Source organism: Tachypleus tridentatus, chromosome 12 (genome assembly GCF_004210375.1).
Source record: "Tachypleus tridentatus isolate NWPU-2018 chromosome 12, ASM421037v1, whole genome shotgun sequence".
NCBI classification, from domain to species: domain Eukaryota; kingdom Metazoa; phylum Arthropoda; class Merostomata; order Xiphosura; family Limulidae; genus Tachypleus; species Tachypleus tridentatus.
This window is the reverse complement of record NC_134836.1, coordinates 124933944-125051276: the sequence shown is the minus strand read 5'-3', so window position 1 is coordinate 125051276 and position 117333 is coordinate 124933944. Positions and strand designations below refer to the sequence as shown.

The 117333-nt window shown below is 34.6% G+C and overlaps 1 long non-coding RNA gene across 5 annotated transcripts; it reads right to left on the bottom strand.

The window, feature by feature from the left end:
- Nucleotides 1–17370: 17370 nt before the first annotated feature.
- LOC143233195 (uncharacterized) lies at nucleotides 17371–116492 on the bottom strand. 5 transcript variants are annotated; one of them, XR_013018021.1, is made up of 5 exons: nucleotides 116361–116464; nucleotides 77175–77542; nucleotides 31507–31745; nucleotides 29490–29592; nucleotides 17371–17643 (listed from the first exon to the last, which is right to left on the bottom strand). It is a non-coding gene; the product is annotated as an uncharacterized LOC143233195 (long non-coding RNA). The 5 variants fall into 5 exon arrangements; XR_013018019.1 differs by lacking the exon at nucleotides 31507–31745; XR_013018020.1 differs by lacking the exons at nucleotides 31507–31745; nucleotides 116361–116464 and adding an exon at nucleotides 98218–98383.
- Between the last annotated feature and the right edge of the window lie 841 nt (nucleotides 116493–117333).

The window sequence follows — 117333 nt, the reverse complement described above, 5'->3', positions numbered from 1 at the left end:
CCTTCATGTTTACCTGTTCTTGTTAGAACGTATTATTACATTCGATATTAACCTACACACTGCTTCCTTCATGTTTACCTGTTCTTGTTAGAACGTATTATTACATTCAATATTAACCTACACACTGCTTCCTTCATGTTTACCTGTTCTTGTTAGAACGTATTATTACATTCAATATTAACCTACACACTGCTTATTAACCTACACACTACCTTCATGTTTACCTGTTCTTGTTAGAACGTATTATTACATTCAATATTAACTCATATTATGTTTACCTACACACTTCTTCCTGTTCATATTATTACATTCGATATTAACCTACACACTCACTTCCTCTTCATGTTTACCTGTTCTTGTTAGAACGTATTATTACATTCAATATTAACCTACACACTACTTTCCTTCATGTTTACCTGTTCTTGTTAGAACGTATTATTACATTCAATATTAACCTACACACTGCTTCCTTCATGTTTACCTGTTCTTGTTAGAACGTATTATTACATTCCTTATTAACCTACACACTACTTCCTTCATGTTTACCTGTTCTTGTTAGAACGTATTATTACATTCGATATTAACCTACACACTGCTTCCTTCATGTTTACCTGTTCTTGTTAGAACGTATTATTACATTCGATATTAACCTACACACTGCTTCCTTCATGTTTACCTGTTCTTGTTAGAACGTATTATTACATTCAATATTAACCTACACACTACTTCCTTCATGTTTACCTGTTCTTGTTAGAACGTATTATTACATTCATTATTAACCTACACACTGCTTCCTTCATGTTTACCTGTTCTTGTTAGAACGTATTATTACATTCAATATTAACCTACACACTACTTCCTTCATGTTTACCTGTTCTTGTTAGAACGTATTATTACATTCGATATTAACCTACACACTACTTCCTTCATGTTTACCTGTTCTTGTTAGAACGTATTATTACATTCAATATTAACCTACACACTGCTTCCTTCATGTTTACCTGTTCTTGTTAGAACGTATTATTACATTCTGATATTAACCTACACACTGCTTCCTTCCTGTTCTTCGTATTATGTTTACCTGTTCTTGTTAGAACGTATTATTACATTCAATATTAACCTACACACTGCTTCCTTCATGTTTACCTGTTCTTGTTAGAACGTATTATTACATTCAATATTAACCTACACACTGCTTCCTTCATGTTTACCTGTTCTTGTTAGAACGTATTATTACATTCAATATTAACCTACATATTAACCTGTTCACACTTCAATATTAACTTCCTTCATGTTTACCTGTTCTTGTTAGAACGTATTATTACATTCGATAATAACCTACACACTACTTCCTTCATGTTTACCTGTTCTTGTTAGAACGTATTATTACATTCAATATTAACCTACACACTACTTCCTTCATGTTTACCTGTTCTTGTTAGAACGTATTATTACATTCAATATTAACCTACACACTACTTCCTTCATGTTTACCTGTTCTTGTTAGAACGTATTATTACATTCGATATTAACCTACACACTACTTCCTTCATGTTTACCTGTTCTTGTTAGAACGTATTATTACATTCAATATTAACCTACACACTGCTTCCTTCATGTTTACCTGTTCTTGTTAGAACGTATTATTACATTCGATATTAACCTACACACTGCTTCCTTCATGTTTACCTGTTCTTGTTAGAACGTATTATTACATTCAATATTAACCTACACACTGCTTCCTTCATGTTTACCTGTTCTTGTTAGAACGTATTATTACATTCGATATTAACCTACACACTACTTTCCTTCATGTTTACCTGTTCTTGTTAGAACGTATTATTACATTCAATATTAACCTACACACTACTTCCTTCATGTTTACCTGTTCTTGTTAGAACGTATTATTACATTCAATATTAACCTACACACTGCTTCCTTCATGTTTACCTGTTCTTGTTAGAACGTATTATTACATTCAATATTAACCTACACACTGCTTCCTTCATGTTTACCTGTTCTTGTTAGAACGTATTATTACATTCAATATTAACCTACACACTACTTCCTTCATGTTTACCTGTTCTTGTTAGAACGTATTATTACATTCAATATTAACCTACACACTGCTTCCTTCATGTTTACCTGTTCTTGTTAGAACGTATTATTACATTCAATATTAACCTACACACTGCTTCCTTCATGTTTACCTGTTCTTGTTAGAACGTATTATTACATTCCTACACATATTAACCTACACACTACTTCCTTCATGTTTACCTGTTCTTGTTAGAACGTATTATTACATTCGATATTAACCTACACACTACTTCCTTCATGTTTACCTGTTCTTGTTAGAACGTATTATTACATTCGATATTAACCTACACACTACTTCCTTCATGTTTACCTGTTCTTGTTAGAACGTATTATTACATTCAATATTAACCTACACACTACTTCCTTCATGTTTACCTGTTCTTGTTAGAACGTATTATTACATTCGATAATAACCTACACACTACTTCCTTCATGTTTACCTGTTCTTGTTAGAACGTATTATTACATTCAATATTAACCTACACACTACTTCCTTCATGTTTACCTGTTCTTGTTAGAACGTATTATTACATTCAATATTAACCTACACACTGCTTCCTTCATGTTTACCTGTTCTTGTTCCTTCATGAACGTATTATTACATTCAATATTAACCTACACACTGCTTCCTTCATGTTTACCTGTTCTTGTTAGAACGTATTATTACATTCAATATTAACCTACACACTGCTTCCTTCATGTTTACCTGTTCTTGTTAGAACGTATTATTACATTCAATATTAACCTGCACACTGCTTCCTTCATGTTTACCTGTTCTTGTTAGAACGTATATTAACCTACACACTACTTCCTTCATGTTTACCTGTTCTTGTTAGAACGTATTATTACATTCGATATTAACCTACACACTACTTCCTTCATGTTTACCTGTTCTTGTTAGAACGTATTATTACATTCAATATTAACCTACACACTACTTCCTTCATGTTTACCTGTTCTTGTTAGAACGTATTATTACATTCGATATTAACCTACACACTACTTCCTTCATGTTTACCTGTTCTTGTTAGAACGTATTATTACATTCGATATTAACCTACACACTGCTTCCTTCATGTTTACCTGTTCTTGTTAGAACGTATTATTACATTCGATATTAACCTACACACTGCTTCCTTCATGTTTACCTGTTCTTGTTAGAACGTATTATTACATTCAATATTAACCTACACACTGCTTCCTTCATGTTTACCTGTTCTTGTTAGAACGTATTATTACATTCGATATTAACCTACACACTACTTCCTTCATGTTTACCTGTTCTTGTTAGAACGTATTATTACATTCGATATTAACCTACACACTACTTCCTTCATGTTTACCTGTTCTTGTTAGAACGTATTATTACATTCAATATTAACCTACACACTGCTTCCTTCATGTTTACCTGTTCTTGTTAGAACGTATTATTACATTCAATATTAACCTACACACTGCTTCCTTCATGTTTACCTGTTCTTGTTAGAACGTATTATTACATTCAATATTAACCTACACACTGCTTCCTTCATGTTTACCTGTTCTTGTTAGAACGTATTATTACATTCAATATTAACCTACACACTACTTCCTTCATGTTTACCTGTTCTTGTTAGAACGTATTATTACATTCGATATTAACCTACACACTACTTCCTTCATGTTTACCTGTTCTTGTTAGAACGTATTATTACATTCGATATTAACCTACACACTACTTCCTTCATGTTTACCTGTTCTTGTTAGAACGTATTATTACATTCGATATTAACCTACACACTACTTCCTTCATGTTTACCTGTTCTTGTTAGAACGTATTATTACATTCGATATTAACCTACACACTACTTCCTTCATGTTTACCTGTTCTTGTTAGAACGTATTATTACATTCGATATTAACCTACACACTACTTCCTTCATGTTTACCTGTTCTTGTTAGAACGTATTATTACATTCGATATTAACCTACACACTACTTCCTTCATGTTTACCTGTTCTTGTTAGAACGTATTATTACATTCATATTAACCTACACACTACTTCCTTCATGTTTACCTGTTCTTGTTAGAACGTATTATTACATTCAATATTAACCTACACACTGCTTCCTTCATGTTTTACCTGTTCTTGTTAGAACGTATTATTACATTCAATATTAACCTACACACTGCTTCCTTCATGTTTACCTGTTCTTGTTAGAACGTATTATTACATTCGATATTAACCTATTCTTCCTTCATGTTTACCTGTTCTTGTTAGAACGTATTATTAACCTACACACTGCTTCCTTCATGTTTACCTGTTCTTGTTAGAACGTATTATTACATTCGATATTAACCTACACACTGCTTCCTTCATGTTTACCTGTTCTTGTTAGAACGTATTATTACATTCGATATTAACCTACACACTACTTCCTTCATGTTTACCTGTTCTTGTTAGAACGTATTATTACATTCGATATTAACCTACACACTGCTTCCTTCATGTTTACCTGTTCTTGTTAGAACGTATTATTACATTCAATATTAACCTACACACTACTTCCTTCATGTTTACCTGTTCTTGTTTATTACAACGTATTATTACATTTCAATATTAACCTACACACTACTTCCTTCATGTTTACCTGTTCTTGTTAGAACGTATTATTACATTCAATATTAACCTACACACTGCTTCCTTCATGTTTACCTGTTCTTGTTAGAACGTATTATTACATTCGATATTAACCTACACACTACTTCCTTCATGTTTACCTGTTCTTGTTAGAACGTATTATTACATTCAATATTAACCTACACACTGCTTCCTTCATGTTTACCTGTTCTTGTTAGAACGTATTATTACATTCAATATTAACCTACACACTACTTCCTTCATGTTTACCTGTTCTTGTTAGAACGTATTATTACATTCGTTATTAACCTACACACTGCTTCCTTCATGTTTACCTGTTCTTGTTAGAACGTATTATTACATTCGATATTAACCTACACACTACTTCCTTCATGTTTACCTGTTCTTGTTAGAACGTATTATTACATTCAATATTAACCTACACACTGCTTCCTTCATGTTTACCTGTTCTTGTTAGAACGTATTATTACATTCAATATTAACCTACACACTGCTTCCTTCATGTTTACCTGTTCTTGTTAGAACGTATTATTACATTCGATATTAACCTACACACTGCTTCCTTCATGTTTACCTGTTCTTGTTAGAACGTATTATTACATTCCTACATATTAACCTACTTGTTACACATTCTTCCTTCATGTTTACCTGTTCTTGTTAGAACGTATTATTACATTCAATATTAACCTACACACTGCTTCCTTCATGTTTACCTGTTCTTGTTAGAACGTATTATTACATTCAATATTAACCTACACACTACTGCTTCCTTCATGTTTACCTGTTCTTGTTAGAACGTATTATTACATTCATATTAACCTACACACTACTTCCTTCATGTTTACCTGTTCTTGTTAGAACGTATTATTACATTCAATATTAACCTACACACTACTTCCTTCATGTTTACCTGTTCTTGTTAGAACGTATTATTACATTCGATAATAACCTACACACTACTTCCTTCATGTTTACCTGTTCTTGTTAGAACGTATTATTACATTCCTTATTAACCTACACACTACTTCCTTCATGTTTACCTGTTCTTGTTAGATATTAACCACGTATTATTACATGTCTTGTTGATATTATTACATTCTATTAACCTACACACTGCTTCCTTCATGTTTACCTGTTCTTGTTAGAACGTATTATTACATTCGATATTAACCTACACACTACTTCCTTCATGTTTACCTGTTCTTGTTAGAACGTATTATTACATTCAATATTAACCTACACACTACTTCCTTCATGTTTACCTGTTCTTGTTAGAACGTATTATTACATTCAATATTAACCTACACACTGCTTCCTTCATGTTTACCTGTTCTTGTTAGAACGTATTATTACATTCGATATTAACCTACACACTGCTTCCTTCATGTTTACCTGTTCTTGTTAGAACGTATTATTACATTCGATATTAACCTACACACTGCTTCCTTCATGTTTACCTGTTCTTGTTAGAACGTATTATTACATTCAATATTAACCTACACACTGCTTCCTTCATGTTTACCTGTTCTTGTTAGAACGTATTATTACATTCAATATTAACCTACACACTGCTTCCTTCATGTTTACCTGTTCTTGTTAGAACGTATTATTACATTCATGTTTACCTGTTCTATTAACCTACACACTGCTTCCTTCATGTTTACCTGTTCTTGTTAGAACGTATTATTACATTCAATATTAACCTACACACTGCTTCCTTCATGTTTACCTGTTCTTGTTAGAACGTATTATTACATTCGATATTAACCTACACACTACTTCCTTCATGTTTACCTGTTCTTGTTAGAACGTATTATTACATTCAATATTAACCTACACACTACTTCCTTCATGTTTACCTGTTCTTGTTAGAACGTATTATTACATTCAATATTAACCTACACACTACTTCCTTCATGTTTACCTGTTCTTGTTAGAACGTATTATTACATTCATTATTAACCTACACACTACTTCCTTCATGTTTACCTGTTCTTGTTAGAACGTATTATTACATTCGATATTAACCTACACACTGCTTCCTTCATGTTTACCTGTTCTTGTTAGAACGTATTATTACATTCGATATTAACCTACACACTACTTCCTTCATGTTTACCTGTTCTTGTTAGAACGTATTATTACATTCGATATTAACCTACACACTGCTTCCTTCATGTTTACCTGTTCTTGTTAGAACGTATTATTACATTCAATATTAACCTACACACTGCTTCCTTCATGTTTACCTGTTCTTGTTAGAACGTATTATTACATTCAATATTAACCTACACACTGCTTCCTTCATGTTTACCTGTTCTTGTTAGAACGTATTATTACATTCAATATTAACCTACACACTGCTTCCTTCATGTTTACCTGTTCTTGTTAGAACGTATTATTACATTCAATATTAACCTACACACTGCTTCCTTCATGTTTACCTGTTCTTGTTAGAACGTATTATTACATTCAATATTAACCTACACACTACTTCCTTCATGTTTACCTGTTCTTGTTAGAACGTATTATTACATTCAATATTAACCTACACACTGCTTCCTTCATGTTTACCTGTTCTTGTTAGAACGTATTATTACATTCAATATTAACCTACACACTGCTTCCTTCATGTTTACCTGTTCTTGTTAGAACGTATTATTACATTCAATATTAACCTACACACTGCTTCCTTCATGTTTACCTGTTCTTGTTAGAACGTATTATTACATTCGATATTAACCTACACACTACTTCCTTCATGTTTACCTGTTCTTGTTAGAACGTATTATTACATTCGATATTAACCTACACACTGCTTCCTTCATGTTTACCTGTTCTTGTTAGAACGTATTATTACATTCAATATTAACCTACACACTACTTCCTTCATGTTTACCTGTTCTTGTTAGAACGTTCTTATTACATTCGATATTAACCTACACAACGTATTATTACACTTCCTTCATTCATGTTTACCTGTTCTTGTTAGAACGTATTATTACATTCGATATTAACCTACACACTACTTCCTTCATGTTTACCTGTTCTTGTTAGAACGTATTATTACATTCGATATTAACCTACACACTACTTCCTTCATGTTTACCTGTTCTTGTTAGAACGTATTATTACATTCAATATTAACCTACACACTGCTTCCTTCATGTTTACCTGTTCTTGTTAGAACGTATTATTACATTCAATATTAACCTACACACTGCTTCCTTCATGTTTACCTGTTCTTGTTAGAACGTATTATTACATTCAATATTAACCTACACACTGCTTCCTTCATGTTTACCTGTTCTTGTTAGAACGTATTATTACATTCAATATTAACCTACACACTGCTTCCTTCATGTTTACCTGTTCTTGTTAGAACGTATTATTACATTCAATATTAACCTACACACTGCTTCCTTCATGTTTACCTGTTCTTGTTAGAACGTATTATTACATTCAATATTAACCTACACACTGCTTCCTTCATGTTTACCTGTTCTTGTTACACGTATTATTACATTCTTCCTTCATGTTTACCTGTTCTTGTTAGAACGTATTATTACATTCGTTATTAACCTACACACTGCTTCCTTCATGTTTACCTGTTCTTGTTAGAACGTATTATTACATTCGATATTAACCTACACACTACTTCCTTCATGTTTACCTGTTCTTGTTAGAACGTATTATTACATTCAATATTAACCTACACACTGCTTCCTTCATGTTTACCTGTTCTTGTTAGAACGTATTATTACATTCTATATTAACCTACACACTACTTCCTTCATGTTTACCTGTTCTTGTTAGAACGTATTATTACATTCGATATTAACCTACACACTTTCCTTCATGTTTACCTGTTCTTGTTAGAACGTATTATTACATTCGATAATAACCTACACACTACTTCCTTCATGTTTACCTGTTCTTGTTAGAACGTATTATTACATTCAATATTAACCTACACACTACTTCCTTCATGTTTACCTGTTCTTGTTAGAACGTATTATTACATTCGATATTAACCTACACACTACTTCCTTCATGTTTACCTGTTCTTGTTAGAACGTATTATTACATTCGATATTAACCTACACACTGCTTCCTTCATGTTTACCTGTTCTTGTTAGAACGTATTATTACATTCAATATTAACCTACACACTGCTTCCTTCATGTTTACCTGTTCTTGTTAGAACGTATTATTACATTCGATATTAACCTACACACTGCTTCCTTCATGTTTACCTGTTCTTGTTAGAACGTATTATTACATTCGATATTAACCTACACACTGCTTCCTTCATGTTTACCTGTTCTTGTTAGAACGTATTATTACATTCAATATTAACCTACACACTACTTCATTCATGTTTACCTGTTCTTGTTAGAACGTATTATTACATTCAATATTAACCTACACACTGCTTCCTTCATGTTTACCTGTTCTTGTTAGAACGTATTATTACATTCAATATTAACCTACACACTGCTTCCTTCATGTTTACCTGTTCTTGTTAGAACGTATTATTACATTCAATATTAACCTACACACTGCTTCCTTCATGTTTACCTGTTCTTGTTAGAACGTATTATTACATTCAATATTAACCTACACACTGCTTCCTTCATGTTTACCTGTTCTTGTTAGAACGTATTATTACATTCAATATTAACCTACACACTGCTTCCTTCATGTTTACCTGTTCTTGTTAGAACGTATTATTACATTCGTTATTAACCTACACACTACTTCCTTCATGTTTACCTGTTCTTGTTAGAACGTATTATTACATTCAATATTAACCTACACACTGCTTCCTTCATGTTTACCTGTTCTTGTTAGAACGTATTATTACATTCGATATTAACCTACACACTACTTCCTTCATGTTTACCTGTTCTTGTTAGAACGTATTATTACATTCGATATTAACCTACACACTACTTCCTTCATGTTTACCTGTTCTTGTTAGAACGTATTATTACATTCGATATTAACCTACACACTGCTTCCTTCATGTTTACCTGTTCTTGTTAGAACGTATTATTACATTCGATAATAACCTACACACTACTTCCTTCATGTTTACCTGTTCTTGTTAGAACGTATTATTACATTCGATATTAACCTACACACTGCTTCCTTCATGTTTACCTGTTCTTGTTAGAACGTATTATTACATTCAATATTAACCTACACACTGCTTCCTTCATGTTTACCTGTTCTTGTTAGAACGTATTATTACATTCGATATTAACCTACACACTACTTCCTTCATGTTTACCTGTTCTTGTTAGAACGTATTATTCCATTTAATATTAACCTACACACTGCTTCCTTCATGTTTACCTGTTCTTGTTAGAACGTATTATTACATTCGATATTAACCTACACACTGCTTCCTTCATGTTTACCTGTTCTTGTTAGAACGTATTATTACATTCAATATTAACCTACACACTGCTTCCTTCATGTTTACCTGTTCTTGTTAGAACGTATTATTACATTCAATATTAACCTACACACTGCTTCCTTCATGTTTACCTGTTCTTGTTAGAACGTATTATTACATTCAATATTAACCTACACACTACTTCCTTCATGTTTACCTGTTCTTGTTAGAACGTATTATTACATTCGATATTAACCTACACACTACTTCCTTCATGTTTACCTGTTCTTGTTAGAACGTATTATTACATTCAATATTAACCTACACACTACTTCCTTCATGTTTACCTGTTCTTGTTAGAACGTATTATTACATTCAATATTAACCTACACACTACTTCCTTCATGTTTACCTGTTCTTGTTAGAACGTATTATTACATTCGATATTAACCTACACACTGCTTCCTTCATGTTTACCTGTTCTTGTTAGAACGTATTATTACATTCGATATTAACCTACACACTGCTTCCTTCATGTTTACCTGTTCTTGTTAGAACGTATTATTACATTCAATATTAACCTACACACTGCTTCCTTCATGTTTACCTGTTCTTGTTAGAACGTATTATTACATTCGATATTAACCTACACACTGCTTCCTTCATGTTTACCTGTTCTTGTTAGAACGTATTATTACATTCAATATTAACCTACACACTGCTTCCTTCATGTTTACCTGTTCTTGTTAGAACGTATTATTACATTCAATATTAACCTACACACTGCTTCCTTCATGTTTACCTGTTCTTGTTAGAACGTATTATTACATTCAATATTAACCTACACACTGCTTCCTTCATGTTTACCTGTTCTTGTTAGAACGTATTATTACATTAGTTATTAACCTACACACTACTTCCTTCATGTTTACCTGTTCTTGTTAGAACGTATTATTACATTAGTTATTAACCTACACACTACTTCCTTCATGTTTACCTGTTCTTGTTAGACCGTATTATTACATTCGATATTAACCTACACACTACTTCCTTCATGTTTACCTGTTCTTGTTAGAACGTATTATTACATTCGATAATAACCTACACACTACTTCCTTCATGTTTACCTGTTCTTGTTAGAACGTATTATTACATTCATTATTAACCTACACACTGCTTCCTTCATGTTTACCTGTTCTTGTTAGAACGTATTATTACATTCAATATTAACCTACACACTGCTTCCTTCATGTTTACCTGTTCTTGTTAGAACGTATTATTACATTCGATATTAACCTACACACTACTTCCTTCATGTTTACCTGTTCTTGTTAGAACGTATTATTACATTCAATATTAACCTACACACTGCTTCCTTCATGTTTACCTGTTCTTGTTAGAACGTATTATTACATTCAATATTAACCTACACACTGCTTCCTTCATGTTTACCTGTTCTTGTTAGAACGTATTATTACATTCGTTATTAACCTACACACTGCTTCCTTCATGTTTACCTGTTCTTGTTAGAACGTATTATTACATTAGTTATTAACCTACACACTACTTCCTTCATGTTTACCTGTTCTTGTTAGAACGTATTATTACATTCAATATTAACCTACACACTACTTCCTTCATGTTTACCTGTTCTTGTTAGAACGTATTATTACATTCAATATTAACCTACACACTGCTTCCTTCATGTTTACCTGTTCTTGTTAGAACGTATTATTACATTCGTTATTAACCTACACACTGCTTCCTTCATGTTTACCTGTTCTTGTTAGAACGTATTATTACATTCGATAATAACCTACACACTGCTTCCTTCATGTTTACCTGTTCTTGTTAGAACGTATTATTACATTCAATATTAACCTACACACTACTTCCTTCATGTTTATAGAACGTAACATTCTACACACTACTTCCTTCATGTTTACCTGTTCTTGTTAGAACGTATTATTACATTCAATATTAACCTACACACTGCTTCCTTCATGTTTACCTGTTCTTGTTAGAACGTATTATTACATTCAATATTAACCTACACACTGCTTCCTTCATGTTTACCTGTTCTTGTTAGAACGTATTATTACATTCAATATTAACCTACACACTGCTTCCTTCATGTTTACCTGTTCTTGTTAGAACGTATTATTACATTCGATATTAACCTACACACTTCTTCCTTCATGTTTACCTGTTCTTGTTAGAACGTATTATTACATTCAATATTAACCTACACACTGCTTCCTTCATGTTTACCTGTTCTTGTTAGAACGTATTATTACATTCGATATTAACCTACACACTGCTTCCTTCATGTTTACCTGTTCTTGTTAGAACGTATTATTACATTCGATATTAACCTACACACTGCTTCCTTCATGTTTACCTGTTCTTGTTAGAACGTATTATTACATTCAATATTAACCTACACACTGCTTCCTTCATGTTTACCTGTTCTTGTTAGAACGTATTATTACATTCGATAATAACCTACACACTGCTTCCTTCATGTTTACCTGTTCTTGTTAGAACGTATTATTACATTCAATATTAACCTACACACTACTTCCTTCATGTTTACCTGTTCTTGTTAGAACGTATTATTACATTCGATATTAACCTACACACTACTTCCTTCATGTTTACCTGTTCTTGTTAGAACGTATTATTACATTCAATATTAACCTACACACTGCTTCCTTCATGTTTACCTGTTCTTGTTAGAACGTATTATTACATTCAATATTAACCTACACACTGCTTCCTTCATGTTTACCTGTTCTTGTTAGAACGTATTATTACATTCAATATTAACCTACACACTGCTTCCTTCATGTTTACCTGTTCTTGTTAGAACGTATTATTACATTCGATATTAACCTACACACTGCTTCCTTCATGTTTACCTGTTCTTGTTAGAACGTATTATTACATTCAATATTAACCTACACACTACTTCCTTCATGTTTACCTGTTCTTGTTAGAACGTATTATTACATTCGATAATAACCTACACACTACTTCCTTCATGTTTACCTGTTCTTGTTAGAACGTATTATTACATTCAATATTAACCTACACACTACTTCCTTCATGTTTACCTGTTCTTGTTAGAACGTATTATTACATTCGTTATTAACCTACACACTGCTTCCTTCATGTTTACCTGTTCTTGTTAGAACGTATTATTACATTCGATATTAACCTACACACTGCTTCCTTCATGTTTACCTGTTCTTGTTAGAACGTATTATTACATTCAATATTAACCTACACACTACTTCCTTCATGTTTACCTGTTCTTGTTAGAACGTATTATTACATTCGATAATAACCTACACACTACTTCCTTCATGTTTACCTGTTCTTGTTAGAACGTATTATTACATTCAATATTAACCTACACACTGCTTCCTTCATGTTTACCTGTTCTTGTTGGAACGTATTATTACATTCAATATTAACCTACACACTGCTTCCTTCATGTTTACCTGTTCTTGTTAGAACGTATTATTACATTCGATATTAACCTACACACTACTTCCTTCATGTTTACCTGTTCTTGTTAGAACGTATTATTACATTCAATATTAACCTACACACTGCTTCCTTCATGTTTACCTGTTCTTGTTAGAACGTATTATTACATTCGTTATTAACCTACACACTGCTTCCTTCATGTTTACCTGTTCTTGTTAGAACGTATTATTACATTCGATAATAACCTACACACTGCTTCCTTCATGTTTACCTGTTCTTGTTAGAACGTATTATTACATTCAATATTAACCTACACACTGCTTCCTTCATGTTTACCTGTTCTTGTTAGAACGTATTATTACATTCGATATTAACCTACACACTACTTCCTTCATGTTTACCTGTTCTTGTTAGAACGTATTATTACATTCAATATTAACCTACACACTGCTTCCTTCATGTTTACCTGTTCTTGTTAGAACGTATTATTACATTCGTTATTAACCTACACACTGCTTCCTTCATGTTTACCTGTTCTTGTTAGAACGTATTATTACATTCGATATTAACCTACACACTGCTTCCCTCATGTTTACCTGTTCTTGTTAGAACGTATTATATTAACCTACACTACACACTGCTTCCTTCATGTTTACCTGTTCTTGTTAGAACGTATTATTACATTCGATAATAACCTACACACTACTTCCTTCATGTTTACCTGTTCTTGTTAGAACGTATTATTACATTCGTTATTAACCTACACACTGCTTCCTTCATGTTTACCTGTTCTTGTTAGAACGTATTATTACATTCGATAATAACCTACACACTGCTTCCTTCATGTTTACCTGTTCTTGTTAGAACGTATTATTACATTCAATATTAACCTACACACTGCTTCCTTCATGTTTACCTGTTCTTGTTAGAACGTATTATTACATTCGATAATAACCTACACACTACTTCCTTCATGTTTACCTGTTCTTGTTAGAACGTATTATTACATTCAATATTAACCTACACACTGCTTCCTTCATGTTTACCTGTTCTTGTTAGAACGTATTATTACATTCGTTATTAACCTACACACTGCTTCCTTCATGTTTACCTGTTCTTGTTAGAACGTATTATTACATTCGATAAAAACCTACACACTGCTTCCTTCATGTTTGCCTGTTCTTGTTAGAACGTATTATTACATTCAATATTAACCTACACACTACTTCCTTCATGTTTACCTGTTCTTGTTAGAACGTATTATTACATTCGATAATAACCTACACACTGCTTCCTTCATGTTTACCTGTTCTTGTTAGAACGTATTATTACATTCAATATTAACCTACACACTACTTCCTTCATGTTTACCTGTTCTTGTTAGAACGTATTATTACATTCGATAATAACCTACACACTACTTCCTTCATGTTTACCTGTTCTTGTTAGAACGTATTATTACATTCAATATTAACCTACACACTGCTTCCTTCATGTTTACCTGTTCTTCTTAGAACGTATTATTACATTTAATATTAACCTACACACTGCTTCCTTCATGTTTACCTGTTCTTGTTAGAACGTATTATTACATTCAATATTAACCTACACACTGCTTCCTTCATGTTTACCTGTTCTTGTTAGAACGTATTATTACATTCGATAATAACCTACACACTGCTTCCTTCATGTTTACCTGTTCTTGTTAGAACGTATTATTACATTCAATATTAACCTACACACTACTTTCTTCATGTTTACCTGTTCTTGTTAGAACGTATTATTACATTCGATAATAACCTACACACTACTTCCTTCATGTTTACCTGTTCTTGTTAGAACGTATTATTACATTCAATATTAACCTACACACTACTTCCTTCATGTTTACCTGTTCTTGTTATTAACGTATTATTACATTCGATAATAACCTACACACACTACTTCCTTCATGTTTACCTGTTCTTGTTAGAACGTATTATTACATTCAATATTAACCTACACACTGCTTCCTTCATGTTTACCTGTTCTTGTTGGAACGTATTATTACATTTAATATTAACCTACACACACTGCTTCCTTCATGTTTACCTGTTCTTGTTAGAACGTATTATTACATTCAATATTAACCTACACACTACTTCCTTCATGTTTACCTGTTCTTGTTGAACGTATTATTACATTCGATAATAACCTACACACTGCTTCCTTCATGTTTACCTGTTCTTGTTAGAACGTATTATTACATTCAATATTAACCTACACACTACTTTCTTCATGTTTACCTGTTCTTGTTAGAACGTATTATTACATTCGATAATAACCTACACACTACTTCCTTCATGTTTACCTGTTCTTGTTAGAACGTATTATTACATTCAATATTAACCTACACACTGCTTCCTTCATGTTTACCTGTTCTTGTTAGAACGTATTATTACATTCAATATTAACCTACACACTACTTCCTTCATGTTTACCTGTTCTTGTTAGAACGTATTATTACATTCAATATTAACCTACACACTGCTTCCTTCATGTTTACCTGTTCTTGTTAGAACGTATTATTACATTCGATATTAACCTACACACTACTTCCTTCATGTTTACCTGTTCTTGTTAGAACGTATTATTACATTCAATATTAACCTACACACTACTTCCTTCATGTTTACCTGTTCTTGTTAGAACGTATTATTACATTCGATATTAACCTACACACTACTTCTTATTCTCACATCTAATAAAATTTACACAAATGTTTAAGAACCAGGAAGTTGTTACTGTTTGTCGTATAATAATAATAATAGTAATATCAGATCTGATATCAAAATAATTAGCTCTTCCTTAACCAAGAGAAAAAACAATCAATATAAATATCTATACCATTCCTTCATCATTACAAACTTGTTATTGGTTTCTATGTTGGTTTTTAGATCTGGATAATGAACCACGAAAACAGTTTCATGTTTTTGTTACACACAACTCGGTCGATCATTACAATATTTCTTTCTGTGTTGTGCTTTAAACAGACAGACATGTGACAAATTAAATATCACGCAGTTTTATAATTTCTTCTCTAGTGAAAGCTGACTTGGTTAATTTGTCCAAAATGCTCTGTTAGCAGAACTGTGGGCATTCTTCGACTATGATGGCTAATCCTGGCCGGTTATTGTTTTCTATAGCTATCGTTTTGTTTGTCTGCCAGTTATATTGTTGACATTATATAATATCCTTGGTAACGTTGACTTTCTTTAGTAACCTAATGGGGAAAAGTGAACCTCTTGGTTACGTTAGCAACAAATCACATATACAGTCATGAAGCTTTATTTGAGTTAACACTAGTCTTTAAGCCACAATATACTTCAGTGTTCCACTACTATTCCAAGTATCACTGTTTAAGATCTCTATAGCAAACGTAATCCTCAATTAACCTGTGATACACTTTCAGTTACTAAGTTTAATTGATATAGCCATCTTGAAAAATTATTAAGAACTGGCTCCACCTGGTGGAACACAAGAATCTGTGCTGAAACTTTCGTTAAGCAGCTGACCGACCATAGCCAGAGAAACTTTATTTGTTTGTTCGAATTTCGCGTAAAGCTACACGAGGGCTATCTGCGCTAGCCGTCCCTAATTGAGCAGTGAAAGACTAGAGGATAAGGTGTGTTGGGAAATCTAACCCGCGACCCTCAGATTGCGAAGTCACATATATAGCAAAAATAAACATTGGTATGTAATTGAAATTTATTAAACTGCAACCAACAAGTAACTAGTTACAAAAACTAAGATACTGAAGTATTTTCTTTGTCTGGTATTGTTTAGCCTCGCATGGCCCGGTGGTTAAGGTATTTTACAAGCAACCTGCGGGTCATGGGTTCGATTCCCGTCGAGAAACGTGATGAGAGCGTTGTAGCCTGGTAGTCACTCCGTTGATGAAGAGATGTCCAAGCATTGGCGATGGTCGGTGTTGACTTATTTCCCTTCCTTCTATTCCATCACCTATGATTAGGAACGACTAACTTCAACAGTCAAACTGGTATTCGTACAAATGTTGATAAATATTAGTTCACGAAATATTAGAGATTTTCTTAACGCAAGATAAAATTGAACATTTTTCTTCTAATGTTTACCTTTATAGGTTTTATTAAAAATTCTAATGTATCTGCCTTTGAGGCCCTCTGCTGGAATACGGAAAGGAGTACTGAGTTTTGGTGTATTGTCTTGTTAAATTAGACCAGAACTTTAAAATGTTCGATTAATGATTTACACGATGACAGATTAGCCTTCTCTATGGTCAGTAGATAGATTAATAATTTATGGTCATTAGAGAAAGACACAAAATTTACTGGGCCTAGGTAACATTTAATAATAATAGTTCAATCTTGCCTCTATTCTGCTAGTTTTACGGCCTATATTTCTTTTACTTGGGTGGCCAGTAAGAGTCCCTGTATGACTAGGACAGCCTGGGTGTTAATTCGGTATTATTAATATGAACGGTGCGCGTTTCTAGTTTTCCTGGTTCATGATCTGCAAATATCGCAATTTTCAGATACAACTTTTCTTTTCGGTCTGTAGACAGAAACTGATAAAACGGTTTAACGAACCTGTAAACAGAAATATGATAGAATGGTCTATCTTTATCAGTCTGTAGATGACAATATGGTTTTCACCAAGCTCATCTGTCATTGTATTGCTTATACTCTATTAGTCTAAACTGTCAACAATTTTCATTAATTCTGTGATGTGTTAGGTTTTAAAAACTTCATGAGCAAACGTGAAAAAACAGATGTTAAACAAACAACCGTAATTAGCAACTTATCAGGTTCGTCCATCTGCTAGCATCGCAACTTGTAATCGAAACCTGCGATTATCAGGTTCGTCCATCTGCTGACATAGCAACTTGTAATCGAAACCTGCGATTATCAGGTTCGTCCATCTCCTAGCATCGCAACTTGTAATAGAAATCTGCGATTATCAGGTTCGTCCATCTGCTGGCATCACAACTTGTAATCGAAACCTGCGATTATCAGGTTCGTCCATCTGCTGACATCGCAACTTGTAATCGAAACCTGCGATTATCAGGTTCGTCCATCTGCTGACATCGCAACTTGTAATCGAAACCTGCGATTATCAGGTTCGTCCATCTGCTGACATCGCAACTTGTATTTGAAACCTGCAATTATCAGGTTCGTCCATCTGCTGACATAGCAACTTGTAATCGAAACCTGCGATAACCAGGTTCGTCCATCTGCTAGCATCGCAACTTGTAATCGAAACCTGCTATTATCAGGTTCGTCCATCTGCTAGCATCGCAACTTGTAATCGAAACCTGCGATTATCAGGTTCGTCCATCTGCTGACATCGCAACTTGTAATCGAAACCTGCGATTATCAGGTTCGTCCATCTGCTGACATCGCAACTTGTAATCGAAACCTGCGATTATCAGGTTCGTCCATCTGCTGACATCGCAACTTGTAATCGAAACCTGCGATTATCAGGTTCGTCCATCTGCTGACATCGCAACTTGTATTTGAAACCTGTGATTGTCAGGTTCGACCATCTGCTGACATCGCAACTTGTAATCGAAACCTGCAATTATCAGGTTCGTCCATCTGCTGACATAGCAACTTGTAATCGAAACCTGCGATTACCAGGTTCGTCCATCTGCTAGCATCGCAACTTGTAATCGAAAGGGGCGATTATCAGGTTCGTCCATCTGCTAGCATCACAACTTGTAATCGAAACTTGCGATTATCAGGTTCGTCCATCTGCTGACATCACAACTTGTAATCGAAACTTGCGATTATCAGGTTCGTCCATCTGCTGACATCGCAACTTGTATTTGAAACCTGCGATTATCAGGTTCATCCATCTGCTGACATCGCAACTTGTATTTGAAACCTGTGATTGTCAGGTTCGTCCATCTGCTGACATCGCAACTTGTATTTGAAACCTGTGATTGTCAGGTTCGACCATCTGCTGACATCACAACTTGTAATCGAAACCTGCGATTATCAGGTTCGTCAATCTGCTGACATCGCAACTTGTAATCCCCCATAAAATAAAGTTAAGTTAGATTCTGAAAGTTGCACGAAATGGCCCAGAATTCATCTAAAGTCATGTAAACCCCGGACTTTTTTGGAGGCTCCTAATCGTACCCCAAATTTTTACTTGCATCTGAGCATCACGTTAAGTCGTACAGTGTATGTGGATATTTTTACATTTGTAACTCCTACAAAAACAACATCTGATTATTACGTTCAGTCGTACAGTGTATGTGGATATTTTTACATTTGTAACTCCTAAAAAAACAACATCTGATCATTACGTTCAGTCGTACAGTGTATGTGGATATTTTTACATTTGTAACTCCTACAAAACAACATCTGATCATTACGTTCAGTCGTACAGTGTATGTGGATATTTTTACATTTGTAACTCCTACAAAAACAACATCTGATCATTACGTTCAGTCGTACAGTGTATGTGGATATTTTTACATTTGTAACTCCTACAAAAACAACATCTGATCATTACGTTCAGTCGTACAGTGTATGTGGATATTTTTGCAGTTGTAACTCCTAAAAAAACAACATCTGATCATTACGTTCAGTCGTACAGTGTATGTGGATATTTTTACATTTGTAACTCCTACAAAAACAACATCTGATCATTACGTTCAGTCGTACAGTGTATGTGGATATTTTTACATTTGTAACTCCTAAGAAAACAACATCTGAGCATCACGTTCAGTCGTACAGTATATGTGGATATTTTTACATTTGTAACTCCTACAAAAACAACATCTGATCATTACGTTCAGTCGTACAGTGTATGTGGATATTTTTACATTTGTAACTCCTACAAAAACAACATCTGATCATTACGTTCAGTCGTACAGTGTATGTGGATATTTTTGCAGTTGTAACTCCTAAAAAAACAACATCTGATCATTACGTTAAGTCGTACAGTGTATGTGGATATTTTTACATTTGTAACTCCTAAAAAAACAACATCTGATCATTACGTTCAGTCGTACAGTGTATGTGGATATTTTTACATTTGTAACTCCTACAAAAACAACATCTGATCATTACGTTCAGTCGTACAGTGTATGTGGATATTTTTACATTTGTAACTCCTAAGAAAAAAACATCTGAGCATCACGTTCAGTCGTACAGTGTATGTGGATATTTTTACATTTGTAACTCCTACAAAAACAACATCTGATCATTACGTTCAGTCGTACATTGTATGTGGATATTTTTACATTTGTAACTCCTACAAAAGAACATCTGATCATTACGTTCAGTCATTACAGTGTATGTGGATATTTTTTACATTTGTAACTCCTACAAAAACAACATCTGATCATTACGTTCAGTCGTACAGTGTATGTGGATATTTTTACATTTGTAACTCCTACAAAACAACATCTGATCATTACGTTCAGTCGTACAGTGTATGTGGATATTTTACATTTGTAACTCCTACAAAACAACATCTGATCATCACGTTCAGTCGTACAGTGTATGTGGATATTTTTACATTTGTAACTCCTACAAAACAACATCTGATCATTACGTTCAGTCGTACAGTGTATGTGGATATTTTTACATTTGTAACTCCTACAAAAACAACATCTGATCATCACGTTCAGTCGTACAGTGTATGTGGATATTTTACATTTCTAACTCCTACAAAAACAACATCTGATCATTACGTTCAGTCGTACAGTGTATGTGGATATTTTTACATTTGTAACTCCTACAAAAACAACATCTGATCATTACGTTCAGTCGTACAGTGTATGTGGATATTTTTACATTTGTAACTCCTAAAAAAACAACATCTGAGCCTTACGTTAAGTCGTACAGTGTATGTGGATATTTTTACATTTCTAACTCCTAAGAAAACAACATCTGATCATTACGTTAAGTCGTACAGTGTGTGTGGATAATTTTACATTTGCAACTCCTAAAAAAACAACATCTGATCATTACGTTCATTCGTACAGTGTCTGTGGATATTTTTACATTTGTAACTCCTAAAAAAACGACATCTGAGCATTACGTTCAGTCGTACAGTGTATGTGGATATTTTTACATTTGTAACTCCTACAAAAACAACATCTGATCATTACGTTCAGTCGTACAGTGTATGTGGATATTTTTACATTTGTAACTCCTAAGAAAAAAACATCTGAGCATCACGTTCAGTCGTACAGTGTATGTGGATATTTTTACATTTGTAACTCCTACAAAAACAACATCTGATCATTACGTTCAGTCGTACATTGTATGTGGATATTTTTACATTTGTAACTCCTACAAAAAGAACATCTGATCATTACGTTCAGTCGTACAGTGTATGTGGATATTTTTACATTTGTAACTCCTACAAAAACAACATCTGATCATTACGTTCAGTCGTACAGTGTATGTGGATATTTTACATTTGTAACTCCTACAAAACAACATCTGATCATTACGTTCAGTCGTACAGTGTATGTGGATATTTTTACATTTGTAACTCCTACAAAACAACATCTGATCATCACGTTCAGTCGTACAGTGTATGTGGATATTTTTACATTTGTAACTCCTACAAAAACAACATCTGATCATTACGTTCAGTCGTACAGTGTATGTGGATATTTTTACATTTGTAACTCCTACAAAAACAACATCTGATCATCACGTTCAGTCGTACAGTGTATGTGGATATTTTTACATTTGTAACTCCTACAAAAACAACATCTGATCATTACGTTCAGTCGTACAGTGTATGTGGATATTTTTACATTTGTAACTCCTACAAAAACAACATCTGATCATTACGTTCAGTCGTACAGTGTATGTGGATATTTTTACATTTGTAACTCCTACAAAAACAACATCTGATCATTACGTTCAGTCGTACATTGTATGTGGATATTTTTACATTTGTAACTCCTACAAAAACAACATCTGATCATTACGTTCAGTCGTACATTGTATGTGGATATTTTTACATTTGTAACTCCTACAAAAACAACATCTGATCATCACGTTCAGTCGTACAGTGTATGTGGATATTTTTACATTTGTAACTCCTACAAAAACAACATCTGATCATTACGTTCAGTCGTACAGTGTATGTGGATATTTTTACATTTGTAACTCCTACAAAAACAACATCTGATCATTACGTTCAGTCATACAGTGTATGTGGATATTTTTTTACATTTGTAACTCCTACAAAAACAACATCTGATCATTACGTTCAGTCGTACAGTGTATGTGGATATTTTTACATTTGTAACTCCTACAAAAACAACATCTGATCATTACGTTCAGTCGTACAGTGTATGTGGATATTTTTACATTTGTAACTCCTACAAAAACAACATCTAATCATTACGTTCACTCGTACAGTGTATGTGGATATTTTTACATTTGTAACTCCTACAAAAACAACATCTGATCATTACGTTAAGTCGTACAGTGTATGTGGATATTTTTACATTTGTAACTCCTACAAAAACAACATCTGATCATTACGTTAAGTCGTACAGTGTATGAGGATATTTTTACATTTGTAACTCCTACAAAAACAACATCTGATCATTACGTTAAGTCGTACAGTGTATGAGGATATTTTTACATTTGTAACTCCTACAAAAACAACATCTGATCATTACGTTAAGTCGTACAGTGTATGTGGATATTTTTACATTTGTAACTCCTACAAAAACAACATCTGAGCATTACGTTAAGTCGTACAGTGTATGTGGATATTTTTACATTTGTAACTCCTAAAAAAACAACATCTGAGCATTACGTTCAGTCGTACAGTGTATGTGGATATTTTTACATTTGTAACTCCTACAAAAACAACATCTGATCATTACGTTAAGTCGTACAGTGTGTGTGGATAATTTTACAATTGCAACTCCTAAAAAAACATCTGAGCATTACGTTAAGTCGTACAGTGTATGTGGATATTTTTACATTTGTAACTCCTAAAAAAACAACATCTGAGCATTACGTTAAGTCGTACAGTGTATGTGGATATTTTTCATTTGTAACTCCTACAAAAACAACATCTGATCATTACGTTAAGTCGTACAGTGTATGTGGATATTTTTACAGTTGTAACTCCTAAAAAAACAACATCTGAGCATTACGTTAAGTCGTACAGTGTATGTGGATATTTTTACATTTGTAACTCCTAAGAAAACAACATCTGATGATTACGTTAAGTCGTACAGTGTGTGTGGATAATTTTACATTTGCAACTCCTAAAAAAACAACATCTGATCATTACGTTCAGTCGTACAGTGTATGTGGATATTTTTACATTTGTAACTCCTAAACAAACAACATCTGATCATTACGTTCAGTCGTACAGTGTATGTGGATATTTTTACATTTGTAACTCCTAAACAAACAACATCTGATCATTACGTTCAGTCGTACAGTGTATGTGGATATTTTTACATTTGTAACTCCTAAGAAAACAACATCTGATCATTACGTTCATTCGAACAGTGTATGTGGATATTTTTACAGTTGTAACACCTAAAAAAAACAACATCTGAGCATTACGTTCAGTCGTACAGTGTATGTGGATATTTTTACAGTTGTAACTCCTAAAAAAAACAACATCTGAGCATTACGTTCAGTCGTGCAGTGTGTGTGGATATTTTTACATCTGTAACTCCTAACAAAACAACATCTGAGCATTACGTTAAGTCGTACAGTGTATGTGGATATTTTTACAGTTGTAACTCCTAAAAAAACGACATCTGAGCATTACGTTCAGTCGTACAGTGTATGTGGATATTTTTACATTTGTAACTCCTAAGAAAACAACATCTGATCATTACGTTAAGTCGTACAGTGTGTGTGGATAATTTTACATTTGTAACTCCTAAAAAAACAACATCTGATCATTACGTTCAGTCGTACAGTGTATGTGGATATTTTTACATTTGTAACTCCTACAAAAACAACATCTGATCATTACGTTAAATCGTACAGTGTATGTGGATATTTTTACATTTGTAACTCCTACAAAAACAACATCTGAGCATTACGTTAAGTCGTACAGTGTATGTGGATATTTTTACATTTGTAACTCCTAAACAAACAACATCTGATCATTACGTTCAGTCGTACAGTGTATGTGGATATTTTTACATTTGTAACTCCTAAACAAACAACATCTGATCATTACGTTCAGTCGTACAGTGTATGTGGATATTTTTACATTTGTAACTCCTAAGAAAACAACATCTGATCATTACGTTCATTCGTACAGAGTATGTGGATATTTTTACAGTTGTAACTCCTAAAAAAACAACATCTGAGCATTACGTTCAGTCGTGCAGTGTATGTGGATATTTTTACAGTTGTAACTCCTACGAAAAACAACATCTGATCATTACGTTCAGTCGTACAGTGTATGTGGATATTTTTACATTTGTAACTCCTACAAAAACAACATCTGATCATTACGTTAAGTCGTACAGTGTATGTGGATATTTTTACATTTGTAACTCCTACAAAAACAACATCTGAGCATTACGTTAAGTCGTACAGTGTATGTGGATATTTTTACATTTGTAACTCCTAAACAAACAACATCTGATCATTACGTTCACTCGTACAGTGTATGTGGATATTTTTACATTTGTAACTCCTAAACAAACAACATCTGATCATTACGTTCAGTCGTAGTGTATGTGGATATTTTTACATTTCTAACTCCTAAGAAAACAACATCTGATCATTACGTTCATTCGTACAGTGTATGTGGATATTTTTACAGTTGTAACTCCTAAAAAAAACAACATCTGAGCATTACGTTCAGTCGTGCAGTGTATGTGGATATTTTTACAGTTGTAACTCCTAAAAAAAACAACATCTGAGCATCACGTTCAGTCGTACAGTGTATGTGGATATTTTTACATTTGTAACTCCTAAAAAAACAACATCTGATCATTACGTTCAGTCGTACAGTGTATGTGGATATTTTTACATTTGTAACTCCTACAAAAACAAAATCTGATCATTACGTTCAGTCGTACAGTGTATGTGGATATTTTTACATTTGTAACTCCTACAAAAACAACATCTGATCATTACGTTCAGTCGTACAGTGTATGTGGATATTTTTACATTTGTAACTCCTACAAAAACAACATCTGATCATTACGTTCAGTCGTACAGTGTATGTGGATATTTTTACATTTGTAACTCCTACAAAAACAACATCTGATCATCACGTTCAGTCGTACAGTGTATGTGGATATTTTTACATTTGTAACTCCTACAAAAACAACATCTGATCATTACGTTCAGTCGAAAAGTGTATGTGGATATTTTTACATTTGTAACTCCTACAAAAACAACATCTGATCATTACGTTCAGTCGTACAGTGTATGTGGATATTTTTACATTTGTAACTCCTACAAAAACTACATCTGATCATTACGTTCAGTCGTACAGTGTATGTGGATATTTTTACATTTGTAACTCCTACAAAAACAACATCTGATCATTACGTTCAGTCGTACAGTGTATGTGGATATTTTTACATTTGTAACTCCTACAAAAACAACATCTGATCATCACGTTCAGTCGTACAGTGTATGTGGATATTTTTACATTTGTAACTCCTACAAAAACAACATCTGATCATTACGTTAAGTCGTACAGTGTATGTGGTTATTTTTACATTTGTAACTCCTACAAAAACAACATCTGATCATCACGTTCAGTCGTACAGTGTATGTGGATATTTTTACATTTGTAACTCCTACAAAAACAACATCTGATCATTACGTTCAGTCGTACAGTGTATGTGGATATTTTTACATTTGTAACTCCTACAAAAACAACATCTGATCATTACGTTCAGTCGTACAGTGTATGTGGATATTTTTACATTTGTAACTCCTACAAAAACAACATCTGATCATTACGTTCAGTCGTACAGTGTATGTGGATATTTTTACATTTGTAACTCCTACAAAAACAACATCTGATCATTACGTTCAGTCGTACAGTGTATGTGAATATTTTTACATTTGTAACTCCTACAAAAACAACATCTGATCATTACGTTCAGTCGTACAGTGTATGTGGATATTTTTACATTTGTAACTCCTAAAAAAACAACATCTGAGCCTTACGTTAAGTCGTACAGTGTATGTGGATATTTTTACATTTCTAACTCCTAAGAAAACAACATCTGATCATTACGTTAAGTCGTACAGTGTGTGTGGATAATTTTACATTTGCAACTCCTAAAAAAACAACATCTGATCATTACGTTCATTCGTACAGTGTATGTGGATATTTTTACATTTGTAACTCCTAAAAAAACGACATCTGAGCATTACGTTCAGTCGTACAGTGTATGTGGATATTTTTACATTTGTAACTCCTAAGAAAACAACATCTGATCATTACGTTAAGTCGTACAGTGTGTGTGGATAATTTTACATTTGTAACTCCTAAAAAAACAACATCTGATCATTACGTTCAGTCGTACAGTGTATGTGGATATTTTTACATTTGTAACTCCTAAACAAACAACATCTGATCATTACGTTCAGTCGTACAGTGTATGTGGATATTTTTACATTTGTAACTCCTAAGAAAACAACATCTGAGCATTACGTTAAGTCGTACAGTGTATGTGGATATTTTTACATTTGTAACTCCTAAAAAAACGACATCTGAGCATTACGTTCAGTCGTACAGTGTATGTGGATATTTTTACATTTGTAACTCCTAAGAAAACAACATCTGATCATTACGTTAAGTCGTACAATGTGTGTGGATAATTTTACATTTGTAACTCCTAAAAAAACAACATCTGATCATTACGTTCAGTCGTACAGTGTATGTGGATATTTTTACATTTGTAACTCCTACAAAAACAACATCTGATCATTACGTTAAGTCGTACAGTGTATGTGGATATTTTTACATTTGTAACTCCTACAAAAACAACATCTGAGCATTACGTTAAGTCGTACAGTGTATGTGGATATATTTACATTTGTAACTCCTACAAAAACAACATCTGATCATTACGTTAAGTCGTACAGTGTATGTGGATATTTTTACAGTTGTAACTGCTAAAAAAACAACATCTGAGCATTACGTTAAGTCGTACAGTGTATGTGGATATTTTTACATTTGTAACTCCTAAGAAAACAACATCTGATCATTACGTTAAGTCGTACAGTGTGTGTGGATAATTTTACATTTGCAACTCCTAAAAAAACAACATCTGATCATTACGTTCAGTCGTACAGTGTATGTGGATATTTTTACATTTGTAACTCCTAAACAAACAACATCTGATCATTACGTTCAGTCGTACAGTGTATGTGGATATTTTTACATTTGTAACTCCTAAACAAACAACATCTGATCATTACGTTCAGTCGTACAGTGTATGTGGATATTTTTACATTTGTAACTCCTAAGAAAACAACATCTGATCATTACGTTCATTCGTACAGTGTATGTGGATATTTTTACAGTTGTAACTCCTAAAAAAAACAACATCTGAGCATTACGTTCAGTCGTGCAGTGTATGTGGATATTTTTACAGTTGTAACTCCTAAAAAAAACAACATCTGAGCATTACGTTCAGTCGTGCAGTGTGTGTGGATATTTTTACATTTGTAACTCCTAAGAAAACAACATCTGATCATTACGTTCAGTCGTACAGTGTATGTGGATATTTTTACACTTGTAACTCCTAAGAAAACAACATCTGAGCATCACGTTAAGTCGTACAGTGTATGTGGATATTTTTACATTTGTAACTCCTAAAAAACAACATCTGAGCATCACGTTCAGTCGTACAGTGTATGTGGATATTTTTACATTTGTAACTCCTAAAAAAACAACATCTGAGCATTACGTTAAGTCGTACAGTGTATGTGGATATTTTTACATTTGTAACTCCTAAAAAAACATCTGAGCATTACGTTCAGTCGTACAGTGTATGTGGATATTTTTACATTTGTAACTCCTAAAAAAACAACATCTGAGCATTACGTTCAGTCGTACAGTGTATGTGGATATTTTTACATTTGTAACTCCTACAAAAACAACATCTGAGCATTACGTTAAGTCGTACAGTGTATGTGGATATTTTTACAGTTGTAACTCCTAAAAAAACAACATCTGAGCATTACGTTAAGTCGTACAGTATATGTGGATATTTTTACAGTTGTAACTCCTAAAAAAACAACATCTGAGCATTACGTTAAGTCGTACAGTGTATGTGGATATTTTTACATTTGTAACTCCTAAGAAAACAACATCTGATCATTACGTTAAGTCGTACAGTGTGTGTGGATAATTTTACATTTGTAACTCCTAAAAAAACAACATCTGACATTACGTTAAGTCGTACAGTGTATGTGGATATTTTTACATTTGTAACTCCTAAAAAAACATCTGAGCATTACGTTAAGTCATACAGTGTATGGGGATATTTTTACATTTGTAACTCCTAAAAAAACAACATCTGAGCATTACGTTCAGTCGTACAGTGTATGGGGATATTTTTACATTTGTAACTCCTAAAAAAACAACATCTGAGCATTACGTTAAGTTGTACAGTGTATGGGGATATTTTTACATTTGTAACTTTCACCGATAACTTCCACGTCTCAACGTAACAGCGTTGAGAGGAAACCCAAATCTCTTCGTTACGAATGTTTCTTATTAACAATGTATCTAAGTTACTCAAGACTTGGCCCTTAGCCAACAAGTCTAGTTGGTAAAGATGGATATTTTAATTAGATCGCACAAAGTGTTTTCCTTACCTTCGTCACGAGGAAAGTTGGTCATCATTTTTACCTCACACTGTAGCCTGTTTTCTTCTAGCTTCGCTTGTTGATCCATGTATTTCCGGGAGTGTTGCTCCACCTTCAATAAAAACAAAATCAAGCTATGATATAGCGTGAACTCGAGATACATAAGTATTTAATACCAATCCAGTTTATTTATATATTCCTTTCTCTCCAGATCCAGACTGTTTCTAGTCAAGTGATTCCATTCTAGGTTAGTTCACGTACGAAACAATGTCCACAGTGGTGTCTCCTTTATTTTATATCTTAGGAAAAGGGGTGGGGTGGTGGAAAATATAAAATAAGATCAAGGGAAGCATTAGTATGACGGGAAACGATATTTCAGGGGGCCTATCCCCCACACCGCTGGCACTGATCCCGCATCTGAGGTGTACATAGCCAGTTATTAAACTAAACGAGTGCTAAACTGCCAGAAGACGGATTCGCAGCAATACAATTTGCTACAATAGCTTTACGTCTCACGAACTAAACGGATAGGCTTAATTAGAAACTACCTACATTAGGAATCATTAAGGAACTTAACGACAAGCCACTTGTCACGTGTCACGTGTAAAACACGTAATTAAAAATCCTCAGTAATGTTATATGCTTAGAAGCCTTCCGTTGGCAGAATGCGTTCGGTTTAATTTGCATAATGCAGTCGCATAGCAAACTCTGGAAAGTGCGTTCACAAGTTCAACTGCTCATTTCGAAATGAAAACATAATTTGTTTAACGTCCTACCATTTGAATTTCAAAATCATTTTAAAGTAATTTGTACTTGAATTTGTGTTTATTTTCTGTAACTTTACTGCAGTAAAAAAAACAAACTTAAAATTACTGACGTAGCCCTTTATTTAAATTTTATTTGTGATACTTAAACTAATATATATAGATGGCAGTGTAGGCTATTTCGCTTAATTCGGTACAATAGTTTACGAGGCTTCATGTCCTCAGTTAATTGGACAGTAGCTTCGATCATTTCTAAGGTCACTTCTCACCAATCATTAACAATATATATATATATATATATATAACAATGATATTACAATGCGCCATTTCACTAGCAAATCAAAATCAAATATATATATAGTATGCACCAAATATAAAATGAATTTTCATATAGACATTTCAATATGGCACCATCTTCTTCCATATGAAGACGAGATACATCAGGGTGTTAAAAACATGAACGTACGCATATTTTCGTAAAGTTGGTGTACAACCACTACGTTTAGTGCTCTTATTGGGTAAACTCGCCAATTCATACATGTATAAATACACACAGGCATATTGTTTGTTTATTTTAGGGCAATGCCATATTTGACTATCTGCTGTGCCGAATGAGGGAAATCGAACCCCGGATTTTAGCGATGCAAGTCGGGAAACTTACGGCTGTCCCACAGCTGTAGTTTATTTACAAAAATCGGATATCTTGCTAAAGAGCCACATAAATTTAGAACACTTACTTAATCGATTTGCTAGGTAACAATAAACACTAAACCAACAATACTGTCTTTGTTGTTTTGTTTCTTGCTTCATTTTTAGTTAGGGATAAACGTTATCAAACCTAATTAACATTGTTGGTAAGTAAAGATATAATTTTATTCCAATATCTAACGTTAAACCTTTCTAAAAACTTTAATAAACTTTTAATTATAATGTTATTTGACATGATGTTTACCAACGTATGTTTACATCCACCTTTTGGCTACGTTTGTCGAAATTAAGCGCATGCGTATATGCATTTAAAGAATAAGGTGCGCGCGCATTTCCAGTACAGACAAAAATTGAGAATTATTATAATATGTAATAATAACTGGAAACACGAGCTAATTACTGTTAAATAGCTGGAGTTCCCATACGTAATTAACAAAAGGTTATCTTAGAATATGATACGATACTTTCCGTATATATAATTGTAAAAAAAAAAAAAACATGAAATACAAAACTGAAGATATGTATATATTTCACAATAGACCCAACAAACTTACATGTCAACTTTTGTGAAGTTCCATCCACAGAAGGTAAGGTAGTGGTAAAAAATGCAATAATTCTCGCAAAAACTGCACAACGCAGAACTGAAAGTTTGTTCATGGACCTAATAAACCTGTGTAACAATTATGGTGAAGATCCATTCCCAACACGTGCCCCCTCCCCAGCGGCACGTCTGCGGACTCACACCGCTAAAAACCGGATTTCGATAGCCCATTGTGTAGCTTTGTGCTTAATTCTAAACAAACAAACACAACATTTAAGGTAGTTACATGGACATACAATAGACAGTACTGTTATCTTTATATATATATATTATCACTACGTATTTACTTCAATAGGAATGGTACACAAAAGTATTCACATTGATTTCATTCAGAGTTAAATAAGGCTGCTAGAAAAATGTAAATATAGGCAAGAACGTACATATACACACGTATGTGCACTTGTATAAATTATATATCAATTTGTAAAAACAAGTAAGGAAAATAAATATAATCATTATAGGCACCACACCTTTTATAGTGCAACGGATTTAATATTATTTTGATATCTATGTGTGTTTTAGTTTAATATATATTTAGAAATGCGTGTAAGTTATATTGTTAAAAGTCTATTGCGCAAGTCCCGCCTGTTCTCTAAATTTGTAGAACATTCTGGAGTAATAATCAACAATGGTTATATGTACGTAAATGACAGTATTATTGCCAGCTAAAATATCGAGAATCTCTCCTAATGAGTATGAAAGTTAACCATTAGAACACGCAGGGAAACTGTTTAATATATCGTTGGTCTGCTATAGTCAATATACTCTAAACCTCGGAAGTTATAATTGTGATATACGCTTATTAATCACAAAAGTACAAATATTTAACCCGGAACGCTTTTAGATTTCAAACATTGCAAACTGTTTAACTTCAGAGAATTAACTTCGAATGTTAGTATTTCTACGAAGACTTCGCATAACTTCAGCGGATAACTCAAATGAGAAGAGAGAGAGACAGTTTACCTGTTAAGCGAACTGTACCAATATCAACATAAAATTATTTCATTCATCGTAAACTGTCGATAAAATATTCAGTTACAGACCAGAGAGAAGACTCAGTATTGTTTGTAAGTTTCTAAAACTTTGTACATAATCCATTATTTGCAATAACTGTTATTATAAATTGTACTGTTCTTTGTTTATTGAAATATATTTGTGTTAAGAAAGAAACTTAGTGCATCAATTGTGTCGTCAAATATCATAAATATTCACGTTTAATTAATTAAAATTTACTATTGAAATCGTAATACGTAACACAATAAATCGGAGACTCGTCTGAGATTAACTGTAATACTTAACAGGAGACAGTTGTTGTTGTTGTTTTGAATTAAGTACAGATCTACACAAAGGGCTATCTGTGCTCTGCCTACCACGGGTACCAAACCAAAATTCTAGCGTTGTAAGTCCGGAGACAAACTGCTGACCACTGGGAGCAACAGGACACAGACCTCTTTTTAACACTTGAAGGATCAAAGGATTTTATTTAATAAATTATTAGAATACAGGACTGGTTAATAAAACACTAGAATAGAGGACTAGTTAATAAAACACTAGAATAAAAGACTAGTTAATAAAACACTAGAATGCAGAACTAGTTAATAAAACACTAGAATACAGGACTAGTTAATAAAACACTAGAATACAGGACTAGTTAATAAAACACTAGAATGCAGAACTAGTTAATAAAACACTAGAATACAGGACTAGTTAATAAAACACTAGAATACAGTACGAGTTAATAAAACACTAGAATACAGAACTAGTTAATAAAACACTAGAATAAAGGACTAGTTAATAAAACACTAGAATGCAGAACTAGTTAATAAAACACTAGAATACAGGACTAGTTAATAAAACACTAGAATAGAGGACTAGTTAATAAAACACTAGAATAGAGGACTAGTTAATAAAACACTAGAATAGAGGACTAGTTAATAAAACACTAGAATAGAGGACTAGTTAATAAAACACAAAAATAAAAGACTAGTTAATAAAACACTAGAATAAAGGACTAGTTAATAAAACACTAGAATAAAGGACTAGTTAATAAAACATTAGAATACAGGACTAGTTAATAAAACATTAGAATACAGGACTAGTTAATAAAACACTAGAATAGAGGACTAGTTAATAAAACACAAGAATAAAAGACTAGTTAATAAAACACTAGAATAAAGGACTAGTTAATAAAACACTAGAATGCACAACTAGTTAATAAAACACTAGAATACAGGACTAGTTAATAAAACATTAGAATACAGGACTAGTTAATAAAACACTAGAATAGAGGACTAGTTAATAAAACACTAGAATAGAGGACTAGTTAATAAAACACTAGAATAGAGGACTAGTTAATAAAACACAAGAATAAAAGACTAGTTAATAAAACACTAGAATACAGAACTAGTTAATAAAACACTAGAATACGGAACTAGTTAATAAAACACAAGAATAAAAGACTAGTTAATAAAACACTAGAATACAGGACTAGTTCTTAATATATTAGAATACAGGACTAGTTAATAAAACACTAGAATACAGGACTAGTTCTTAATATATTAGAATACAGGACTAGTTAATAAAACACTAGAATACAGGACTAGTTAATAAAACACTAGAATGCAGAACTAGTTAATAAAACACTAGAATGCAGAACTAGTTAATAAAACACTAGAATGCAGAACTAGTTAATAAAACACTAGAATGCAGAACTAGTTAATAAAACACTAGAATACAGTACGAGTTAATAAAACATTAGAATACAGGACTAGTTAATAAAACACTAGAATAGAGGACTAGTTAATAAAACACTAGAATAGAGGACTAGTTAATAAAACACTAGAATAAAAGACTAGTTAATAAAACACTAGAATGCAGAACTAGTTAATAAAACACTAGAATACAGGACTAGTTAATAAAACATTAGAATACAGGACTAGTTAATAAAACACTAGAATGCAGAACTAGTTAATAAAACACTAGAATACAGGACTAGTTAATAAAACACTAGAATACAGTACGAGTTAATAAAACACTAGAATACAGAACTAGTTAATAAAACACTAGAATAAAGGACTAGTTAATAAAACACTAGAATGCAGAACTAGTTAATAAAACACTAGAATACAGGACTAGTTAATAAAACATTAGAATAGAGGACTAGTTAATAAAACACTAGAATAGAGGACTAGTTAATAAAACACTAGAATAGAGGACTAGTTAATAAAACACTAGAATAGAGGACTAGTTAATAAAACACAAAAATAAAAGACTAGTTAATAAAACACTAGAATAAAGGACTAGTTAATAAAACACTAGAATAAAGGACTAGTTAATAAAACATTAGAATACAGGACTAGTTAATAAAACATTAGAATACAGGACTAGTTAATAAAACACTAGAATGCAGAACTAGTTAATAAAACACTAGAATACAGGACTAGTTAATAAAACACTAGAATACAGTACGAGTTAATAAAACACTAGAATACAGAACTAGTTAATAAAACACTAGAATAAAGGACTAGTTAATAAAACACTAGAATGCAGAACTAGTTAATAAAACACTAGAATACAGGACTAGTTAATAAAACACTAGAATACAGGACTAGTTAATAAAACACTAGAATGCAGAACTAGTTAATAAAACACTAGAATACAGGACTAGTTAATAAAACACTAGAATACAGTACGAGTTAATAAAACACTAGAATACAGAACTAGTTAATAAAACACTAGAATAAAGGACTAGTTAATAAAACACTAGAATGCAGAACTAGTTAATAAAACACTAGAATACAGGACTAGTTAATAAAACACTAGAATAGAGGACTAGTTAATAAAACACTAGAATAGAGGACTAGTTAATAAAACACTAGAATAGAAAACTAGTTAATAAAACACTAGAATAGAGGACTAGTTAATAAAACACAAAAATAAAAGACTAGTTAATAAAACACTAGAATAAAGGACTAGTTAATAAAACACTAGAATAAAGGACTAGTTAATAAAACATTAGAATACAGAACTAGTTAATAAAACATTAGAATACAGGACTAGTTAATAAAACACTAGAATGCAGAACTAGTTAATAAAACACTAGAATACAGGACTAGTTAATAAAACACTAGAATACAGTACGAGTTAATAAAACACTAGAATACAGAACTAGTTAATAAAACACTAGAATAAAGGACTAGTTAATAAAACACTAGAATGCAGAACTAGTTAATAAAACACTAGAATACAGGACTAGTTAATAAAACACTAGAATAGAGGACTAGTTAATAAAACACTAGAATAGAGGACTAGTTAATAAAACACTAGAATAGAGGACTAGTTAATAAAACACTAGAATAGAGGACTAGTTAATAAAACACAAAAATAAAAGACTAGTTAATAAAACACTAGAATAAAAGACTAGTTAATAAAACACTAGAATAAAGGACTAGTTAATAAAACATTAGAATACAGGACTAGTTAATAAAACATTAGAATACAGGACTAGTTAATAAAACACTAGAATGCAGAACTAGTTAATAAAACACTAGAATACAGGACTAGTTAATAAAACACTAGAATACAGTACGAGTTAATAAAACACTAGAATACAGAACTAGTTAATAAAACACTAGAATAAAGGACTAGTTAATAAAACACTAGAATGCAGAACTAGTTAATAAAACACTAGAATGCAGAACTAGTTAATAAAACACTAGAATACAGGACTAGTTAATAAAACATTAGAATAGAGGACTAGTTAATAAAACACTAGAATAGAGGACTAGTTAATAAAACACTAGAATAGAGGACTAGTTAATAAAACACTAGAATAGAGGACTAGTTAATAAAACACAAAAATAAAAGACTAGTTAATAAAACACTAGAATAAAGGACTAGTTAATAAAACACTAGAATAAAGGACTAGTTAATAAAACATTAGAATACAGGACTAGTTAATAAAACATTAGAATACAGGACTAGTTAATAAAACACTAGAATAGAGGACTAGTTAATAAAACACAAGAATAAAAGACTAGTTAATAAAACACTAGAATAAAGGACTAGTTAATAAAACACTAGAATGCAGAACTAGTTAATAAAACACTAGAATACAGGACTAGTTAATAAAACATTAGAATACAGGACTAGTTAATAAAACACTAGAATAGAGGACTAGTTAATAAAACACTAGAATAGAGGACTAGTTAATAAAACACTAGAATAGAGGACTAGTTAATAAAACACAAGAATAAAAGACTAGTTAATAAAACACTAGAATACAGGACTAGTTAATAAAACACTAGAATACAGAACTAGTTAATAAAACACTAGAATACAGAACTAGTTAATAAAACACAAGAATAAAAGACTAGTTAATAAAACACTAGAATACAGGACTAGTTAATAAAACACTAGAATACAGGACTAGTTCTTAATATATTAGAATACAGGACTAGTTAATAAAACACTAGAATACAGGACTAGTTAATAAAACACTAGAATGCAGAACTAGTTAATAAAACACTAGAATGCAGAACTAGTTAATAAAACACTAGAATACAGTACGAGTTAATAAAACACTAGAATGCAGAACTAGTTAATAAAACACTAGAATACAGGACTAGTTAATAAAACATTAGAATACAGGACTAGTTAATAAAACAGAATACAGGACTAGTTAATAAAACACAAGAATAAAAGACTAGTTAATAAAACACTAGAATAAAGGACTAGCTAATAAAACACTAGAATAAAGGACTAGCTAATAAAACACTAGAATACAGGACTAGTTAATAAAACACTAGAATAAAGGACTAGTTAATAAAACACTAGAATAAAGGACTAGTTAATAAAACACTAGAATACAGGACTAGTTAATAAAACATTAGAATACAGGACTAGTTAATAAAACACTAGAATAGAGGACTAGTTAATAAAACACTAGAATTGAGGACTAGTTAATAAAACACTAGAATGCAGAACTAGTTAATAAAACACTAGAATGCAGAACTAGTTAATAAAACACTAGAATACAGGACTAGTTAATAAAACATTAGAATACAGGACTAGTTAATAAAACATTAGAATACAGGACTAGTTAATAAAACACTAGAATAGAGGACTAGTTAATAAAACACTAGAACAGAGGACTAGTTAATAAAACACTAGAACAGAGGACTAGTTAATAAAACACAAGAATAAAAGACTAGTTAATAAAACACTAGAATACAGGACTAGTTAATAAAACACTAGAATACAGAACTAGTTAATAAAACACTAGAATACAGAACTAGTTAATAAAACACTAGAATACAGAACTAGTTAATAAAACACAAGAATAAAAGACTAGTTAATAAAACACTAGAATACAGGACTAGTTAATAAAACACTAGAATACAGGACTAGTTCTTAATATATTAGAATACAGGACTAGTTAATAAAACACTAGAATACAGGACTAGTTAATAAAACACTAGAATACAGGACTAGTTAATAAAACACTAGAATACAGGACTAGTTCTTAATATATTAGAATACAGGACTAGTTAATAAAACACTAGAATGCAGAACTAGTTAATAAAACACTAGAATGCAGAACTAGTTAATAAAACACTAGAATACAGGACTAGTTAATAAAACATTAGAATACAGGACTAGTTAATAAAACAGAATACAGGACTAGTTAATAAAACACAAGAATAAAAGACTAGTTAATAAAACACTAGAATAAAGGACTAGCTAATAAAACACTAGAATACAGGACTAGTTAATAAAACACTAGAATAAAGGACTAGTTAATAAAACACTAGAATAAAGGACTAGTTAATAAAACACTAGAATACAGGACTAGTTAATAAAACATTAGAATACAGGACTAGTTAATAAAACACTAGAATAGAGGACTAGTTAATAAAACACTAGAATTGAGGACTAGTTAATAAAACACTAGAATGCAGAACTAGTTAATAAAACACTAGAATACAGGACTAGTTAATAAAACACCAGAATACAGGACTAGTTCTTAATATATTAGAATACAGGACTAGTTAATAAAACACAGAATGCAGAACTAGTTAATAAAACACTAGAATGCAGAACTAGTTAATAAAACACTAGAATACAGGACTAGTTAATAAAACATTAGAATACAGAACTAGTTAATAAAACACAAGAATAAAAGACTAGTTAATAAAACACTAGAATAAAGGACTAGCTAATAAAACACTAGAATACAGGACTAGTTAATAAAACACAAGAATAAAAGACTAGTTAATAAAACACTAGAATAAAGGACTAGTTAATAAAACACTAGAATAAAGGACTAGTTAATAAAACACTAGAATGCAGAACTAGTTAATAAAACACTAGAATACAGGACTAGTTAATAAAACATTAGAATACAGGACTAGTTAATAAAACACTAGAATAGAGGACTAGTTAATAAAACACTAGAATAGAGGACTAGTTAATAAAACACTAGAATAGAGGACTAGTTAATAAAACGCAAGAATAAAAGACTAGTTAATAAAACACTAGAAAAAGGGACTAGTTAATAAAACACTAGAATAAAGGACTAGTTAATAAAACATTAGAATACAGGACTAGTTAATAAAACATTAGAATACAGGACTAGTTAATAAAACATTAGAATACAGGACTAGTTAATAAAACATTAGAATACAGGACTAGTTAATAAAACACTGGAATAGAGGACTAGTTAATAAAACACAAGAATAAAAGACTAGTTAATAAAACACTAGAATACAGGACTAGTTAATAAAACACTAGAATACAGGACTAGTTAATAAAACACTAGAATACAGGACTAGTTAATAAAACACTAGAATACAGGACTAGTTCTTAATATATTAGAATACAGGACTAGTTAATAAAACACTAGAATGCAGAACTAGTTAATAAAACACTAGAATGCAGAACTATTTAATAAAACACTAGAATACAGTTCGAGTTAATAAAACACTAGAATGCAGAACTAGTTAATAAAACACTAGAATACAGGACTAGTTAATAAAACATTAGAATACAGGACTAGTTAATAAAACATTAGAATACAGGAGTAGTTAATAAAACATTAGAATACAGGACTAGTTAATAAAACACAAGAATAAAAGACTAGTTAATAAAACACTAGAATAAAGGACTAGCTAATAAAACACTAGAATACAGGACTAGTTAATAAAACACTAGAATACAGGACTAGTTAATAAAACACAAGAATAAAAGACTAGTTAATAAAACACTAGAATAAAGGACTAGTTAATAAAACACTAGAATAAAGGACTAGTTAATAAAACACTAGAATAAAGGACTAGTTAATAAAACATTAGAATACAGGACTAGTTAATAAAACATTAGAATACAGGACTAGTTAATAAAACATTAGAATACAGGACTAGTTAATAAAACATTAGAATAAAAGACTAGTTAATAAAACACTAGAATAAAGGACTAGTTAATAAAACACTAGAATACAGGACTAGTTAATAAAACACTAGAATACAGGACTAGTTAATAAAACACTAGAATAGAGGACTAGTTAATAAAACATTAGAATAGATGACTAGTTAATAAAACATTAGAATAGAGGACTAGTTAATAAAACACTAGAATAGAGGACTAGTTAATAAAACATTAGAATACAGGACTAGTTAATAAAACATTAGAATGCAGAACTAGTTAATAAAACACTAGAATACAGGACTAGTTAATAAAACATTAGAATACAGGACTAGTTAATAAAACATTAGAATACAGGACTAGTTAATAAAACACTAGAATAGAGGACTAGTTAATAAAACACAAGAATAAAAGACTAGTTAATAAAACACTAGAATAAAGGACTAGTTAATAAAACACTAGAATACAGGACTAGTTAATAAAACATTAGAATACAGGACTAGTTAATAAAACACAACTAGGTTTGACCATGGGTATAAGTCAACAGGTTTATATATTTGGACAAACATGTTTACAAACTTTTAGCTTCTTGAGGGACGAAAACTTATTTTAATGACTCTTCTCCCCCGTCCCAGTAGCGGCCCAGCACGGCCAGGTGGATTAAGGCGTTCGACTCGTAATCTGAGGATAGTGGGTTCGAATCTCCGTCACACCAAACATGCTCGCCCTCCCAGCCGTGGGGGCGTTATAATATAGCGGTCAACCCCACTATTCGTTGGTAAAAGAGTAGCCCAAGAGTTGGCGATGGGTGGTGATGATTATCTGCCTTCCCTCTAGTCTTACACTGCTAAAGTAGTGACGACTAGCGTAGATAGTCCTCGAGTAGCTTTGCGCAAAAGGTTAAAACAAACAAATCGTCTGTGAAAAAAAAATTACCTTACTCAATAATTTAGTCCTTACAAAAACAACAACAAAAGTTTACAAAACCGTCAGTGTTACCATGTTTATTACTTTGTGATTCAACTTGTTTTTCACATTAGATGATTCATTAGTATAGAAATCCACAAAAAGAAAGTCACCCGTACTGGATTATACATTCCCTGGGACTCAGGACACGAAGCAAAACAAAAACTCAACATATCAAGAAACCAAATAAACATAAAACTTTGTTCACCAGATAAAATTAATGAAACCAACAAAATAAAACAATAATTCATCAAGAGCAAGAAATTTCCTCAAAAAATGCGGAAAAAATTATACACACACACACACACACACCTAGACCAATAACAATAAATTACACACACACACACCTAGACCAACAACAATAAATTACACACACACACACCTAGACCAACAACAATAAATTACACACACACACACCTAGACCAACAACAATAAATTACACACACACACACTGGACCAACAAATAATGATAAATTACACACGCACACCTAGACCAACAACAATAAATTACACACACACACGCACACCTAGACCAACAACAATAAATTACACACACACACGCACACCTAGACCAACAACAATAAATTACACACACACACACACACACCTAGACCAACAACAATAAATTACACACACACACACACACCTGGACCAACAATAATAAATAAATTACACACGCACACACACCTAGACCAACAACAATAAATTACACACACACACACGCACCTGGACCAACAACAATAAATTACACACACACACACACACCTAGGACCAACAACAATAAATTACGCACGCACACACACACCTGGACCAACAACAATAAATTACACACACACACCCTGGACCAACAACAATAAATTACACACACACACCTGGACCAACAACAACAAATTATATTACACACACACCTGGACCAACAACAACCAAATTATACACACACACACCTGGACCAACAACAAATAAATTATACACACACACACCTGGACCAACAACAACAAATTATGCACACACACACCTGGACCAACAACAACAAATTATACACACACACACACCTAGACCAACAACAACAAATTATACACACACACACACTGGACCAACAACAACAAATTATACACACACACACACCTGGACCAACAACAAATAAATTATACACACACACACACCTGGACCAACAACAATAAATTATACACACACACACACACACCTGGACCAACAACAACAAATTATACACACACACACACCTGGACCAACAACAAGAAATTATACACACACACACACCTAGACCAACAACAACAAATTATACACACACACACACTGGACCAACAACAAGAAATTATACACACACACACCTGGACCAACAACAACAAATTATTCACACACACACCTGGACCAACAACAACAAATTATTCACACACACACCTGGACCAACAACAACAAATTAATTATACACACACACCTGGACCAACAACAACAAATTATACACACACACACCTGGACCAACAACAATAAATTACACACACACACACCTGGACCAACAACAATAAATTATACACACACACCTGGACCAACAACAATAAATTACACACACACACCTGGACCAACAACAACATGTTCAAGATACAACAAACTACAAAACCATATACTGTTGTATACCATATATTTCCGACATCAGCAAAACAATAACCAACATTTGGAAAAAACTCATAACAAAACACCAGTTAATACCAAATTTATTCAAAAACCAGGCACAAAACTGAGGTCTATACTATGTAAAAACTATACTGGCAAACACCACACCAACATTATTTACAAAATACAATGTGATAACTGCCACGACTTCTATATTGGAGAAACAAGTAGAAAATGGAAACCAGATTTAGAATATAAAAGTCACCTTCACACGTTTTCGAACACTGCAAATCAAATAAACACAACATAACCATAGAGAACACTCAAATAATAAATAAACAAACGTAAAATTAAAAAAGCCTTACTTATACAACAACTTAAGCCCAAAATAAACCAATATAAAGGAACCTAACATCCACCTGCAACGCCCCCTACAATCCGGTACCCGTTTATACGCTCGTTTCTAAGATATGTGTTCGTCACATTCAAACTCTCTTTTTCTTAACGGCGCAGATAGCTTAGTTGCTTTGCGCTATAAAACATGAAACCTCTTTGTTAACCTGAAGATAACCTAGGAAGGTCGAAACGTTGTTCTCTCCTTATCAATAAAAGTGTTATTACCCATACCAGCCGTTCTGAGATACAGTGATGTGACATATTTGAGTAATAGCAATGTTCCAGAGCTGTAAGGAACTGGCATGGCCAGGTGGTTAAGGCACTCCACTCGTAATCTGAGAGTCACGAATTCGAACTCCTATAACTCCAAACATTCTCGCCCTTTCAGCTGTGGGGGCGTTATAAAGTTACGGTCAATCCCACTATTCGTTTGTAAAAGAGTAGCCCATGAGTTCGCGGTGAGTGGTGATAACTAGCTGCCTTCCCTCTAGTCTTACACCGCCAAATTAAGGACGGTTGGCGCAAACAGCCTCAGTGTAGCTTTGTACGAAATTAAAAAAAACAAACAAATTTAAATGTGTCCTTCTTGGGGATCTACAATTCCCCTCTTTATTCCCAAAGACCACAATGTAATGATAAATCTCCTCTATTATCCCAACTTACTTCTAAAGTTACTCGAGGGGAGTTTATTATAAATCCACTCCCTCAGCCTATGGCACCTGGTCACGTGATACAGATTCGGTCTCGCTGGCTTCCGATTTTTCCCTCTATGTTTGTTATTAGGTCAAGAGGTTCACACTGGACCTATGCCTCCATCTCTCCAGGTTGACTGATAAAGCCTACACATTTCTCCACTGTATCAAGTAGCTAGGAAAAATATATTTTTGCAAGATGCAGCCACTGTATGCAATTGTTCGTAGATCGTTGCCATGCACGCGCTAGTTGTTCTTTCCTTGCCCTGGTCATGGGTGTAGAACAGATTTCGTTTATTTATTTCTTCACCAATAAATATTTCACTTCTTATCATTCGTTTTGGACATATCGTCTTGTTCTCACAAATAGTTTCACACTTGCCATAACACAGTGCTCACCGCTAGTACAGCGGTATGTCTCCGGATTTACATCGCTAAAATCAGGGGTTCGATTCCCCTCGGTGGGCTGAGCAGATAGCCCTTCGTGGCTTTGCTATGCGAAAAAAACACACATAACACAGCAGTAAGTTGATTAATTATTATTGTTTGTTTGTTTTGAGTTTCGCGCAAAACTACAGCAGGGCTATCTGCGTCGTCTCTAATTCAACGGTGTAAGACTAGAAAGAAAGCAGCTAGTCATCACCACCCACTGCCAACTCTTGGGCTACTCTTTTACCAACGAATAGTTGGATTGACCGTAACTTTATAACGCCCCCACAGCTGAACGGGCGAGCATGTTTGGAGTTATAGAATTCGAACCCGTGACCCTCAGATTACGAGTGGAGTGCCTTAACCATCTGGCCATGCCGGGTCCTTAATTGTTATTAATAAATATATCTTCAGAATGAAACTAATAACTCTTGTGAAAGCATGAACACGGTTACAGAGCCCCACGCCCCCTCACACACGATCCATATGGAGCAAAGGATAAATAATCCGATCCTGCAAAAAATTACACATATGTTCCCATTATGCGTGGGTAATATTCCAAGGGTGGTTAGCCCCTCCTGGTACGAGGTGCACGCCATATACATATATTAAGAATACCACCGTACTACCATGAGTTCGCCTGCCAAGTAAAGTGTGGGGAGTACGGGGGGAAGTTATAGGAGACTGCAAGTGGGTTCGAAATCCACTGTTCTTTTTAAATTTATTATAATTATTGTTTTGGTAATTCATCGTTCAAAATTGCGATCCCTCGTTCTATCCTTTCCCAGTCCTGATAACTTCCTCCAAACGTATTAAATGAGCCTTATCGAAGACCGTTAACTTAGTGAACTCTGGCTATGTGGTACATCAGCGAGGACCTAACTTTATTGGAATATTAATAAAAATGGAAAGAAGGTGTGAAAACTCTAATTAAACTGGTTGGGCTAGTGTTCAGCTCCAAGCTGTTGTGGTCTAATGTTTTGGTAATTAACCAACGTTTAACCGATGGCTGGATATGGTCTGAGGTTTTAAAGACGTAATTACGTTTATTAGGTGAAAGGAAAACGAATCGCACTTCGTGTTCTCGTATTTATACATACACACGTATATATGTATATATATTCTGACAACGATTTAGGCTTTTATTATCTGTGCCTTGTGCATTATGTACTATCATGATTTTACCACGTGGTTCTTTAGATAGTAAAATCATTAGACGGTTTCATTATATAACTAACAGTCTCGCGTCAAGTTCACAGAATTTCCTCACAAACACATGTTTATCACCAGACTTAACAACAAACTACTCCGAGTTCGGATGTTGCTGTTTAAACGAAATGCTTATCCTATTCGATTATCTGTTTAATGCAGTTTGTACGTCAGCAAAAGATATTTGTGTTGGTTTGAGACTGTACCACTAGGGGCGCGACCGAGACAGGAAGTAAAATTATCCTTGAGGTAAAAACACCAACAATGTCGGTAAAATTTGGGGTAAATATTAACACATGCATGTTCAGATTACCCCCAGGGACTCAATGAGTAAGGCAGTGGGTTTATAAGGCGAAAAAAACATCTTGGTGGGCAGAACACAGGCAGCCCATTGTGTAGCTCTGCGCTTAACTACGAACAAACAAAAACTGATGGACAAACCAAACTAGTACAACCAATATTATAATTTAGCCACTATTAACAAGACTCTATCTATACGAAATCTTGAAAACACACTGTGTGAACTTGTTTATTAATGGACAGCTCTTTGAATTGTTATCCCAAATTTTGTAAACTGGTTTAGTTGGTTGGTTGGCGTTTTAAGGACACAAAGCAACTAGGCTCTCTGCGCCTTTGTAAACTGAAACAAAGTATAACAATTCTTATTGTCTTTATGATGAAGCCCTGTGCCAATAAAACTTTCGAGTTTGAATTTCGTCACAAAACGTGCTCGTCCTTTCAACCGTGTGATGGTCAGTCTGCCTATAGCGGCACTGAATTGTCCAACGGTCAGGAAATCACGTGGATCAATACTTAAAAGTTTGAAGAATATACCACGGCTGCCATCTGCAGTGACAGTTCACTGCATGAACAAACATTGCTTGTTTTGGTTTTCGCGCAAGGCTACACGAGAAATATCTGCGATAGACGTCCCTGATTTTGAAGATGGAAGACAACCTGGTCAACAGAAACTAATCACAACCAAGTCTTTGGCTACTCTTATGTAGCCAACTAGTAGGACGTGTTTGTTTTGATTTTCGTGCAAAGCTACACGAGGTTTGTTTATACTAGCCATCCTTAATTTAGCATTGTAAGACTAGTCATCACAAGACACCGCCATCTCTTGGGCTACTCTTTTACCAGCAAATAGTGAAATTGTCGGCTACATTATAATGCCTCCGCGGCTGAAAGGGCGAGCTTGTTAGGTGGTACGGGAACTCGAACCTGCGATCGTCAGAGTGCAAGTGAAACGCCCTAACCATCTGGACATGCTAAGGCAAGATGTGACTGCACTTTTCTAACGCATCCCATGACTCCGAAGATTGAAGCGAATATTTGAGGCAACGAGTCGCGAACCGCGAGTACTTAGGTTCAAGAAACTACTGATAACAACTATACAGTCTGCCTTAACAATGTAGCAAGTGTAACAACATTGATGCATAGTATTTAATTTTTTAAGAATAATTATCCTGTAGAACACGGGTGATGGTGAACATTTAGACTTACATTTAGTATTCTTTAGATGAGAAACAACAACCCAGGATTTATGTTATGAACGGACTTCCTACTATGATTTAACGAACACAAACACTCAGTCTGTTATAACGTGTGTTCTTGTGATAACGTTTTTTATTAAGCGCTGTAATTAGATATTATATGTACGATGTTTGTAGTTATTTATTTCTATAAAATTCTGGAATGTTGTAGAACGTTACAATTTCAAATCACTTGGAAACAAAATTAGACGTATTATAGAACGTAAAGTAATTCCGTTATATTTATGGCTTCTCACAAAATTAAACATTTCTTTCTTTTACGTAATTACTGGTAGGACAGAGGTAAGTCTATGGTCGTAAAATTCTAAATTCCAAGGTTCGAATCCCCGAGATGGACATAGCAGACAGCCCAATCAGGTCTTGCTCTAAAACAAACAAGCGTTTACGCCACCTAACGTAAAAAAATAGCCACAGCAAAAAAATTATGACAGTTTCACTTTCTAGCATAAAAGTTTCGTAGAATAATTTTAAACACTTAAAAATTAATTATGCTATATAGGAATTAAAGTAGTTCTGACTTCTATAGAAGAGTTGCAGTTTTTCTTGAAATTTTCGCTATGGTACAGATACATAATATAATTCCATATGTACTGAACCGTGATTATATCATAACTTTGTCCCATGAACATAATATTACAGCTACATCCTTATGAACAATATTCAAACACATAGTATTACATTAAAATATAATAATTGTATCCAGTGTGTGGAAGGTGTTTCACAGAATAGCACACTCCACGCTATCCTTATGAAACTTTCAATATTTTATTTTCGTAATTCAACACTTCCGGTATAATAGATAAATGTGGGTTACAGTTTATCCAAGAGTTTCTAGCGTAAAGAAGTTCAGGACTTTAAAACTCATGTCCATGTCTCTGTTGTTCCTTTATCAACAGCTGGGAAATACTCAGTTTTCAACTCACATTAGATACTGTTTCTAACGGCTGAAACAGGGACGTTATTCTTTAGATACTGTTTCTAACGGCTGAAACAGGGACGTTATTCTTAGGCACCATTTCACTAAATGAAACTAGAGAGGATCTTCAGTAGCCGCAGCTGTAATTAGCTCTCAAATCTGTCAAAAGATGGAACTATGAGATAAAGGTTTGAACTTGAATACAAAAAACGAAAACACTCACAGCCATACTACGAGCCATTATGCCGTGGCTGAAAACATAATCGGATGTAAAAACATCACTGTCCAAAAAACGACGAATGTTACTGTAACAAGACAGAAGGAAATCACGTCAGTTTCATCATTCATTGTTATTTTACTGTAACTGTTGTTGCCAACTTTGTAGTCATGGAAAAACATAAATATTTTTATGTCTTCTTTTTTTTGAGTTGTAGCTGTGGTACTTTTTATGTTTTTAACGATACTACAAACTGTAATACTCAACTACAGATATGTTATAAATACAGTTATTTGTGACTAAATATATCTAGTGTGGTCTCTCACGAAACATGTTAATTTGTAAATATGCTTAGCATGGTGCATGATAAGTTGTAGATAGGTTTAACATGATATATGTTGAGTTGTTGATATGTTTCACACGAGACATGTTGAGTTGTTGATATTTGTATTATGGTGTAAATTCAGTTGTTGATATGTTTAACATCGAACATGTTGAGTTGTAGATATATTTATCATGGTGTATGTTGAGTTGTTGATATGTTTAACATGGAACATCTTGATTTGTAGATATATTTATCATGGTGTATGTTGAGTTATTGATATGTTTAACATGGAACATGTTGATTTGTAGATATATTTATCATGGTGTATGTTGAGTTATTGATATGTTTAACATGGAACATGTTGATTTGTAGATATATTTATCATGGTGTATGTTGAGTTATTGATATGTTTAACATGGAACATGTTGATTTGTAGATATATTTATCATGGTGTATGTTGAGTTGTTGATATGTTTAACATGGAACATGTTGATTTGTAGATATATTTATTATGGTATATGTTGAGTTATTGATATGTTTAACATGGAACATGTTGATTTGTAGATATATTTATCATGGTGTATGTTGAGTTATTGATATGTTTAACATGGAACATGTTGATTTGTAGATATATTTATCATGGTGTATGCTGAGTTATTGATATGTTTAACATGGAACATGTTGATTTGTAGATATATTTATCATGGTGTATGCTGAGTTATTGATATGTTTAACATGGAACATGTTGATTTGTAGATATATTTATCATGGTGTATGTTGAGTTATTGATATGTTTAACATGGAACATGTTGATTTGTAGATATATTTATTATGGTGTATGTTGAGTTGTTGATATGTTTAACATGGAGCATGTTGATTTGTAGATATATTTATTATGGTGTATGTTGAGTTGTTGATATGTTTAACATGGAACATGTTGAGTTGTAGATATATTTATTATGGTGTATGTTGAGTTGTTGATATGTTTAACATGGAACATGTTGAGTTGTAGATATATTTATCATGGTGTATGTTCAGTTGTTGATATGTTTAACATGGAACATCTTGATTTGTAGATATATTTATTATGGTGTATGTTGAGTTGTTGATATGTTTAACATGGAACATGTTGAGTTGTAGATATATTTATCATGGTGTATGTTCAGTTGTTGATATGTTTAACATCGAACATGTTGATTTGTAGATATATTTATCACGGTGTATGTTGAGTTATTGATATGTTTAACATGGAACATGTTGAGTTGTAGATATATTTATCATGGTGTATGTTGAGTTGTTGATATGTTTAACATGGAACATCTTGATTTGTAGATATATTTATTATGGTGTATGTTGAGTTGTTGATATGTTTAACATGGAACATGTTGAGTTGTAGATATATTTATCATGGTGTATGTTCAGTTATTGATATGTTTAACATGGAACATCTTGATTTGTAGATATATTTATTATGGTGTATGTTGAGTTGTTGATATGTTTAACATGGAACATGTTGAGTTGTAGATATATTTATCATGGTGTATGTTCAGTTATTGATAGGTTTAACATGGAACATGTTGAGTTGTTGATATGTTTATCATGGTGTATGTTCAGTTGTTGATAGGTTTAACATGGAGCATGTTGAGTTGTTGATATGTTTATCATGGTGTATGTTCAGTTGTTGATAGGTTTAACATGGAGCATGTTGAGTTGTTGATATGTTTATCATGGTGTATGTTCAGTTGTTGATAGGTTTAACATGGAGCATGTTGAGTTATTGATATGTTTAACATGGAACATCTTGATTTGTAGATATATTTATCATGGTGTATGTTGAGTTGTTGATATGTTTAACATGGAACATCTTGATTTGTAGATATATTTATCATGGTGTATGTTGAGTTGTTGATATGTTTAACATGGAACATGTTGAGTTGTAGATATATTTATCACGGTGTATGTTGAGTTGTTGATATGTTTAACATGGAACATCTTGATTTGTAGATATATTTATCATGGTGTATGTTCAGTTGTTGACATGTTTAACATGGAACATGTTGAGTTGTAGATATATTTATCACGGTGTATGTTGAGTTGTTGATATGTTTAACATGGAACATGTTGAGTTGTAGATATATTTATCATGGTGTATGTTCAGTTGTTGATATATTTAACATGGAACATGTTGAGTTGTAGATATATTTATCATGGTGTATGTTCAGTTGTTGATATATTTAACATGGAACATCTTGATTTGTAGATATATTTATCATGGTGTATGTTGAGTTGTTGATATGTTTAACATGGAACATCTTGATTTGTAGATATATTTATCCTGGTGTATGTTCAGTTGTTGACATGTTTAACATGGAACATGTTGAGTTGTAGATATATTTATCACGGTGTATGTTGAGTTATTGATATGTTTAACATGGAACATGTTGAGCTGTAGATATATTTATCATGGTGTATGTTAAGTTATTGATATGTTTAACATGGAACATGTTGAGCTGTAGATATATTTATCATGGTGTATGTTAAGTTATTGATATGTTTAACATCGAACATGTTGATTTGTAGATATATTTATCACGGTGTATGTTGAGTTATTGATATGTTTAACATGGAACATGTTGATTTGTAGATATATTTAACATGGAACATCTTGATTTGTAGATATATTTATCATGGTGTATGTTCAGTTGTTGACATGTTTAACATGGAACATGTTGAGTTGTAGATATATTTATCACGGTGTATGTTGAGTTATTGATATGTTTAACATGGAACATGTTGAGTTGTAGATATATTTATCATGGTGTATGTTCAGTTGTTGATATGTTTAACATGGAACATCTTGATTTGTAGATATATTTATCATGGTGTATGTTGAGTTGTTGATATGTTTAACATGGAACATCTTGATTTGTAGATATATTTATCCTGGTGTATGTTCAGTTGTTGACATGTTTAACATGGAACATGTTGAGTTGTAGATATATTTATCACGGTGTATGTTGAGTTATTGATATGTTTAACATGGAACATGTTGAGCTGTAGATATATTTATCATGGTGTATGTTAAGTTATTGATATGTTTAACATGGAACATGTTGAGCTGTAGATATATTTATCATGGTGTATGTTAAGTTATTGATATGTTTAACATCGAACATGTTGATTTGTAGATATATTTATCACGGTGTATGTTGAGTTATTGATATGTTTAACATGGAACATGTTGATTTGTAGATATATTTATCATGGTGTATGTTCAGTTATTGATATGTTTAACATGGAGCATGTTGAGCTGTAGATATATTTTCAACACATGTAGCATGTGTGTGTGTTTTCTCATCGCAAAGCCACATCGGGCTATCTGCTTTGTCCATCGAAGGGAATCGAACCCCTAATTTCAGCGTTGTAAATCCGTAGACTTACCGCTGTACTAGCGCGGGAACACATTTGGCTTCCACCCATCAGAAGAATTTTTGATACACCCATGAATGTACCATGAATTTATAAAGACTTAAAAAAGGTGACATAATTGTCCCCGGGGCCTCTCGACGCCCCTGTTTGTTCTCACTTTCTTACTTTCTATCTACTTGTTTCATTTTTTTTACGTGTCCTTCTCAAAAGGCTCAGCAGTAACTACATGTACACAAGACGAAAGAAAAACAAACTATTTGGTTTGGTTTGTTTTGAATTTCACGCAAAGCTACACGAGGGCTATCTGCGTTAGCCGTCCATAATTTTGCAGTGTAAGATTAGAGGGAAGGCAGCTAGACATCACCACCCACCGCCTACTCTTGGGCTACTCTTTTACCAAAGAATAGTGTGGTTGACCGTCATATTATAACGCCCCCACGTCTGGGAGGGCGAGCATGTTTGGCGCGACCGTTAAAGCAACAATGAGAGAGTCTGAGTTAACTTCACATGTGAACAGGAAGAAAGCAATCAAATATCATTTCTTAACCTCAAAATTACAAGAACTGACACACAATTCAAAACAGTAATCCACCGAAAAATCACCCATACTGGACTATACATTCCTTGGGACTCAGCACATGAAACAAAACAAAAACTCAACATACTAAGAAACCAAATAAACACAGCCATAAAACTATGCTCACCAGATAAAATTAACGATGAATTAGACAAAATAAAACAATACTTCATCAACATCAATAAGTTTCCTCCACAAACCGTAGAAAACATTATACGCACACACCTAGACAGAAAGCAAAATCAACCAACTAAAGTAAATATATCTCACGAATCAAAAAACCACGAAACCATATACTGCTGCATACCATATATTCCCGACATCAACAGAAAAATAACCAACATTTGGCAAAAATTAGTAACAAAATATGACATTCCAGTTAATACCAAATTTATTCAAAAACCAGGCACAAAACTGAGGTCTATTCTATGTAAAAACTACACTGACAAACACCACACCAACATTATTTATAAAATACAATGTGATAACTTCCACGACTTCTATATTGGAGAAACAAGTAGAAAATTGGAAACCAGATTCAAAGAACATAAAATGTCACCTTCACACGTTTTCGAACACTGCAAGTCAAATAAACACAACATAACCATAGAAAACACTCAAATACTAAATAAAGAAACAAACATAAACAAACGCAAAATTAAAGAAGCCTTACTTATACAACAACTTAAACCCAAAATAAACCAATATAAAGGAACGCCTTTATACCTTTATTAATATAATAAAATAAATAAAATTATATATTCAAACATCTAATACCGCCCTCTACATTCCGACATTCAGTTACACAACCCCTTTCAAACATGTGGTCAGTTTCCGATCAGTTACCTCTTTCTTTGTGAACCTGACCGAGGAAGGTCGAAACGTTGTTCGCTCTTCTATGTAAAATATTTTCTCAACCCAAACGAACCGTTTTTGCATATAAATGAGACAGTTTATTTATTCATTTTAAAATATCGCTTCCATGAATATCTGTCTGCTCATGAACTATTACAACTAAACGTTTTGGATCTGTTGTTTACTGACATCGTCACCTGGCCTAGCTGAGGAATGTTGTTACTCTACGAAAGGTCTCTTGGGAAATGTTTAGTGACAGACTATAAACCGAAAATGCAATCACTACACATTTACGCTTCGAAATTTATAAAAGATTCATTTATTTAGAAATAAGTAAGAAGACATTAACGTGAAGCATAATTTTATGAGACAAGTGTAAGCATATTATTTGTTGAAGTTAGACATAAAGTTACACAAGGGGCTGTCTGTGCTCTGCCCACCATATTTTAGAGATGTAACTCCGCAGACTTATCGCTATGTTACTTATTTAACTTTGTTTTACATATCTTATATTTCCTGTTCATAGAGTCTTTAGTCCAGCTTTATATTTGTAACTAGAAATGTTTAAATAAAGAATATCCAATCAAGGACTGGTTAATAATTGATTGATTATCTCAACCAGTGGCACAGTGGAATTTCTACAAACTCTCACCGCTAGAAACTCGGTTTCGATACCCGTGACACGCAGAGCACAGACGGCCCGTTATGTATCTTTGTTTTTAATTACCAATATGCATCTCAAACAGAAATAGTTATTAATTTATTTAATAACCCAACAAAGACTGATACTTACTTTATATAGTATCTCAACAAGGACTAGTTCGTGCTTTATATAGTACCTCAACAAGGACTAGTTCGTACTTTATATAGTACCTCAACAAGGACTGGTTCGTACTTTATATAGTATCTCAACAAGGACTGGTTCGAACTTTATATAGTATCTCAACAAGGACTGGTTCGAACTTTATATAGTATCTCAACAATGACTGGTTCGAACTTTATATAGTATCTCAACAAGGACTGGTTCGAACTTTATATAGTATCTCAACAAGGACTGGTTCGAACTTCATATATTATCTCAACAAGGACTGGTTCGAACTTCATATATTATCTCAAGAAGGACTGGTTCGAACTTCATATATTATCTCAACTAGGACTGGTTCGTACTTTATATAACATCTCAACTAGGACTGGTTCGTACTTTATATAACATCTCAAGAAGGACTGGTTCGTACTTTATATAGTATCTCAAGAAGGACTGGTTCGTACTTTATATAGTATCTCAAGAAGGACTGGTTCGTACTTTATATAGTATCTCAAGAAGGACTGGTTCGTACTTTATATAGAGTCTCAAGAAGGACTGGTTTCTACTTTATATAGAGTCTCAAGAAGGACTGGTTTCTACTTTATATAGTATCTCAACAAAAACTGGTTCGGACTTTATATAGTATCTCAACAAGGACTGGTTCGTACTTTATATAGTATCTCAACAAGAACTGGTTCTAAATTTATATAGTATCTCAACAAAAACTAGTTAGTAACACATTTAATATCCCAACAATACAATACAACTTCAGTATAACATTAGTGCACCTCTGTCTACTGTACTGTATAATATAAATATACAACCTCAGTATAACATTAGTGCACCTCTGTCTACTGTACTCTATAATATAAACATACAACCTCAGTATAACATTAGTGCACCTCTCTCTGCTGTACTCTATAATATAAATATACAACCTCAGTATAACATTAGTGCACCTCTGTCTACTGTACTCTATAATATAAATATACAACTTCAGTATAACATTAGTGCACCTCTGTCTACTCTACTCTATAATATAAAAATACAACTTCAGTATAACATTAGTGCACCTCTGTCTACTCTACTCTATAATATAAATATAGAACTTCAGTATAACATTAGTGCACCTCTGTCTACTGTACTCTATAATATAAATATACAACTTCAGTATAACATTAGTGCACCTCTGTCTACTCTACTCTATAATATAAATATACAAATTCAGTATAACATTAGTGCACCTCTGTCTATTGTACTCTGTATTATAAATATACATCCTCAGTATGACTTTAGTGCACCTCTGTCTACTGTACTCTATAATATAAATATACAACCTCAGTATAACATTAGTGCACCTCTGTCTACTGTACTATATAATATAAATATACAACTTCAGTATAACATTAGTGCACCTCTGTCTACTCTACTCTATAATATAAACATACAACTTCAGTATAACATTAGTGCACCTCTGTCTACTCTACTCTATAATATAAATATACAAATTCAGTATAACATTGGTGCACCTCTGTCTACTCTACTCTATAATATAAATATACAAATTCAGTATAACATTAGTGCACCTCTGTCTATTGTACTCTATAATATAAATATACAACCTCAGTGCACCTCTGTCTACTGTACTCTATAATATAAACATACAACCTCAGTATAACATTAGTGCACCTCTGTCTAGTGTACTCTATAATATAAATATACAACTTCAGTATAACATCAGTGCACCTCTGTCTACTGTACTCTAAAATATAAATATACAACTTCAGTATAACATTAGTGCACCTCTGTCTACTCTACTCTATAATATAAACATACAATTTCAGTATAACATTAGTGCACCTCTGTCTACTCTACTCTATTATATAAATATACAAATTCAGTATAACATTAGTGCACCTCTGTCTATTGTACTCTGTATTATAAATATACATCCTCAGTATGACTTTAGTGCACCTCTGTCTGCTGTACTCTATAATATAAATATACAACCTCAGTATAACATTAGTGCACCTCTGTCTACTGTACTCTATAATATAAATATACAACTTCAGTATAACATTAGTGCACCTCTGTCTACTCTACTCTATAATATAAACATACAATTTCAGTATAACATTAGTGCACCTCTGTCTACTCTACTCTATTATATAAATATACAAATTCAGTATAACATTAGTGCACCTCTGTCTATTGTACTCTGTATTATAAATATACATCCTCAGTATGACTTTAGTGCACCTCTGTCTGCTGTACTCTATAATATAAATATACAACCTCAGTATAACATTAGTGCACCTCTGTCTACTGTACTCTATAATATAAATATACAACTTCAGTATAACATTAGTGCACCTCTGTCTACTCTACTCTATAATATAAAGATACAACTTCAGTATAACATTAGTGCACCTCTGTCTACTCTACTCTATAATATAAATATAGAACTTCAGTATAACATTAGTGCACCTCTGTCTACTGTACTCTATAATATAAATATACAACTTCAGTATAACATTAGTGCACCTCTGTCTACTCTACTCTAATATAAATATACAAATTCAGTATAACATTAGTGCACCTCTGTCTATTGTACTCTGTATTATAAATATACATCCTCAGTATGACTTTAGTGCACCTCTGTCTGCTGTACTCCATAATATAAATATACAACCTCAGTATAACATTAGTGCACCTCTGTCTACTGTACTCTATAATATAAAGATACAACTTCAGTATAACATTAGTGCACCTCTGTCTACTGTACTCTATAATATAAATATACAACTTCAGTATAACATTAGTGCACCTCTGTCTACTCTACTCTATAATATAAACATACAACTTCAGTATAACATTAGTGCACCTCTGTCTACTCTACTCTATAATATAAATATACAAATTCAGTATAACATTGGTGCACCTCTGTCTACTCTACTCTATAATATAAATATACAAATTCAGTATGACTTTAGTGCACCTCTGTCTGCTGTACTCTATAATATAAACATACAACCTCAGTATAACATTAGTGCACCTGTCTACTGTACTCTATAATATAAACATACAACTTCAGTATAACATTAGTGCACCTCTGTCTACTGTACTCTATAATATAAATATACAACCTCAGTATAACATTAGTGCACCTGTGTCTACTGTACTCTATAATATAAACATACAAATTCAAATTTCAGACAATATTTATTTAATCTTCTTTCAGTATTCAGTAGATTCACTGTTTGTCGTTGTGATGGTTTCGTCGGTGTCCTGTTGAGTTCTCTGCAGCTTTAATACACTGCTGGTGTCATTACAATCTCAATCTAACTAATGTACGTGTTAAACTAATCATGACAGCTCCTTGTTATGACCTTGTACCAATGTACATATTACCCTCAATTCACGTGTACCCTTATCACGTGTTCCCTTATCACGTGTTCCCTCACATCTGGGAGTCTTTTTTTCTTTATAAACATCAAGTTCCTTTCACAACGATTTTCATTAAATTCAGTATCTTCCTGTAACTCCTCGCTGAAGTTAGATATTAAAATTACTTCACTGATTACAATTAATTTGAAATATTGGAACACTTTTTAGGTTTTAATAATAATAAGTCCCTTGGGTTTGTAGTACAGACCCCAATTGTTACGACACTAATAAATAGAAACATTTAATAAAAAATTAGTTGCTGAAATATAAGTCAAACTGTCTTCTGATTGAAGCTCAACTTTCAGCCCAAAAGGTATGATATAGTTGGGTCAATATGAAGTTCAAGACGTTATATTAAGTCTTTCACTTGTATAATGTGTAGCATCTTTATATACGTCTATTAAACTCTTGTAGGTGACATCCGGATGTAACTTTATTTGTGGTCGTATTTCCTGGTTAAGTTCCCCTTAGGACCGCTGGTAAAGTATTCAAAAGGAAACCCAACTCCATTATTGTAATTAATAAACATCTTGGTAAGGTATTCAAAAGGAAACCCAACTCCATTATTGTAATTAATAAACATCTTGGTAAGGTCTTCAAAAGGAAACCCAACTCCATTATTGTAATTAATAAACATCTTGGTTGTTCAACTGTGAAAGTTCAATGACATTTTCATCAAACCTGTTTTGTTTTTGAATTTCTTTTTGACTTAAGAAAGTATTGTTATAGGTAAAAGTAGCTACAATGGTGGCAAAACGCAGGTCCCCACCTGTTTATGGCCTTAAAATCCAGTGAACAGTAAAGTGCTGACAAAGGAAACAGCAAGTGATACTTGAGACAGTCCACGTATCACTAAACCTTCCAGAAAGTCAATATGAAGGTTCGTGTAATGTCTTTATTGATATGGGGAGAATAGTATGTATCGATTTATCTTAAAAATCAAAACAGATTCGCCTTTAACAACGTGCACGTGAACGTAACACAATAATATTTGATAAGTATATGTAATGGGAGTAAAAGACTTACGATACACGAAAACGAAACGGTGTAATGACGACAATTATATCGTCACGAAACTGTCACATGAAGTAGTTCTCACGACACAGGTCACTAAAGTCCTATATTAATACCATAACACGAAGTAGTTCTCACGACACAGGTCACTAAGGTCCTATATTAATACCATAACATGAAGTAGTACTATGACACAGACAACTGAGGTCCTATATTAATACCATAACATGAAGTAGTACTATGACACAGACCACTAAGGTCCTATATTAATAACATAACATGAAGTAGTACTATGACACAGACCACTGAGGTCCTATATTAACACCATAACATGAAGTAGTACTATGACACAGACCACTGAGGTCCTATATTAATACCATAACATGAAGTAGAATGACACAGACCACTGAGGTCCTATATTAACACCATAACATAAAGTAGCATGACACAGACCACTGAGGTCCTATATTAACACCATAACATGAAGTAGTATGACACAGACCACTAAGGTCCTATATTAATACCATAACATGAAGTAGTACTATGACACAGACCACTGAGGTCCTATATTAACACCATAACATGAAGTAGAATGACACAGACCACTGAGGTCCTATATTAACACCATAACATGAAGTAGTACTATGACACAGACCACTGAGGTCCTATATTAACACCATAACATGAAAGTAGAATGACACAGACCACTAAGGTCCTATATTAATACCATAACATGAAGTAGTACTATGACACAGACCACTGAGGTCCTATATTAACACCATAACATGAAGTAGTATTATGACACAGACCACTACTATGAGGTCCTATATTAATACCATAACATGAAGTAGTAACATGGTCCTATATTAGTAGTACTATGACACAGACCACTAAGGTCCTATATTAATACCATAACATGAAGTAGTACTATGACACAGACCACTAAGGTCCTATATTAATACCATAACATGAAGTAGTACTATGACACAGACCACTGAGGTCCTATATTAATACCATAACATGAAGTAGTACTATGACACAGACCACTGAGGTCCTATATTAATAATACCATAACATGAAGTAGTACTATGACACAGACCACTGAGGTCCTATATTAATACATAACATGAAGTAGTACTATGACACAGACCACTGAGGTCCTATATTAATACCATAACATGAAGTAGTACTATGACACAGACCACTAAGGTCCTATATTAATACCATAACATGAAGTAGTACTATGACACAGACCACTGAGGTCCTATATTAATACCATAACATGAAGTAGTACTATGACACAGACCACTGAGGTCCTATATTAATACCATAACATGAAGTAGTACTATGACACAGATCACTGAGGTCCTATATTAATACCATAGCATGAAGTTGTGCTATGACAGACCACTAAGGTCCTATATTAATAACATAACATGAAATAGTACTATGACACAGACCACTAAGGTCCTATATTAATAACATAACATGAAGTAGTACTATGACACAGATCACTGAGGTCCTATATTAATACCATAACATGAAGTAGTACTATGACACAGACCACTAAGGTCCTATATTAATACCATAACATGAAGTAGTACTATGACACAGATCACTGAGGTCCTATATTAATACCATAGCATGAAGTTGTGCTATGACAGACCACTAAGGTCCTATATTAATACCATAACATGAAATAGTACTATGACACGGACCACTAAGGTCCTATATTAATACCATAACATGAAGTAGTACTATGACACAGACCACTAAGGTCCTATATTAATACCATAACATGAAGTAGTACTATGACACAGACCACTGAGGTCCTATATTAACACCATAACATGAAGTAGTATTATGACACAGACCACTAAGGTCCTATATTAATACCATAACATGAAGTAGTATGACACAGACCACTAAGGTCCTATATTAATACCATAACATGAAGTAGTACTATGACACAGACCACTGAGGTCCTATATTAATACCATAACATGAAGTAGTACTATGACACAGATCACTGAGGTCCTATATTAATACCACAACATGAAGTAGTACTAGGACACAGACCACTGAGGTCCTATATTAATAACATAACATGAAGTAGTACTATGACACAGACCACTAAGGTCCTATATTAATACCATAACATGAAGTAGTACTATGACACAGACCACTGAGGTCCTATATTAATACCATAACATGAAGTAGTACTATGACACAGACCACTGAGGTCCTATATTAATACCATAACATGAAGTAGTACTATGACACAGATCACTGAGGTCCTATATTAATACCATAACATGAAGTAGTACTATGACACAGATCACTGAGGTCCTATATTAATACCATAACATGAAGTAGTACTATGACACAGACCACTAAGGTCCTATATTAATACCATAACATGAAGTAGTACTATGACACAGATCACTGAGGTCCTATATTAATACCATAGCATGAAGTTGTGCTATGACAGACCACTAAGGTCCTATATTAATACCATAACATGAAATAGTACTATGACACGGACCACTAAGGTCCTATATTAATACCATAACATGAAGTAGTACTATGACACAGACCACTGAGGTCCTATATTAATACCATAGCATGAAGTTGTACTATGACACAGACCACTGAGGTCCTATATTAATACCATAACATGAAGTAGTACTATGACACAGACCACTAAGGTCCTATATTAATACCATAGCATGAAGTAGTACTATGACACAGGTCACTAAGGTCCTATATTAACACCATAACATGAAGTAGTATGACACAGACCACTGAGGTCCTATATTAATACCATAAATGAATTCTCACGACACAGACCACTAAGGTCCTATATCAACACCATAACATGAAGTAGTATGACAGAGATCACTGAGGTCCTATATTAACACCATAACATGAAGTAGAACTATGACAGAGGTCACTAAGGTCCTATATTAAAACCATAACATGAAGTAGTACTATGACATAGACCACTAAGGTCCTATATTAATACCATAACATGAAGTAGAATGACACAGACCACTAAGGTCCTATATTAATACCATAACATGAAGTAGTACTATGACACAGACCACTGAGGTCCTATATTAACACCATAACATGAAGTAGTATTATGACACAGACCACTAAGGTCCTATATTAATACCATAACATGAAGTAGTATGACACAGACCACTAAGGTCCTATATTAATACCATAACATGAAGTAGTACTATGACACAGACCACTAAGGTCCTATATTAATACCATAACATGAAGTAGTACTATGACACAGATCACTGAGGTCCTATATTAACACCATAACATGAAGTAGAATGACACAGACCACTGAGGTCCTATATTAACACCATAACATGAAGTAGAATGACACAGACCACTGAGGTCCTATATTAACACCATAACATGAAGTAGAATGACACAGACCACTAAGGTCCTATATTAATACCATAACATGAAGTAGTACTATGACACAGACCACTGAGGTCCTATATTAACACCATAACATGAAGTAGTATTATGACACAGACCACTAAGGTCCTATATTAATACCATAACATGAAGTAGTATGACACAGACCACTAAGGTCCTATATTAATACCATAACATGAAGTAGTACTATGACACAGACCACTAAGGTCCTATATTAATACCATAACATGAAGTAGTACTATGACACAGATCACTGAGGTCCTATATTAATACCACAACATGAAGTAGTACTATGACACAGACCACTGAGGTCCTATATTAATAACATAACATGAAGTAGTACTATGACACAGACCACTAAGGTCCTATATTAATACCATAACATGAAGTAGTACTATGACACAGACCACTAAGGTCCTATATTAATACCATAACATGAAGTAGTACTATGACACAGACCACTAAGGTCCTATATTAATAACATAACATGAAATAGTACTATGACACAGACCACTAAGGTCCTATATTAATAACATAACATGAAGTAGTACTATGACACAGATCACTGAGGTCCTATATTAATACCATAACATGAAGTAGTACTATGACACAGACCACTAAGGTCCTATATTAATACCATAACATGAAGTAGTACTATGACACAGACCACTGAGGTCCTATATTAATACCATAACATGAAGTAGTACTATGACACAGATCACTGAGGTCCTATATTAATACCATAGCATGAAGTTGTGCTATGACAGACCACTAAGGTCCTATATTAATACCATAACATGAAGTAGTACTATGACACAGACCACTAAGGTCCTATATTAATACCATAACATGAAGTAGTACTATGACACAGACCACTAAGGTCCTATATTAATAACATAACATGAAATAGTACTATGACACAGACCACTAAGGTCCTATATTAATAACATAACATGAAGTAGTACTATGACACAGATCACTGAGGTCCTATATTAATACCATAACATGAAGTAGTACTATGACACAGACCACTAAGGTCCTATATTAATACCATAACATGAAGTAGTACTATGACACAGATCACTGAGGTCCTATATTAATACCATAACATGAAGTTGTGCTATGACAGACCACTAAGGTCCTATATTAATACCATAACATGAAATAGTACTATGACACAGACCACTAAGGTCCTATATTAATACCATAACATGAAGTAGTACTATGACACAGACCACTAAGGTCCTATATTAATACCATAGCATGAAGTTGTACTATGACACAGACCACTGAGGTCCTATATTAATACCATAACATGAAGTAGTACTATGACACAGACCACTAAGGTCCTATATTAATACCATAGCATGAAGTAGTATTATGCCACAGGTAACTAACGTCCTATATTAACACCATAGCATGAAGTAGTACTATGACACAGACCACTAAGGTCCTATATTAATACCATAGCATGAAGTAGTACTATGCCACAGGTAACTAACGTCCTATATTAACACCATAACATGAAATAGTACTATGACACAGACCACTAAAGTCCTATATTAATATCATAGCATGAAGTAGTACTATGACACAGGTCACTAAGGTCCTAAATTAACACCATAACATGAAGTAGTATTACACAGACCACTGAGGTCCTATATTAATACCATAAATGAATTCTCACGACACAGACCACTAAGGTCCTATATCAACACCATAACATGAAGTAGTATGACAGAGATCACTGAGGTCCTATATTAACACCATAACATGAAGTAGAACTATGACAGAGGTCACTAAGGTCCTATATTAACACCATAAATGAATTCTCCCGACACAGACCACTAAAGTCCTATATTAACACCATAAATGAATTTTCACGACACAGACCACTAAAGTCCTATATTGATACCATAACATGAAGTAGTACTATGACACAGGTCACTGAGGTCCTATATTAACACCATAACATGAAGTAGTGCTATGACACAGACCACTAAAGTCCTATATTAATACCATAGCATGAAGTAGTTCTATGACACAGGTCACTAAGGTCCTATATTAATACCATAACATGAAGTAGTACTATGACACAGACCACTAAGGTCCTATATTAATACCATAACATGAAGTAGTACTATGACACAGGTCACTGAGGTCCTATATTAATACCATAACATGAAGTAGTACTATGACACAGACCACTGAGGTCCTATATTAATACCATAACATGAAGTAGTACTATGACACAGACCACTAATGTCCTATATTAATACCATAACATGAAATAGTACTATGACACAGACCACTAAGGTCCTATATTAATACCATAACATGAAGTAGTACTATGACACAGACCACTAACGTCCTATATTAATACCATAACATGAAGTAGTACTATGACACAGACCACTAACGTCCTATATTAACACCATACCATGAAGTAGTACTATGACACAGGTCACTACGGTCCTATATTAACACCATAACATGAAGTAGTATGACACAGACCACTGAGGTCCTATATTAATACCATAAATGAATTCTCACGACACAGACCACTAAGGTCCTATATCAACACCATAACATGAAGTAGTATGACAGAGATCACTGAGGTCCTATATTAACACCATAACATGAAGTAGAACTATGACAGAGGTCACTAAGGTCCTATATTAACACCATAAATGAATTTTCACGACACAGACCACTAAGGTCCTATATTGATACCATAACATGAAGTAGTACTATGACACAGGTCAATAAGGTCCTATATTAATACCATAACATGAAGTAGTACTATGACACAGACCACTGAGATCCCATATTAACACCATAACATGAAGTAGTACTATGACACAGACCACTAAGGTCCTATATTAATACCATAACATGAAGTAGTACTATGACACAGACCACTAAGGTCCTATATTAACACCATAAATGAATTCTCACGACACAGGTCACTAAGGTCCTATATTAACACCATAACATGAAGTAGTATGACAGAGATCACTGAGGTTCTATATTAACACCATAACATGAAGTAGTACTATGACACAGACCACTAAGGTCCTATATTAACACCATAACATGAAGTAGTACTATGACACAGACCACTAAGGTCCTATATTACCACCATAACATGAATTATCACAACACAGACCACTAAGATCCTATATTAACACCATAACATGAATTATCACAACACAGAACACTAAGATCCTATATTAACACCGTAACAGAAACAGTGTAGATTCCAAGACTTCACATTACACTTTTAATGTTCCATATAGTCGTGCTGGTTACTGGAATAATATTGAAACGTAACGTACGTGTTTCTTACAAAACTTGTCTATTACAACAAGGATATTTCTATAGTTGGTACATAGTAAAACTGTCACGTGTTTTCTAGTGCTAGAAACACGTGGTTGGGCCACAAACAGCCTGTATTAGAACCTGTAATCTTGTAAACAGTCTGTAATCCTTTTGATTATGTTTTTTATGGGAAACACTATTATTTCTAATCAACCCTTTTACACATATTATATTTGTAAAAATAGATACCGTAAAATTCCCTAGAAATTCTGATTTAATTCAAAACATAAACAGTTATTTCTTTATGTCATTCATTCAGTTGTTTTAATGACGTAACTCCACTCTAACTATTGGTTACTTGTCCAAAGCTCCCCCTGTGAGTACAAATAAAAGTTATAGGCAGTGATTTTTTTTTCCATCACGTCCATACGGTTTCTGTATTAAAACACTGTGTTGTGACTTAGAATAAACATTTTGCTGCGAAACGTAAAATCAGGTGCAAAAGAAACCCCAGCAGCCTGGTGTACTAGTGAGATAAGAACAGCTGTAAATCATTGTAATTCAGCGATTCCACTGATTTATTAACACAACCGACCAGACATCTTTTCCATTACAGTGCTAGTGAGTGACGTCAAGCTTATGAGCTCCGCCTAGTTAAGCCCCCAACAACCAATCACTTAAGAATATGCATGTACACTGGGAACTTTCATGATTTACCTTCGTAAAGAAAATACTTCTGTCTACCAAGCTCGACCTTAAGTATTGCATATTATTAATAACAACAATTATATTGACAATTAACCTCAGAGAGTAATAATTGTAATAAATTGTACGTTTAGAATTTGAAAAACAACCGATTTTCAATGTTTGTTCTACATATAGTCTCTCGGCACAGATAGAATGCACAACAAGAAAGCGTATTTGATATGAAATGATTTCGTTTGGCCACATTACACAGATGAAATGCACAACAAGAAAGCGTATTTGATATGAAAGGGTTTCGTTTGGCCACTTTACGGTACACACTAGCAGTCTCTTGTTTTTAACTGGACCAGTGAGGGTGGAAGACGGTTTAGGAAACCAGTAACACCACCTCACCATCTACAGTTCATTCTAAAAGATTTTGAACCAAGCAGTCCAAACACATGGCGCGCCAGACCAATTTGTCGTAAGACTTTAGTTTGGTTTGGTTTGATTTCAATTTCGAGCGATTTTCAAAAATTAAAGGAGTGTATACCAAAAGCACATGAGCCACAAAAATATTTTACATCTATTGCCAAAAAGTTGTTATGCTCAGTCCAGAGATCGGCTGATATATAACAAACATATTATTGGTCAGACACCATTCATCTGATACATAACAAACATATTATTGGTCAGACACCATTCATCTGATATATAACAAACATATTATTGGTCAGACACCATTCATCTGATATATAACAAACATATTATTGGTGGAACACCACTGATCTGATATATAACAAACATATTATTGGTGGAACACCATTCATCTGATATATAACAAACATTATTGGTGGAACACCATTCATCTGATATATAACAAACATATTATTGGTCAGACACGATTCATCTGATACATAACAAACATATTATTGGTTAGACACCATTCATCTGATACATAACAAACATATTATTGGTCAGACACCATTCATCTGATATATAACAAACATATTATTGGTGGAACACCATTCATCTGATATATAACAAACATATTATTGGTGGAACACCATTCATCTGATATATAACAAACATATTATTGGTGGAACATCATTCATCTGATATATAACAAACATATTATTGGTGGAACACCATTCATCTGATATATAACAAACATATTATTGGTGGAACACCATTCATCTGATATATAACAAACATATTATTGGTGGAACACCATTCATCTGATATATAACAAACATATTATTGGTGGAACACCATTCATCTGATATATAACAAACATATTATTGGTCGAACACTTTTCATATGAGTCATTTTCTACAACAGCTCTTATCACAAGAATGTGTTTGTCAAGATATTGCCAAGAAAGAAAACTTTCATTTGAGACCAGACAATTACTTTCAACAAACTATAATTATACAAGCACAGTGTTTCTCTGTAGCCACAATCTATAGTTATACAAGCACAGTGTTTCTCTGTAGCCACAATCTATAGTTATACAAGCACAGTGTTTCTCTGTAGCCACAATCTATAGTTATACAAGCATAGTGTTTCTCTGTAGTCACAATTCATAGTCTCTACGTCTTACACGTCTCCACTACTAGTCTCTACGTCTTACACGTCTCCACTACTAGTCTCTACGTCTTACACGTCTCCACTACTAGTCTCTACGTCTTACACGTCTCCACTACTAGTCTCTACTTCTTACATCGTCTCCACTACTAGTCTCTACTCTTACACGTCTCCACTACTAGTCTCTACTTCTTACATCGTCACTACTACTCTCTCTACGTCTTACACGTCTCCACTACTAGTCTCTACGTCTTACACGTCTCCACTACTAGTCTCTACTTCTTACACGTCTCCACTACTAGTCTCTACTTCTTACACGTCTCCACTACTAGTCTCTACTTCTTACACGTCTCCACTACTAGTCTGTACTTCTTACACGTCTCCACTACTAGTCTGTACTTCTTACACGTCTCCACTACTAGTCTGTACTTCTTACACGTCTCCACTACTAGTCTGTACTTCTTACATCTCTCCATTACTAGTCTCCACTTTTAGTTCACTGACAGTTGTTGTTTATCTCTATCTGCTATCACTCCTGGCCAGCATGGCCATGTTGTTAAGGCACACAACTCGTAATCCGAGGGTCGCGGGTTCGAATTCCGGTCACATCAAACATGCTTGCCCTTTCAGCAGTGGGAACGTTATAATGTGACGGTCAGTCTCACTATTCGTTGGTAAAAGTGTATCCCAAGAGTTGGCGGTGGGTAGTGATGACTAGCTACCATCCCTCTAGTCTTACGCTACTAAATTACGAACGGCTAGCGCTGATAACCCTCGTGTAGCTTTGCGCAAATTCAAAATAAACCAAACCAAACTAAGAATCCTGCCCCTAGTGGTGGAAAAGTAGTATGTTTAAAAACTTATGTTGTCAGAAACTGGAATTCGATAATCAGGTGGGCAGAGCACACACTGTGTAGCTTTGTGATAAACCACAAGTAAACAGAGAAAATTAAGATCCCAAAATTCATCGGTTACATTTTTTTCTTTTCGAACTTCCTCTATTTTGTTGTTTCATACTGCAACACAGTTGTACGAATTTAAATAATTATCGATTAACTTAGTATTTATATTTTATTAATATCGCTGTAAGCTATTTCTACACTTAAGTTCGTGTTTGATTCACTTCTAGTCTTATATAAGTTTTCTTTATTGCTGATTCAATTAGGGTAAGCTGCTCCGCTCACTCTATAATTATAACAGTTCCCCCTCTATGTGGATTCTGTCAAAGTGGCTCTCGAGCAGTGTAACAACTAGCCCAATGTGTGATGTAACTGACTCGCACATTACCGATAACAGCAAAGATACCCAACTGATAAATCAATACATTTTGTTTGTGAAACTTGTCGTCCTCTGCACTTGTATCTCCACAACAGTTGCTATCCATTCTATAATGTTTCATCATGAATACTCTGCCTAAACAATCTATTAAAGAATACACTTTATTCATTATAGGGTATTAATCTGCCTATAATTATAGATGTTGTACATTGGTAACTGGGCTATTTTTATAGTTCTGATCTATGTAGGTAGTTTGTTATGATTTATTGATTATCAACAAACTTATTCACGAGTTCACTGTTCGTACCATATCAGTAGTAGTAGTTCACTGTTCGTACCATATCAGTAGTAGTAGTTCACTGTTTGTACCATATCAGTAGTAGTAGTTCACTGTTCGTACCATATCAGTAGTAGTAGTAGTTCACTGTTTGTACCATATCAGTAGTAGTAGTAGTTCACTGTTTGTACCATATCAGTAGTAGTAGTAGTTCACTGTTTGTACCATATCAGTAGTAGTAGTAGTTCACTGTTTGTACCATATCAGTAGTAGTAGTAGTTCACTATTTGTACCATATCAGTAGTAGAAGTAGTTCACTGTTTGTTCCATATCAGTAGTAGAAGTAGTAGTAGTAGTTCACTGTTTGAACCATATCAGTAGTAGTAGTAGTTCACTGTTTGAACCATATCAGTAGTACTAGTAGTTCACTGTTTGAACCATATCAGTAGTACTAGTAGTTCACTGTTTGAACCATATCAGTAGTAGTAGTAGTAGTTCACTGTTTGAACCATATCAGTAGTAGTAGTAGTAGTTCACTGTTTGAACCATATCAGTAGTAGTAGTAGTAGTTCACTGTTTGAACCATATCAGTAGTAGTAGTAGTAGTTCACTGTTTGAACCATATCAGTAGTAGTAGTAGTAGTTCACTGTTTGTACCATATCAGTAGTAGTAGTTCATTGTTTGTACCATATCAGTAGTAGTAGTAGTTCACTGTTTGTACCATATCAGTAGTAGTAGGAGTAGTTCACTGTTTGAACCATATCAGTAGTAGTAGTAGTAGGAGTAGTTCACTGTTTGAACCATATCAGTAGTAGTAGTAGTAGTAGTAGTTCACTGTTTGTACCATATCAGTAGTAGAAGTAGTAGGAGTAGTTCACTGTTTGAACCATATCAGTAGTAGAAGTAGTAGTAGTAGTTCACTGTTTGTACCATATCAGTAGTAGTAGTAGTAGTAGTAGTAGTAGTTCACTGTTTGTACCATATCAGTAGTAGAAGTAGTAGGAGTAGTTCACTGTTTGAACCATATCAGTAGTAGAAGTAGTAGTAGTAGTTCACTGTTTGTACCATATCAGTAGTAGTAGTAGTAGTAGTAGTAGTAGTAGTTCACTGTTTGTACCATATCAGTAGTAGTAGTAGTAGTAGTAGTAGTAGTAGTTCACTGTTTGTACCATATCAGTAGTAGTAGTAGTAGTAGTTCACTGTTTGTTCCATATCAGTAGTAGTAGTAGTTCACTGTTTGTTCCATATCAGTAGTAGTAGTAGTTCACTGTTTGTTCCATATCAGTAGTAGTAGTTCACTGTTTGAACCATATCAGTAGTAGTAGTAGTTCACTGTTTGTTCCATATCAGTAGTAGTAGTAGTTCACTGTTTGTTCCATATCAGTAGTAGTAGTTCACTGTTTGTACCATATCAGTAGTAGAAGTAGTAGGAGTAGTTCACTGTTTGAACCATATCAGTAGTAGTAGTAGTAGTAGTAGTAGTAGTAGTTCACTGTTTGTACCATATCAGTAGTAGAAGTAGTAGGAGTAGTTCACTGTTTGAACCATATCAGTAGTAGTAGTAGTTCACTGTTTGTACCATATCAGTAGTAGTAGTAGTAGTAGTTCACTGTTTGTTCCATATCAGTAGTAGTAGTAGTTCACTGTTTGTTCCATATCAGTAGTAGTAGTAGTTCACTGTTTGTTCCATATCAGTAGTAGTAGTTCACTGTTTGAACCATATCAGTAGTAGTAGTAGTTCACTGTTTGAACCATATCAGTAGTAGAAGTAGTAGTAGTTCACTGTTTGTACCATATCAGTAGTAGTAGTAGTTCACTGTTTGTACCATATCAGTAGTAGTAGTAGTAGTTCACTGTTTGTACCATATCAGTAGTAGTAGTAGTTCACTGTTTGTACCATATCAGTAGTAGTAGTAGTTCACTGTTTGTTCCATATCAGTAGTAGAAGTAGTAGTAGTAGTTCACTGTTTGTTCCATATCAGTAGTAGAAGTAGTAGTAGTAGTTCACTGTTTGTTCCATATCAGTAGTAGAAGTAGTAGAAGTAGTTCACTGTTTGTACCATATCAGTAGTAGAAGTAGTTCACTGTTTGTTCCATATCAGTAGTAGAAGTAGTTCACTGTTTGTACCATATCAGTAGTAGAAGTAGAAGTAGTAGTATTTCACTGTTTGTACCATATCAGTAGTAGAAGTAGTAGTAGTAGTATTTCACTGTTTGTACCATATCAGTAGTAGAAGTAGTAGTAGTAGTATTTCACTGTTTGTACCATATCAGTAGTAGAAGTAGAAGTAGTAGTAGTAGTTCACTGTTTGTTTCATATCAGTAGTAGAAGTAGTAGTAGTAGTTCACTGTTTGTACCATATCAGTAGTAGAAGTAGTTCACTGTTTGTACCATATCAGTAGTAGAAGTAGTTCACTGTTTGTACCATATCAGTAGTAGAAGTAGTTCACTGTTTGTACCATATCAGTAGTAGAAGTAGAAGTAGTAGTATTTCACTGTTTGTACCATATCAGTAGTAGAAGTAGTAGTAGTAGTATTTCACTGTTTGTACCATATCAGTAGTAGAAGTAGTAGTAGTAGTATTTCACTGTTTGTACCATATCAGTAGTAGAAGTAGAAGTAGTAGTAGTAGTTCACTGTTTGTTTCATATCAGTAGTAGAAGTAGTAGTAGTAGTTCACTGTTTGTACCATATCAGTAGTAGAAGTAGTAGTAGTAGTTCACTGTTTGTACCATATCAGTAGTAGAAGTAGTAGTAGTAGTAGTTCACTGTTTGTTCCATATCAGTAGTAGAAGTTCACTGTTTGTTTCATATCAGTAGTAGAAGTAGTAGTAGTTCACTGTTTGTACCATATCAGTAGTAGAAGTAGTAGTAGTAGTTCACTATTTGTACCATATCAGTAGTAGAAGTAGTAGTTCACTGTTTGTACCATATCAGTAGTAGAAGTAGTAGTAGTAGTTCACTGTTTGTTTCATATCAGTAGTAGAAGTAGTAGTAGTAGTAGTTCACTGTTTGTACCATATCAGTAGTAGAAGTAGTAGTTCACTGTTTGTACCATATCAGTAGTAGAAGTAGTAGTTCACTGTTTGTACCATATCAGTAGTAGAAGTAGTAGTTCACTGTTTGTACCATATCAGTAGTAGAAGTAGTACTTCACTGTTTGTACCATATCAGTAGTAGAAGTAGTAGTTCACTGTTTGTACCATATCAGTAGTAGAAGTAGTAGTAGTAGTAGCAGCAGCAGCAGCAGTAGTTTACTGTTTGTACCATATCAGTAGTAGTAGTAATAGTAGTAGTAGTTCACTGTTTGTACCATATCAGTAGTAGTAGTAATAGTAGTAGTAGTTCACTGTTTGTACCATATCAGTAGTAGTAGTAATGGTAGTAGTAGTTCACTGTTTGTTCCATATCAGTAGTAGTAATAGTAGTAGTAGTAGTTCACTGTATGAACCATATCAGTAGTAGTAGTAGTAGTAGAAGTAGTAGTAGTAGTAGTTCACTGTTTGTACTATATGAGTAGTAGAAGTAGTAGTAGTTCACTGTTTGTACCATATCAGTAGTAGAAGTAGTAGTAGTAGTTCACCGTTTGTACCATATCAGCAGTAGAAGTAGTAGTAGTAGTAGTAGCAGCAGTTCACTGTCTGCGTACCATATCAGTAGCAGCCAGTAGTAGTAGTAGCAGTAGCAGCAGCAGTAGTCCACCGTCTGTACCACATCAGTAGTAGTAGTAGTAGTAGTAGTTCACTGTCTGTACCACATCAGCAGTAGAAGTAGTAGTAGTAGTCCACTGTCTTGTACCATATCAGCAGCAGTAGCCAGTAGTAGTAGCAGCAGCAGCAGCAGTAGTCCACTGTTTGTACCATACGAGGTAGCAGTAGCAGTAGTAGTAGTAGTCCAACTGTTTGTACCATATGAGCAGCAGCAGCCAGTAGCAGCAGTAGCAGCAGCAGTAGTAGTCCACTGTTTGCACCATATGAGCAGCAGAGCAGTAGTAGTAGCAGTAGTAGCAGCAGTCCAATCGTCTGTAACCATATGAGCAGCAGAAGCAGCAGTAGTAGTAGCAGTAGCAGCAGTAGTCCCAACTGTCTGCAACCATACGAGAGCAGCAGTAGCAGCAGCAGCAGCCAGCAGTAGTAGTAGTCCAATCTGTCTGTAACCATACGAGCAGCAGAAGCAGTAGCAGCAGCAGTAGCAGCAGCAGCAGTAGTCCAATCTGTCTGTACCATATGAGAGCAGAAGCAGTAGCAGCAGCAGTAGTCCAATGTCTGTAACCATACGAGCAGCAGAAGCAGTAGCAGTAGTAGTCCAACTCGTTTGTACCATACGAGCAGCAGTAGTAGTAGTAGTAGTAGTAGCAGCAGTAGTAGCAGTCCACTGTCTGTACCATATGAGTAGCAGAGCAGTAGTAGTAGTAGTAGTAGTCCACTGTTCTGTACCATACGAGTAGCAGAAGTAGTAGCAGTAGTAGTAGTCCACTGTCTTGTACCATACGAGCAGCAGAAGTAGCAGCAGCAGCAGTAGCAGTAGTAGTAGCAGTAGTCCAATCTGTCTGCACCATATGAGTAGCAGTAGTAGCAGCAGCAGCAGCAGTAGTAGTAGTAGTAGTTCACTGTTTGTAACCATATGAGCAGCAGAAGCAGTAGTAGCAGAGCCAGTAGCAGCAGCAGTAGAAGTAGTAGTAGCAGTAGTTCACTGTCTGTACCATATGAGTAGTAGAAGTAGTAGTAGTAGTAGCAGCAGCAGTAGTAGTCCAATGTTTGGCACCATATGAGCAGCAGAAGCCAGTAGTAGTAGTAGTTCACTGTTTGTACTATATGAGTAGTAGAAGTAGTAGTAGTAGTAGTAGTAGCAGTAGTAGTTCACTGTTTGTACTATATGAGTAGTAGAAGTAGTAGTAGTAGTAGTTCACTGTTTGTACTATATGAGTAGTAGAAGTAGTAGTAGTAGTAGTTCACTGTTTGTACTATATGAGTAGTAGAAGTAGTAGTAGTAGTAGTTCACTGTTTGTACTATATGAGTAGTAGAAGTAGTAGTAGTAGTAGTAGTTCACTGTTTGTACTATATGAGTAGTAGAAGTAGTAGTAGTAGTAGTAGTTCACTGTTTGTACTATATCAGTAGTAGAAGTAGTAGTAGTAGTAGTAGTTCACTGTATGAACCATATCAGTAGTAGAAGTAGTACTAGTTCACTGTACCATATCAGTAGTAGTAATAGCAGTAGAAGTTCACTGTTTGTACCATATCAGTGGTAGTAGTAGTTCACTGTTTGTACCATATCAGTAGTAGTAGTAGTTCACTGTTTGTACCATATCAGTAGTAGTAGTAGTTCACTGTTTGTACCATATCAGTAGTAGTAGTAGTAGTTCACTGTTTGTACCATATCAATAGAAGATATCCTGTTACTGTTTTTCTTTGTTTTATAATACTAGTAATTAAAATACCAATCCAATAATATGTGACACATTGATTAAATTACCTACATCATAATGTGACACACATTAAATTACCTATATCATAATGTGACACACATTAAATTACCTTTATCATAATGTGAAACACATTAAATGGCCTATATCATAATGCGACACACATTAAATGGCCCATATCATAATGCGACACACATTAAATGGCCCATATCATAATGCGACACACATTAAATGGCCCATATCATAATGCGACACACATTAAATGGCCCATATCATAATGTGACACATTAAATGGCCTATATCATAAAGCGACACACATTAAATGGCCTATATCACAATGCGACATACATTAGATACTTAAGAGCAGTTCTTTCCTCTTGGTTACGGTCAGATATTTATGAGCAGTTCTTTCCTATTGGTTAAGGTTAGATATTTAAGAGCAGTTCTTTCCTATTGGTTAAGGTTAGATATTTAAGAGCAGTTCTTTCCTCTTGGTTAAGGTTAGATATTTATGGCCAGTTCTTTCCTCTTGGTTAAGATTAGATATTTAAGAGCAGTTCTTACCTCTTGGTTAAGGTTAGATATTTAAGAGCAGTTCTTTCCTCTTTGTTAAGGTTAGATATTTAAGAGCAGTTCTTTCCTCTTTGTTAAGGTTAGATATTTAAGAGCAGTTCTTTCCTCTTGGTTAAGATTAGATATTTATGACCAGTTCTTTCCTCTTAGTTAAGGTTAGATATTTAAGAGCAGTTCTTTCCTCGTGGTTAAGGTTAGATATTTAAGAGCAGTTCTTTCCTCTTGGTTAAGGTTAGATATTTAAGAGCAGTTTTTTCCTCTTGGTTGAAGTTTTATATTTAGGATCAGTTCTCCTCATTGGTTGAAGTTATTAAAAGATGATTTCAGTGATTCTTTCAGATAAATTCCGTTTCTCATAACTTTTAGCACAACCATGTTATGGTAAATCTGTATATGTGTCTGATTTGTACAACAATTCTTATTTGAAACGAGAAACAGCGTGTTGATTTACCCAGTTAAATAATTTACTTGTCTGGAGGGAACCCACAGATACTTATGTAAACTAAACAAAACAAACAAACATCTTCTAGTTTGGAGTGTGGGCGTTACGGTTTATTATATCCAAGTTGTCTCTGAAAGTTATATCTACTTAATATTAAAACTAATTAGTTTTTTGTGTGTGTATTGAAGCTCACGGTATCTTATATTTCTCTGAGGCGTTCCTCTCAGTGTCAGAAGCACCGTCTGGAGTTTCATTATGCATCCAATGAGTTCCTGCTCTATACTGATTTCAGCTATTGTATTTTTGAACAAGTATTTTGTTATTATGTAACAATCAGAGTGACGTGATAAAAATGGTCCGTGGTTGGTCATTTTCATGACATAACATCAAAGTTGACTGCTTTAATTTTCATAAAGACCTTTTTATGAGGTTTAGTTACTTTTACTATCCTATCAATACACCTTACGTCTTCAAACAAAATACTATATCTTAAGTTTTTATTGTTTTATTAGCATGGTTTATACCTTACAGCGAAATATCCTCGGGACCTAACTGACCAATTTTAACGTATTATACAGTCTGAAATAAAAACAAAATCTGAGATTCACCTTATGATTTAAAAACATATAAAACAATATGACAGTTCGTGAAATTTTCATTTAAATAAACTTTGTAACGATAAAATAAACATTGTACTAAATAAGAAAAGTGTTGAATATTCTTGAATATTATAATAAAATGAATAATCTACTTTAACAAAAAAATGCTTTTCTCACCAATGAAATATACTTTAATAGAAACTTATCTTACTCAGCAGTGAAATCTACTTTAACAGAAACTTGTCTTACTCACCAATGAAATCTACTTTAACAGAAACTTATCTTACTCAGCAGTGAAATCTACTTTAACAGAAACTTATCCTACTCACCAATGAAATCTACTTTAACAGAAACTTATCCTACTCACCAATGAAATGTACTTTAACAGAAACTTGTCCTACTCACCAATGAAATGTACTTTAACAGAAACTTGTCTTACTCACCAATGAAATCTACTTTAACAGAAACTTGTCTTACTCACCAATGAAATCTACTTTAACAGAAACTTGTCTTACTCACCAATGAAATCTACTTTAACAGAAACTTGTCTTACTCAGCAGTGAAACCTACTTTAACAGAAACTTATCTTACTCAGCAGTGAAACCTACTTTAACAGAAACTTGTCTTACTCACCAATGAAATCTACTTTAACAGAAACTTGTCTTACTCAGCAGTGAAACCTACTTTAACAGAAACTTGTCTTACTCAGCAGTGAAACCTACTTTAACAGAAACTTATCTTACTCAGCAGTGAAACCTACTTTAACAGAAACTTGTCTTACTCAGCAGTGAAACCTACTTTAACAGAAACTTGTCTTACTCAGCAGTGAAACCTACTTTAACAGAAACTTATCTTACTCAGCAGTGAAACCTACTTTAACAGAAACTTATCTTACTCAGCAGTGAAACCTACTTTAACAGAAACTTATCTTACTCAGCAGTGAAACCTACTTTAACAGAAACTTGTCTTACTCACCAATGAAATCTACTTTAACAGAAACTTATCTTACTCAGCAGTGAAACCTACTTTAACAGAAACTTATCTTACTCAGCAGTGAAACCTACTTTAACAGAAACTTATCTTACTCACCAATGAAACGTTTTCCTCCATATCGCACAACCTTTAGGGTTTGAAGCTGAGATAAAACAGGCAACAGGTAAAATGACGCTCACTGGTTATTATTATTTTGGGACTTGCGCAGTGTCTTCTGAAGCTCGTGGTTACAGATCCCTCGTGCTCACGTGGAAACTGTGCTTATTCGATGTTCGCCTGAAACTGATACCTCAGTCCATATCGTTAGCTAGTTATCTTCTGTTCTCGGCCGTTTGTACAGTAACACCAGACTTTAGTTATGCAGTACTGGTCAAACTATACCGACATACCGACTTCTCTGGCCGACTCATGGCTTTAGCTGAGTTATATTCAATTTTCGTTTTTCTGGAATAGAGCCACCAAACCTAGAAATACATATCGTTGGCTAATGAGAGTCGTAATTAACAAACTGAGGGTGTAGCCCCATCAATTTTCAATCTGTTCCAGTAAAAAATGTACGTAACTCGCTCTCAGGAAAACCAGGAGCATGCGTAAATAGAATTTCGATTCCAAAGACCCTAAACTGAACCCTGTACTCTAGTCGTAACAGGTGCGCTTGTGATGGACATGTCCTCACTTCGCTCGATCAAGTAGACCTTGTTCCCCTACTTTCATTTTACTTCCTTCTAGACTAGAAACGAGCTTTTGTTGAAGAACAAAGCACAGTTGCTCTCAAACAATCAGATAAATTAGGTTTTGATATCATAACAACAATTATAATACATTTTAAGACACGTTTTCTGTATACGTGAGAACAGATATGTGAATATTCAATATTTAAAACACTTTAGTTCTGTTAGTCGTTTATAGCTCAAATTCGTGCACAACGCACTTAACAAGCTGAAAATCTTAAATAGTGCACTCCAAGAAGCTGAATACCTTATACAGCGCACTTCAAGAAACTAAAAATCTTAAATAGTGCACTCCAAGAAGCTGAATACCTTATACAGCGCACTTCAAGAAACTAAAAATCTTAAATAGCGCACTTCAAATAACGCATTATTTTCATTCTAAACGTACTGAACGCCCGTAACTCTGCACAAACGCCAACGTTCTGGATAGGATAAATCATTTCCGCGAACTGTGCTAACTAAACACGGTTGGACTGAAAGATACAAATAACAGTACATCTACCATACGTTCGAAATTAAGGAGACAAAAAGTGGATTCACATATGCATAATTACAATGTCAAACAAACTTAAGTTAATTAACAAGTAGATGGTATACATTTTATTTTTGAAAATTATGTGAACGTTCATACTTGTTTATCTGTGCGTTCTTGTCACACACATCTACACATATTTAATAAAGATACACCGCAAACGGAAACAAACCACAGCTCTGAGAACATTCTCGCGGCGCCAATGTAATAAGTCGTAACAGACTAGTTTAAATATAACAACAAAAATACGTTGTACATCGGTTGTCCATGCAACACTCGACTGTGATGCAGGAAAGCCAACTACCAGCTCATACCGTAATCCTGTTTATCATTTCCTGTAACTTCCTTCAACCGACTCGCATTCATATGTAACAGCGTTGTTTATCCCTGTGTGTACAATAAAAATGTACTAATGATTCAATATATTCTATCAAACACGTTTCTGTCTTAGCGTCTTTAAGAAGTTAGTAAAAGTCAAGATGTCATACAGTAACAGAACCACAATCAGTAAACATTAGTTTGTTTACAATATTCCGTCACTGTTACAGTAGAACAGAACCACAATTACTAAACGTTTGTTTACAATACTCCGTCACTGCTATAGTAGAACAGAACCACAATCAGTAAACGTTTGTTTCTTTGTTTGTTTACAATACTCCGTCACTGCTATAGTAGAACAGAACCACAATCAGTAAACGTTTGTTTGTTTGTTTGTTTACAATACTCCGTCACTGCTATAGTAGAACAGAACCACAATCAGTAAACGTTTGTTTGTTAGTTTGTTTACAATACTCCGTCACTGCTACAGTAGAACAGAACCACAATCAGTAAACGTTTGTTTGTTAGTTTGTTTACAATACTCCGTCACTGCTACAGTAGAACAGAACCACAATCAGTAAACGTTTGTTTGTTAGTTTGTTTACAATACTCCGTCACTGCTACAGTAGAACAGAACCACAATCAGTAAACGTTTGTTTGTTAGTTTGTTTACAATACTCCGTCACTGCTATAGTAGAACAGAACCACAATCAGTAAACGTTTGTTTGTTAGTTTGTTTACAATACTCCGTCACTGCTATAGTAGAACAGAACCACAATCAGTAAAGGTTTGTTTGTTAGTTTGTTTACAATACTCCGTCACTGCTATAGTAGAACAGAAGCACAATCAGTAAACGTTTGTTTGTTAGTTTGTTTACAATACTCCGTCACTGCTATAGTAGAACAGAACCACAACCAGTAAACGTTTGTTTGTTAGTTTGTTTACAATACTCCGTCACTGCTATAGTAGAACAGAACCACAATCAGTAAACGTTTGTTTGTTTGTTTGTTTGTTTACAATACTCCGTCACTGTTATAGTAGAACAGAACCACAATCAGTAAACGTTTGTTTGTTAGTTTGTTTACAATACTCCGTCACTGCTATAGTAGAACAGAACCACAATCAGTAAACGTTTGTTTGTTAGTTTGTTTACAATACTCCGTCACTGTTACAGTAGAATAGAACCACAATCGGTAAACGTTTGTTTGTTAGTTTGTTTACAATACTCCGTCACTGTTACAGTAGAACAGAACCACAATCGGTAAACCTTTGTTTGTTAGTTTGTTTACAATAGTCCGTCACTGTTACAGTAGAACAGAACCACAATCACTAAACCTTTGTTTGTTAGTTTGTTTACAATACTCCGTCACTGTTACAGTAGAATAGAACCACAATCGGTAAACGTTTGTTTGTTAGTTTGTTTACAATACTCCGTCACTGTTACAGTAGAACAGAACCACAATCGGTAAACCTTTGTTTGTTAGTTTGTTTACAATAGTCCGTCACTGTTACAGTAGAACAGAACCACAATCACTAAACCTTTGTTTGTTAGTTTGTTTACAATACTCCGTCACTGCTATAGTAGAACAGAACCACAATCAGTAAACGTTTGTTTGTTAGTTTGTTTACAATACTCCGTCACTGTTACAGTAGAATAGAACCACAACCAGTAAACGTTTGTTTGTTAGTTTGTTTACAATACTCCGTCACTGCTATAGTAGAACAGAACCACAATCGGTAAACGTTTGTTTGTTAGTTTGTTTACAATACTCCGTCACTGCTATAGTAGAACAGAACCACAATCAGTAAACGTTTGTTTGTTAGTTTGTTTACAATACTCCGTCACTGTTACAGTAGAACAGAACCACAATCACTAAACCTTTGTTTGTTAGTTTGTTTACAATACTCCGTCACTGTTACAGTAGAACAGAACCACAATCAGTAAACGTTTGTTTGTTAGTTTGTTTACAATACTCCGTCACTGTTACAGTAGAACAGAACCACAATCAGTAAACGTTTGTTTGTTAGTTTGTTTACAATACTCCGTCACTGTTACAGTAGAACAGAACCACAATCAGTAAACGTTTGTTTGTTAGTTTGTTTACAATACTCCGTCACTGCTATAGTAGAACAGAACCACAATCGTTAAACGTTTGTTTGTTAGTTTGTTTACAATACTCGGTCACTGTTATGGTAGAACAGAACCACAATCAGTAAACGTTTGTTTGTTAGTTTGTTTACAATACTCCGTCACTGCTATAGTAGAACAGAACCACAATCAGTAAACGTTTGTTTGTTAGTTTGTTTACAATAGTCCGTCACTGCTACAGTAGAACAGAACCACAATCAGTAAACGTTTGTTTGTTAGTTTGTTTACAATACTCCGTCACTGTTACAGTAGAACAGAACCACAATCAGTAAACGTTTGTTTGTTAGTTTGTTTACAATACTCCGTCACTGCTATAGTAGAACAGAACCACAATCAGAAAACGTTAGTTTGTTTATATTTTTTAACAGTGATTTATATTCGTAACTTTTGGTTGAACCTGTCCACATATTCATTTTTGATTCATTTAGACAGTGAATCAATTTGTTAAATATATCAGTAGTGATGAAACAAATCAAACTGAAATATTTCTAATTAACAGACCAATAATTTCCAATCCAGAATAAGAAAAAAACTCACTGTAAATTAGTTAATTAATATATTGTATAGTTGTGCTGAAAAGTAGACAAACTGAAAAAGACCAAGCTAGAAACTTGTCCATCTGGAGCTAATGAATTTGTGAATATGCTAAGGGTTTGTAGGGACCATACACCTATCGTCGTCCTAGGTGATCATCTCGGTATAATTACAGATAAGTTATAGAACTCCTATTTTTATAAAATTCTGTTTATCTCTGAAGTAAAGTGTGTTGAAAGTAGTGGCATATATACCATAAAAGGAAGATATGACACATTGGTGAATAAATCTAAATTTTATATATTACAAAGGGAAGAAACAACATATCACTGAATACATTTAGACTTTAGGTATTGCAAAACCAAAAGATGAGACGTTGTTAAATAAACAGAAGATTATATAGTGTAAGATAAGACATTTATAATAAATAATGCATTATATTTTATGAGTTTCACATTTATTGTGTTGTGTACGATACGTAGTTTTATTTTCTCTCAGTTTTCTTACGATATAAGTGAAGTCGAGATGAGCATTCCAGTATCTAATTCATCAAACTAAAATTCATCATATATATGTATATATATACACCCGTATAGTTGTCTAGTACTTAATATATCCACAGAGGTTTTTCTTTGCTACAAGTGTTTTTGTTTTCACTATAAATCACAACTTTCCACTTGTATATGTTCTTTACTACTTAGCTGCATGCTATGAAACATCTTAAAGATACCTTTCAACGATATCGTATTTTATAGTACTGACATTCACGAAACGTTTCTTACGCTGTTTAGTTTTGAAATCTCATAAGACTGCTGGGATAATCAGAATAGACAAAAGAAAACCATTGCTCATCCTACAGCTTTTATGAGTTGATATATATTGCTGTCTGTCCGATAGGTGGCCCGGCATAGCCAGGTGGTTAAGGCGCTCGACTCTGAGGGTCGCGGGTTCGAAACCCCGTCACACCAAACATACTCGCCCTTTAAGCCATGGGAATGTTATAATGTGACGGTCAATCCCACTATTCATTGGTAAAGGAGTAGCCCAAGAGTTGACGGTGGGTGGTGATGACTAGCTGCCTTCCCTCTAGTCTTACACTGATATATTAGGGACGGCTAGCGCAGATAGTCCTCGAGTAGCTTTGCGCAAAATTCAAAAAACAAACAAGCATAATCATACCTAGCATGATCGTGACACAATACTAGGAACACTATAATCATTCCTAGCATGATCGTGACACGATACTAGGAACACTATAATCATTCCTAGCATGATCGTGACACGATACTAGGAACACTATAATCATTCCTAGCATGATCGTGACACAATACTAGGAACACTATAATCATTCCTAGCATGATCGTGACACAATACTAGGAACACTATAATCATACCTAGCATGATCGTGACACAATACTAGGAACACTATAATCATTCCTAGCATGATCGTGACACAATACTAGGAACACTATAATCATTCCTAGCATGATCGTGACACAATACTAGGAACACTATAATCATTCCTAGCATGATCGTGACACAATACCAGGAACACTATAATCATACCTAGCATGATCGTGACACAATACCAGGAACACTATAATCATACCTAGCATGATCGTGACACAATACTAGGAACACTATAATCATACCTAGCATGATCGTGACACAATACTAGGAACACTATAATCATACCTAGCATGATCGTGACACAATACTAGGAACACTATAATCATTCCTAGCATGATCGTGACACAATACTAGGAACACTATAGTCATTCCTAGCATGATCGTGACACAATACTAGGAGTACTAATTTCAACAAATATACACAATGTAATTGAATTATACGATCAAGAATGCAATCTGTGATTCAAAAAGTTGCTACAACAACGTTATTGAAGCAGTTTCGCCGCTTAATGACCTTATAAACAAGACGTTTCAATTAGCTAATTAATTAACGGTTTCATTCTTCCTTCTGGGAGGTCTTGCCTCCGTGTTAATCCATTCTACCCACTGGTACCGTAATCACACAATTCAAAAATCGTGAAACAGAAAGCGTTAATAAAACAGTAGTTAAGAGTCTTCATGGATAGAATGTTTTCAACACCACATTAGTTAGACACGAAAATACCACTCTGTGATCTGAATCAGGGTTCGAACGTTGTCTTTGTAAAACCTACCTTTCTCTTCTAGTACTCAACAGTAAACATGGCAACCAGAAATTGAATATCGTGGTAAGTCTGTTTGATTTTGAATTTGAATTTCGCGCAAAGCTACACTAGGGCTATCTGCGCCAGCTGTCCCTAATTTAGCAATGTAAGACTAGAGGAAAGGCAACTAGTCATCACTACCCATCGCCAACTCTTGGGCTACTCTTTTACCAACGAATAGTGGGATTGGCCGTCGCATTGTAACGCCCCCACGACTGAAAGGACGAGCATGTTCGGTTTGACGGATATTCGAATCCGCGACGCTCGGATTACGAGTCAATGGTAGGTCAGTAGAAGCATTATCCTTTGGTGGTCAGAACACAGGTTATAAATGTACCTTCTTCACCAGAAGTGGTTATCACAGAGAGAACTTAATAACGGTTATTATAGTAACTGCTTCATGACAATTATCGAGAGAAAAAGTTGGTGGTGGCTACTCGAAGTAAACCTTGAAAACAGTTAATTATCAGATAGCGTTTATGGCACCTGTTGAAGATATGCATCGTATTATCTCTTTCCCAATAGTTACTGGAAAGGTTGATGATGGCTATCATAATACTTCAGGATAAGCTGAAAATAGTTGATAATGTTTTCATTAAAGACTTCCAGGTTATCAGAGTTATCAGAGACAAAAGTTGATGTTGTTTATTAAGCACAAAGCTACACAAGGACTATGTGCACTGTGTCCACCAGGGGTATCAAAACCTAGTTTAAAAAACAACTATCATGACAGTTATGAGAGAAAACTTCATAAGTTATGAAGAGTCAGTCACAGTTATTAATAAAGGTTCTTCATGACAACTATTAGAGAAAACTTAACTCTGGTTATTGGGACAGAAAGTTCTATATTATTAGTGTAGGTACTTTATCACGTGATACAGTGACATGTCTGCGGACTTACAACGCCAGAAAACGAGTTTCGATACGCGTGGTGGGCAGAGTCCATTGTGTAGAGTTGTGCTTAACTTCAAATAAACAAACTTTATTACTTAATCAGACAGAGCTTTCAAACATATTTCAATACAGATTTTTGTTTCACAAAATTTTATGGAAGGTGACATGGAAGGTAGACATGAGTAAACTGTAAGATAGTGGCCATTTGTATTTTATTTTTTAGACAGACGGTAGAAAAAAAATAGTTTCCTTACGATTGATGCAGATACACTTTAAATTAGCAGTGGTATCACAAAATCTAAGTCGTCTTGACTAATGTCTCTGTACGAATGCGGTTGGTAGATTAATTAAATATTCATCGTTTTGAGTGCTTGCTCACTTAAGCCTTTTTAGGCCCTACCAGATCAGCAAAGATCTAAATACCGATGCCAAAAGACCCCTATCGGCTGAACTGTGACACACAATTACAGAGAATGAGTGATAAACAAATATTTACAAAACAAAATAAATACATTATCGAATTAAATAATCCACAGACAAGAGATAAAAAACAAAAAAAAAAAGAGTCTAATGTCTCAGTGGTATCCTTGAAACGTTACAATTCACGGTACGATTCTTGTAACGAAGACAACGTTACAAAATATATTACAACACAAAAAACCACTCTCTACAAAACAACAACAAATACATTCGACATTCCCAACAGATATTGTCTCTGTAGTTTCCAAGGTTACAAAATTTGAGAAACGAAATATTTTATAAAATGATTCTACAACTTACTTGTCAGTCTCAACTTTCTTTAAGCCTCGATTCTCAGAGCTTGTGAGAAGAGAACACGTGATGGATTACGTCAGCAGCCTTATGTAACCGTCTATTCTTTATATACGTATTAAAAAGCACCAGAAGCCACATGAATTACATACTGACAATTTTTTTTCTTTAACCAACTGAATAGCTAAACAAATAAAGCTTTTATAGACATTATTTGTTCCTAACATAAGTTGTCCTTTATTTCAAACTATTGACACAGCAGTATTTTGGCTCAGACAAAAACATACAACAGTGTACGCCCACAAGCGGTCATTTACAATAATAGCCAGAACGAATTCTAACAAACAAATATATTAATATCTTATCTCCTAGCAGTTTCCCAGTGAGTGTGCGTCAAGTCTTCAGATTTACGACGGTAAAATGAGGGGTTCGATTCCCCTCGGTAGCCACAAGAAACTGGCTGATGTAACTTTGCATATAAGTAGTAAAAATCTTATATCACAACGAGTGTCAAACATTAAACTAACGTCTTAATGTTCACAACATTTCGGGCTGAGACGCCCTTTCTCCACTGATTTGGAGCATTTGATGTCAGCCGTTTTTTAAAAAAATAAGTTTCCCTCTTCTTTTGTTTTCGGTTTCATCAAATCATAGGAGTTTCTGGCTGATTTTTACATCTTAATAATAGTTTATCTCTAAAAATCAATTTGGTAACTTCTTAAGATTTCACAATGTTTTGCACCGCTAGAAACCGAGTTGAGATAACTGTGGTGGGCATAGCACAGATAACGCATTGTCCGCAGACTCAACACTAGGGGACTGGTGTTTTGGCCGATGCTAAAATGTAAATTAAATCAGATGTTTGAATACACTTCAAGAGTTGTGAGAGTTAAAAAAAAGTTGTTGACATTGTTTAGCGTATCATACGTAGGTAATGTGATGTCACCGAAAATTGAACACTTTTGGAAGTATGTGTAACAATCCTTTCGGCTGGAAAATATTCATACAATCAGAACGTGAAAGGTGTTTTTTGTTTTCATATCGTGTTATAGAATGTATGGAATGATATATTTCTTAATGGTTTAAAATATAAAGGAATATGAATCATTTTGGGACGCTAAGACCTTACAGCCATGATAAACAATGAATGACGCCTTGTAAGAGATGAAAATATACGAATACAAAAGCGGTTCTTGAGCCACAGAGACCATAAAGTAATATAATCAAGAAGGATCTACGACATATTCGTTGAATCTAAAAAGACAGAAACTGAACTGGTTATTTGAATTATCCCATACTAAACGCCAATGGATTTTTGTGTGGTCGATCCGACTATGAAACAACTTTGGGGAAAATTTCGTCCTCCAACAATGGATAAAGTATGAAACGTTAGCAGGGTCGAAGAGTATGCTTTGGATATGACAACATTATACCAGGTCCCCTACTTGAGTAGTAGTAATTTTGCGGACTTACAACACTAAAATTCGGGGTTCGATTACCTGCGGTGGACACATCAGATAGCCCAATGTGACTTCTACTCTACAAGAAACATACAGATAAACAAAGAAATCTCACGACGCCACCTTTAACAATGAAAATTACATTACCGGGCTCCTGTAAAGAAGCAGTCGTCGGGCTTGGTATAACTGAACGTGTCGATATGGATTGTAACTAGGCAGTGAAGTTTTCAGGGTCATTTGAATATAACGTACTAAACCCCTGCATTATAGTTTGTTATTTTTTGTGGACTAAGATAGTAAAGTGTTTGCCATATATTTCCCAAATTGATGCGTTCGCAAAGAAAATGTGCTTTTATACGTGTTTGCTGAATAGAAAAATCAAAGTTAGTTTCAGATAAGCTCGTAAACTATTTTAAGCTTCATTATAAATAGGTTTTATTTATGGTCTGGAGTCTTAAAACAGATTTGAAACTTAAAAAGGTTTTCGGCTTCGTTTTTGACTTCAAAAATATCTTAACTTTAATATAAATTCGAACAGATAAGTGTCTTACTCTGTCTTCAAGTGTTTACTTAGTTCATATATGTTTAAGTGTTTCTATTGATTTTGATAGTGCTAGCTATCCCTTCGCTGCCTCTAATGTTTGCTGACTTTCATTACTTGATCTAACTTTACAGAATGGTGCAATTAGATTTAGACTTTATGAATACTTGGATTAACCTGTGATTCAGTTCATGTTTCCCGATGTTCATGTTCATGATATGGAGAAGTAACAATGGTTCATCTCCCGTTATTTATGTATCACGACTGCTTTGAAATAGGAATATTACAATGTTCTGTTTTCATAGAATCGTGAGTAATGTGCCTGTCAGTGAAACTTGTTGTATATCATAGAAAAACTCGAAAATTAGATTGATTTTTACCCGTTTAAAACAAAAGTCAGCCACGATCACAGCCGAGGAGTAAAATAATTTTGTGCCTAGAAATTACGTATATTTATCTTTTGGTTAGAACCCAGTTTTATTCAAGGTTGGGATCTCAGTCAAATGTTGACTTTTATTGTTTTTAAGATAGTGATTTGAATATCTTTTGTAGAGATATTAAAACAGTACAATGTGACTGTCTGTTACATCCGAAGTGTGTATGTAATACTTTCAGACCCGTACCCACCCAGGCTGTGACAGGTGATGATATATCTGCAGACAGGATGCTGAGTAAACTGAAGCGTATGAATGTAGAACAGAGATGGCGACGCTGCAGTAAGATGGATATCGAATCCTGGAGTACTTCTCATATCTGACGATCGAGGAACATTGAAACATCTGTGTCAGCGTGTAACAGCTGAAATAGATCAAGTACAAATTCTAGAACATATGAATGAAAATGAGAGGTGTTTTTTTGAACAAACAAATATCCTCAGATGTGAGGATATGTGAGGATATCCAGACACAAATCGTCCAGTAGTTACAGCCTGTGGATTGATTATGGACAAGGAAACTCAGTTTGAGACAGCCTATGAGTGTCAGTGCAAGCTACGAATCAGGGTAGTGGGATGCTGTGCATACTTTGAATCTGCTTTGTGGCGCCTTGGACCTTCAAGATACACCAGTGTGTTCGTAGATGGTCCATCACAAAGGATCATTGAACGTATCACTGATGGTTAGTACTAATTGCTTGGGGTGTATGATCAACACGTGCTTTGTATGGAAATGTGTTGTACCAAATAAATATTCGCTATTTGTTCGTCTTCGTGTTCTTCTTTTGATGTCACCGACTGACCGCCCTATGCTTACTTCTACAATCGAAGGATATCTATTATTGGTTTTAAGGTTTTCAAGTATGTATAGGGTGACCTTAAAATAAATACCGTAATTTAGTTAACACACAACAGCAAATTGCTGAAGAGACAATATCGTTGATACCAGAGGTACTTAAAGGTACCTTCCCTTTGACGGTAAGATTAAATAAGATATTTGTGTGCTTTTCGTACCTGTTGTAGAGACATCGTGAACCTTTACTATTTATAAATGTTCGAATTATTTGGAAGTGAAGGTGATAATCAAACCACAGTAAATGAAATTAACCATTTAAAAATATCACGTGAATCTGTTAAATAAACACTTTCCATTTGGCCAATAGAGGGAAAGCAGCTAGTCATCATATCACCCACCACCAATTCGTAAGCTTCTCTCTCTTACGGCGGCCCGGCATGGCCAACTTTCAGCCGTGGGGGGCGTTATAATGTGACGGTCAATCCCACTATTCGTTGGTAAAAGAGTAGCCCAAGAGTTGGCGGTGGGTGGCGATGACTAGCTGCCTTCCCTCTAGTCTTACACTGCTAAATTAGGGACTGCTAGCACAGATAACCCTCGTGTAGCTTTGTGCGAAATTCAAAAACAAAGGAAAAAAACAAACAAAAACTCTCTCACGGGCCCGGCATGACCAGGTGGGTTAAGGCGTTCGACTCGTAATCTGAGGGTCGTGGGTTCGAATCCCTGTCGTATTAAACATGCTCGCCCTTTCAGTCGTGGGGGCGTTATAACGTTACGGTCAATCCCACTATTCGTTGGTAAAAGAGTAGCCCAACAGTTGGCGGTGGGTGGTGATGACTAGCCACCTCTCCTCTAGCCTTACACTGTTAAATTAGAGAAAGCTAGCGCAGATAGTCCTCGAGTAGCTTTGTGCGAAATTCAAAACAAACCAATCAAAGTTCTTATATATTATCTCATTTAGAGTACGTGAGAGACGAACTAAAATTGGGGGCAGGTACCCAAAGTTTATTTGAATGAGCGAAGACAAGGAATAGCGCCACAGTCCACTAAATAAAGGTTGGGGGGATCCAGGACTCAACTTAAAGTCCAAGAAGCTCATTAGTTCTCCACTAAATATTTTACATCCTTCTGGAAATGATTGTGACACATTTTTACTGTAAAGTGAGTTTCCTATGCAACTGTCATCTCATTGTTAATTAGCTCCACTGTCAGCCTTATTAACAGTTCTATGAAACCGGACAAAGTAATAAACACTATCGTTACAAGTTACACCTTTTTATAGTGAGGATTTTTTTTTAACAGGTACAACGGTTCGATCACTGGTGCGATCATTTTCAAGTACACATGTGTCACGGTAAAAACAAGTTGTTTTTTTTACATGGTTTGTCAAGAATCAAGCATAAAGCTACACAATGCGCTATCTGTGCTCTGCCCACCACGGGTATCAAAACCCGGGTTCTAACGGTGTGAATCTGCAACATAGCACTGTGCCAATAGGAGGCTTTTGCATTAGAAAAACTGCAAATTGTGTTAAGAATACTTACAACAATAAGTAAACTAAAAATGAAACTAAACAAAAGGTGGCCTGACATGGCCAGGTGGTTAAGGCACTCGACTCGTAATCTGAGCGCCACGGGTTCGAATCCCGTCGCACCTAACATGCTCGCCCTCTTGGACATGGGGCGTTATAATGTTACGATCAATTCCACTATTCGTTGGTAAAAGAATAGTCCAAGGGTTGGCGGTGGGTGGTGATGACCAGCAGCCTTCCCTCTAGTCTTTCACTGCTCAGTTAGGGACGGCTAGCGCAGATAGCCCTCGTGTACCTTTGCGCAAAATTTAAAACAAACAAACAAACTGTAGGCAACATTAACGGTACTCTAGCGATAAAGAAACTAGAAAAAAACACGTACGAAAATAAATAGTGCTTAACGAAAGTTTTAGTAAAGATTCTTCTATGTTCCACCAGGTGGAGCCAGTTCTTAACATATTTTCAAGATGGCTAAATTAATTAAACTTAGTAACTGAAAGCGTATCACAGGTTAATTGGGGATTACGTTCGCTATAGAGATCTTATTAAAGACTAGTGTTAACTCAAATAAAGCTTCATGACTGTATATGTGATTTGTTGCTAACGTAACCAAGGGGTTCACTTTTCCCCATTAGGTTACTAAAGAAAGTCAACGTTACCAAGGATATTATATGTCAACAATATAACTGGCAGACAAACAAAACGATAGCTATAGAAAACAATAACCGGCCAGGATTAGCCATCATAGTCGAAGAATGCTCACAGTTCTGCCAACAATGTTAGCCCAACATATATATCAAAATTCGGCTTTTGCTGTTAAAAAACTTAAAACTGATCACTGAGCAGCTGGAAATGGTGGGAGTGAGACGACACCTATCGACATATTGTTGTAACCAAATAGTAGTTTCCACGAGTGGTCAGTTTTCTTTGCAGTAGGAGTTAAGTTTGCCTGTTCGTAGTTAAGCACAAAGATACACAACAGGCTATCTGTGTTCTAGCCATCATGGGTATCGAAACTCGCTTTCTAGTTAAGTTCATAAACAAAACGCCGTGCTAGTGTGTGTGTTGGAGGGACATGTAATTGAGAAAAACGTTTTACTATAATCATAATTATACTAAAAAAACATATTAGTAACAAATCTATTTTCTCTCACATAAAAAAAATAATGTATTTCTGTTTGACGACAACAAAATAATCGTTAATTGATATGTGTACATTAACAAGAAATATCCGATCATAGTGTCTTCTGCTGGAATATCATCTATACACGTTTCATTCTGTAGTTGTTTGAGACTGTTACACAGTTGTGGAATGAAGTTGTGCACATGTGACTTGTGTCACTTTGATTGTGTTCCATACCGTTACTTGAGGCACGTCGATGACTTCTTCCACTAACCCTTGTGTTCGCGTTTTTTCAACTGTTACGAGAGAATGAACTTCGTTCACTGTTGGTTATTACAGGTTCTCTGTCTGGGACTGTTGGTTACTACAGGTTCTCTGTCTGGGACTGTTGGTTACTACAGGTTCTCTGTCTTGGTCTGTTGGTTACTACAGGTTCTCTGCCTGGGTCTGTTGGTTACTACAGGTTCTCTGCCTGGGTCTGTTGGTTACTACAGGTTCTCTGCCTGGGTCTGTTGGTTACTACAGGTTCTCTGCCTGGGTCTGTTGGTTACTACAGGTTCTCTGCCTGGGTCTGTTGGTTACTACAGGTTCTCTGCCTGGGACTGTTGGTTATTACAGGTTCTCTGTCTGGGACTGTTGGTTATTACAGGTTCTCTGTCTGGGACTGTTGGTTATTACAGGTTCTCTGTCTGGGACTGTTGGTTATTACAGGTTCTCTGTCTGGGTCTGTTGGTTATTACAGGTTCTCTGTCTGGGTAAGTAAACAGCTTTCCTTTTCAATACCATTAAGCACAACAGATATCAACACCACGGAAATTCTAAATTCTCAATCTGGACATCTCATTATGGTCTGGGTGTGAGGATATTTATTTAAACTATAAGTTGTAGGACTAACATGTAGACATTATTATGTTACACGTGTTTGTCTGAAAGGTAACTATATCTTATTAATTTATCTGTTTATTCCCTTATCATTAAAGTTTGAGGTAAATAGTTCAGAACAGTACATGCAGTCTAGTATGACTATTATTTATCTGACATTTAAAACTTCAGGTGGGTAAATCATAATAATTTTACTAAAATTATTTCAGATTTAACGTCTTTATTTGTTATAAGGAACAAAGCGACTGAACGGGTTATCTCTGACTTTCCCACCAGGGTTTTAGTATTAATAAGTCTCAGAAGACTTGGCTCGTTGTTACAATAGAAACAGCTAGGCTTAAAGTGGTAAATCTCTGTACATACACATTTAAAACTATCGGATCGTTGAACCGATTATCAGTATACTCTTATGAACCCCGGAGAGTGACACAGAAGTGGAGGTTCTATCTGACCCTCCCAGCGTCACTCCAGAGTTCCCCCTATGTTCTCACGTTCAATGAACAGGCATGTTAGCCATTACTGTTAAAGTTAACAAAAAGAAATAATTATAGCGTGACACAAAACTCGCGCACCTTGATTGCTGTCTGATGTTAACAAGTAACCAGACCCTCCCAACCCTGGGGCCTGGGTTTAATTTACTTTTAAACTTTCTCATAGAAGCACGTGTACCTCTAGTAAGATCGTAAGCACAGGTTGAATACACTGGCCTTGAATTACGTAATATAATTTAATTTTGACAGTTTCATCAGCTCAGTTTTTTAAATTACTGGCCTTAAGATGTTAAGTGATAATTTTAAAAAAAAGGCGACATGCGTGATTAAAAGAACTGAGTCGTGTTAGGCCTATAGTGGCAGCGAAACTTAAAAAAAACAAAACATTATTCATACAAATATGTTTAAGTTCTATATTTATATTATACATGCATGATTGTTTTTTGATGAAAACAAAAGACAGTTACACACACACACTTAACGCACTGTTTTCGGTCTTTAAGTTCCGTTTGTATTATTTTTGACGTCGACACAGGTGACAACAAAATTACTTAGTCTGTATATAAAAGTACAATGTTTTAAAATTGTTTGTCTTTCGTACAATCCTTTATTTTACCACATATTAACTGATACACATCTCGTCAGTTAGGTGGCTAGTTAACTAACCCTTATGGACCCGTGTTGTCAGACTATTCGTTCCACTATGATGATATAAACATAAATATTTATATTTTATTGTTACAATAATTTAGTTGTCGTAGTTTTAAATTACAATATATTTAGAACGTACTTATATGTTAGGCCTGAAACTTTCGATCACGTGCAAATGGAATTTTAAACTAAACAAGTCGGAAAAATAAACTTTACATTTACTATATGAGTGTGTTAAAAACAAACTATAACAGCTTAGTGCCTTAACCTGATACATCACAGCGCCATCAGTGAAGGGTCTATCTAAACTACTAAACCACTGAGGTTGGCCCTAGCATGGCCAGGTGGTTAAGGCGCTCAACTCGGAATCTGAAGATCGCGGGTTCGAATCCCCGTCACACCAAACATAATCGCCCTTTAGGCCGTAAGGGCGTCATAATTGATGGTCACTCCCACTACTCGTTGGTAAAAGAGTAACTCAAGAGCAAGCGATGGGTGGTGATAACTTGCTGCCTTTCCCTCTAGTCTTACTCTGCTTAATTAGGAACGAATAGCGCAGATAGCCCTCGTGAAGGTTTGCGCAAAATTAAAAAAACACACCAACTGAGGCGATGTGACATCTTGAAAACATTGTAACTAATATACCTCGTTACTGCCCCCTAGCGATGTAAACCCAGAACTAGATAAGATTTTGTTTAGTATCATCTGTGGACTAGAAGTTATAACTAGGTGAGATTTTATTTAGTATCATCTATGGACTAGAAGTTATAACTAGGTGATATTTTGTTTAGTATCATCTGTGGACTAGAAATTATAACTAGGTGAGATTTTATTTAGTGTCATCTGTGGACTAGAAGTTATAATTAGGTGAGATTTTGTTTAGTGTCATCTGTGGACTAGAAGTTATAACTAGGTGATATTTTGTGTAGTATCATCTGTGGACTAGAAGTTATAACTAGGTGAGATTTTGTTTAGTGTCATCTGTGGACTAGAAGTTATAATTAGGTGAGATTTTGTTTAGTGTCATCTGTGGACTAGAAGTTATAATTAGGTGAGATTTTGCATAGTATTATCTATGGACTAGAAGTTATAACTAGGTGAGATTTTGTTTAGTATCATCTGTGGACTAGAAGTTATAACTAGGTGAGATTTTATTTAGTATCATCTGTGGACTAGAAGTTATAACTAGGTGAGATTTTGTTTAGTGTCATCTGTGGACTAGAAGTTATAACTAGGTGAGATTTTGTTTAGTCTCATCTGTGGACTAAAAGTTATAACTAGGTGAGATTTTGTTTAGTATCATCTGTGGACTAGAAGTTATAACTAGGTGAGATTTTGTATAGTATCATATGTGGACTAGAAGTTATAACTAGGTGAGATTTTGTATACTATCATCTGTGGACTAAAAGTTATAACTAGGTGAGATTTTGTATAGTGTCATCTGTGGACTAGAAGTTATAACTAGGTGAGATTTTATTTAATATCATCTGTGGACTAGAAGTTATAACTAGGTGAGATTTTATTTAATATCATCTGTGGACTAGAAGTTATAACTAGGTGAGATTTTATTTAGTATCATCTGTGGACTAAAAGTTATAACTAGGTGAGATTTTATTTAATATCATCTGTGGACTAGAAGTTATAACTAGGTGAGATTTTGTATAGTATCATCTGTGGACTAGAAGTTATAACTAGGTGAGATTTTGTATAGTATCATCTGTGGACTAGAAGTTATAACTAGGTGGGATTTTGTATAGTGTCATCTGTGGAATAGAAGTTATAACTAGGTGTGATTTTGTATAGTATCATCTGTGGACTAGAAGTTATAACTAGGTGAGATTTTGTTTAGTATCATCTGTGGACTAGAAGTTATAACTAGGTGAGATTTTGTTTAGTATCATCTGTGGACTAGAAGTAATAACTAGGTGAGATTTTGTTTAGTATCATCTGTGGACTAGAAGTTATAACTAGGTGAGATTTTGTTTAGTATCATCTGTGGACTAGAAGTTATAACTAGGTGAGATTTTGTATAGTATCATCTGTGGACTAGAAGTTATAACTAGGTGGGATTTTGTATAGTGTCATCTGTGGAATAGAAGTTATAACTAGGTGAGATTTTGTATAGTATCATCTGTGGACTAGAAGTTATAACTAGGTGATATTTTGTGTAGTATCATCTGTGGACTAGAAGTTATAACTAGGTGAGATTTTGTTTAGTGTCATCTGTGGACTAGAAGTTATAACTAGGTGAGATTTTATTTAATATCATCTGTGGACTAGAAGTTATAACTAGGTGAGATTTTGTTTAGTATCATCTGTGGACTAGAAGTTATAACTAGGTGAGATTTTGTATAGTGTCATCTGTGGAATAGAAGTTATAACTAGGTGAGATTTTGTTTAGTGTCATCTGTGGACTAGAAGTTATAACTAGGTGAGATTTTATTTAATATCATCTGTGGACTAGAAGTTATAACTAGGTGAGATTTTATTTAGTATCATCTGTGGACTAGAAGTTATGACTAGGTGAGATTTTGTTTAGTGTCATCTGTGGACTAGAAGTTATAACTAGGTGAGATTTTGTTTAGTCTCATCTGTGGACTAGAAGTTATAACTAGGTGAGATTTTGTATAGTATCATCTGTGGACTAGAAGTTATAACTAGGTGAGATTTTGTATAGTATCATCTGTGGACTAGAAGTTATAACTAGGTGGGATTTTGTATAGTGTCATCTGTGGAATAGAAGTTATAACTAGGTGTGATTTTGTATAGTATCATCTGTGGACTAGAAGTTATAACTAGGTGAGATTTTGTTTAGTATCATCTGTGGACTAGAAGTTATAACTAGGTGAGATTTTGTTTAGTGTCATCTGTGGACTAGAAGTTATGACTAGGTGAGATTTTGTTTAGTGTCATCTGTGGACTAGAAGTTATAACTAGGTGAGATTTTGTTTAGTATCATCTGTGGACTAGAAGTTATAACTAGGTGAGATTTTGTATAGTGTCATCTGTGGAATAGAAGTTATAACTAGGTGAGATTTTATTTAATATCATCTGTGGACTAGAAGTTATAACTAGGTGAGATTTTGTTTAGTATCATCTGTGGACTAGAAGTTATAACTAGGTGAGATTTTGTATAGTGTCATCTGTGGAATAGAAGTTATAACTAGGTGAGATTTTGTTTAGTGTCATCTGTGGACTAGAAGTTATAACTAGGTGAGATTTTATTTAATATCATCTGTGGACTAGAAGTTATAACTAGGTGAGATTTTGTTTAGTATCATCTGTGGACTAGAAGTTATAACTAGGTGAGATTTTGTTTAGTATCATCTGTGGACTAGAAGTTATAACTAGGTGAGATTTTGTATAGTATCATCTGTGGACTAGAAGTTATAACTAGGTGAGATTTTATTTAGTGTCATCTGTGGACTAGAAGTTATAATTAGGTGAGATTTTGTTTAGTGTCATCTGTGGACTAGAAGTTATAACTAGGTGATATTTTGTGTAGTATCATCTGTGGACTAGAAGTTATAACTAGGTGAGATTTTGTTTAGTGTCATCTGTGGACTAGAAGTTATAATTAGGTGAGATTTTGTTTAGTGTCATCTGTGGACTAGAAGTTATAATTAGGTGAGATTTTGCATAGTATTATCTATGGACTAGAAGTTATAACTAGGTGAGATTTTGTTTAGTATCATCTGTGGACTAGAAGTTATAACTAGGTGAGATTTTATTTAGTATCATCTGTGGACTAGAAGTTATGACTAGGTGAGATTTTGTTTAGTGTCATCTGTGGACTAGAAGTTATAACTAGGTGAGATTTTGTTTAGTCTCATCTGTGGACTAGAAGTTATAATTAGGTGAGATTTTGTATAGTATCATCTGTGGACTAGAAGTTATAACTAGGTGAGATTTTGTATACTATCATCTGTGGACTAAAAGTTATAACTAGGTGAGATTTTGTATAGTGTCATCTGTGGACTAGAAGTTATAACTAGGTGAGATTTTATTTAATATCATCTGTGGACTAGAAGTTATAACTAGGTGAGATTTTGTATACTATCATCTGTGGACTAAAAGTTATAACTAGGTGAGATTTTGTATAGTGTCATCTGTGGACTAGAAGTTATAACTAGGTGAGATTTTATTTAATATCATCTGTGGACTAGAAGTTATAACTAGGTGAGATTTTGTATAGTATCATCTGTGGACTAGAAGTTATAACTAGGTGAGATTTTATTTAGTATCATCTGTGGACTAGAAGTTATAACTAGGTGAGTTTTGTATAGTATCATCTGTGGACTAGAAGTTATAACTAGGTGAGATTTTGTATAGTATCATCTGTGGACTAGAAGTTATAACTAGGTGAGATTTTATTTATTATCATCTGTGGACTAAAAGTTATAACTAGGTGAGATTTTGTATAGTGTCATCTGTGGTCTAGAAGTTATAACTAGGTGAGATTTTGTATAGTATCATCTGTGGACTAGAAGTTATAACTAGGTGGGATTTTGTATAGTATCATCTGTGGACTAGAAGTTATAACTAGGTGGGATTTTGTATAGTATCATCTGTGGACTAGAAGTTATAACTAGGTGGGATTTTGTATAGTGTCATCTGTGGAATAGAAGTTATAACTAGGTGTGATTTTGTATAGTATCATCTGTGGAATAGAAGTTATAACTAGGTGAGATTTTGTTTAGTATCATCTGTGGAATAGAAGTTATAACTAGGTGAGATTTTGTTTAGCATCATCTGTGGACTAGAAGTTATAACTAGGTGAGATTTTGTTTAGTATCATCTGTGGACTAGAAGTTATAACTAGGTGAGATTTTGTTTAGTATCATCTGTGGACTAGAAGTTATAACTAGGAGAGATTTTGTTTAGTATCATCTGTGGACTAGAAGTTATAACTAGGTGAGATTTTGTTTAGTATCATCTGTGGACCAGAAGTTATAACTAGGTGAGATTTTGTTTAGTATCATCTGTGAACCAAAAGAAACTACTTATTACTACTAGTTTTAAGATTTTGACTTGTTCAAGAACAAATAGCTCAACTGGTTTTAAATTTTATATTATTTTAAAAACTCACGGTTTATTAGTCATTCTGTTCCACACGATATGAGAATACAGGCGACAGTGATTTTGAAATTTCATTACACGAAACAAACATCTTCTGATGACTTTAAAAGCGATTATCACAAGGTTGCAAATTTTCACTTTTCTCAACGATTGTGTAACTTTCACACACGACTTTAAACGTTCACTGTTTACCACGTTATAGTTCGCTATTGAACATATGGTAGCGTATGAATACATTCAAATAATGTACGTTTTGTATTTCTTCACGTGTATCAATTACAAGTGCATACTAAATTATTATCCCATCTGTTACGTAGCAGAAATTTATACGTAGGAAGCGTGAAAGGTTCATTTTGTTTACGAAATGTACGAGACACTGCGTTTACGTAAATGAATTAGTGAAGTTTCAGTGAACGGCAAATGTGTGTTACTAAATTATATGCTAGTATGTATTACAGGGCACTCTAAGTACTGCATACTGGATTCATGTACATGTGTGTGTTCAATGTACATATATCAGTATATTTATGCACAAAACAGACCCCAAAAAACAAAATTAAGTTAAGGACTGTTAAGGCGTGCGAGTCGTAATCTGAGGGTCGCATCCCCTTCGCGCCAAACATGCTCACACTTTCAGCCGTGGAGGCGTTATAATGTGACGGTCAATCCCACTATTCGTTGGTAAAAGAGTAGCCCAAGAGTTGGCGGTGGGTGTTGATGACTAGCTGCCTTCCCTCTGGTCTTACACTGCTAAATTAGGGACGGCTAACATAGAGAGCCCTCGAGTAGCTTTGTGCGAAATTCCAAAAACAAACAAGTTAAGGAAGCTCCATAAATTAAAAGAATACCCACGGTACAAGCTATAGTGTGGGGTATAAAATTTACCCTAGGTTTTGGAGACGGCTGAACAAGAGGGACCCCATTGCAGTGGGGATACACCGTCTATCAGTCTCAACGTCTGTTTGACAGTCTTACATGAATAAATTCATTAAAATATCAAATAAAGTCATCAAAAGAAATACAAGTTATTAGAGCAAGATACGGGTGCTGGAGCCAACAACGCCCTATATCTATATCATTCTTCACTGCCTTCAGATAGTTGGAGAAGGTGACTGCTCTCCAAAGTAAAATAAACGAAATGAGGTTCGACCACTTGAGGGTATGTAAGATAAACTTACCTCCTGAGATTGGCAGTCCCAGACCTCATTATAGTAGTAAAGCAACAACCTAACGTAATTAGAAATGCAATAGATAAATTGTACTAGTATATAGTTTTAAAAGCCCAATCAACTTACCTAAACAAACTATTATAACTCCTAACAACCACCCATTAAGTAACTACCAATTTTCAGACTTTACACGAGTCTTTAATATGCGGGCAGTTCTTGTTATAACTAAAAATATTTATCAGAATTTTTCAGCAAAACCTTCTGAATTTTTATTTCTTTAATGAGAATTTTGGAAATTATATGTAGATGTATTTCGGGTTCGAATCCCTGTTTCACCAAACACGCTCGTCCTTTCAGACGTAGGGGCGTTATAATGTGACGGTCAATCCCACTATTCGTTGGTAAGAGAGTCCAAGAGTTGGCGGTGGCTGGTGATGACTAGCTGCCTTCCCTCTGGTCTTACACTTCTAAATTAGGAACGGCTAGCGTAGATAGCCCTCGAGTAGCTTTGCGCGAAATTCCAAAATAAATAAACATGTAGATGTATTAAAGAGAATTATAAGTATAATATATATATTTGTTTTGTTACTCAAACATTTCCCTTTATAAAATCGGTTTCAGTACTCTTCTCATTTTCACTGCACTTCTTTCCACTCTGTGACGTGGCAGTTTTATTTATCCACGTGACAGCCCATTGAATTCCGATTCACGTACTTAACTATTTCATGTGACAGTTCACGTATCCTGTGTGTGAAGAACATTAATACGAAAAACAACCCTTGAGTTTTCAAATTTATTAAATGTTTAAAGATAAACTTGTTTCCTTGCAGTATCGTATCAGTAGTTGTGTTTGTTTAAACATGGCGAAACAGTAATAGAAACTAAATAACTGCTACGGTTTAATATACAAATATATATCTGGACCTCACCGACGTTTTGAAAACAAACATTTCGAAGCTCCTTATGAACGAAGATTCCAGATAAAATTAACACCAATGATTACAAAAAGGCTCATCTATTTGTTTTACAAAAAGGCTTAAAGAGATTGTATTGTATCAGTACTTTACATTGAATGTTACAACAAACATTTCTCAAAATGTGCTCCTACAACAAAGTGTAGACATTATTAAAAACACAGGGGGGTCACTAACAAAAAAAATGTACTTTTCAAGCATTGTAAGGTCAGGTATTTTTGTTTGGTTTTGGTGGTGGTGTTTGTTATTTGGAAGGGTTAGAGGAAACTATGGGTACTGTTGTTTACCTCTGATACACGTAGGATAAAAACAGACAAATACATATTCCTTCCTGTTCAATTGGTCTTATAAACAATTTGAAACTCTCAAACCAAACCTAAATGGCCACGTGGGTAGGGCGCTCGATTTCTAATCGGAGGGTCGCGGGTTCGAATCCCCGTCACACCGAACATGCTCGCCCTTTTAGCCGTAAGAACGTTACAATGTGTCCATCAATCCTACTATTTGTTGGTAAGAGAGCATCCTAAGAGTTTGCGGTGGGTGGTGATGACTAGTTGTCTTCCCTCTAACCTTAAGCTGTTAAATTAGGCACTGCTAGAGCAGATAGCCCTCGTGTAGCTTTTCACGAAACTAAACTTGCTTATTAACCCTAAATAACATATAACAGTATGTTACTGTAAAAACCTAAGATTATGTGTCCCATTCTGTTAAGCACTGGAATATTTTTTAAACATTTTTTACCTAATGACTCGCAGCAAGCAGGGTGTGTAACCACGCATATCGTTTAGTAACTGTCGACAAGTTACTATGACTAAGGAATGGGCACTATGGAACTATAAGGAAAGGGCTGGACCCCACTCACCCCCTGAGTATATATCAATGCCCTCTAGTGGGATGAACAGAAACAAGTCAGTATTTCTTGCTTGTCCTTTACAGCAAAGCCACATTGGGCTGTCTGGTGTGTTCACCGCGGGGAATCGAACCCCAGATTGTAGTGTTGTAAATCCACAGACTGTCCCACCGGAGAACAACAAGTCAGTAATATATTGTTTGAAAGAAAGCTAGAAATTCATATCCACAAATGAATCAGAGACAGTTTTGGAGAAAAGTGAAATATATCTATCAACTCCGACTTACACAAAACAATAACGTTACGAATAGACTTTTAACAGAAAGCACTTCCTGTACTGAAACAGAAAGGCCAGTTCAGTTTCTTCTTTCGGAATGACACTGAGTCCCTCGTCAAGGTTACAAGCTGTTTTTTTAAACCTTCTGATGGAAGGCCCTTCTCTGTCAGTTTGAAAGCTGGGAACAAAATTAACCCTTTTGTTGCTCTACATGGAAAGTGCGCGTGTACTGTAAGACCAACCTGTACACCTCGCTACACTCAACTTTAAGTTTCTCAAATTTCAGGCGATAAATATTACGACTACAACTTGCTATAACAAACCAGAAAAACAACTCGTTCGTGCTGTCATTTGTAACAGTGTTCATTTAGTCTGACAAAAAAAGCCTTTCGTTCTACAGAAAGATTACTATTAATAAATTTTGAGATAGCATAAACTGTTCCTTTTCTTTCGATGTAAAACTAAAACCAAAACCAGAGAAAATAGACCAACAGACAATGTTTCAAGACAGATACTGTTGAAGTAATGCACGACTATGTCGCATCCTATCAACAAATGGATTAAAAGATTTATAATCCTACCTCTCCAGCAAATATATTGACGTTAATTTCGTGAGATTTCTAGGATAAGCTTGGTTCTTTTAGTGGAAAGTGTAGTCGGAAGGATCACACACATAATCATGTTAGAAACATTACCACGTGTGTTATGCAGCAGGTAATAATAACCTATGTATGGTCTTTGTCTTGAATATTTTATCTCACGAGGTTATTTGCTTTATTAACTTTTTACTATAAAATATCGTCCCATCAAGGTTTAGTATGTCTGTTTTCCTGTAAAACGATGGTTAAATATTATCGATTATGGTTATACCTTGATCTTTCATTATTTTCAATCTTTGAATATCCATAAATGTATTAAATTAATTTCAGGACAAACTAATGTGTGTGTGTTTGAATATAAATAACGTATATCAGGCCTAAACAACACGAAAACCACATAGAAGACGCTGCATAAATGTTATAATGTGGAAAATAAAATGAACCCTGGTTGTAAAAGTGGCTTAATGTAGGACACCCACATTGAATTGGGGATACACCTTCTACCAGTCTTAATCTACATGTGCTAGACTAACATGTTGAACAAATAAGAACAACAAACAAACTAAACCATAAAAAAAAAGCGAGACCGAGATGTGGATGCTCAAGCCCACAACGTCCCACATCTATATTACCCTTCATTGCTGCAGACAGTTGTTGGAAGGTTACAGCTCTCCAAGAGTTGGCGGTGGGTAGTGATGACTAGCTGCCTTCCCTCTAGTCTGTCACTGCTAAATTAGTGACAGCTAGCGCACATAGCCCTCGTGTATCTCTGCGCGAAATTCAATAACAAACAACCCTTACTTCTATCGACTGTAATAGTCATCAAAAACCTCTTGTTCGAGCAACCACATAGAAATCTAAGAGAAACCGTTTGAAAATACTATGCCTGCTGTTTTGATTTGTGTGACTGTTTATTACAAAGCTGTTAAGACTATCTGCCGCCGTCTCTAATTATATAAACTACGAATCAAACGGAGCCAAACATCAGACCGGCCGTACCCACCACCAACTGTAAGGCCACTCTTTACCAGTGAATGGTGAGATATGTTGTCATATTATAACATCAATACGGCTGAAAGGCCGAATATTTTCGGCCCAATATACTTAGATCCCACGAGTAAACTGAATAGACAGTCCTAACGACCAGGTCACACCTACCACTTTACTGTGACTTATCAGTTTGGTATTTCAGATATAGTTTCAAAATATTTGAAAATTTATTACATAACTAGTCGACGCGATTTCGCCATAATTTAAATGTCAAACACAGATCACATATTTAAACAGTGACTTGTGGGTCTTAATAACCGGTTTCTTCAGGTCAGTCCATGTTATTTATACCTTTAACGTTGTTTTAATAACCGGTTTCTCCAGATTATTCCATGTCATTTTATACCTTCAACGTTGTTTTAATAACCGGTTTCTTCAGGTCAGTCCATGTTATTTATACCTTTAACGTTGTTTTAATAACTGGTTTCTCCAGATTAATCCATGTCATTTTATACCTTCAACGTTGTTTTAATAACAGTTTTCTCCAGTTTAATCCACGTCATTTATACCTTTAACGTTGTTTTAATAACCGGTTTCTCCAGGTTAATCCATATCATTTATACCTTCAACGTTGTTTCAATAACCGGTTTCTCCAGATTAATCCACGTCATTTGTAAGTTATTTCCCTTCCTGTGTCATTAGTCTAAAACTTTAATTAACGAATCTTCTGAAACGTTTAATTTCTTGCTACATTTTCCAAACACAGAACAACATTTTTATTGTATTGTTTGAACATACGTGAACAACGAAGGAACCTGTGAACTGTAAATTAGTTTTTAACAACTGTGTATTTTATTATGTTTATACCTTCTCTTAGAAAGATCAAGTTTCATTATACTCTTGAGTTTTCCAACTACTCACAGCCGAGTGCGACAAGCGAGTAGAGATGTTGACGGTCTGTTGAGATGACGCTCAGCGAGAAGCGACCAAGAAACCACCCTCTAGAGTTTAGAGACGTGCGCAAGTTTGTTTGTTTTTTATTACAGTCAAATTCCGTTATTCGGTGTGATTGTAGGTGGTATTGACTAGCCGGCTTCCCTCTAGTCTTACACAAAACCCACCAAACAAATAACATTAAATTAGAGACCTGAAACTCGCACGTCATGATAAAAACTACCATTCTCGAGTTCAATTAGATTTTGTTTAGAAACTCGTGCAGCTAACAGATAAGCTAGGACTATTTACTGTCCATTATATTCAAGTGGGTCTTTAGAAACCGAACTTTACGCATGGGGTTTCTAATTATTTCACCAATGATTTGGTATATATGAAATTAAAATTCATTCATATTACAGAGAGTGGACAAAATAAGTGTCCCCCTTGAAAACGTTGTTATATCTTTTATTAGTTAACAGAAAAATGTGTGAAACTATGTTTTTAGAAAGCACGCGACGAGATCCATTCAAACATGATCTCAAATCATAATTTTAACATTGGCTTTTGTACCTAAACTTTTCATAATTTTAGTTCTATTTTTTCATAACAAGTGCTGTAGTTTGTTTTTTTGGAATTTCGCACAAAGCTACTCGAGGGCTATCTGCGCTAGCCTAATTTAGCAGTGTAAGACAAGAGGGAAGGCAGCTAGTCATCACCACCCACCGCCAACTTTTGGGCTACTCTTTTACCAACGAAAAGTGGGATTGACCGTAACATTATAACGCACCCACGGCTGGGAGGGCGAGCATGTTTAGCGCGACGCGGGCGCGAACCCGCGACCCTCGGATTACGAGTCGCGCGCCTTACGCGCTTGGCCATGCCGGGCCGTGTTGTAGTTTCTCAGATCGTATTCTAATTAAGCTACTAAATGATTCAACAAGTTTCTCTGCAACTGTAGAGTCATTGAAAGATTATCTTAGAAATAAGACTTGATGTCATCGAATGGCCAAGCCAACCACCTGATATTAACTCAACTCATAAATTTTCAACCGGATTAAACAGATTAATGAAAGATCACAAGCCGAAAAAATAATTTTTGAAGTACTTGAAGAAGGATGGCAAACACTCGGGAATATCTGGACAAACTCACTGAATGCACGAGACGTTGATGCAAAGCAGTACTGAAATCAAAGAGAATGCCGACTAAATATTAACTTGTGAGACTGGTTTGTATTATTTTAAGTTTCATTTTGACGTTTGATCTGTCGATTTCGGAGTTGAGTCCCACCCCCAAACGTGTTCGTCCTTTCAGCCGTGGGGACATCAGAAAGTCCCGGCCAATCCCACTATTAGTTGATAATGAGTAATCCGGAAAGTGGAAGTGTTGTGTAGCTGCTTTCCTTATAGTTTGATACTTGGAAATTAGAAAAGGCTAGCGCTCGTGCGTTTTAGTCGAATGTCCTAAGTACCAAACCTAATAAAACTTATTTTATAATACGACAATCTACAAGCGTTATCCTTAAACACTATACATTGTAATTTTATAAGTTATATAAATTATTCAGTGTCCTAGTTTTTATAATACTGTACCAAACACAGTTTTCTTAGGCCGAACTTTTCAACATCTAGATATTCGATGGCGTCTATAAAAACATTATATTACGAAGGTACTTATATGAATGGAGGTCGATATACATACACGAGATAAGGTACGTCATGAAGTTTACATATTTTATGTATTTTAATCTTTAACGTAGATCAGGTGACGCTCGTTGTAAATATGTGTTCGAAATGCCTCTTGTAATTTTAAATGTAATATTCAGAAATAAAATAGTTAAATTATTTTAGCTATTGAACAATCACTATAACTAGCTCACTACTCACTAAAGTTTGTTGGCCACCACATTAAGTAGATAACACACATCAGTTACGTACGTTACTTTATAATTAAGTAATAATCCTAGATGCCTATGTTCATTTGAAGACTGAACTCTGTTTCCACGCAATGCAAACCATGAACCCTCTATGTCATGGAGATTACATCTGCTTAACCTATAACGTGACAGTTATAGATCCGTGGACGCAGACATATTGCTAAGATGACAGACATTGACTCTCTAGATCACATCTACCAAGATGGCGGCCTCGTATGGCCATTGTCATTTTGAATAAGATCACTAAAGTTAGCATAACCATTTCGGACAAGATGGCACTGAATGAAGTCATCCTACATGGCACCACGTCCATACAGTTGTCATTTTGAATAAGATCACTGAAGTTAGCATAACCATTTCGGACAAGATGGCGCTGAATGAAGTCATCCTACATGGCACCACGACCATACAGTTGTCATTTTGAATAAGATCACTGAAGTTAGCATAACCATTTCGGACAAGATGGCACTGAATGAAGTCATCCTACATGGCACCACGACCATACAGTTGTCATTTTGAATAAGATCACTGAAGTTAGCATAACCATTTCGGACAAGATGGCGCTGAATGAAGTCATCCTACATGGCACCACGTCCATACAGTTGTCATTTTGAATAAGATCACTGAAGTTAGCATAACCATTTCGGACAAGATGGCACTGAATGAAGTCATCCTACATGGCACCACGTCCATACAGTTGTCATTTTGAATAAGATCACTGAAGTTAGCATAACCATTTCGGACAAGATGGCGCTGAATGAAGTCATCCTACATGGCACCACGACCATACAGTTGTCATTTTGAATAAGATCACTGAAGTTAGCATAACCATTTCGGACAAGATGGCACTGAATGAAGTCATCCTACATGGCACCACGACCATACAGTTGTCATTTTGAATAAGATCACTGAAGTTAGCATAACCATTTCGGACAAGATGGCGCTGAATGAAGTCATCCTACATGGCACCACGTCCATACAGTTGTCATTTTGAATAAGATCACTGAAGTTAGCATAACCATTTCGGACAAGATGGCACTGAATGAAGTCATCCTACATGGCACCACGACCATACAGTTGTCATTTTGAATAAGATCACTGAAGTTAGCATAACCATTTCGGACAAGATGGCACTGAATGAAGTCATCCTACATGGCACCACGACCATACAGTCGTGGCGATGTATTTATCGAGGTTTTTGTTCCAATTCATTCGCTTTGAATAACAGAAATACCTCTCCAAGACAAGTACACTTTCCGTGAACATCTTTGATAACGTAACTCATGTTCTTAGTTACCATCTAGCCTTCATATTAATAATCCAAACAAATATTTTATATTATTTTACAAAAGAAGTTAATAAATTATTCTATGACACTACCAGTCATCATAGACTTTCGAGACTATTGCAGACCTTCGACGATGGTTGCTTAAAAGGTATCGAAAACACTATTTCTTTCTTAGACATTAATGAGCTGATACAAATGTCATCCTTATAACAACTCTTATTGCATAGTGCACAAAGTTTTAACCATTGTCCCAGTCGATCGAATATGGCAGCCTCCACTGTACCCAGCCACACCAGATGGCATCACACGGCACAGCCATTGTGTCACATCGTAATGGTTCCAAGATGGAAACTTTCTATTCACGCAACTATCTTCTATGACACAAATATCACATGACTTCAAGTACATCTACTGTCCGTCCGTCCGACACCTTTCACAACATGCCATCTCGCACCACCATGTCAGTCCATCGCTCTTTGGTAGAGTCACATAGCTTTTGTCTCAAGGGTCACTTTAACTCTTGGTAATGGTGCGCATGAGCAGTTCTTATTGATGCACAAGCAAGTCGTAACTCACATCATTAACCCACAACTCAGTGCACATACTAGTAGTTGAAAAGTGGCTTAAAAGAACACAGTGACCCAGAGCAACTATTAATGACTGAAAGAACACAGTAGTTTACAGGTGACCCAGAGCTACTACTAGTAACTTAAAAGTGACTTAAGGAGCACTTTATGAGAACAACAGTTTATAGGCGATTCAGAGCAAGTGGTTGAAACTTGAGGATTTTATAAAACACTAAAACGATTGCACTTTAATTCACGTGACGGTTTACATGTAACCAATTTCACTTGGTGTTGGTGTTATGACCGTTATGACTCATTAGTTATTCTTATATTTGTGTACCAGTTACAGTATCTGATAAAATAAACTAGTCGGATGTTTACGTGCCCATTGTAAATTACACTATGTAACACAAATTTTGTTTCTGGATAATGTGTTATTTCTTAATTTCTTATGTTGTAAAAGCACAGAAAATGGTCATTATTCCCTTCAAACGTTTTTTTGCAGTGGTCGCAGGTAAAATGAGGTCCCCAGGGTTTGTCTTGATCTCCGACAGGAATGCCGAAATATGCCTTGTAGACTTCACACATTTTAGCAGATGCTGTCACAGAGTACTTTTTCACTCTTATATTCATAAATTGGCCACATACATAGCAGAATGCATCTGGAGAATGCTTGCAGCTTCTTGATGCCATATCTAATAAAATCAGATAGGTTTTTGTGTTCACTTAGGCAGCTAGAACTAAACTGAATTGGTGAGTGGTGAGGCCTTGTATATATATTACCATGGAAAGTTCTAGAAACATTCTCTATTAGCTACTCAGCACTGAATCTGACTAGAATATTCTGGAAAATAAGTAAATCTGAAGATTTTATTACACAGGTCACAAAAGCAAAGTTTGAAGGAAAAAAATAGGTCTTTTTCCCATTTATTTTAGACATGAGCGATTGAGAAATAACAATTTCTGTCCAGGAACAAAAAAAAATAAAACTTTTGTTGCATAGTGTAAACTCACTAACTTGTTTGGTTTGTTTCGAATTTTGGCGCAAAGCTACACGAGGGCTATCTGCACTAACCATCTCTAATTTAGCAGTGTAAGACTAGAGGGAAGGCAGCTAGTCATCACCACCCACCGTTAACTCTTGGGCTACTCTTTTTACCAACGAATAGTGGGATTGACCGTCACATTATAACGCCCACACGGCTGGGAGGGCGAGCATGTTTGGCGCGACTCGGGCGCGAACCCGCGACCCTCAGATTACGAAGCGCACGCCTTAACGCGCTAGGCCATGCCGGGCCCTCAGAAACATTGAAAGGGAGAAAAGAAAGTGTCATTTAGTTATAGACAAAAACACGGGTGGCGCGACAAAAATCAAGAAATTTTAATAAAGGTTAAGATAACTGAAGCAGAGGAAAAAATAACTGATACGGTCAAGTGAAACTTCTGGAAAAACAAAGCGAAGAAAACAAATTAATGTTGAAATCCATACAAACGAGTTCTGGCCACCTTGTGCGTTCCCTGTCCGTTGTATTACACACACACACACACACAGAGTGAGGCCTAGTTTCTCAAACAACATTGCATTAAATACAATTTGTGCTCAGCAAAAGTCACTCGATCATGGTCAAACTGTTTCACAGTTGTATAGTTTAAACCACGCTATTACAAAACTTGAATATACTTGCGTACATGAATTTCGCTTATAAGCCTCCTCGAATCACGTGGTTAGCTCTGTTAAGTACACTTAAGTACCCACGAATGATGCATTCTGTACAAAGACGCTTTGATGAACAATTACGCTCTGCTACCCAGTCAAACGTTTAACACAATCAGAGATGACCCTCCAGGGCTATTGCAGCTTCCTTGGACAAGGTCAAGTAATAAATAACTTGGCGTTTAACTTGCAAAAACCTCAGTCTTTGAAGATTACCCGAATACAAAATACTTAGCTTAATAATTGTCTTAGAAACGTAAAATTCGAACATTTATAAACAATATAATTGTTTCTTTGAGAGTTCGGGTTAATGCTGAATGATACCGAGTCCATCTGTCACCATTTATACCAATCTTGGTTTTTCACACCTAGTAAATATGGTATTCTTTGGTAGATTGTTTAGACAGAGTATTCATGATGAAACTTTGTAGAATGGACAGCAACTGTCCGTTGTGGAGACACAAGAGTAGAGGACGACGTTTCGAAAGTCTGAAGACTTGGTATAAATGGTGAAGACTTTCGAAATGTCGTCCTCTACACTTGTGTCTCCACAAGAGACAGTTGCCGTCCATTCTATCAAGTTTCATCAAAGTAAACACGATATTTATATCATTAAATATATCAATAAACTCAGCACATTGAATATGACGTAGAGGTGCAATAATCTTGTACTATATCACGATTTATCGTGTAGAAACGAAGTTAAAACTGCATATCTAATTACTTCCTGAACCTAAATCGTTTGTCTCACAGACCTCACATAAAGGCCCGGCATAGTTAGGTGGTACAAGTCACTCGACTCGTGATCTGAAGGTCGCGGTTTCGAATCCCTGTCACACCAAACATGCTCGCCCTTTCAGCCGTGGGGGCGTTATATGTGACGGTCAATCCGACTATTCGCTGGTAAAAGAGTAGCCCAAGAGTTGGCGGTGGGTGGTAATGACTAATTACCTTCCCTCTAGTCTTACACTGCTAAATTAGAGACGACTAGCGTAGATAGCCCTCGTGTAGATTTGCGCTAAATTCAAAACAGACCAATCCTTATATAAACGTGGGGCAAAGCTCGAGATAAACAAACGTATTAACAATGTTTCTGAAATACAAAAGCTTAGTTTTGACATTGAGATCTGTCATGTGGATTTGCCACGTGACGTAACATGGAAATATACAAAACTCAGTATTAAAACAATAATAACTGATCGTGTGAATTAGCAGTAACCTTTATATCAAATATCTAAAGACTTGCTTATGAGAAACAGCGGAAGTGAGACGAAACGCTGTGGTGAGAGTGAAAACTAGTACGAATACGTTCGGGTTTTCCCTTCGTACCTAGTAAAAGCACTCCCGCATGTAAAAGCAGGAATACACATCGATTCGACGGATCTTGGTGATTCGCCTCAGGCAAAGAATATATATAACCACCTAAAAAATTGATCCAGTAAACTTTGTCAATTCTATATCTTCTCTCGTTTCAATAATATTTTTGTGCCGTAATCATGTTTAGCCCATTAAAAAATATTTTTCTTAAGAACTAGATATAATTAACAACATAAAACTCGCAGTTTCTTATAAAGTAAACAACAGCTTGTCTAATGCGCATGCGTAGATGTAAGGAACACAATGGTCCATATTATTTTTGACCTCTTGGTACAGTACTCGTCATATTTTAGGTATTATTACTGATAATTCTGGTTATTATAGCAAGTTACTGTTCATTTCTCTGTGACTGTTTAAATACTAAAGTACCGTTGCTTATATTAGCTTTAACTATGCTGTTGTTAGCCACGTGGTTAACTTTGAGTTTGGCATTTGATTCACGTGAGCAGAAGTAAACATGGTTTCTATTTATATTCGCCAGTGTTGTTCCTGGGTACGACGGAAAAGTAAGCCCAAGAGACGATGATGTGTCCGAGTGGAATGAACCAGGGACAACCATTCGTGTTACTACTTTGTCCCCCATACTTGTCCTCCGCCGGTTAACAGAAGCCTACATTCTCCATTAAACCTTCGTACTGTATTCCTCAAGAAACGTTTTTCCTATTGTTTGTAAAATAACACGGAAAGACAGGTTGTGTTCTGTATAAAACAATTATCGTTTACGTTATACGAGATATTTGCCCCAATTTTGGGTAACTTGTAAATATTAAAGTGCGAACGAAAGTGATAAAGCGCACTATTCCACTATTTCAACAATATCATACAGTAGATGTGGACAGAGAGATGTTTGAGCGAACCGATTGTTTTGGTGGTGATGACTAGCTGCCTTCCCTCTAATCTTACACTGCTATATTAGGGACGGCAGATAGTCCTCGAGTAGCTTTGCAGAAAATTAAATTAAAAACTATATCCTTTTAATCACAGATATAAGTAGTAGGCACGTGTGGTACAGATACTATTAATAGTTACTTCGATTTTCATCATCGCAGTATACATCTGAACTCGTATAAATTTCACTTTTCAGGGCTAGCCATTAGGACTACTTTTAAGGAACAATTTTACAATATAAAGCAAGTTCTAGAAAGTTCGCTTCACTAAATTATATTTAACTGTTATTAAGTTTGCTTTAGCTTAATTCTTTAGACTAATTTAAAGTGTCACTTCGTTAACAGTACCAGAAAAAAACATTCTAATTCAAAGTGTCACTTCGTTAACAGTACCAGAAAAAAAACATTCTAATTCAAAGTGTCACTTCGTTAACAGTACCAGAAAAAAAACATTCTAATTCAAAGTGTCACTTCGTTAACAGTACCAGAAAAAAACATTCTAATTCAAAGTGTCACTTCGTTAACAGTACCAGAAAAAAAACATTCTAATTCAAAGTGTCACTTCGTTAACAGTACCAGAAAAAAAAACATTCTAATTCAAAGTGTCACTTCGTTAACAGTACCAGAAAAAAAACATTCTAATTCAAAGTGTCACTTCGTTAACAGTACCAGAAAAAAAAACATTCTAATTCAAAGTGTCACTTCGTTAACAGTACCAGAAAAAAAACATTCTAATTCAAAGTGTCACTTCGTTAACAGTACCAGAAAAAAAACATTCTAATTCAAAGTGTCACTTCGTTAACAGTACCAGAAAAAAAACATTCTAATTCAAAGTGTCACTTCGTTAACAGTACCAGAAAAAAAACATTCTAATTCAAAGTGTCACTTCGTTAACAGTACCAGAAAAAAAAACATTCTAATTCAAAGTGTCACTTCGTTAACAGTACCAGAAAAAAACATTCTAATTCAAAGTGTCACTTCGTTAACAGTACCAGAAAAAAAACATTCTAATTCAAAGTGTCACTTCGTTAACAGTACCAGAAAAAAACATTCTAATTCAAAGTGTCACTTCGTTAACAGTACCAGAAAAAAACATTCTAATTCAAAGTGTCACTTCGTTAACAGTACCAGAAAAAAACATTCTAATTCAAAGTGTCACTTCGTTAACAGTACCAGAAAAAAACATTCTAATTCAAAGTGTCACTTCGTTAACAGTACCAGAAAAAAACATTCTAATTCAAAGTGTCACTTCGTTAACAGTACCAGAAAAAACATTCTAATTCAAAGTGTCACTTCGTTAACAGTACCAGAAAAAAACATTCTAATTCAAAGTGTCACTTCGTTAACAGTACCAGAAAAAAAAACATTCTAATTCAAAGTGTCACTTCGTTAACAGTACCAGAAAAAAAACATTCTAATTCAAAGTGTCACTTCGTTAACAGTACCAGAAAAAAAACATTCTAATTCAAAGTGTCACTTCGTTAACAGTACCAGAAAAAAAACATTCTAATTCAAAGTGTCACTTCGTTAACAGTACCAGAAAAAAAACATTCTAATTCAAAGTGTCACTTCGTTAACAGTACCAGAAAAACATTCTAATTCAAAGTGTCACTTCGTTAACAGTACCAGAAAAAAACATTCTAATTCAAAGTGTCACTTCGTTAACAGTACCAGAAAAAAAACATTCTAATTCAAAGTGTCACTTCGTTAACAGTACCAGAAAAACGTGTTTTTTTTTTAATTTTGTTTTGGAATACGTAAAATTATTATTTTATTTACACTTTGAATATTTCAAAGTGGGGGGGGGGGACGTATGAGAGGGTAGATGAATTAACATGAAATTTGACAAAATTTAAAAGACTATGTACTTCATGGTAGTTCCCCGTGGTACACCCCCTGATTTCAACACTGAATGGGCTGTATCGTATTTCTTTATTCGTAAAATATTCACTTTATTTGCCCATTCACGCATGTGTTATAGTTTTTAACCCTATTTATGACAAATTTTCTCGTTTGTTTCATTATATTATCCATTATAGCTTTCCCTGATAATTACAAGACCTCTCTAACCTTTCTATCTAACAATCTCATTTCCTGTTGTACACCACGGCGGAAATAAGTCGCACGCGAAAAAACCCTTGAAAGCAGCTAATCAAATCATCTCGAGTTATTGTTATGACGTCATCAAATTTTTTCTTCGCCCTTCAATTTACTTAGTTAATCCATGTTTGTCGCTGATAAAGACAAGTCTGTCATTCGAAAATGTTCGGGTTACTGGATTCAACAGAGGATTGAGGTCAAATGGGGCCTGGGGCAGTAGAATAGTATTTATACCCGCCCTCTTCCGCCTAATAAATACAAGTGCATACAAGGTTTTTTTGGGGGGGAGCCCCAGATGGTTAGAATCCAAGTGTAGCTACTCCTTCTGTGGCCCTTACTATGGATTTCGTAATTTTATGTTTAAACACTATCCATTTTCGTCTGAATCATAGAAACGAAAATTACAATATGTCCAAACAGAAAAATGTTTAGTGTTGTACGTATGCAGGCATGCTGCTGTAACACAGTGGATCAAAATTACAAAACGCGATTATCATAATGTTGACAACGGAACACGAACATGAGACCCTCGGCTGCACAGCCCCTCACAACATAATTTTAAAATTGAGTAAAATTGCCGTGATGAGTTATGAAAGAAAACAAATGCGGATTTTATAAACGTAATGTTGTTTTTTCTCTTGAAAGATAATTTTTCTTTAATATATTAATTAACTTGACAACTTATGTTTATTTTTCACCAGCAGAAACAAAACCACAAGTTGTTGAGTTTATTAAAACACCAACAGATCATTCTTATATACTAACGATAAATAGATAGTTTCTTTTAATTTCGCACAAAGCTACTCAAGGGCTATCTGCGCTAGCTGTCCCTAATTTAGCAGTGTAAGACTAGAGGGAAGGCAGCTAGTCATCACCACCCAGCACCAACTCTTGGGCTACTCTTTTACCAACTAATAGTGGGATTGACCATCATATTATAACGCCCCTACGGCTGAAAGGGCGAGCATATTTGGTGCGACAGATTCGAACCCACGACTCTCAGATTAGGAGACAAACGCCTTAACCCACCTGGCCAAAATCGATTAATAAATAATACGAATATAATTATATAATTTTCATTCTCTTCTAGAACTTATTTCCAAAATAACTTAAATGTTAAGTTGTCATTTTTTATTTGGTTAAAAACATATTCAACACATGGTAACCAGTGCTAACTACTGACAGCTGTCCATTTGTTTCAAGCGTATTCATTTTCCGTTTGTTTTATGAAAGCTACACGAGAGCTATCTCAGCTAGCCATCCCTAATTTAGCAGTGTAAGACTAGAGGGAAGGCACCATTCATCAGCACCAACCGCCAACTGTTAGGCTAGTCTTTCACAACGCATAGTGGGACTGAGCATCACCTTACAAACCCTAAAGTCTGACAGGGGAGAACGTGTTTCGTGGAACGGAGATTCAAACCCGCGACCCTCAGGTTGCGATTCGAGCGCCGTAACTGTCTGGTTATGCTGGATCTTCATTCGTTGTTTCTTATTATATTTAATTCATATGAAAAGTTTTTAAATAAAAGCAATTTTTTTATCTATCATTCGCTTCCAGTGGGTTCTATATATTGACCCCCCCTTATGCTTTTGCTGTCACATCATTTCCGGTGTCAGATATGCGTATCTACAGCAGTAATTAGTAAGAATGAATACTTGTACTACGTTCTGGAAGAGTCATGGACTCTGCAACAAGCAATCTGGATCGTAAATACTTCAGAAAAGATGCATTTAGAAAGTCCACATTAACAAGAATTATTACTCAACGTTCCCCAAATCATACACAAGAGGGGGGACATATTCCCTTCACTGTTTCCCCAAATCACACACAAGAGGGGGGAGATATTCCCTTCACTTTTCCCCCAAATCACACACAAGAGGGGGACATATTCCCTTCACTTTTCCCCCAAATCACACACAAGAGGGGGACATATTCCCTTCACTTTTCCCCCAAATCACACACAAGAGGGGGACATATTCCCTTCACTTTTCCCCCAAATCACACACAAGAGGGGGACATATTCCCTTCACTTTTCCCCCAAATCACACACAAGAGGGGGACATATTTCCTTCACTTTTTCCCAAAACTTATGAAACCCAAGTTATGCCACTTAATTTAAAACCTCAAGAAAAATTATCTAGGTGGCGAATAGTTTATTTATTATTTATGAAATATATAAATCAAACAAAACAAACTTGACAGCTTACCTTAAACTAAATACCAAGGTTTGTTTTTGTCTTTCATAACTTCTCATATAGAAGATGGGCAAGTTAACCAGTCTGGTTTTGTTAAATTACATAAACCATTCTTATTCGTTGAATTTAACCTACTTTGTTAATTGTCGAGACTAATCATGTGAGAATTTCCTTAGTTTCATTACAATTTATTTGAGTCAGCGATAAAGTCCATAGGGTCAAGGCATACACTTAAACAATACGTTGAATTTTATTACAATTGTCGTTACAAAGTAAAAATTGAAATTACTTACCTTTAACCTCCAAAAATATAAATTACATACTTTTAATCTCACCAAGCGCCAAGCACAACTTTAACTCTCTGTCATAAAATACAGAACTTTCGGCCCAAATGTACCTCCCACTTCGAGAACGTTCAAAACTTGGCACAGACTTGCTTGGTTTCATGAGAACGCCATCACGTGGTTAGCATAATACTGACATATTTATTTATCAATTCTTAGGCCTAATTTCAGTGCGTTATACTTCATTATTTCATTACTCGAGTATTACTTTTAATTGTACGTGCATGTTACGTATATAAACTAATCTCTCACCAGTGACATAGAGGTAGGCCTTCGTACTCTTACCGGTAAAAACAGAGTTTCGATACCGTAGTGGGCAAAGCACAAATAGTCCATTGTGCAGCTTTATAATTAATTCCAAACAAACGATAATTTGATACGCGTGGTGAGCACAGCACAGATAGCCCATTGTGTAGCTCTGTGCTTAATTCCAAACAAAGAAATAAAACGAAAACATTTAACTTTGTTATTATTGTTAAGTTAAACAAAGAAACAAAACACAGATATACAAGGGCAAAAATACTGATTTCCCATCTTCTAGGGTACTTTTCGCGTTCCACAGTAAGACTATATTACACCATCTACAAAAGAACGAAACTCGTCCCGCGTTTTATCATCTTTAATATTTAAACACGTTTCAAACTCCCTCTGTGTATTGAATATGTGACACATATAAGTTAATTTCACATTTATTAATAATATAATTTTCACAAAATAACCTTTCTTAGCAACAATACCAAAATGAAATTATTTTAAAAACAGTCTCTGCAAAAATGGCTGGTTTGGGTTGAAAAAAATTTTATGCAGAGGAGCGAACTCTGTGAAATATGATATTTTTTTCGTAATAAACATTAATATCTTTGTCAACAAACAATGGTATTTTTACATAAAGTTTACGTAACTATTTTCTTAAACGCAAGTT